The sequence below is a fragment of the Mobula birostris genome, chromosome 13 (genome assembly GCF_030028105.1).
Source record: "Mobula birostris isolate sMobBir1 chromosome 13, sMobBir1.hap1, whole genome shotgun sequence".
In the NCBI taxonomy this organism is placed as follows: domain Eukaryota; kingdom Metazoa; phylum Chordata; class Chondrichthyes; order Myliobatiformes; family Myliobatidae; genus Mobula; species Mobula birostris.
Genome location: NC_092382.1, coordinates 46,167,103 through 46,311,281, shown reverse-complemented (window position 1 = coordinate 46,311,281; position 144,179 = coordinate 46,167,103). Strand labels below are relative to the sequence as shown.

The 144,179-nt window shown below is 45.0% G+C and overlaps 4 protein-coding genes and 1 long non-coding RNA gene across 5 annotated transcripts in view; 3 read left to right on the top strand and 2 right to left on the bottom strand.

Moving 5' to 3' along the window:
- The window catches only part of LOC140206769 (uncharacterized), a 9,898-nt gene extending 2,013 nt beyond the window's left edge, over positions 1 to 7,885 (top strand). Inside the window, exon 2 of the mRNA XM_072274978.1 lies at positions 5,456 to 7,885. Within this exon, the coding sequence (XP_072131079.1) occupies positions 5,864 to 7,222 (1,359 nt within the window). The 5' untranslated portion in view covers positions 5,456 to 5,863 and the 3' untranslated portion in view covers positions 7,223 to 7,885. The remainder of the gene's footprint in view (positions 1 to 5,455) is intronic.
- Positions 7,886 to 26,940: 19,055 nt separating this feature from the next.
- On the bottom strand, positions 26,941 to 86,143 carry LOC140206774 (uncharacterized). Its single transcript, XM_072274987.1, has 3 exons — positions 86,088 to 86,143; positions 76,951 to 78,464; positions 26,941 to 28,105 (listed from the first exon to the last, which is right to left on the bottom strand). The coding sequence occupies exons 2-3, from the start codon at positions 78,139 to 78,141 to the stop codon at positions 27,398 to 27,400; spliced, it is 1,899 nt and encodes a 632-aa protein (XP_072131088.1). The 5' UTR covers positions 78,142 to 78,464; positions 86,088 to 86,143; the 3' UTR covers positions 26,941 to 27,397.
- On the top strand, positions 54,449 to 115,932 carry LOC140206765 (uncharacterized). The gene is made up of 6 exons (XM_072274970.1): positions 54,449 to 55,251; positions 58,892 to 60,255; positions 60,487 to 60,800; positions 60,945 to 61,264; positions 114,907 to 115,665; positions 115,747 to 115,932. The coding sequence occupies exons 2-6, from the start codon at positions 59,489 to 59,491 to the stop codon at positions 115,930 to 115,932; spliced, it is 2,346 nt and encodes a 781-aa protein (XP_072131071.1). The 5' UTR covers positions 54,449 to 55,251; positions 58,892 to 59,488.
- Positions 65,791 to 71,910, top strand: LOC140207404 (SCAN domain-containing protein 3-like). The gene is made up of 2 exons (XM_072275933.1): positions 65,791 to 65,840; positions 69,223 to 71,910. The coding sequence occupies exons 1-2, from the start codon at positions 65,791 to 65,793 to the stop codon at positions 70,013 to 70,015; spliced, it is 843 nt and encodes a 280-aa protein (XP_072132034.1). The 3' UTR covers positions 70,016 to 71,910.
- A 12,207-nt stretch (positions 115,933 to 128,139) lies between the features above and the next one.
- Positions 128,140 to 131,059, bottom strand: LOC140207594 (uncharacterized). Its single transcript, XR_011888597.1, has 3 exons — positions 130,986 to 131,059; positions 128,752 to 128,816; positions 128,140 to 128,215 (listed from the first exon to the last, which is right to left on the bottom strand). It is a non-coding gene; the product is annotated as an uncharacterized lncRNA (long non-coding RNA).
- Positions 131,060 to 144,179: the final 13,120 nt, after the last annotated feature.

Below are 144,179 nucleotides of genomic sequence, written 5' to 3'. Positions count from 1 at the left end.
TGCAGCCAGTCAGGATGCTCTCAATTGTGTCCCTGTTGAAAATTCTTAGGATTTGGGACCCCATCCCAAACTTCTTCAAGCTTCTGAGGTGGAAGAGGTACACAGCCACATACCACACAGCCGGTGTGCCAAGACCAGATGAGATCCTCGGTGATGTTCATGCCGAGGAACTTAAAGCTGTTTCCTCTCTCAACTCCAGATCCATTGATGTCTCCATTCCTTCTGTATTCCAAAACCAGTTCCTTTTTTTTTGTGACATTGAGGGAGAGGTTGCTTTCTTGACACCCAGACAGATGTTGTTCAGACAAAGTCAGCAATCAAAAGGTTGAGCATGGTGTGATGAATGTGCAGAGCTGTGTTTTTCAGAATGCAAGAAGCATCGTAGGAAAGCCAGATGAGCTCAGGTCATGGAATCATAATATTGTAGCCCTTACTGGGACTTGGTTGCATCCAACAGTCTGAGGGATTTAGAGGAACAAATTTGTAGAGAGATTGCAGACTATGCCAAGAAACATATGTTGATATAGTAAGTGATTTTAACTTTCCAAATATTGACTGGGTCGACCATACTGGAAAAGGACTATCTGGGGTAGAGTTTGTCAAATGTGTCCTTAATCAACATGTAGAGTTCCCAATGTAGAAGTGTGCAAAAAGCTATTAGGAAATGATCGAGGGCTAGTGACAAAAAATAGTGTATGGGAACACTTGTATCTGGTGATCATAATGCCATGAGATTCCAAGTCTTTATGGAAAAAGAGAGGTCTGGACCACGGGTTGAGATTCTTGGGAGTCCTCGTACAGGATTCCCTTAAAGTTAACCAGCAGGTTGAGTCAGTAGTGAAGAAGGCGAATGCAATGTTGGCATTCATTTCTAGAGGAATAGAGTATAGGAGCAGGGATGTGATGTTGAGGCTCTATAAGGCGCTGGTGAGAGCTCACTTGGAGTACTGTGGGCAGTTTTGGTCTCCTTATTTAAGAAAGGATGTGCTGACATTGGAGAGGGTACAGAGAAGATTCACTAGAATGATTCCGGGAATGAGAGGGTTAACATATGAGGAACGTTTGTCCGCTCTTGGACTGTATTCCTTGGAGTTTAGAAGAATGAGGGGAGGCCTCATAGAAATATTTCGAATGTTAAAAGGCATGGACAGAGTGGATGTGGCAAAGTTGTTTCCCATGATGGGGGAGTCTAGTACGAGAGGGCATGACTTAAGGATTAAAGGGTGCCCTTTCAGAACAGAAATGCGAAGAAATGTTTTTAGTCAGAGGGTGGTGAATCTATGGAATTTGTTGCCACGGGCAGCAGGGGAGGCCAAGTCACTGGGTGTATTTAAGGCAGAGATTGATAGGTATCTGAGTAGCCAGGGCATCAAAGGTTATGGTGAGAAGGCAGGGGAGTGGGACTAAATAGGAGAATGGATCAACTCATGATAAAATGAAGGAGCAGACTGGATGGGCCGAATGGCCGACTTCTGCTCCTTTGTCTTATGGTCTAAATTGGGGAAAGGTCAATTTTGATGGTATCAGAAAGGATCTGACAAGTGTGGTTTGGGACAGGCTGTTTTCTGTCAAAGGAGTACTTGGTAAGTGGGAGGCCATCAGAAGTCGAATATTGAATGTGTAGAGTTTATATGAGCGTGCCAAATTAAAAGTTGAAAGGTAACTGGTGCAGGGATCCTTGGTTTTCAAGAGATATTGAGGCCCCGGAGATCTTGTTCCTCTAAATGCCTCGGACTGTTGGGTGCTACCAAGACTCATTAATGACTGCACATCATAAATCAATGTCCTGAGCATATCTGATTTTTTTTTTTAGTTGTCTTCTGTTGGTTTTAAAAACTTTCCAGTAGTTTTTGTTGTATTATTTGCCCTCTCTTTGGCTTTTATATTGGCGTTGGCTTTGGCTTCTCATTTCAGCCACGGTTGTGTCCTCCTGCCTTTCCAATGCGTCCACTTCTTTGGGATGTATCTGCCATGCGCCTCCCGAGTTGCTCCCAGAAACTCCACCCATTGCTGCTCCATCGTTATTCCTACCAGTTTCCCCTTCCAATCAAGTTTGGCCAGCTTCTCTGTCATAGAAACATGGAGAAATTCTGTGCAGAAACAGGCCGTTTGTCCCCTCTAGACAATGATGATAACATTTAAGCTGTCTAATGCAACCACCTGCACCGGGACCATCACCCTCCATACCCCTACCATCAAGGTACTTATCCCAGCTTCACTTAAATGGTGAAATTGATCTGGCATGAACCACTTGTGCTGGCATCTCATTCCACACTGTCACAACCATTTCAGTGAAGAGTTTTCCCACATCTTCCCCTTAAATTTTCACCTTCACCACTTACCCATGACCTCTGGTTATAGTCCCACCCAACCTCAGTGGAAAAAGCCTGCTTGCATTTTCCCTCGTAATTCTGTATACTTTGAACAAACCCTCAAAGCAATGTATAATTTCCTTGTTTATGTTCAGAGCCTTTTTTACGTGTATAAGATGATGAGAGGCATTGATCGTGTGGATAGCCAGAGACTTTTTCCCAGGGCTGAAATGGCTAACACGAGGGGGCACAGTTTTAAGGTGCTTGAAAATGTGTATCAAGGGGATGTCAGAGGTAAGTTTTTCACACAGAGAGTGGTGGGTAAGTGGAATGCACTGCCAGCAATGGTGGTAGAGGCGGATACAATAGGATCCTTTAAGAGACTCTTCGATAGGTACATGGAGCTCAGAAAAACAGAGGGCTTTGCGTTATGGAAATTCTACGCAGTTTCTAGAATCGGTTACATGGTCGGCACAACTTTGTGGCCTGAAGGCTCTGTTTAATTTTTTTGATTTCTATGTTCTATGTTAAACAGCAAAACAACATTGGCTGTTCTCCAATCCTCTGGTACCTCCTCCTGTCACTAAGGATGATTTAATTATCTCTGCTAGGGGCCCCGACAATTTCTGCACTTACCTCCCGTAGAGTCCGAGGGAGCACCTTGTCATGCCCTGGAGATTTATCCACCCTAATCTGCCTCAGGATAGCAAACATCCTCTCTTTAATCTGTACAGGGTCCACGATGTTAATGCTGCTTTCCCACACTTCCATAGACTCTGTGTCCATGTAGAGATGATCTTCCCCGTCTGCTTTGGTTCCAAACATGGATTACCATTCTGGTCTTTCAGAGGACTAACCTTGTCCCTTGCAATACTTTTGCTCTTAATCTATCTCTGGAATCTGTTAGGATTCTCCTGTATGTTTTTTGTGAGGGCAACCTCATGCCTTCTTTTAGACATCCTGATTTATTTCTTATGTGTTCTCTTGCTTTTCTTATACTCCATAAGAACCTACCTGCCTCTCCCTGTTATGCAACTCCATTTTGTGCTTCACCAGGGTCTCAATATCTCTTGAAATCCAAGGTTCCCTACAGTTTTTATCTTTACCTTTTATTCTGACAAGCACATACCCGCTTTGTACTTTCAAAACTTCACTTTGAAGGCCTCCCATTTACCAAGCACACCTTTGTCATAAAGCAGCCTGTCCCAGAAAACAGTTGCCAGATCCTAGTGTCATAATTCCAGGGTTTGTTCCATGCCCTGAACACATCCGCCTTTCCTACGCTGCTCCCTGTATTGAAATATACAGGGCTCAGCATATTCACTGCACCATGCTCAACGTTTTCACTCCTGACTTTGTCTGAGGACTGAACGACATCTGTCTCCACAACCTCTCCACTATCTGTTCTGTTATTCAGGCTCCTATTCACCCTGCAACTTTAGTTTAAACATCCCCCCCTACCCCCACCTCTCGACATGCAGCTCTATCACCCCTTTGGCTTTCATCTCCCCGATCAATAAAAAGGAGTTGCATACCAGGTACAGGAAGATAGGAACAAATGGGATACTTATGAAGTTCGAGCCTCAGCTGTGGCAGCGTGTTTGTGTCCTTGAGCAAGGCACTTAACCACACATTGCTCTAGTGTCTGTGCGAGGAGTGGCGCCCCACACAGACTTCCAACCTGCGTCTTGTAAGGCATGAAAATGCCCGATGCAGGCCTGTCATGGTCTGAGTCGATGTTCTTTCCTTCCTTCCTATGAAGTACAGGAAATTCAAGTGAACACTTATGAAAGAAATAAAAGATGGCATGAGGTTGCCCCAGCAGACAAGGTTTAGGAGACTCTTCAGGGATTCTGCAGACCTGTTAAGAGCAAAAACGTTGCAAGGGAAAAAAATAATCCTCTGGAAGATCAGAATGGTAATCCATATGAGGAGACAACATAGATGGGGGAGATTTTTTTTGCATCCGTATTTACACTGGAGATGGACACAGTCTATAGAAGTGAGGCAAAGCAGCATCAACTTCATGGACCCTGTACAGATTACAGAGGTGGAGGTGTTTGCTGTCTTAAAGCACATTACCATGGATAAATCCCCAGGGCCTGACAAGTTGTTCCCTGGGACCCTGTGGAAGACAAGTGAAGAAATTGTCGGGGCCCAAGCACAGATATATAAATCATCCTTAGTGACAGGTGAGGGACTGGAGGATTGGAGGACAGCCAATGTTGTTCCACTGTTCAAGGCAGGCTCTGAAAGTAAACTAAGAAATTGTATGTTGGTGCGCTTGACATCAGTACTGGGAAAGTTATTGGAATGTATGTGCAGGAACCAGATATATAAGTATTTGGATAGATGTGGACTGATTAAGGATAGACAGCATGGCTTTGTGCATGGTAGTTCATGGCTAACCAATCTTATAGAGTCTCTCAAGGAAGTTATCAGGAAAGTGGATGAAGGCAAGGCAGTGGATGTTGTCTACATGGACTTTAGCAAGGCACTTGACAGAGTCTCATATGGAAGGTTGGTCAAGAAGGTTCAGTCACTCAGCATTCAAGATGAGATAGTAAATTGGATGAGACACTGTCTTTGGGAGAAGCCAGACTGTGGTAGCAGATGGTTGCCTCTCTGACTGGAAGCCTGTGACTAGTGGTGTGCCACAGGGATCAGTGTTGGGTCTGTTGTTGTTTGTCATCTATATCAGTAATCTGGATGACAGTGTGGTTCACTGGATCAGCAAATTTGTGGATGGCACCAAGATTGGTGGTGTAGTGGACAGCGAGGAAGACTATCATGGCTTGTAGTGCAATCTAGACCTGCTGCAAAAATGGGTTGTGAAACCAAAAAATGGAATTTAATGCAGACAAGTGTGGGGTGTTGCTTTTTGATAGGACATAGGCTGTACTCAGTGACTGGTAGGGCACTGAGGAGTGTTGTAGAAGAAAGGGGATCTGGGAATACAGGTCTATATTTCACTGAACGTAGTATCACAGTTAGATAGGGACAGAAGTTAGAAGATGATTTCTCCAACTTGCGTTGACCCTCACTGTAACAGTGTGATGTCAGATCACACCTTGGTGACTAAAGTGATCTGGTGTGAAATGTTGTCCTTCACCCACTGATGGATTTTGTAAATGTTTTTACAGGTTAAAAACGACAAGGAATCTATCTACAGGAATCTCGAACACAACACGCCAGTTTTTCTGTCTCTGTCCAGATATTTAAGAACTGGAGTAAGAGATTCACTCGATCATCCTTCCTACTCAGACTGTGGGGAGGGATTCACTCGCTCATCTGACCGACTGGCACGCCCGTCACTTCACACAGGAGAGATCCCATTCATCTGCTCAGACACTGGGAATGGATTCAGTCCCTCATCTCAACTGAAGGAATATCAGCAAGTTCACACTGGGACAAGGCCATTCACCTGTTCTGTGTGTGAGAAGGGATTCAGTCGGTCTTCCCACCTGTGGACACACCAGTCAGTTCACACTGGGCAGAGGCTGGTCATCTGCTGAATTTGTGGGGAAGGATTCACTCGGTCATCTGACCTGATGGCTCACCAGTCAATTCACACCGAGGAGCGGCCATTCACCTGCCCAGACTGCGAGAAGGGATTCACGTACTCATCTAAACTGAAGGGACATCAGAGAGTTCACACTGGAGAGAGGCCATTCACCTGCTCAGACTGCGGGAAAGGATACACTTGGTTATCTGAACTGAAGGTACATCAGAGAGTTCACACCGGAGAGAGGCCGTTCACCTGCTCAGACTGTGGGAAGGGATTCACTCGGTCATCCAAACTACTGGTACACAAGTCAGTTCACACAGGGGAGTGGCCGTTCACCTGCCTAGAATGTGGGAAGGGATTCTTTTGCTCATCTAATCTGAAGGTACATCAGCGAGTTCACACTGGAGAGAGGCCGTTCACCTGCTCAAACTGTGGGAAGGGATTCACTCGATCATCCCAGCTACAGAGTCATCAGCGAGTTCACACTGGGGAGAAGCCATTCACCTGCTCAGACTGTGGGAAGAGATTCACTCGGTCATCCCACCTACAGAGTCATCAGCGAGTTCACACTGGGGAGAAGCCGTTCACCTGCTCAGACTGTGGGAAGGGATTCACTTGCTCATATGAACTGAAGGTACATCAGAGAGTTCACACTGGAGAGAGGCTGTTCACCTGCTCAGACTGTGGGAAAGGATTCACTCAGTCATCTCAACTGAAGGTACATCAGCGAGTTCACACTGGGGAGAGGCCGTTCACATGCTCAGACTGTGGGGAGGGATTCACTCAGTCATCCCACCTACAGAGACACCAGCGAGTTCACACTGGGGAGAAGCCGTTCACCTGCTCAGAATGTGGGAAGGGATTCACTGAGTCATCCAGCCTACAGAGACACCAGTCAGTTCACACTGGAGAGAGGCCGTTCACCTGCTCGGACTGTGGGAAGGGATTCACTCGGTCATATGAACTGAAGGTACATCAGAGAGTTCACACTGGAGAGAGGCCGTTCACCTGCTCAGACTGTGGGAAGGGATTCACTCGGTCATCCCACGTACAGAGTCATCAGCGAGTTCACACTGGGGAGAAGCCGTTCACCTGCTCAGACTGTGGGAAGGGATTCACTGAGTCATCCAGCCTACAGAGACACCAGTCAGTTCACACTGGGGAGAGGCCATTCACCTGCTCAGACTGTGGGAAGGGATTCACTTCATCATTTCACCTACTGAGACACCAGCGAGTTCACACTGGGGAGAGGCCGTTCACCTGCTCAGTCTGTGGGAAGAGATTCTCTCGGTCATCCAGCCTACAGAGACACCAGCGAGTTCACACCGGGTCGAGGACGTTCACCTGCTCAGATATTGGGAAGAGATTCTCTCAGCCATCTCCACCAAATGTGCATCATTGAGTTCTCACTGGGGAAAGGCCATACACTGCTGTGAATGTTGGAAGGGATTCGCTCAGTAAACTAAACTTGTGACACACTACAGGGTTCACACTGGGGAGGAAGTTTCAATAAGCTGCATACCGGATATTTGTCCATCACCATTGCTGAATGCAATTTTGAGAGTGACTGTTGGTGCTGAACTCTGCAATTATTGCTGCTGGTCACCACACCCAGTTCTGCACCATCAGCACCCAGGACATGCACTTTTCTCACTGTTGCCATCAGGTGGGAGATACAGAAGCCTGAAGGCACACACTCAGTGATTCAGGAACAGCTTCTGCCCTTCTGCCATCCGATTCCTGAATGGACTTTGAAAGCTTTGGACACTTTTTTAATATGCAGCATTTGTGTTTTTACACATTTTAATCATGTATTCATTATGCATAATTGATTCACTTGTTTATTTACTATGTTTTAATTTATTTATTATTATTATTATTATTATCTATGCCAAAATGTGTATTGCATTGAACTGCTGCTGCTAAATCAACAAATTTCACTTAAAATGCCGGTGATAATAAACCTGAAACCTGAAACCCTGGTCACTGGGCATGGGAGGAGTTTCTTCTGCTACACATTCACCTTTAATGGGACTGGAGTTCAATATTCTGGATCTGAGACAAATAAATCAGTTCTATTGTAAACTCTGTCTCTGGTACTTAGTGAATTTATAACACACCCTGTGTACAGTAAAGAGTCAACTCAGGCCGGCTGGACCCTGCCAGTGATTCTGTTCCATGACAGTCCTTTTCAATCCTCCCCTGTTGTTCCCCTCTTGCTCTCCCTGTGGTGATGGGTTCCAAAAGTCTCCACTCTGTGGGTGAAGAGGTTCCCCTTGAATTTTCTGCAGACTGAAGAAGTCAAGTTGACTGCAGTTCTGTCTGAGATGTTCTTCACCCCTCAAATCTCTGGGCTGAGGAAGAATGACATTGGTAGTTAACCTCCTTATTCATGGCTCATTTCCACATTATGGGTCATTTTCCCTGCTTCTGAAGTGTTTACATAGAATAACGTACAGCACCATACAGGCCCTTCAGCCTACAAAGTTGTGCCAAACATGCCCCTACCTTAGAAATTACTAGGGTTACCCATAACTGTTTCTAAGCTCCATGTACCAATCCAAAAGTCTCTTAAAATACCCTATAGTGTCCGCCTCCCCCACTGTTGCCGGCAACCCATTTCATGCACTCACCACTCTCTGCGTACAAATCTTACCCCCAACGTCTCCTCTGTACCGACTCCCAAGCTTTGTACCTACTCCCTGTGCCCTCTTGTGGCAGCCATTTCAGGCCTGGGGAAAAGCCCATGACTATCCACACAATCAATGGCTCTCATCATCTTTTACACCTCTATCAGGTCACCTCTCATCTTCCTTCGCTCTGAGGAGAAAAGGATGAGTTCAGTCAACCTGTTTTCATAAGGCATGCTCCCCAATCCAGGCGACATCCCTGTAAATCTCCTCTGCACCCTTTCTTTTGTTTCCACATCCTTCCTGTAGTGAGGTGACCAGAACTGAGCACAGTACTCCAAGTGGGTTTTGACCAAGGTCCAATATAGCTGCAACATTACCTCTCGGCTCTGAAATTCAATTCCACGATTGATGAAGGCCAATACACCGTATGCCTTCTTAACCACAGAGTCCACCTGTGCAGCTGCTTTGAGCGTCCTATTGACTTGGACCCCAAGATCCCTCTGATCCTCCACAATGCCAAGAGTCTTACCATTGATACTACATTCTGTCGTCATATTTGACCTACCAAAATGAACCATTTCACACTTGTCTGGGTTGAACTCCATCTGCCACTTCTCAGCCCAGTTTTGCATCCTATCAATGTCCCACTGTAACCTCTGACAGGCCTCCACACTCTCCACAACACCCCCAACCTCTGTGTCATCAGCAAACTTACTAACCCATCCCTTCAATTCCTCATCCAGGTTACTTCTAAAAATCACGAAGAGTAAGGGTGCGAACAGATAACTGAGGCACACAGCTGGGCAACGACCTCCTGGTTGTGCCCAGCTGGGAATCAGCATTTCTGGATTTGGTGTTGTGCAATGAACAGAATGAGATCACCTAAGGTAAAAGAACCCTGAGGGGAAAGCGATCATAATATAACTGAATTCATCCTGAAATTTGAGAGGGAGAAGCTAAGGTGAGATGTATCAGTACAACTGTGGAATAAGGACAATTACAGAGGCATGAGAGAGGAACTGGCCAAATTTGATAGGGAGAAAAACACTGGCAGGGATGACGACAAAGCATCAATGGCTGTAATTACGGGAAGCAATTCTGAAGACACAGGATAGATATGTTCCGAAAAGGAAGAACTATTCTAAAGACAACATCATACAACCACGGCTGATGAGAAGGCAAAGCCAACGTAAAAGCCAAAGGGAGGGCAGATAACAGAGCAAAAACTGGTGGGAAGTTAGATGATTGGGAAACTTTTCTATACCAACAAGAGGCAACTAAAAAAGTAATTAAGAAATGAAGGATGGAATATGAAGCTAGCTTATTACATTAAACATGATACCAAATGTTTCTTCAGATACATAAAGTGTAAAAGAGAGGCAAGAGTGGGTATCGAACCAGGGGAACCGATGCCTGGGGAGGGTGGGGTGAGTAGTAATAGGGGACAAGGAGATGGCGGGTGAACTGAATTAGTACTTCATATCAGTCTTCATTGTGGAAGCAACTGACGGAAAGGTGGAAGTCCAGATGTCTATGGTCAGAAGTGTGTGAAGTTGCCATTACTCGAGAGAAGGTTCCTGGGAAACAGAAAAGGTCTGAAGGTAAATAGATAACTGGACCAGATGGTGTACATCCCAGATTTTTGCAAGAGGCGGCCGAAGAGATTGTGGAGCTATTAGTAATGATGTTTCAAGAATCAATGAAGTCTGATATGGTTGCGGAAGACTCCAAATTTGGAAATATCACTCTGCTATTCAAGAAGGGAGAGAAATAGAAGAACAGAAGTTTTAGGACAGTTAGTCTGACCTCATTGGTTGGGTAGATATTAGTGTCAGTTGTTCGGGATGTGTTCTCAGGGCACTTTGAGGCACATAATAAAATCGGCCTTCAGCATGTTTGCCTCAAGGGAAAATCTTGCCTGAACAGTGTGTTGAAATTCTTTGAATTTATTGAAGTGGTAATAGCAAGATAGACAAAGGAGAATCGGTTGATGATGTGAACCTGCAGTTTCACAGGGTGTTTCACAAGGTGCCACACATGAGGCTGGTTAACAAGTTATGAGCCCATGATATTACAGGTGTTGCATACCTCATGGGTATCTTGTGACTGTCTTATGACCATGATGATACAATGATACAAAGATTGGAGGTGTAGTAGACAGTGAGGAAGGTTTTCAGAGCCTGCAGAGGGACTTGGACCAGATGGAAAAATGGGCTGAAAAATGGCAGATGGAGTTTAATACAGACAAGTGTGAGGTATTGCATGTTGGAAGGACAAACCAAGGTAGAACATACAGGGTTAATGGTAAGGCACTGAGGAGTGCAGTAGAACAGAGGGATCTGGGAATACAGATACAAAATTCCCTAAAAGTGGTGTCACAAGTAGATAGGGTCGTAAAGAGAGCTTTTGGTACATTGGCCTTTATTAATCAAAGTATTGAGTATAAGAGCTGGAATGTTATGATGAGGTTGTATAAGGCATTGGTGATGCCGAATCTGAAGTATTGTGTTCAGTTTTGGTCACCAAATTACAGGAAGGATATAAATAAGGTTGAAAGAGTGCAAAGAAGGTCTACAAGCATGTTGTCAGGACTTGAGAAACTCAGTTACAGAGAAAGGTTGAATAGGTTAGGACTTTATTCCCTGGAGCGTAGAAGAATGAGGGGAGATTTGATAAAGGTATATAAAATTATGATGGGTATAGATAGAGTGAATGCAAGCAGGCTTTTTCCACTGAGGCAAGGGGAGAAAAAAAAACAGAGGACATGGGTTAAGGGTGAGGGGGGGAAAGTTTAAAGGGAACATTAGGGGGGGCTTCTTCACACAGAGAGTGGTGGGAGTATGGAATGAGCTGCCAGACGAGCTGGTAAATGCGGGTTCTTTTTTAACATTTAAGAATAAATTGGACAGATACATGGATGGGAGGTGTATGGAGGGATATGGTCCGTGTGCAGGTCAGTGGGACTAGGCAGAAAATGGTTCGGCACAGCCAAGAAGGGCCAAAAGGCCTGTTTCTGTGCTGTAGTTTCTATGATGTAATTAAGTATGAGATGAGCATGATGTAATCGTCTTGTGGAGATCACATGATGTAATTTTCCCACCGATGTGAGGTCACGTGATGACATGTTCTCACCAGGTATATAAAGGGAGACCTCTGGTGCGATGTAGTTAGTTTTTCCAGTTGAGTTTTAAGTTTAGTTTGTTATTTAATTCGTCAGATACTCTGTTATGCTGCATATTCGTTTAGTTTCCCTCTAAAGTGAAGGTCTACTTTCTATTGTGAGTAGTATTGGAGAGTGAAGACCTTACTAAAGTACAGGAACTCACAGAGTCAGGTAAAGCTGATGTCGTTCGGCTCTCTTGGAGAGGATCGACCTTTATTGAATCTTTGTTCAAGAAATAGTGACCTGCATCTGACATATCATCTGCTAAAGCAGGAAGAATTGTGCAGTAACTATTCTCCAGAGGAAAAGGTCAGTTCCTTTAAACCATTTTATTTCCGTCGCCGTGAATCCTGCGGACAAGGCAGGTTCCGGCTGGGGTCAGCAGTAATGTCACGTCCTCGAGGAATTCTTTACTTTAGGAAAGTCTCTCCTAACTGAATGTATAAATCTCTCGGACTTTCGAATTTACCATTCTAAGAACTGGGTTCGAATTTACCACCTTAAGAACTGTTTTCGCATTTACCCTTTTAAGAACTGTTTCAGAGTTGCCGTAGATCAGTTAACTTCTGATTAAGTTAGTCGTTTAAATACATTTCGCTACTTTTGAGCAGAGTTTAATAAATGTTTGTTTGTTTTTATAAAACCTGACTCAATTCTATATTCATTGTTACTGGTCACTTGACATGGGAAAGATTATTGCATGGATAAAACAGTGGCTGATTGGCAGATGCAAAGGATAGTAATAAGGGGACGTTTTCTGGTTGGCTGCCGGTGACTGGCAATGTTCCACAGGACTTGGATGACAGAATTAATAGCTGTATTGCAAAGTTTGCCGATCATATCAAGAGAGATGAAGGGCCGGGTAGTTTTGAGGAAGCAGAAAGGCTATAAAAGGACTTTGGCGTTTAGAGGAAAGGGCGTAAATGAAGCAGATGAAATACCGTGTCGGGAAGTGTATAGCCATGCACATTGGGGAAAGAAATACCGAATACACTATTTTCCAAATAGTCTAAGCTTGGCAGCACTTGTGCAGGATTCCTTAAAGGATAATTTGTAGGTTGAGTCGGCGGTGAGGAAGACACCGAGTCCTAGCCCAGACCCTGAGTCCCAGCCTAGTCCAGTGCCTGAGTCCTTGTGTTGTCATGGTCCGGTCCGTGAAGTCCGCATTCCGGTTCACGGTCAGGTCCGCGGACTCAGGACTCCGGGTCTTCCAGCTGGCCCTCGTTTGGTTGAGTTAATCTTAGGCACTTGATTCCCATCTTTAGCTTGGAATATAAGTAGCCTTGGGGTTGAGTGTGGTCTGCTGGTTTGTCTCGTTAGTCCCCTTTGGAGCAACCTGCTGATGGAAGGCTAGTGAAACCATCCGTGATCTCTCGGCCTGGTTGGAGGACCAACGCTTCATTGAGCCTTGTTGCCACTCGTCAGAGCAGTCATCGTGGTATGGATTGGCCGTTTCTGTAGCCAGCCAAGGTTGCTGACTGCCACGAGACTCAGAGCCACCCCAGGTTGAGCTGCTTTCCTGTCCTTGCCTCTGTTGGGTAAGCCAGGCTGTAATTGCCGTTACCCTGTGGTTGGGTCGGTCCCTCCCTGTACCTTGTCTCCGTCGGGTGAAGTTCTGTGTCCTTCACAGGGGTCCCATGTCCTGCCCAGGAAAAGGTCCAAGAACCCAAGCCTTGAAGATCCCAAGCCAAGTTCCAAGAGCACAAGCCTCGAAGACCTAAGACCTCAGCCTGCAGCCATGCTCAAGACCCAGGGCCCCACCCTGCAGCAAAGCTCAAGGCCCAGGACCCCAGCCAGCGGCAAAGCTCAAGGCCCAGGACCCCAGTCTGCAGCCAAGCTCAGGACCCAGGACCCCAGCCTGCACCCAAGCTCAAGACCCAGGACCCCAGCCTGCAGCCAAGCTCAAGACCCAGAACCCCAGCCTGCAGCCAAGCTCAGGGCCCAGGACCCCAGCTTGCAGCCAAGCTCAGGGCACAGGACCCCAGCCTGCAGCCAAGCTCAAGACCCAGAACCCCAGCCTGCAGCCAAGCTCAGGGCCCAGGACCCCAGCCTGCAGCGAAGCTCAGGGCACAGGACCCCAGCCTGCAGCCAAGCTCAGGGCCCAGGACCCCAGCCTGCAGCCAAGCTCAGGGCCCAGGACCCCAGCCTGCAGCCAAGCTCAGGGCCCAGGACCCCAGCCTGCAGCGAAGCTCAGGGCCCAGGACCCCAGCCTGCAGCCAAGCTCAGGGATAAGGACCACAGCCTGCAGCCAAGCTCAAGACCCAGGACCCCAGCCTGCAGCCAAGCTCAAGGCCCAGGACCCCAGCCTGCAGCCAAGCTCAAGACCCAGGACCCCAGCCTGCAGCCAAGCTCAGGACCCAGGACCCCAGCCTGCAGCCAAGCTCAAGGCCCAGGACCCCAGCCTACAGCCAAGCTCAAGACCCAGGACCCCAGCCTGCAGCCAAGCTCAAGGCCAAGGACCCCAGCCTGCAGCCAAGCTCTGGACCCAGGACCCCAGCCTACAGCCAAGCTCAAGGCCCAGGACCCCAGCCTGCAGCAAAGCTCAGGGCCCAGGACCCCAGCCTGCAGCCAAGCTCAGGATCCAGGACCCCAGCCTGCAGCCAAGCTCAAGGCCCAGGACCCCAGCCTGCAGCCAAGCTCAGGACCCAGGACCCCCAGCCTGCAGCCAAGCTCAAGGCCCAGGACCCCAGCTTACAGCCAAGCTCAAGGCCCAGGACCCCAGCCTGCAGCCAAGCTCAAGGCCCAGGACCCCAGCCTGCAGCCAAGCTCAAGGCCCAGGACCCCAGCCTGCAGCCAAGCTCAAGGCCCAGGACCCCAGCCTACAGCCAAGCTCAAGGCCCAGGACCCCAGCCTGCAGCCAAGCTCAGGACCCCAGCCTGCAGCAAAGCTCAGGACCCAGGACCCCAGCCTGCAGCCAAGCTCAAGGCCCAGGGCCCCAGCCTGCATCCAAGCTCAGGGATAAGAACCCCAGCCTGCAGCCAAGCTCAGGGATAAGAACCCCAGCCTGCAGCCAAGCTCAGGGCCCAGGACCCCAGCCTGCAGCCAAGCTCAAGGCCCAGGACCCCAGCCTGCAGCCAAGCTCAAGGCCCAGGACCCCAGCCTGCATCCAAGCTCAGGGATAAGAACCCCAGCCTGCATCCAAGCTCAGGGATAAGAACCCCAGTCTGCAGCCAAGCTCAGGGCCCAGGACCCCAGCCTGCAGCCAAGCTCAAGGCCCAGGACCCCAGCCTGCAGCCAAGCTCAAGGCCCAGGACCCCAGTCTCTCTCTGTGGTAATCGGTTCCAAACAGTCACCACTCTGTGGGTGAAGAGGTTTCCCTTGAATTTCCTGCAGACTGAAGAAGTCGAGCTGACTGCAGTTCTGTCTGAGATGTTCTTCGCACCTCTAACCTCTGGGCTGAGGAAGAATGACATTGGGAGTTAACTTCCTTAGTCACTACTCATTTCCACGTTATAGGTCATTTTCCCTGCTTCTAAAGTTTTGTTGAAAACACCACTGTTCTCTAAAGACTGAAAACAGAATGGGAAACCATCAGTTGAATGTTCAACAGAGCAGGGTCAGAAACCAGAGGCGGGTTTGCACAGGGCAGAGTTTGGGGTTCTAGACGATGTTCAGGGTAAGAACGTATGATGAGGAGAAGGGAATCAGCAGTGGGGTGTGGCAACGAATGACAGAGTAACAACATTTGGAAGCTGATTGACAGAGAAAATCTTTCGGTTGTCTGACTGATGACACAAACAATGCCTGTTGTGAGGTGCTCCTCTGGTCTAGGAACATGTGTGTGTTGGGAATGGTTTTATCTATTGAGGGAGTTGTTCCTGCGTGTTTATCCTGTAATATTATATCTGAATGGTTATTATGGATTGTCCTATCTGAAATTATGTATTGATTATCATATAATTTGTAAGATTTTGACTCTAAAACTGGATCTGGCTTGAATTTATGGTGCCTTTATGAAATGCTGGAGGGCATTCATGAGTTTGTATTTGAAAGCAAGATGTTGGTGAATGACACTTGCAACTTGATGGTACCAGCGTAATTAATCAGATTGAGTTAAACTGCTGCAGGATCCCAGAATGTGTTGGATTGTGTCTGGTTTCTCTTGGCATTTTCTGCACTTGTTACCTGGTTTCTTTGTCTTTTATGTACTTTTGATATTTTAAATGTTAGTCACCTTGTCCTGTATTTCCGAAAGTAACCCCTGTTTCTGAGAAGAGGTCTCCAACTCTCAGTCAGGTGCTTGATGCTTCCCTGTCACCATCTTGTCTGCTCAGATCATTGGGATGTCTCCCATGGAGGGTCATCCTCATTCCACTCGTTATTTTTCCATAGTGATGAATAATGTTTCTGAGTTGGCCTCTCATTTAAGTTTTCTGGTCTGTATTTCTTATCAGAATTGCACCTACCTGCATAGTGTGGTGAATCCTGTTTATTTTGTATGAAAATATATACTTCACTTTACTTTACTTCACTTTATTGTTGCTAAGGAATTGATACTAGAGCGTACAATCGTCACAGATATATTTGATTCTGCGCTTCGCGCTCCCTGGAGTACAAATCGATAGTAAATAGTAAAAATTCAAATTATAAATCATAAATAGAAAATAGAGAAGGGAAAGTAAGGTAGTGCAAAAAAAAAATGGAGATGCAGATCCGGATATTTGGAGGGTACGGCCCAGATCCGGGTCAGGATCCGTTCAGCAGTCTTATTACAGTTGGAAAGAAACTGCTCTCAAATATGGCTGTACAAGTCTTCAAGCTCCTGAGCCTTCTCCCTGAGGGAAGAGGGACGAATAATGTGTTGGCTGGGTGGGTCGTGTCCTTGATTATCCTGGCAGCACTGCTCCGACAGCGTGCGGTGTAAAGTTAGTCCACGTACGGGAGATTGGTTTGTGTGATGTGCTGGGCCGTGTTCACGATCTTCTGCAGCTTCTTTCAGTCTTGGACAGGACAACTTCCATACCAGGTTGTGATGCACCCTAGAAGGATGCTTTCTGCAGTGCATCTATAAAAAATAGTGAGGGTTTTAGGGGACAGACCAAATTTCTTTAGCTTTCTCAGGAAATAAAGGCGCTGGTGGGCCTTCTTGGCAGTGGACTCTGCTTGGTTGGACCAAGTCAAGGTCATTTGTGATATTGACCCCAAGGAACTTAAAGCTTTTGACCTGTTCCACTTGCTCACCACTGATGTAAATGGGGTCGTGCTGTCCGCTTCTCCTTCTGAAGTCAACAACCAATTCATTCGTCTTGCTGACATTGAGGGATAGGTTATTGTCTTCGCACCATGCCACCAGGTTCTTAATTTCCTCTCTGTACTCAAACTCATCATTACCCGGGATACGGCCTACAATTGTTGTGACATCAGCAATATTGTACGTTTGTATATTGTATATTTATGTACGATACAGAAACTGGTGTCACCTGTGTGTGTTGTGGCGATGCAAAAATTTGCTGGAGAATTTGGAAGTGGGAAGAAGTGGGGTGATATTTGGATATCTGACTTTCTAAAGCATTATTTAGCAAGTAAACCACAGATGCTCGGTGTGCAAAGCTCTGGTGAGAAAATCCTTCATTACCCGTTACAGGCCTGCTACATAGGTTGAGTGCGAGTGCAGATGAACTCCATCAAACCCAGAGGAGATCAAAGCTCTTATTGACAGTGATTTGCCAGCTGTTAAAAGAAATACCTCTCTATTTAAAATTCAGTGTGCACATGTTGTTATCAGTGGGTAAATATCGCACAGCGCCAAGATTTTTTGGCACACCAGTCATGACAAATTAGAGAGGACATTGGTGGGAAGGCGGGGAGACCTCCAGTGTCCTTGACACCCTCACCTACAAGATGTGCATCCAGCTGCAGCTTGTAACCCTGCACTTCAAGGAGCTGAAGCTGGAAATGGATGAATTCTGGATCGTTAGGAAGTCGGAGAGGTTACAAATATGACATTAAGAGAGGTGAGTTGCACCTAAGGTGCAGGACACAGGATACTCGGTGAGAGTCAGGAAGGGGAATGAGGTTAAATAGCCATTGTAGAGTACTCCACAAGAACAGGTGGACCACTTTAGAAACTGTTCGGGGTATTACTGAGCAGAGGAAAGTCAAAGGGGTGATAGGGGATTTGCTATTTTGGGAATTAAAACTAGCAGAGATCAAATATCCTAGTGGTAAGGCTTGCTGGTGCTAGTGTGTGATGGTGGTATGGTGGTTAAACTAAATTTGCAGGAGAGATTGGAGTCAGAATGCCAGAACAGATGGTGGAGAGGGTGAATTGAAATAAATTGTATCCTTAATATACATGAGGAGTAGAAATCTTTACATTACTTCTCCATCTAAATGTGCAATGTGTAATTTATAATACATTGTTTGTACATGGGACAGTCATTATAACTCAGAAATACAATTGCATCAGTATGAATTAATCACTCTGATGGCCTGGTGGAAGGAGCTGTCCCGGAGCCTGTTGGTCCTGGGTTTTATGCTGTGGTACTGTTTTCCGGATGGCAGCAGCTGGAACTGTTTGTGGTTGGGGTGACTCGGGTCCCCAATGATACTTCAGGACTTTTTACACACCTTTCTCTGTAAGTGTCCTAAATAGTGGGAAGTTCACATCTACAGATGCGCTGGGCTGTCCGCACCACTCTCTGCAGGTTCCTGCGATTGAGGGAAGTACAGTTCCCATACCAGGCAGTGATGCAGCCAGACAGGATACTCTCAATTGTGTCTCTGTAGAAAGTTCTTAGGATTTGGGACCCATACCAAACTTCTTCAATCATCTGAGGTGAAAGAGGCACACAGCCACATACCACACAGCCAGTATGTACAGACCACGTGAGATCCTCGGTGTTGTTCATGCTGAAGAACTTAAAGCTGTTCACTCTCTCAACCCCAGATCCATTGCTGTCAATAGGGATTAGCCTGTTTCCATTCCTCCTGTAGTCCACAACCAGTTCCCCTGTTTTTGTGACATTGAGGGAGAGGTTGCTTTCTTTACACCCAGACAGATGTTGTTCAGACAAAGTCAGCAATCAAAAGGTTGAGCATGGTGAATGTGCTGAGCTGTGTATATCACAATGCAAAAAGCATCGTAGGAAAGCCATATGAACTCAGGACAGGGAATTATGATATTGTAGCCATTACTGGGACTTGGTTGCACCCAACAGTCTGAGGGATTTAGAGGAACAAATTTGTAGAGAGATCGCAGACCATGCCAAGAAACAAAAGTTGATTCAGTAAGTGATTTTAACTTTCCAAATATTGAGCGGGTCTCCCATACTGGAAAAGGACTATCTGGGGTAGAGTTTGTCAAATGTGTCCTTAATCAACATGTAGAATTCCCAATGTAGAAGTGTGCAAAAAGCTATTAGGAAATGATCCAGGACTAGTGACAGAAATTAGTGTACGGGAACACTTTGTATCTAGTGATCATAATACCATGAGATTCCAAGTCAATATGGAAAATGAGAGGTACATAAGAGAGAGTCTAAATTGGGGAAAGGTCAATTTTGATGGTATCAGAAAGGGTCTGACAAGTGTGGTTTGTGACGGCTGTTTCCTGGCAAAGGAGTACTTAGTCAGTGGGAGGCTTTCAGAAGTGGAATTTTGAGTGTGCAGAGTTTGTATGAGCCTGCCAAATTAAAAATTGAAAGGTAGCTGGTGCAGGGTACTTTTTTTTTAAGTTATCTTTTGTTGGTTTTAAAAACTTACCAATACTTTTTGTTGTATTATTTGTCCTCTCTTTGGCTTTTATGTTGGCTTTGGCTTCTCATTTCAGCCATGGTTGTGTCCTCCTGCCTCTCCAATGCTTCCACTTCTTTGGGATGTATCTACCATGCACCTCCCGAGTTGATCCGAGAATCTCCAGCCATTGCTGCTTCGTTGTCATTCTTATCAGTTTTCCCTTCCAATCAAGTTTGGCCAGCTTTTCTATAATAGAAACAGGGAGAAGTTCAGTACAAAAACATCCCATTTGGCCCAGTTAGCCAATGCTGAAAATACATTTAAGCTGACTAATGCAACGTCCTACACTGGGACCACTGCCCTGCATACCCCTACCATCAAGGTACCTATCGAAGCTTCTCTTTAATGGTGAAATTGATCTGGCATTAACCACTTGTGCTGGCATCTCATTCCACACTGTCACAACCATTTCAGTGAAGAGTTTTTCCACATGTTCCCCTTAAATTTTCACCTTCACCATTTATCGATGACATCTGGTTATAGTCCCACCCAACCTCAGTGGAAAAAGCCTGCTTGCATTTACCCTCATAATTGTGTATACTTCAAACAAATCCACAAAGCAGTGTATAATTTCCTCGTTTATGCTTAGCGTATTTTTTACATGTATAAGATGATGAGGGGCATTGATCATGCGGATGGCCAGCGGCTTTTTCCCAGGACTGAAATGGCTAACGCGAGGGGATATAGTTTTAAGGTGCTTGAAAATGTGTACTAAGGGGATGTCAGGGGTAAGTTTTTCACACAGAGAGTGGTGGGTAAGTGGAATGCACTGCCAGCGATGGTGGTAGAGGAGGATACAATAGGGTCTTTTAAGAGACTCTCAGATAGGTACATGGAGATTACAAAAATAGAGGGCTATGTGTTAGGGAAGTCCTAGGCAGTTTCTGGAGTAGGTTACATGGTCAGCACAACTTTGTGGCCTGAAGGCTCTGTAATATGTTGTATATTTCGTCGTGGGGATCTCATCCACGGACGATTCTGCTCATCTATTGTCTAACTCTTCCTTCTGTAGCAGTGTTTCCCAACCTATTTTACCCCTAGTGCCGCGAGTCAAGGCGAACTGTCGAGCGTCCTCCTTGCTAATCTAGGCATCCCCAACAACGTCTGTGAGGTTGGTAAGGTCGGTCGAGATTGCCGAGGGTGACGATGATTGCTCAAGGCCTGCAGTGCTTTGCTTCTTCCTGTGTCCCAGCGCCACATCCTTTTTTGGAAGTGCCTGCTCTACTAAAGGTCGGTCAGGTCTGATGTCTCAAGTTGGGAGGTGGGGGCACCTACCGCTCCACCAATAATCCTGAACGCCCGCCCCCCGCCTGGTGATCTTCATTTTCTCCTAAAGGCATCTTCGGACACGTCACCGGCCCCAGAGGTAATCACTGTTTTATTGTGATAATTTCCTCATATTTCTGGTTTAATCTTTCATTTCAGTTCAGAATAGCACATGCTCGCACCATGTTGGATCCTGCTTTCGTTGATGGAAATATATCCTCAGATGATTGACTGTGAGTGGGACAGAGGGAGTGGAACTCCCCCAACGCTGTGTCTGAGTGTGCGCAGCTCCCTCAACATCTTGCTACCTCCTCTCTCCATAGTGCGCTCACTTTATCTGTCACTCCTTTCCTCCCTACCCTTCACCCTCCTCTCACTCCTCAGCACACCATCCTGTTTCTCTCCTCCGTCTTCTCTTACTCGCCCCTTCCCGCTCTCCTCCTCTCCGCTCACACTTTTACACCCATTCCGTCTCCCTCACCTCCCTCTCTTACTCCGCTCACCTCAACTTTCGCTCACTCTCACTTCTCTTCTCCCCTTTCTGTCTCCAAAGCACCACCATCATCACCCGCTGCCCCCCGCCCCCCAACCATGACAGACTGACACTGAATCTCGGCCCGTGTTCACACCAGGATAGCACCCCGTCCTACGTCACAATGTGCGATGGTGACAGAGACACAATTGTTGACAAGGCAACCAGCCTTGGTGTTCTGTCTGGACATCGGAACTCACTGACATTCGGAGTCGGATGAAGCAGACACGGAGGGAGAGAGAACCAAGGAGGGAAGAGGGAGACTGGTGGAGGGAGAGTGAACGGGACAGACTGAGGAGAGTTGGGAGGGAAGTGTCCGAGGCGAGAAACAGAGGGGAGAGAGATGGCGGAAACAACCAGTGAGCGGAGAGAATGGCGGGAAGTGAGATGGACGTGGGTGAGAAATAAATCGGGAGCAAGTGAGGGGGCAGAGAGTGCCGTTGGAAGGAATGACGGAGGAGAGAGATCGGAGGGAATATGGGAGGGAAGAGAGATGGGGAGTTAAACTGGGATGGAAACCACGGATTGAGACGGTGGAGATAAGCGAGGTAAAGAGACGGGCTATTAGATATCTCTGTTGATCAGTGGGAGAGAAACGAAGAGGGATCGAAAGGGCCGTTCGTTTTAAATTGAGACGTATGGAAATTTCTGGAATTCTAAATCTTCCTTGTAAATTATTTTAGGATCAGTGAAGTGTCTATCTATCTATCTATCTAGCTGAGTTGAGTGTACGTTTTTCTTAAGATTTGTTGCCCCGAGGTCGTGAAGGCGGGTGGCTGGGTACATTCGAGGTGGAGATAGAGGGGGATGGGCACGGAAGCATAGATCACACACGGCCGTGTTTAATAAACATATTATCACAAGACTTCCTCCTCGTCTCCCTTCTGAATTGATTTCCCTGTTGTCTGAGGGTTTGCCTCCGGTCCTGGGCTCTGCCTTATGGAAACATCCTGTCCACATCCTCCCTATCTCGGCGTTTCAGTATTCGGGAACTCCCCGTTCTGAACTCCAGCGGGAACAGGCACAAAAACACCAAATACCATGAGCTGTGGCCTTGTTAATCAGCCTCAGGTGCAGCACCTTGTCTGAAAATCCAAACAAACAACATTCACCGCTGTTCTTATCTCACCACAGAATTCCAACAGACTGATCTGGGAATATTTCTCCTGAGGAAAACCATGCCGACTTTGGCCGTACTTTATCATCCGCTCCAAGTACCCTGAAACCTCATCGTTAATGGACTCCAACATCTTCCCAACTACTGAGGTCAGACTAACTGTCCTGTAATTTCCTTTCTTATGCCTCCCTCCCCTCTTAAAGAATGGAGTGGCATTTGCAACTTTCTAGTCCGCCATAACCATTCCCAAATCTAGTCATTCTTAAAAGATCATGGCTCATTCTTTAAGAGAAAAATGAGGGGGAGCTTCTTCACTCAGAGGCGATGATATTGTGGAATGGGCTGCCAGAGCAAGTGACCGGTTGGATTTCAACATTTAAGAGAAGTTTGGATGGGTTCCTGGATGAGAGGGGAATGGGGGATATGGTCACGGTGGAGGTTGCTGGAATTCGGCAGACTGATGGGTGGGCACAGACTAGATTGGCCGTATGGCTTTACTCTGTGCTGTAGTGCTCTATGACCCGAATGTCTGCACAAACTCTTCAGCTAACTGTTTCTAAACCCGTTGGGTGTACACCATCTGTCCAGGAGACATACCTGCCTTCTGTTATAATGGGGGCGCTGGGGCGGACCCAAATGCAGGGCACAAACACGTTTTGTAGGGTTAACTAAATTCAGTTTATTACTCATTATAAGGAGAGCAAAGCGGAAGCGGGAATAAGCGTAATGGACAAGGACTCAGGCCCTGGACTAGGCTGGCACTCAGGGTCTGGGCTAGGACTCGGTGACTTCCTTACTGCTGACTCAACCCACAATTATCCTTTAAGGAATCCTGCACAAGTGCCGCCAAGTTTAGACTATTTGGAAAATAGTGTACCCCGGTAATTCTTTTCCCAATGTGCATGGCTATACACTTCCCGACACGGTATTCCATCTGCTTCATTTATGCCCATTCCGCTAATCGCCAAAGTCCTTTTATAGCCTCTCTGCTTCCTCAAAACTACCTGGCCCTCCAGCTCTGTTGATATGATAGGCAAACTTTACAATAAAGCTATTAATTCTGTCATCCAAGTCCTGTGGAACATCACCAGTCACCGGCAGCCAACCAGAAAACATCCCCGTTATTACTATCCTTTGCGTCTTGCCATTCAGCCAATTTTTCATCCATGCAATAATCTTTCCCATGTCGCGTGACCGGTAACAATGAATATAGAATTGAGTCAGGTTTTATAAAAAACAAGCAAACATTTATTAAACTCTGCTCAAAAACAGCGAAATGTATTTAAACGACTAACTTAACCAGAAATTAACTGCTATACGGCAACTCTGAAACAGTTCTAAAAAGGGTAAATGCGAAAACTGTTCTTAAAGTGGTAAATTCAAACCCAGTTCTTAGAACAGTAAATTCGAAAGTCTGAGAGATGTATACAGTCAGTTAGGAGAGACTTTCCTAAAGTAAAGAATTCCTCCAGGATGTGAGATTACTGCTGATCCCAGCCGGAACCTGCCTTGTCCGCAGGATTCACGATGACGGAAATAAAACGGTTTAAAGGAACTGACATTTTCCTCTGGAAAATAGATACTCCACAATCCTTCCTGCTTTAGCAGAGGATATGTCAGATGCAGGTCACTGTTTCTTGAACAAAGATTCAATAAAGGTCGATCCTCTCCAAGATAGCCGAACGACATCAGCTTTACTTGACTCTGTGAGTTCCTGTACTTTAGTAAGGTCTTCACTCTCCAATACTACTCACAATAGAAAATAGACCTCCACTTTAGAGGGAAACTAAACGAATATGCAGCATAACGGAGTATCTGATGAATTAAATAACAAACTAAACTTAAAACTCAACTGGAAAAACTAATTACATCACACCAGAGGTCTCCCTTTATATACCTGGTGAGAACATGTCATCACGTGACCTCACATCGGTGGGAAAATTACATCATGTGACCTCCACAAGACGATTACATCATGCTCATAACATTATTAATTACATCATGGTCATAAGACAGTCACAAGATACCCATGAAGTATGCAACCCCTGTAATATCATGGGCTCATAACTTGTTAACCAGCCTCATGTGTGGCACCTTGTCAAACACCCTCTGAAAGTGCAGGTGGACATCATCAACCGATTCTCCTTTGTCTATCTTGCTATTACCACTTCAATAAATTCAAAGAATTTCAACACACTGTTCAGGCAAGATTTTCCCTTGAGGCAAACATGCTGAAGGCCGATTTTATTATGTGCCTCAAAGTGCCCTGAGAACACATCCCGAACAACCGACACTAATACCTACCCAACCAATGAGGTCAGACTAACTGTCCTAAAACTTCCGTTCTTCTATCTCTCTCCCTTCTTGAATAGCAGAGTGATATTTCCAAATTTGGAGTCTTCTGCAACCATATCAGACTTTATTGATTCTTGAAACATCATTACTAATACCTCCACCAGCTCTTCGGCCACCTCTTCCAGAACTCTGGGATGTACACCATCTGGTCCAGGTATCTACTTACCTTCAGACCTTTCTGTTTCACAGGAAATTTCTCTTGAGTATCAGCAACTTCACACACTTCTGACACTGACATCTGGACTTCCACCTTCCCGTTGGTTGCTTCCATAATGAAGACTGAAACAAAATACTAAATCAGTTCACCTGCCATCTCCTTGTTCGCCATTACTACCCACCCCACTCTCACCAGGCATCGTTTCCCTCTGGTCCAATATCACTCTTGCCTCTCTTTTCCACTTTATTTATCCGAAGAAACATTTGGTATCATCTTTAATGTAATTAGCTAGCTTCATATTCCATCTTTTCTTTCTTAATTACTTTTTTAATTGCCTCTTGTTTGTTCAGAAAAGTTTCCCAATGATCTAACTTCCCACCAATTTTTGCTCTGTGATCTACCCTCTCTTTGGCTTTTATGTTGGCTTTGCCTTCTCATTCGCTGAGGTTGTGTGATGTTGTCTTTAGAATAGTTCTTCCTTTTCGGAATGTATATATCCCGTGTCTTCCGAATTGCTTCCCGTAATTACAGCCACTGATGCTTAGCCATCATCCCTGCCAGTGTTTTTTTTTCCCCTATCAAATTTGGCCAGTTCCTTTCTCATGCCTCTGCAGCTGTCCTTATTCCATGGTTATACTGATACATCTCACTTTAGCTTCTCCATCTCAAATTTCAGGGTGAATTCAATTACATTAAGATCGCTTGCCCCTCAGAATTGTTTTACCTTAAGTGCTCTAAATCGGTTCATTGCACAACACCAAATCCAGGATAGCTGCTTCCCAGCTAGGCACAACCAGGAGGTTGGTGACCAGTGGTGGGCCACAGGGATCTGTTCTGGGACCCTTACTCTTAGTGATTCTTTTTTATAAATTTCCTAGATTAGGAAGTACAGGGATGGGTTAGTAAGTTTGCTGATGACACAAAGGTTGGGGGTGTTGTGGATAGTGTGGACGGCTGTCAGAGGTTACAGCAGAACATTGATAGGATGCAAAACTGGGCTGAGAAGTGGCAGATGGAGTTCAACCCAGATAAATGTGAAGTGGTTCCTTTTGGTAGGTCAAATATGATGGCAGAATGTAGTATTAATGTAAGACTCCTGGCAGTGTGGAGGATCAGAGGGATCTTGGGGTCTGAGTCCATAGAACACTTAAAGCAGCTGCGCAGGTTGACTCTGTGGTTAAGAAGGTGTATGGTGTATTGACCATCATCAATTGTGGAATTGAAGTTAGGAGCCGGGAGGGAATGTTGCAGATATATAGGACCCTATTCAGAACCCACTTGGAGTACTGTGCTCAGTTCTGGTTGTCTCACTACAGGAAGAGTGTGGAAACCATAGAAAGAGTGCAGAGGAGATTTACAAGGATGTTGCCTGGATTGGGGAGCATGCCTATGAAAACAGGTTGAGTGAACTTGGCCTTTTCTCCTTGGAGAGACGGAGGATGAGAGGTGACCTGATAGAGGTGTATGAGATGATGAGAGGCATTGATCATGCAGATAGTCAGAGGCTTTTTCCTAGGGCTGAAATGGCTGCCACAACAGGGCACAGGTTTAAGGTGCTGGGGAGAAGGTGCAGCAGAGATGTCAGGGGTAAGTGTTTTCCGCAGAGAGTGGTGAGCGGGTGGAATTGGCTGCCGTCAACAGTGGGGGAGGATAATTTAAGAGACTTTTGGATTGGTACTATGGAGCTCAGAAAAAATAGAGGGCTATGGATAACCCGAGTAATTTCTGAGTAGGGACATGTTCAGCACAAGTTTGTGGGCTGAAGGGACTCTATTCTGCTGTAGGTTTTCTATGCTTCTATGTTAACTCTTCAGAAGCAGGGAACATGACCCATAATGTGGAAATCAGCCATGAATGAGGAGGTTAACTACCAATGTCATTCTTCTTCAGCCCAGAGATTTGAGGGGAGAAGAGCATGTCAGACAGAATTGCAGTCAACTTGACTACTTCAGTCTGCAGAGAATTCAAGGGAAACCTCTTCACCCACAGAGTGGAGACTATTTGGAACCCATCACCACAGGGAGAGCGAGAGGTGAACAACAGGGGAGGATTCAAAAGGACTGTCATGGAACAGAATCACTGGCAGAGTCCAGCCAGCCTGAGTTGACTGTCTACTGTACACTAGGTGTGTTATAAATTCACTAAGTACCGGAGACAGAGTTCAAAATAGAACTGATTTATTTGTCTCAGATCCAGAATATTAAACTCCAGTCCCATTAAAGGTGAATATGCAGCAGAAGAAATTTCTCCCATGCCCAGTGACCAGGGTGCAGAACTGGGTGTGGCGAGCAGCAGCAATAATTGCAGAGTTCAGCACCGACACTCTCGAAATTGCATTCAGCAACGGTGATGGATAAATATCCAGCATGCAGCTTATTGAAACTTTCTCCCCAGTGTGAACTCGGTAGTGTGTCACAAGGTTAGATTACTGAGGGAAGCCCCTCCCACATTCACAGCAGGTGAACCGTCTCTCCCAGTGTGAACTCAATGATGCACGTTTGATTGAGAAGGCTGAGAGAAACTCTTCCCAGTGTCTGAGCAGGTGAATGGCCTCTACCTGGTGTGAACTCACTGGTGTCTCTGCAGATGAGATGATCACATGATTCCTTTCCCACATTCACAGCCGGTGAACGGCTGCTCCCGTATGAACTGACTGGTGTGCCAGTAGTTGGGATGACCGAGTGAACCCCTTCCCACATTCTGAGCAGGTGAACGGTTTCTCCCCAGTGTGAACTCGCTGATGACTCAGTAGATGGGATGACTGAGTGAATCTCTTCCCACAGACTGAGCAGTTGAATGGCTTCTCCCCAGTGTGAACTCGCTGGTGTCTCTGAAGAGTGGATGACCGACTGAATCTCTTCCCACAAACTGAGCAGTTGAACGGCTTCTCCCCAGTGTGAACTGACTGGTGTACCAGTAGTTCGGATGACCGAGTGAATCCCTTCCCGCAGTCTGAGCAGGTGAACGGCCTCTCCTCAGTGTGAACTGACTGGTGTACCAGTACGTCAGATGACTGAGTGAATCCCTTCCCGCAGTCTGAGCAGGTGAATGGCCTCTCTCCAGTGTGAAGTCTCTGATGTACCTTCAGTTTAGATGACCTAGTGAATCCCTTCCCACAGTCTGAACAAGTGAACGGCCTCCCTCCAGTGTGAACTCGCTGATGTTCCTTCAGTGTAGATGACTGAGTGAATCCCTTCCCACAGTCTGAGCAGGTGAATGGCCGCTCTCCAGTGTGAACTCGCTGGTGTGCCATTAGGGTGGATGATCGAGTGAATCCTTTACCACAGTCTGAACAGGTGAAAGGCCGCTCCCCGGTGTGAACTCGCTGGTGAGCCATTAGGTCAGGTGACCGAGTGAATCATTCCCCACAAATTCAGCAGATGACCAGCCTTTGTCCAGTGTGAACTGACTGGTGTGTCCATGGGCGGGATGACCAACTGAATCCCTTCTCACACACAGAACAGGTGAATGGCCTTATCCAGTGTGAACTTGCTGATGTACCTTCAGTTGAGATGACTGAGTGAATCCATTCCCACTGTCTGAGTAGATGAACGGCCTCTCCCCATGTGTAAAATAACGGGCGTGCCAGTCGGTCAGATGATCGAGTGAATCCCTCCCCACAGTCTGAGCAGGAAGGATGATTGAGTGAATCCCTTGCTCCACTTCTTAAATATCTGGGCTGAGACAGCAAAACTGGCGTGTTATTCTCAAGATTCTCGTAGACAAATTCCTTGCCATTTTTAACCTATGAAAAGATTTACAAAATCCATCAATGGGTGAAGGACATTTCAGATGAGATCACTTCAGTTGCTAAGGCGTGAACTGACATCACACTGTTACAGTGAAGTTCAACCCAAGTTGGAGAGAGAAATCATCTTCTAACTGGGCACAGTGCTGGTATCTGGAATGACCATCAAATTCTCTGATAGTCTCCCTGTCTCATTAGGAATGGGGCATTTCTGCCATCTCCAATCTGTGACCTGGCTCAGTTTGACTCTCTCCATTGGTATTATTCCCTGTTCCCACTGAGCTGTATGGGTGCCTGGCCCCACAGTAACTGAAACACACACACACAAATAGCCGGCAGTGTATTGCATGTACCCACCACTCTCTGGGTAAAAAACTTACCCCTGACATCCCCTCGGTATCTATTTCCAAACACCTTAAAACTATGCCCCCTCGTGTTAGCCATTTCAGCCCTGGGAAAAACACCTCTTGCTATCCACACCATCAATGCCCCTCATCATCTTATACACCTAAAAAAGGAAATTACACATTATTTTGAGGATTTGTTAGAAGTCTACAAAATTATGAGGGTATAGACAGGGTAAATGCAAGCAGCTTTTTCCACTGAGTTTGGGTGGGATGACAACCAGAAGTCATGCGTAAGTGGGGAAGGGGAAAATTTAACGGGAACATTTGGCAAAGCTCTTTACTGAAATCGTCGTGAGAGTGTGGAATGAGATGACAGCACAAGAGTTGAATATGAGCTCGGTTTCACCATTTAGAAGAAGTTTGGATGGGATCCTGGATGGTAGGTGAATGGAGGGCAATGGTCCAGGTGCAGGTGGTTGCATTAGACAGCTTAAATGTTTTTCGGCATTGACTAGATGGGCCAAATAGGCTGTTTCCGTACTGAACTACTCCATGTTTCTATGATAGAGAAGCTGGTCAAACTTGTTTGGAAGGGATACGGTCGGAGTGACAAAGGAGCAGCAGTGGCTGGAGTTTCTGGGAGCAATTCTGGAGCTGAGTGATAGATACATCCCAAAGAAATGGAAGCATTGGAAAGGCAGGAGGACACAACCGTGGCTGAAATGAGAAGCCAACATCAACATAAAAGCCAAAGAGAGGGGAAACAAAAGAGCAAAAACTATTGGGATTTTTTTAGAAGCTAACAGAAGATGACTAAAAAAAAGTCATATGAGCTCAGGGCGTGGAATTATGATATTGTAGTCATTAATGAGTCTGGGTACCCAAAAGTCTGAGGCATTGGGGAAGAAATGTCCCAGGCCTCATTATCTCTTGAAAACCAAGGTCCCCTGCACCAGTCACCTTTCAACTTTTATTTTGGCAGGCACATACAAACTCTACACCCTCAAAATTTCCCTGGTGAAGGCCTCCCACTTACCAAGTGCTTCCTTGCAGAAAAAAGCCTGTCCAAAACAATCTGATACCATCAAAATTGACCTTTCTCCGATTTAGAATCTCACCCCATGGACCAGACTTCTCTTTTTCCTTATTTACTTTGAATTTCATGACATTATTATCACTAATTTCTGTCACCAGCCCTGGATCATTCCCTAATAGCTTATTGCACACACACTTCTACATTAGGAATTCTACGTATTGATTAAGGGCACACTTGACAAACTCTACCCCATCTAGTCCTTTTACAGAATGGGAGTCTCAGTCAATATATGGAAAGTTAAAATCACTTTCTGAATTAATCTTTGTTTCTTGGCATGGTCTACGATCTCTCTACAAATGTGTTCCTCTACATCCCTCAGATTGTTGGGTGCAATCAAGTTCCAATAATGGCTACAATATCATAATTCCCTGTCCTGAGCTCATCTAGCTTTCCTATGATGTTTCCTGCATTGTGATATACACAGCTCAGCACATTCATCGCACCATGCTCAACCATTTGATTGCTGACTCTATCTGAGGTCTGAACAACATCTGACTGGTGTCAAGAAAACAACGTCTCCCTCATAGTCACAAAAACAAAGGAGCTGATTGTGGACGGAGGAATGGAGACAGGCTAACCCCTATTGACATCACTGGATCTGAGGTTGAGAGGGTGAACAGCTTTAAGTTCCTCGGCATAAACATCAACAAGGATATCACATGGTCTGTACATACCAGCTGAGTTGTGAAAGAAACACAACAGCACCTCTTTCACCTCAGACAGTTGAAGTTTGGGATGGTGCCCCAAATCCTAAGGACTTTCTACAGGAACACAATTGAGAGCATCCTGACTGGCTGCATCACTGCCTTTTATGGGAACTGTACTTCTCTTAATCGCAGGACCTGGCAGAGAGTGGTGCAGACAGCCCAGCGCATTTGTAGATTTGAACTTCCCACTATTCAGGGCATTCTTAGAGACAGGTGTGTTAAAAGGGCCCGAAGGTTATTGAGGACCCAATTCATCACAACCACAAACTGTTCCTGCTGCTACCATCCAGGAAACAGTACCACAGCAAAAAGACCAACAGGCTCTGGGACATCATCTTCTAGCAGGCCATCAGACTGATTAATCCATGCTGATACAATTGCATTTCTATGTTATATTGACTGTCCTATGTACAAACTATTTATTATAAATTACAAACCCCATTTCCAGAAAAGTTGGGATATTTTCCAAAATGCAATAAAAACAAAAATCTGTGATATGTTAATTCATGTGAACCTTTATTTAACTGACAAAAGTACAAAGAAAAGATTTTCAATAGTTTTACTGATCAACTTAATTGTATTTTGTAAATATACACAAATTTAGAATTTGATGGCTGCAACACACTCAACAAAAGTTGGGACAGAGTTAAAATAAGATTGAAAAGTGCACAGAAAAGTCATGCTACTGTGACAATTATAGCCACCTGGGCTCGGGAGTACTTCGGAAAACCATTGTCACTCAACACAGTCCGTCGCTGCATCCAGAAATGCAACTTGAAACTGTATTACGCAAGGAGGAAGCCATACATCAACTCTGTGCAGAAACGCCGGCGAGTTCTCTGGGCCCGAGCTCATCTCAGATGGAATGAAAGACTGTGGAACAGTCTGCTGTGGTCAGATGAGTCCACATTTCAGCTAGTTTTCAGAAAAAACGGGCTTCGAGTTCTCCGTGCCAAAGGTGAAAATGACCATTGGGATTGTTATCAACGAAAGGTGCAAAAGCCAGCATCTGTGATGGTATGGGGGTGCATCAGTGCCCACGGCATGGGTGAGTTGCACGTATGTGAAGGTACCATTGACTCTGAGGCGTATATTAGGATTTTAGAGAGACATATGTTGCCATCAAGGCGACGTCTCTTCCCGGGACGTCCATGCTTATTTCAGAAGGACAATGCCAGACCACATTCTGCACGGGCTACAACAGCGTGGCTTTGTAGACACAGAGTGTGTGTGCTTGACTGGCCTGCTGCCAGTCCAGATCTATCTCCTATTGAAAATGTATGACGCATCATGAAGAGGATAATCAGACAACGGAGACCACGGACTGCTGAGCAGCTGAAGTCTTATATCAAGCAAGAATGGACAAAATTTCCAATTGCAAATCTACTACAATCAGTATCCTCATTTCTAAAACGATTAAAAAGTGTTATTAAAAGGAAAGGTGATGTAAGACAATGGTACACATGCCTCTGTCCCAACTTTTGTTGAGTGTGTTGCAGCCATCAAATTCTAAATTTGTGTATGTTTACAAAATACAATTAAGTTGGTCAGTAAAACTATTGAAAATCTTTTCTTTATACTTTTGTCAGTTAAATAAAGGCTCACATGAATTAACATATCACAGATTTTTGATTCTATTGTATTTTGGAAAATATTCCAACTTTTCTGGAAATGGGGTTTGTAGTATAAATTACATAATGCACATTTAGACAGAGACGTAACATAAAGATTTCTACTCCTTGTGTATGTGAAGGATGTATGTAATAAAGTCAATTCAATTCACTCTCTCCACTATCTGTTCTGCCATTCCCACTTCAACTTACTTTAACCACATCACCCTTCCCCCCACAATCCTTACCACTAGGATATTATTCCCCTTTTGTTCTGTTCCCCTAACGAACAAATCCCCTCTCATCCCTTTGACTTTCCTCTGCCAGGTAATCCCCCCAACAGTTTCCTAAGTGGTCCACCTGCTGTTGTGCGGGATAGCAACAAGAGTGCTCTGTAATGGCTATTTAAACTCTTTCCCCTTCCTGACTCTCACCCAGTTTCCTGTGTCCTGCACCTTAGGTGTAACTCACCTCTCTTCATGTCATATCTCTCACCTCCTCCAACTCCTGGATGATCCGGAATTCATCCATTTCATGTTGTAACTCCTTAAAGTGCAGGGTTACAAGCTGCAGCTGGATGCATATCTTGTAGGTGAGGGCATCAGGGGCACTGGAGGTCTCCCCACCTTCCCACCAATGTCCCTTCTAATTTGTAATGACCAGTGTGCATATAAATCTTGTACTGTGCATTTTTATACCCAGCGATAACATGTGCACAGTGAATTTTATATAGAGAGGTATTAATTTTAACAGCTGTCGATAAGAACTTTGATCTTCTCTGGGATCGATCGAGTTCATCTGCGCTCTCACACAACCTATGTAGCAGGCCTGTAACGGGTAATGAAGGATTTTCTCACCAGAGCTTTTGCACATTTTCCACATGTACTTTGCTTGCTAAATTGCGCTTCTATAAGTCAGATTTCCAAATGTCACTCCACTTCTTCCCACTTGCAAATTCTCCAGCAACTTCTGCATCGCCACAATACACACAGGTAACACCAGTTTCTATATTGGACATAAATATTTCCCCTGAACCCTCCTGAGAAATTGAGGATATATATAAAAAATCATTTTGAACCTATGTAACCTCTGGTTAAAAGGATAATTGGGACTGAATAGGAACGTTTGAACTGAAGTAAACTCTGTCATCAGCAGTTAGCTAAGACAGGCTCATTACCAGTTCTCTGCGGCTTGCAGAGAGACAGACTGAGAGCTGATAACATTGTACATTGTACCCTCGTTTGAGTACAGAGAGGACTACTCGCTGATAAGGACAGGAATGAACATCTGCCTGTAATTAAGTCAGGGCCTTGCAAAGGGAATAACTGATTTTCATTTTTAAAATCTTTTTTAGTAATTATTATTAAAGATCAACAAAATTATTATTAAAGATCGAGGATCAAAAGTTTGACTTCTGATTTTCTCCAAACTAAGACATAGCATCACCTGAGAGAACCATTTTATCAAAGTAGGAGCAGAAGCATCTTTCCATTTCAACAAAATAGCCCTTCTGGCCAATCATGTCACAAATGCAATTACATGTTGGTCTGATAGAGAAATACCCTGAATACATTGAGGGGTTATACCAAACAAAACTGTCAATTTATGAGGTTATAAATTAATTTTTAAAACTTTAGAAATTGTCGAGAAAATAGATTTCCAAAAATGTTTCAATACAGAACACGACCAAAACATGTGTGTCAATATAGCTGTCTCAGTTTTACATCTATCACACTGACTATCAACATTCAGAAACATTTTTGACAGTCTCTCCTTTGTCAAATAGTAATGATGTACAATTTTAAATTGAATTAAAGAGTGACTGGCACAAATCGAAGAAGAGTTAACCAACTTCAAAATCCGCAATCAATCCTCTGTTATCAAGGTCATGTTAAGCTCTGTCTTCCAATCTTGCTTAATCTAAAGTGAAGGGTAATTATGCTGTTGTAACAATAAATTATAAATTTTCCCAATAAAACCTTTCACAAAAGGGCTCATTTTTGAAATAAAATATAACAGGACAGAATCCTGTATATATGGAAAATTACTTAAATATTCTTGTAAAAGAGACAGACCTAAAGATATTGCAGGAAATGTGAATACAAGAGAGAGTATTTAGTTGCTAAACTCTCAAAAGACATCAATCGGCCATCTTGGAACAGATGAATGAAGCAATAAACTCCTTTATTCCTCCAAAGAAGAAAGGTAGGATCTCTTAATGAAGGTTTAAATAAATAATTTCAATAAACTAAAAAGTTTAAATTTTTTGAGATCAAAAAAAATTACGAAACTGGAACCAAATTCGTAATGACTGCTTAATCACAGGATATAAATTTAATTCAGCAATTTTGGCCAGTTGTACAGGTATAGAAGGTCCTAATAATGAGGTTAAATGAAACTGTTTCACAGCTTTCAATTCCAAATCAACCCAAGGTGATCGTTCATTTTTATAAGTCCAATTTAACGAAAAACACATATAATGTATATTAACAGCCCAATAATACATTCTTAAATTAGGCAGAGCAAGACCTCCATCCTCTTTTAATTTTTGTAAATGATATATATCAATTCTTAGTCTTTTATTTTTCCTGTCATGGTCCGGACCGTGAAGTCTACATTCCGGTTAATGGTCCGGTCCATCAACCCTTGCTCCAGGTTTTCCTGTCTACCCTGTTTCTGTTCCTGTTGAGCACTAATTGAGGCAGCTATTTCTCGTTGGGGCTGGCTACATTAATACCTCCAGAGACCAGGGCATGGCTGCCAGATATTCTTGTCCTTACTCCTTGTACCCTTGCCCCTGCCTTCTGTTTCCACGCCTGAAGCCCTGCCTTGTCTTGCCGGTAACTCTCGCCTCGCCTCGCCTGTAGTCTTGGAGCCACCCTGCACCTAGCTGCCTTCCTGTCCCTTGCCTCTGCTGGGTAAGTCAGGCCGTCTTGCCATTACCCTGCGGTTGGCTCTGTCCCTTCCTGTCCCTAGCCTCCGTTGGGTAAGCCAGGCTGTATTGTCGTTACCCTATGGTTGGATCTATCCTTTCCTATCCCTTGCCTCCGTCGGGTAAGCCAGGCCGTATTGCCATTACCCTACGGTTGGTTCTGTCCCTTCCTATCCCTTGCCTCTGTTGGGTGGTGATCCGCGCCCTGCCCAGGAGGAGCTTCAAAACCCCAAGCCTCGAGCCTCACCTCAAGTCTCCAGCCTCCAGCCTCGCCTCAAGTCTCCAGCCTCCAGCCTCACCTCAAGTCTCCAGCCTCCAGCCTCGCCTCAAGTCTCCAGCCTCCAGCCTTGCCTCACCTCAAGCCTGAAGACTCCAGCCTCGTCCTGCCTGCCAGCCAAGTACCGTCCTTGCCTACTTGTGGGGTCCGAGCCAGAGGCAAGACCCAGGTTCTGGATCCTTCTCCAGTCTCTGGCTCGGAGTCCAAGCCCGGGCTCCTAGCTCTCTTGTCCAGTCCTGTTCTGGGTTCCTGGTTTTTGTGTCAATGTCCTAGCCCTCACCCTGTATCCTAGTCCTGTCCCTAGTACTTCAGTGTCTGTGTCTTGCACTTGGGTCCGTTCCCAGCCACCACCTTATGACAATTCCAAACAAAAGATGAAATAATAGAGTTAACCTGATCAAAAAGCTTCTTAGTTTAAAAAAGGGATATTTTGAAATACATATAAAAATTTTCGTAAAATCATCATTTTAACTGCATGAATTCGGCCGGCTAACAAAAGTGTAAGTGGATTCCATCTACAAACTTTAAAAGGAATGTCATCATATATAGAAGCAGAATCATTTAGAGGAAATAATTCACTTTTATAAAGGTTTAATTTATATCTTGAAAACTTTCCAAATTCGTTTAATAGTTTCAATAAACTAGGAACGTATTCTTCAGGATTTGACATATAAGCTAAGAGATTGTCAGCATAAAGGGAGATCTTATGAATAGTCCTATTTATGAAAATCCCATGGATATCTTTAGCTTCACAAAGTGCAATAGCCAAGGGTTCCAGCACCAAATTAAATAACAGGGGACTTAGTGGACATCCTTGTCTCGTACCTTGCGAAAGCCGAGAAAAAGGAGATCTGCAATTATTGGTAATAAGTGTAGCAATAAGGCTTTCAGATATCATTCTAATCCACTTATTAAAATTAATACCAAAGCTGTATTTCTCCAAAACGTTAAATAAGTTTTCCATTCAACTCTGTCAAATGCCTTTTCAGCATCGAGAGAGACAATGCATTTGGGGAGTCTTAGAAAAGGATGAATATATAACATTTAACAGTCTCCAAGTGTTAGAGAAGGAATAACGGCCCTTTACAAAACCTGTTTGGTCCTAAGAGATCATTCTAGCTGGTATATTCTCCAGCCTATTAGCCATTATTTTTGAAAGAACTTTAGCATCCTTTCTTAATAATGAAATAGGTCTATATGAAGCACAGTGTGTAGGGTCTTTATCTTTCTTAAGAATTGAAGAAATAGAAGCTTCATAAAATGTGGGAGGTAACTCTCCTATCAAAAAAGAATCTTTAAGCATTTCCAACAAATATGGAGAAAGCAATTTTTCATTCTTTTATATAATATCCTACAGAATAACCATCCAGTCCAGGAGCTTTACCAGATTGCATTGGAAAAAAAAAGCTTTTTGAATTTCATTTTCAGTGATAGGAACATCAAGAGTTTGTTGATCATCAACAGAAATTTGAGAAAAATTGATCTTTTGTAAACAGGCATTCATTTTAGAAGGATCAACTGAAAACTGAGATTTATAAACGTCAATGTAAAAGTCTTGAAAATTTGTATTAATGTCTTCATAATTACATGATAAACTACCATCTCTCTTCTGAATTTTTAAAGTGTGTCTTTTGGCTGTAGCTGCTTTTATTTGAGATGCTAACAGCTGATTATTATCATCTCATTATGACTATTATTAGCAATGACGCCTACCTTTCCGATTTCACACTCTACTGATATCACCGACAACATTTTCGGTTTAAATCCTTATCAGAAGGGATTAATAGCAACTATTTATGACATAATTATGAAAATACAGCCAGGTAGATCTGATAAATTTAAAAATGAATGGGAAAGGGAACTTCAACTTCACTTACCTATTTATCTTCCTCTATATGGGCTAACTATATGATGATACAATTTAAGGCAGTGCATAGGGCCCACATCTCTAAAGTTAAACTAGCTCATTTTTACTCCCATATAAATCCTATTTGTGACAGATGTCACTTTGAGGTGGCTTCTTTGACTCATATGTTATGGTCCTGCCCTCTCTTGGAAAAATTCTGGAAAGCTATTTTTGATATTATTTCAAAAGTTTTGCATTTTTATTTACAACCCCATCCTATTACAGCAATTTTTTGTTGGCCAATGACGGAACATAGACCTTTATCCTCTTCAGCCTGTCAGATGGTTGCCTTTGTTACATTAATGGCCAGAAGGTCCATTTTATTGAATTGGAAAGAGACCAACCCCCCGACTACATTTCAATGGTTTTCCCAAACTATATCATGTTTCAATTTAGAAAAAATCAGAAGTGTCATTTTTGATCCTTCGGTTAAATTTGAAGAGACTTGTAAGCTATTTATTCAACATTTTCATATGATGTAGTTTGACCTTTTCCGAATCCTTTTTACTAACTTAGAATATATGAATAGAGGAGCTGAGCTGACGACATTAATGAATGTATTCGATCTAATATATTGGTTCAGCCTTGTTTTGTTCTGTTTGCTTTTTTGGGGGTTTAGCAATTAGTTCTATTTTTTAGCTCTCTTTTGTTTTTTGGGGTTCTTCTCTGCCACATCCTTTTCCTTTTATTTATTTTTTTCTTCATGATTAACATTATCGAGAGTTTGGAAGTCTATTAGACTTGTACTATTTGTAGTATTTTGTATATGTTTATTAACAATAAGGTAATTCCAATCACTTCATATCACTGTTGTTATTATGCTTATGAACTTGGTAGTCATAGTCATACTTTATTCATCCTGGGGGAAATTGGTTTTCATTACAGTTGCACCATAAATAATAAATAGTAATAAAACCATAAATAGTTAAATAGTAATATGTAAATTGTGCCAGGAAACAAGTCCAGGACCAGCCTACTGGCTCAGGGTGTCTGACCCTCCAAGGGAGGAGTTGTAAAGTTTGTTGGCCACAGGCAGGAATGACTTCCTATGATGCTCTGTGCTGCATCTCGGTGGAATGAGTCTCTGGCTGAATGTACTCCTGTGCCCACCCAGTACATTATGTAGTGGATGGGAGACATTGTACAAGATGGCATGCAACTTCGACAGAACTTGAAAATTTCTGTCCACGTTGCATTCTGTCCAATAGAAAGATTTAAAAAGAAAGCCTATTATTTTTTTTTTATCTCCAAACACATAAAATTGACTTTTCAATTTAAGCAAATTTCTATCATCGGAATAAGTTGATCATAAATTATATTGTGATGGTAGTTCAACCCTTTGTTTGAATAAATCACTGTTAGGAGAGATTGCATAATTATTACCCAAGTTTTTAATTTGTTTTGAAATGTTATCTCTGTTTTTGTCTGTTTCTTAAGCTTAGCTAAATAGGAGATATCTGACCACGCAAAACACTGTATGCTTTAAATATATCCCATATAATCAATTTTGACACATCTCCCATATTATTAAAAAGAAAAAAAAATACCTCAGTCTCAATAAATTTGACGAAGTCCAAACTTTGTAATCAATTTTCTGGAAAACGCCAAGGCAAATATGCTATAACGACATAATTCAATTCAAAAGCTAAGTTTAAAGGCACATTATCTGAGAAAACGATAGCATCATATTCACATTTCTGGACTTTGGAGAGAAATCGGAGATCAGCTATAAAATAATCGAATCTCAATTTTTTTTTATGAACATGTGAAAAAAAAGAATAATCTCTATCATTTGGATGCAATGTCTCCAAACCTCAACCAGGCAATAATCAATTAAAAAGGAGTTAATAAGTGATGCAGAACAACTCGGAAGCCACTGACTGGTTGAACTCTTATCAATCAAAGGACTTAAACAACAGTTGAAATCACCAAATATTAACAACCTATATTCATTTAAATCCGGCAATAAAGTAAATACATTTTTAAAAACAAGGAGGATCATCTACATTATGTCCACACAGATCAACCAGGACAATTTTTCTATTACAAATTGTTCTTTTAACAATTAAAAATCTACCATTAATATCTGACACAATGTCTTCTTGGATAAATAAAATATTAGATTTAATAAAATTAGATACTCCCTTTGTTTTATTTTGCCAAGTAGCGTGAAATTGAAGGCCCTTCCACATTTTAAAAAAACTATTTTGATTGCCCGTCTTGATATGCGTTTGTTGAACAAAAATTATATTGGGTTGGAATTGATTAATGATTTTAAAAGTCTTCTTTCACTTAATAGGATGATTCCAAACACGTACGTTCCAACTTATAATGATTATCTGTTTAGCTACCACGAAATAAAGAAATTATTTAACACATAATTACACACATACCAGCGCAGGCTAATCAAAACTGGCGGTGATAAGTATAACCATATACAAAACATGCATGCTCCGGAACTCCGTAAAGGGAAAAAAATACAATAAAGAAAACTAAAATTAATCCTACAATTAATCTTATAACTCAAAACTAACCCCAGTCCCCCATCACCCTGAAAAGCCCAAAATTCGGACAAAAAGAGTCAAAATGCGTCCCCATAGAAGTAAAAACAGAGACACACTTTGCGAGCTGCCCATTTTAATGGTGATTTTAAAAGCTTTCCTTAATTCCTCCCCCCAGTTACAGAAAAAAACACACAGCCCTAAAATAGGAAAGCCCTGCAGAGGGAAAAAAATGTTTATACTTAATCCTTAAAAATAAGCTGGGGAATGCAGAAACAATCTCCAAAAAAGCCAAAACCATAAAATTAAACAAAAAGAAGAATGTCTTTGTAATCTCTAAGGAAGAAAAATCAGCACCATTTTCCATTTAACTTACACACCCAAAGAAAATCTGTTTTTAGAAGAGAAAACTAACTATCTATCTTCTAAGCACTCCCAACTGTGTATATATAAGAAAAAGTCCTTATGAACTATGAACACTGTAACTTAGTTAATGGAAAAAAGAGGATAGGCACAAATAATCAAACTGGTTAATAATCTGTCCGCTGTGTTAATTCGCTCAGTAAACCAAACAGATTTTGGAAATGTCATTCATCAGTCACATCAAAAAGTTCACATCTTCTTTAAATGGTCCATCGATCAAAGGACATCAAAAGCAAATCAGAAATCTTGAAAGCTTCTTTTCTTTCTGAAATAACAATAATTCACCAGACCTAAAACCATTCAAACCTCGGCTGCAACCGAACTACAGCTAACATAGTCCAATGCCGCTTTGGAGTCCAGAAAAATAGGAGGAGTTGAATCTTTGGGAACTAATTTTAATCGGGCTGGATAGCAAAGTGATGGGAATAATCATAGGAATGATCATCTGTCTGTAATTTAGTCAGGGCCTTGCAAAGGGAATAACTGATAAGGCTGGGACAGTGCATCCATCTGTAATTAAAGCCTTGATTTAGCAACTCTCTTATCTAAGTAATTAAGTTTTGCACCAACAGACTTGGTGGGTGTACCAGTTCAAATAACATCTTCCAATAGTAATGTCTGGGGTTAGTGTGTGTGTATATATACATATATAGCTGTAACCTGACTAAGTCAGTCCACTTGTCAGATGGTGGCAGTGCTTACGTGCCTTCCCTTTGACAACTGGATCTCAAACCCCTGCAGGAGAATGCATAATAAACTGTGGTGACGATAAGAACCTGGTCTCCCGAGTTTTACTCAGATTCAACTTTCACATTTGGCATCACGAACAGGATCCCAATATAGGGAGTGCCAAGCAGACGGACTGAGTAAGTGGCTGGACCACTCTGGGGACTGCAGAGACTGACCGGGCGCCCAATAGGTATTTTACCTTTAGTCGCTCTCCGTTAGTTCCTTTGGAGGTAATTGCATACCTTGACGGGATTGGGAAAAAATCTGTCGGGAGACTCGTATAAGGTAGGCAAAATTTTACTAAGTGGGCAGGAGGTAGACGTACCGGGTAAATTTATCAACTGAGCAGGAGGTGCCAGCCGGGTAAATTTATTAAGTGGACAGGAGGTGCCAGCCAGGTAAATTTATCTGATTGTTAATTGAGCAGGAGGCTTTGTGCTGGGTAAATTACTAAGAGAACATGGGTCAATTGCAGTCGATTGATACGAGTGGGCCAGGAGCAGCCCTACACAATATGTGTGAGAGTTTTCCAGACAAGGAAAAGGATTTGTGAATGCTGAGTGCAGAGCTGAATAAGAAAATGGGGAACAAAATGTGGCCACTGGGGGGTGGCGGGAACCTGGGATATTACCTCATGAGAACAAGCAGTAAATTCGATATGGAAGAAGAACTGTGGAAAGAAGTGGAAATTGTTAAAAAGGGAATGGAAGGAAAAGGCAGATGTAAAGTGGAACAGTATATTATTAGCAAGTTGGAGGAATAATGCATGTGACAAAGGGATCGAGGTATGTACTGCAGAAGGAACGCCAAAGGTTCGGAGACACTAAAAAGCGGAGTGTAAATGGGTGGATGGGCACCGGAAACAAGAGCAGGAAAAACAATGTAAGCAAACCAAGGCTGGCCATGATAGGAGGGAAGGGCAGGAACGTCAGTCTAAAGTTCAAACTGATAGGGAAACAAGAGATCCCGAACCCATGTCTGGCAGTCCGACCCTGTTTGAGGGCAGTCACCGTGATGAGAAGTGGGCACCCATCATACACCCCCACCTTACCAGGGGCCAAGTGCACCCAGTGCCCCTGAACCCCAATCCTCGGGGTACTCAGATATAGTGGCCGCTCGGGTAAGACAGCGGCGACAGGGGAGGAGAGGTCCCTATACCCTGAGATCCAGAAAGGGAATACCAAGGATTATTCCGAGACAGGGAGGGAAGAATCCAATAAAATCCCAGAGTTAATGGCTGCACAGAGACAATTGCCCACCCAAATGCTGCCCAGTCCACGAGCAGGAGGAGGGACAGCCCTCAGTGATTCCTCTGTATGCAGCCTGGAAGCCTCAGGAAATGATAATGATCATGAATCAGGCCCCAGATAGAAAAGAAAATCCAGCACAGTTTGCTCAGTATGTCCGCAGTACTACAGAAATGTACAAAGTGACCCCGCAAGATTTATTCTGTCTCTGCTGCATGATTCTCTCAGCTGATGAGGGGCGGAAATGGAAGGCAGAATTGAGATACCAAACCTATCAGGATTTACAGGCGGGAAACCATAATGAGAATGAACAGACAAACCAGATAACTCAAGCATTGGAAAGGGCTCTCCGGCAACCTGTAAACATCACTAAGGTACTTTAATGCAAACCCAAGCCTGGGGAATCGGGACCAGACTATTGGGAGTGATTTGTGGCCTGCAACAGCACTTTCACAGGAGACCAAGCCTTTAATGATGGGAATCCGTCCCCCCCAGTTTAATGCCTCACTGACAATATGGATTGGCCTGACAATGACTGAAATCGAATGCGACGAGCTTTGACATATTACTGGGACAGGACTTTCAAATCCCAATCAATCCTGAAGAGAACTAATATTAAAGGTGAATATCTTCAGCAGGGTGAAGGATGCAAGCGGGCTATATCTGGGGATCAGAAATGGGAACAAAAACCTACCAAGGGACAGATGGGGACAAGAACCCATTTAGAAATTGACAAGCAAGGATGCTTCGAACCGTGAGTACCACCCCTCGGGAAAAGCCCAATGTAATATTGCAAGTTGCTGGAATTCCAATTTTGTTTATCATTGATACCACAACCACTCTCGATCAGGAAATAGTATCAGAAAATGGATTCCAGCTATCAGACGCTACAATCACTCTGTCTGGGTTTGAAGGCACAGAACGCACGTATCCACGTACCCAGCCACTGCAGGTTGAATTCCAGGGGAAGCCAGTGTGAGGTTTCATTTACAGTCACCGCCGGCATTACTGGCCGAAGTTCCGGATTTCCTTTGGCGACAGACAAGACTGGTGGTTCCCATATCCCCGTCAGGGTTTGCCCTGGGTTCAAGCCAAAGAGCCTAGGGTTCCTTGCCTAGACCCTGACGAAACAAGCCTCCAGCTCAGAGGGAGAACAGCAAGACTTGGCCGCGGACCAACTCCACTACTGGTGCATACTTTTCACGGGGATGCCTCTGAGGAGGAGCGCAAACTGCGGTCCCAGATGGGGGGCCAGAAAGACCCCGATCTAGGTTTTTGGATCACCCCAGCGGGGCAGGGTTGTGTTCCTGCACAGTTTTTACCAATGTTGGTGGATTAAACATAATTGTACACGCCTGGGAAAGGAGGGAATGGTTGGTAACCTGAACCCTGCACACACATCAGACATCTTTTTGCCAAAAAAAAACCTCTCATCTCAGTTTTAAAGAGAAGCATCTTTATTCTGAGACTGTGCTGTCAGATCACAGACTCTCCGTCTAATGGAAACATCCTCTCCATGTCCACTGTACAGGCTTTTCAGCATTCGGTAGCTTTACTAAACCATACATCCCCCCCCACCACCCCCACCGTCCCTCTGAACTCCACTGAGCACAGGTCCAGAACCATCAAATGCTCCTCATATTGTGATGGGGGTCCTGAATCACCCCTATGAACTGTGCTTTTGAAAAGAGAGAGAGAGGGGTGTTGAACACCAGACACCTTGCTAAAAGAGAGAGAGAGAGGGACAAGGACTGCTTTGAGATGATGTTATGGTTTTTTGGCAGCATGTTTGGTTTGTATGAGTTGATTGGGGAAAACCCTCTTTGATTTGCTTGTGTGGAATAACAGCAGAAATGGACGTTAGTGTTGAGACGGTTTCTGTTGGACCCAACCCCTGAAGCATTGGATGATGCTAAGAGGGGTGTGCTGTTGGGAATTGCTCAAATGTTAAAAGTTAAGGTGATCACCAGAATGAGGAAGGTGTTAATAGAGGTGTTAATGGTCATAGTCATAGTCATACTTTATTGATCCCGGGGGAAATTGGTTTTCATTACAGTTGCACCATAAATAATAAATAGTAATAAAATCATAAATAGTTAAATAGCAGTATGTAAATTGTGCCAGGAAATAAGTCCAGGACCAGCCTATTGGCTCAGGGTGTCTGACCCTCCAAGGGAGGAGTTGTAAAGTTTGATGGCCATGGGCAGGAATGACTTCCTATGACGCTTTGTGTTGCATCTCTGTGGAATGAGTCTCTGGCTGAATGTACTCCTGTGCCCAACCAGTACATTATGTAGTGGATGGGAGACATTGTCCAAGAAGCATGCAACTTGGACAGCATCCTCTTTTCAGACACCACCATCAGAGAGTCCAGTTCCATCCCCACAACATCACTGGCTTTACGAATGAGTTTGTTGATTCTGTTGGTGTCTGCTACCCTCAGCCTGCTGCCCCAGCACACAACAGCAAACATGATAGCACTGGCCACCAGAGACTCGTAGAACATCCTCAGTATCATCCGGCAGATTTAAAGGACCTCAGTCTCCTCAGGATATAGAGACGGCTAATAGCACAACATCAGATATCCAAAGGAATGTTTGAAGACGATGTGTGGGATATGTTCATTGGAAGGAAACCTACTGAGGCTGAGGTTCAGTTGAAATTGCAATTGAAATTAAAACAACTTGAGGCTGATGAAGCAGAAAGGTGGAGGATCCATGGGGCCAGAGAGGCAGAAAAACAGAAACAGTTTGAAAGGGAGATGTGGCAGCTGGGAGGTCCAGTGTCGGACCCTGATTATTTTTACAGCTCAAAAGAACTTGCGGTGATTGAATAATTTACAAGTTGTGTTCCTGATGATGTAAGGGCATATCTAGATGAAGAGGATGCCACCAACCTGCAGGGGTCTGTTAAGAAAGCAGACAAATTGATTAACCCACGAGGTTGAGTTTACTCCAGATGAGAGTTTGCCAAAGAGTAGCTGGGAGGTTCAGGGTGACGTTGAATTTGAAACTGGGACCAGTGTTGACAGCCTAGAAGAGGCAGCCGTCCCGATTGCCTGTGTTCAGGTTGTTGAAGTACCTGTGGATTCACAGGTACTGAACCTTGTGTTGAAGCTCAGTTAAGGTCTGAGGTGTCTGACTTGGTTGGAAAGGAATGCAGCTTTTGTGTCAGATGGCTTTGGTTCAGTGAATAAGGGGTTAACCTTGGTACCAGTCTTTGAGGATTCTCAGTAACTTGTGTTAGACAGTGTTCTAAAAGTTAGTGATGAGATAAAAATTGGTGAGGTAAGTGTTACTGAACATATTGGGAAAAGTGTTGTCCCTGGACTTTTGAATAAAGTACTTGTGAAGGTTGGATTGGTTGCACAACCTTTGACCCTGCTTGCAGGACAAAGGCCTGCTGAGGAGGTATGTGCCACTCTGTTGAATTTTGTTTTAACATTTGGAGGTAAATACTTGAAAGGTTATGATGTTGTTCATGATGATGTTGTGGAGAAGAAGGAAGTTTGTCACATAGAAACATAGAAAATAGGTGCAGGAGTAGGCCATTCGGCCCTTCGAGCCTGCACCGCCATTTATTATGATCATGGCTGATCATCCAATTCAGAACCCTGCCCTAGCCTTCCCTTCATACCCCCTGATCCCCGTAGCCACAAGGGCCATATCTAACTCCCTCTTAAATATAGCCAATGAACTGGCCTCAACTGTTTCCTGTGGCAGAGAATTCCACAGGTTCACCACTCTCTGTATGAAGAAGTTTTTCCTAATCTCGGTCCTAAAAGGCTTCCCCTTTATCCTCAAACTGTGACCCCTTGTTCTGGACTTCCCCAACATCGGGAACAATCTTCCTGCATCTAGCCTGTCCAATCCCTTTAGGATTTTATACGTTTCAATCAGATCCCCCCTCAATCTTCTAAATTCCAACGAGTACAAGCCCAGTTCATCCAGTCTTTCTTCATATGAAAGTCCTGCCATCCCAGGAATCAATCTGGTGAACCTTCTTTGTACTCCCTCTATGACAAGGATGTCTTTCCTCAATTAGGGGACCAAAACTGCACACAATACTCCAGGTATGGTCTCACCAAGGCCTTGTACAATTGCAGTAGTACCTCCCTGCTCCTGTACTCGAATCCTCTTGCTATGAATGCCAGCATACCATTCGCCTTTTTCACCGCCTGCTGTACCTACATGCCCACTTTCAATGACTGGTGTATAATGACACCCACGTCTCGTTGCACCTCCCCTTTTCCTAATCGGCCGCCATTCAGATAATAATCTGTTTTCCTATTTTTGCCACCAAAGTGGATAACTTCACACTTATCCACATTAAATTGCATCTGCCATGAATTTGCCCACTCACCCAACCTATCCAAGTCACTCTGCATCCTCTTAGCATCCTCCTCACAGCTAACACTGCCACCCAGCTTCGTGTCATCCGCAAACTTGGAGATGCTGCATTTAATTCCCTCAGCCAAGTCATTAATATATATTGTAAACAACTGGGGTCCCAGCACTGAGCCTTGCGGTACCCCACTAGTCACTGCCTGCCATTCTGGAAAGGTCCCGTTTATTCCCACTCTTTGCTTCCTGTCTGCTAACCAATTCTCTATCCACATCAATACCTTACCCCCAATACCGTGTGCTTTAAGTTTGCACACTAATCTCCTGTGTGGGACCTTGTCAAAAGCCTTTTGAAAATCCAAATATACCACATCCACTGGTTCTCCCCTATCCATTCTACTAGTTACATCCTCAAAAAATTCTATGAGATTCGTCAGACATGATTTTCCTTTCACAAATCCATGCTGACTTTGTCCGATGATTTCACCGCTTTCCAAATGTGCTGTTATCACATCTTTGATAACTGACTCCAGCGGTTTCCCCACCACCGACGTTAGGCTAACCGGTCTATAATTCCCCAGTTTCTCTCTCCCTCCTTTTTTAAAAAGTGGGGTTACATTAGCCACCCTCCAATCCTCAGGAACTAGTCCAGAATCTAACGAGTTTTGAAAAATTATCACTAATGCATCCACTATTTCTTGGGCTACTTCCTTAAGCACTCTGGGATGCAGACCATCTGGCCCTGGGGATTTATCTGCCTTCAATCCCTTCAATTTACCTAACACCACTTCCCTACTAACATGTAGTTCGCTCAGTTCCTCCATCTCACTGGACCCTCTATCCCCTACTATTTCTGGAAGATTATTTATGTCCTCCTTAGTGAAGACAGAACCAAAGTAATTATTCAATTGGTCTGCCATGTCCTTGCTCCCCATAATCAATTCACCTGTTTCTGTCTGCAGGGGACCTACATTTGTCTTTACCAGTCTTTTCCTTTTTACATATCTATAAAAGCTTTTACAGTCCGTTTTTTATGTTCCCTGCCAGTTTTCTCTCATAATCTTTTTTCCCCTTCCTAATTAAGCCCTTTGTCCTCCTCTGCTGAACTCTGAATTTCTCCCAGTCCTCAGGTGAGCCACTTTTTCTGGCTAATTTGTATGCTTCTTCTTTGGAATTGATACTATCCCTAATTTCTCTTGTCAGCCACGGGTGCACTACCTTCCTTGATTTATTCTTTTGCCAAACTGGGATGAACAATTCTTGTGGTTCATCCATGCAATCTTTAAATGCTTGCCATTGCATTTCCACCGTCAATCCTTTAAGTGTCATTTGCCAGTCTATCTTAGCTAATTCACATCCCATACCTTCAAAGTTACCCCTCTTTAAGTTCAGAACCTTTGTTTCTGAATTAACTATGTCACTCTCCATCTTAATGAAGAATTCCACCATATTATGGTCACTCTTACCCAAGGGGCCTCTCACGACAAGATTGCTAATTAACCCTTCCTCATTGCTCAATACCCAGTCTAGAATAGCCTGCTCTCTAGTCGGTTCCTCGACATGTTGGTTCAAAAAACCATCCCGCATACATTCCAAGAAATCCTCTTCCTCAGCACCTTTACCAATTTGGTTCACCCAATCTACATGTAGATTGAAGTCACCCATTATAACTGCTGTTCCTTTATTGCACACATTTCTAATTTCCTGTTTAATACCATCTCCGACCTCACTACTACTGTTAGGTGGCCTGTACACAACTCCCACCAGCGTTTTCTGCCCCTTAGTGTTACGCAGCTCTACCCATATCGATTCCACATCTTCCCGGCTTATGTCCTTCCTTTCTATTGCGTTAATCTCCTCTTTAACCAGCAACGCCACCCCACCTCCTTTTCTTTCATGTCTATCCCTCCTGAATATTGAATATCCCTGAATGTTGAGCTCCCATCCTTGGTCACCCTGGAGCCATGTCTCTGTGATCCCAACTATATCATAATCATTAATAACAATCTGCACTTTCAATTCATCCACCTTGTTACGAATGCTCCTTGCATTGACACACAAAGCCTTCAGGCGCTCTTTTACAACTCTCTTAGCCCTTATACAATTATGTTGAAAAGTGGCCCTTTTTAATGCTTGTCTTGGATTTGTCACTTTTACTTTTCTCCTTAGTACGTTTTGCTTCTACCCTCACTTTACACCCCTCTGTCTCTCTGCACTCATTCCCATCCCCCTGTTGTGAACTGACCTCCTCTTGCCTAGCCTCTTTAATTTGATTCCCACCCCCCAACCATTCTAGTTTAAAGTCACCTCAGTAACCCTCGCTAATCTCCAAGCCAGGATATTGGTCCCCCTAGGATTCAAGTGTAACCCGTCCTTTTTGTACAGGTCACGCCTGCGCCAAAAGAGGTCCCAATGATCCAAAAACTTGAATCCCTGCCCCCTGCTCCAATCCCTCAGCCACGCATTAGTTACGGTTTTGAGAAAAAGCCATCTGTAGGAGTTGCTATGGAAACAAGTCAAAAAAGAGGTCATAGAAATCAGATAAGTGGATTGTTTGGATAAGTGGATCTTCCACAATATACACATGGTTTTTATAAGTCTGGTGATCATGCTAAGTTTAGTAAACAATGAGGGGGAGGTTGACACCTCTCCAAGATGATGATGTGTGATAGACTTTTCTACCTTCCATATTCCAGCAGGACTTGGAGGGTAGTGAAGGTGATGAGAGTAAGGTGTATGGGAAAGGTTTGTCCTTATTGAGGGAGGAATTTATAGAGGAACAGAAGCGAGATTCTGAAATGATGGCTTTAAAGGAGACAGCTCTCACAGAAGAGGAGGTTCAGAGAGAGTCAGCAGGATATTATCTTAAAGATGGGGTGTTGATAAGGAAGTGGAGATCAGCCACTGTGCCTGCAAGTGAGGATTGGGCTGTTGTGCATCAGGTAGTGCTTCCGAAAGTTTACAGGGCTGAAATTTTAAACATGGCTCACAGTATGCCTTTAGGTGGACATCATGGACTGAGAAAGACGGTGAATAGTCATACTTTAAAAATGCCGGGGGAAACAGGATTATGAAGGAACTTTACTGGCCTAATTTAAGAAAGGATGTTGTGAATTTTTCCTGGACTTGCCATACCTGTCAGGTTGAGGGGAAATCTAATCAGGTTATTCAAGTAGCACCACTTAGACCAATACCTGCCTTTGGTGAGCCTTTTTCCAGGCTCATAGTGGATTGTGTAGGCCCATTTCCAAAGACTGCAGCTGGTCATCAGTATGTGTTAACAATTATATGTGCTGTGTCTAGGTTCCCTGAAGCCGTTCCTCTTGAAAACATCAAGGCCAAGACTGTGGTAAAAGCACTCAGTAGGTTTTTCACACTGGTAGGTCTCCCCAAAGAAATTCAATTTGACCAGGGTAGTAACTTTACTTCGAGAACATTCCAGGGGATAGTCGGAGAATTGGGAGCTAGGTACATTGGGTCATCTGCATATCACACAGAGTCCGAGGGAGCCTTGGAATGGTTCAACTCCACTCTTAAGGCCATGATTAAAACATATTGTGTGGAAAATGGAAAAAAAAAACAGCATGAGGGGGTTCCCCTACTCTTATTTGCTGTTGGAGATTCGATTCAAAAATCATTGGAGTGTAGTCTATTTGAACCTGTGTGCGGTCACAGGCCAAAATGACCTTTGATCCTACTCGGAGAACTATGGTCTGATTTGGAAATATGGGTTAATATGCGGGAGAGACTTAACAAGGTTTGTGACCTTGCAAAGGAAAGTTTGCAGAATGTTCAAATTAAAATAAAACACTTGTTTGATAAGGTAGCACCTGTGGGTACTGTTATGAAAACAAATGGAGTTGTGATGGCTGGGGAAGAGGTGCAGAATCATTTTAACCTACTGAGCACACACCCCTCAGCATCAGCGGCTCCGCAGTGGAGAGAGTGGAAAACATCAAGTTCCTTGGGGTGCAGATCTCGGACAATCTCACCTGGTCCAGGAACACCACTGGGATTGTGAAACGGGGCCCAGCAGAGATTGCACTTTCTGAGGAAGCTTAAACAAGCATCACTCCCCACTAACATCTTAACTACATTCTACAGAGGCGTGGTTGAGAGTGTGCTGACCTTTTGCATCACAACCTGGTACTCCAGCTGCAAAAAAAGCCTTGCAGAGGGTGGTTAGGGGAGCAGAGAAGGTTATTGGGGTTTCCCTACCTTCTGTCCAAGGCCTCTTTCAGAGTCGATGCCTCCAGAGAACACGGTACATAATCAAAGACCCCTCTCCATGAACTGTTTGTTTTTCTGCCATCAGGCAAACGTTACAGGAGCATCAAAACTAAAACCACAACAGCACTCTCCCACAGGCAGTCAGACTGCTAAATAGCTGCTCCACCTGACTCTGCTTTGGACACTTTTAACTTGCACTGGACACTTATAATTGATTTTAACTGACATGTGGCTGTTGTGTTTTACTATTTATTGTTATGTTTATTATTTAGTGTTGCATTTGCTATGTTATGATTACACTGCCCCTGAGAAACGCTGTCTCATTCTGCCCTGCAGAGCTGATGCATGGTTAGAATGACAATAAAGTTTTTTGAATCTTGAATCTAGTATCAACAAGATTTAAGAATTCCATTGTTTTGAAAAATATTACTGATAAGGTCCATCAGTTGGAAGCTACACTGCAAAAACAATTGCAAGAATTAATTAGCAAGCATTAAGATTTATTTCCTGACATTCTAAGACAGTGTATCTCTGCAGGACATGACGTCATTGTAAATTCAGCCCAGCCGATCAAAGAGCATCCTTATGGAATGAATTTAGAGAAAAGTAAAATGGTTGAACAAGAAACTGGAAACAAGAAGGAACAAGGAAAGAGAGTGGATGACTATACTGATAGAGTGGGAAAGGCTAAATACCTTACAAAAATTGACCTGTTAAAAGGATACTGGGGTGTTTCTTTAACAGAGAGGGCTAAAGAAATATCAGCATTTTTGGCATCATCTGGAATGTATGAGTATAATGTTTTATTCTTCGGGATGAAAAATGCTCCAGGGACATTTCAAAGAATGATCCATTCTATGATTAGAGGTTTAGAAAACACGGGGGCTTATATGATTTAGTGGTCTGGAATGACATGTAAGAAGAGCATATTGCAGGTCTAGAAAAACTGTTTGAAAGACTTTCCAAGGCCAATCTTACTGTGATCCTGGATAAGAGTGAATCTGGCTATGCCACAGTTACATATCTGGGCTCTGTAGAAGGCCAGGGCAAACTGGCTCCTGTACAGGCCAAGGTTCAAGCTATTGCTGAGGTTCCTGTTCCGACCGGCAAGAAAGCTTTGAGGAGATTTTTAGGAATGGTTGGGTATTATCGTAAGTTTTGTAAGACCTTTGCTGACATCGCTCTCCCCCTAACAAAACTCCTAGCGAAGAGTGAAAGATTTGTATGGAGTGACCTTTGCCAGGAAGCATTTGAACAACTAAAAACTATCCTATGTTATCACCATGTGCTCAAAGCATCTGATTTTTCCAAACCATTTTCTATAGCAACAGACGCTAGTGACGAAGCTGCTGGGCCAGTACTGTTACAGAAGGGTGTGGATGACATTGAACACCCAGTAGCTTATTTCTCCAACAAATTTAATGGGCACCAGAAAATTTATTCCACTGTTGAAAAGGAATTACTAGCACTTATTCTGGCTTTACAATATTTTGAAGTCTATATTTGTCCTGCCCAGAGACAACTTGTGGTTTACATGGATCACAATCCATTGGTGTTTCTAACTAAGATGAAGGATAAAAATAGATGGTTCTTAAATTGGAGTCTGATATTGCAAGAATATGACCTGAAAATCAAACACGTGAAAGGTACTGACAATATTATAGCTGATTATTTATCCAGATGTTAAGTTAGAAATTGTACACGTTTTTGCTCTGTTATCTGAAGATTATACATGTATTGTTTTAAACTCTGTAATTTCCATTTAAACTAAAAGTTTTGCCTGTGTCAATTTTTTTTTGAAGGAAAGGGGTGTGACAGGGGTCGTGAATTACCCCTATGAACTGTGCTTTTGAAAAGAGAGATAGAGGGGTATTCAACACCAGACACCTTGTTAAAAGAGAGAGAAAGAAGGAGAGAGAGACAAAGACTGCTTTGAGATGATGTTATGGTTTTTCAGCAGCATGTTTACACTTTTGCAGGGACACTCTCAGCTTCTGTATTCTTACAGGGAGAAGGGAGGAGCTACTTGATAGGCAGTTGGTATTCAGTGCGGTGAGATAAATAGAAGGTCAGATGATAGACCTACAGACACAATGGTTTTGGACACTGAATGAGCTTTGTTGTGCCCATAGAAAAGGTGGGTTTTGGAGAATCGATCAGCGGCTCTTGCAGTGTGAAAAGGGTGTGACCAGTGGGGAGCTATTCATGTGTCCAACCCTCGCGTGGGTTGATAATTCCGCCACAGAAGAACGGTCCCCTTTGTTGTGGTCACAGTCAGTGACTTCAAAAGGATTTCAGAGGACAACGGGAAGATCGACAGCATCAGCTCACCTGAAGACTCAAATCTCTCCCTCTCTCTCTCTCCATCACTACTCAACTCAATACCACAAACTGAACTGAACTTTACTCATCATCGTAAGACTATCTATTTACCCTTAGACTTGAAGAAGCTTGATTTCCATATTCATTGCTAACCTGTTTGATATATCTGCATTTATATTACTGTATTGCATAGTTACTAATAAATAGTATTAGTTAATAGCAATACAGGACTCCAAACTGTTTTCAATTTCTGCTGGTTCTTTAACCCGTCACGGGGTACGTGACAATACATAAAGCCGATCATTCCTGAGATTATTCTTGTAAACCTTGATAGCAACAAATGTACAGGACACATTTCCAGAAATAACAGACAAGTTGGTACCAGGGAAAAGTTGTGCTTTCTTTCATGTTCTACTATCACAGAACGAGCCATTTGCATTTCCAGGTTAAAACAGGTTCATTTCAGGAAATATAAACCAGACCAGGGTGAGTGACATTAAAAAAAACTGGAATTACCAGAAACACTCAGCAGGTAAGGAACAGCTGTAGGGAGAGGAACGAACGTAACGATTCAGGTTAATAACGTTTTATCAGAATGGCCTCACACATTTTCAGTTTTTAGTGCAGATCTCCTGCATCTTGTGTTTATGTTTAATTTCCACTGCCTGATAGACAGTGAGGGGGAATTTCCAAACACAGTTTGAACACTGGTCTATTTTATTTCTACTGATGCAAACACAGAGCAGCCACTACCTGTGAGGATGGAATGGGAACGCATCCTCTCCTCAGATTACAAGCAACACACATAAAAGTTGCTGGTGAACGCAACAGGTCAGGCAGCATCTCTAGGAAGAGGTACAGTCGACGTTTCAGGCCGAGACCCTTGCCCTAACTGTACCTCTTTCTAGAGATGCTGCCTGACCTGCTGTGTTCACCAGCAACTTTTACGTGTGTTGCTTGAAATTCCAGCATCTGCAGATTTCCTCGAGTCTCTCCTCAGATCAGCAGTCATTGTTTCCAAAGGAACTCCAGAAACAAAGATCTGATCCCAGAACTCAGCGCCTCATAAACTCGGGCAGCTCGAAGCCCCGGTCCATTTTACTTGGATCAAAAACTGTGATACACCAGGACCCAGCCTCACAGAGTCAACAGCTGAATCTGCCACTCACACACCACCCCAACGGCTGGCACACCACGTGATCCTACGTCACAAAGCGGAGGGCGGGGCAGATCTGCGGTAAACAGCCTCACGTGACCGGCTGACGGGTCTCCCATTTCAATTCTGTGGAAACAGACAGCCTGGGCTCCTGGTTTGGATCGTTCAATGCAGATTCAGTGAAGTCGACACATTTCTGACGAGCCCAGATAACTGGGTACTGAATGAGTAACTGGCCCTCAGTTCGGGGATCACGGCCCACATCAGATCTCCCCGCTCGGGATCGTCTCAATACTCACCGATGGGAAAGTGAAAACTTCGGCCCGCGGACAGCGATCCCGACCTTTCCCGATCCCGCTGCCGCAGATGAATCGGCTTCAGCAGTGAGCCGAAAGGAAAACACCACCCATCTGGATACAGTGAGCATGCGCGGCGTCAGTGTTACATTATCCAGAGGGCGGGGCCTCGGAAACATACGCGCAGATGCTGCCCATCCGCGGTCAAATGGGAGGGGCAAATGAGATCACGTGACTGGTGGGGTTTCCCACCGCAGGGAGAGACTCCAGTTGCCCGCCCCTCTGCCTTTGTAAGAGGGTTGTACTTTGGTATTAGATACACGGAATACCAGTTGCTATAGAGTATGTTGTTTATGGGAGCCGCTTTCTGTGTTAAAATAGCTGCTGAGTTTTCTATACACACAAAAAAAAACTGAGGTATGGACATGGAAGCGGTGCTTGCGGAAACTTTTAATGGTGCCCTGGTTACCCATAAAGCCGGGAGTTGTAAATTTAGCCGTCGCTGAAGCACCGATCACATTCGCAGCCGTCAGGATTGCGCATTTTCCCGAATATCACCCATGCGCGCAATACACAAAGGCCTCGGGAGGATCGGCAAGAGGTGAGAGAGAATCTCCGGGCGGGATTTTAATACCGACTTCAGGACAATTGATGTGAGATGCGGATACCGTGACCCGCAATCCCGGGACAGTCCTGCTCTCGTCCCTCTCTCTCAGCCCCACGATCTGTACACGGGCCCCAGGGAGCTTCCGGCTGATGAGAGAATGGGAACCGCTGGATCTCTCAGGCAGAGCTGAGCTCCAGCTATCTAAATGCAAGGATTGGGAACTCGGGGAAAGGGAACAAAATCTTTTACATCAGCAGGTGAGAAAATCACCTTTGTTCTACTTCCAATCACAAACAAGAGAAAATCTGCAGATGCTGGAAATGCAAGCAACGCACACAAATTTTTGGAGGAACTCAGCATTAGTACTCTTTTCCATAGATGCTGCCTGCCCTGCTGAGTTCCTCCAGCATTTTGTGTGTTTTGCTTGTTCTACCTCCTCTTGTTCTGGACTTTTCCACCCGTGAGAACATGTTTTGACCCACTCTGTCTGGGTACATAATGATATCAAACACCTTTGCACTGGGCAACAAGTAACTTTCACATCACAAATGTGCCAGACTCCAATGGTACAGACTACTGCCCTTCCTTTCATATTCATTGACATTGCCATCAATGAGTTTACCACTGTCAGTCACCTGGGGGAGGGTTCAGGGGAAATATTTATGTACAAAACAGAAACTGGTGTTACCTGTGTGTATTGTGGTGACGCAAAAGTTGCTGGAGAATTTGCAAGTGGGAAGACGTGGAGCGATATTTGAGAAAATGACTTTTCATAGCATCAGTTAGCAAGCAAGTCACGTATGGACGGTGTTCAAATGCTCTGTCGAGAAAATCCTTCATTATCCACTACAGGCCTGCTACATAGGTTGTGTGAGAGTGCAGATGAAGTCAATCAAACCCAGAGCAGATAAAAATTATTATTGACAGTGATATTGGAGTTGGAGCTGGGAATGAATGAATTCTGGATTAATCAGGAGTCGGAGGGGTGATTGATATGACATTGAACAGAGGTGAGTTACACCCAAGGTGTAGGACACATGAAACTGGGTGAGAGTCAGGAAGGGGAATGAGGTTAAATAGCCATCGCAGAGTACAGTACTCTTGTGGCCATCCCCCACAACAACAGGTAGACCACAGAAAGGGTGCAGAGGAAATTTACAAGGACTTTGTGTCGATTAGGGAGCATGGTTTATGAGAATAAGTTGAGTGATCTCAGCCTTTTATCCTTGGAGCGATGGAGGATGAGAGGTGACCTGATGGAGGTGTACGAGATAATGAGAGGCATTGATCATGTGGATAGTCAGATGCTTTTTCCCAGTGCTGAAATGGCAAGCGCGAGAGGGCATAGTTCTAAGGTGCTTGGAAGTGGGTATAGAGGAGACATCAGGGGTAAGTTTTTTTTTATGCAGAGAGTGGTGAGTGCATGGAATGGGCTGCTGGCGTTGGTGGTGGAGGCAGAAACAATAGGGTCTTTTAAGAGACTCCTGGATGGCTACATGGAGCTTAGAAAAATAGAGGGCTATGGGTAAGCCCAGGTAGTCCTAAGCCAGGGTCATGTTCAGCACAGCTTTGTGGGCAGAGGGGCCTGTATTGTGCTGTAGGTTTTCTGTGGTCTATATATTCTACCACTTTAGAAACTGTTGGAGGAGGTGGGGGGGGGGTTACCTGGCAGAGGAAAGTCAAAGGGGTGATGTGGATTCAGTAGTTAGGGTACCAGAACTAGAAGGGGACTAATGTCGTAGTGGTAAGGGTTGCTGGTGCTAGTGTGGTGAAGACAGGCTGGGTTAAACTGAAGTTGTAGTGGGAATGGGAGCCAGAATGACAGAACAGATAGTGGGGAGGGTGAATTGAATTGAATTGACTTTATTACTTACATCCTTCACATACATGAGGAGTAAAAATCTTTATGTCACATCTCCGTCTGAATGTGCAACGTGCAATTTTTAGTAAGTTATAATAGAACACGACAGTCACTATAACTTAGAAATGCAATTGTATCAGCATGAATTAAGCAGTCTGATGGCCTGGTGGAAGAAGCTGTCCCGGATCCTGTTGGTTCTGGCTTTAATGCTGCGGTACTGTTTCCCAGATGGTAGCAGCTGGAACAGTTTGTGGTTGGGGTGACTCGGGTCCCCAATGATCCTTCGGGCCCTTTTTACACTCCTGTCTTTGTAAATTTCCTGAATCATGGGAAGTTCACAACTGCAGATGTGCTGGGCTGTACACACCACTCTACAAAGTCTGTGATTGAGGGAAGTACAGTTCCCATGCCAGTCAGGATGCTCTCAATTGTGTCCCTGCAGAAAGTTCTTCGGATTTGGGGCTGCATTTCAAACTTCTTACAACCGTCTGAGGTGAAAGAGGCACTGTTGTACAGACCACATGAGATCCTCTGTGATGTGTCTGACGAGGAACTTAAAGCTGTTCACCCTCTCAACCCCAGATCCATTGGTGCAAATATGGGTCAGCCTGTCTCCATTCTTCCTGTAGTCCACAATCAGCTCCTTTGTTTTTGTGACAATGAGAGAGAGGTTGTTTTCTTGGCACCAGAGACCTCAGGGCATGGAATGTGATATTGTAGCTATTGCTGGGACTTGTTTGCACCCAACAATCTGAGGAATTCAGAGAAATAAATTTGTGGAGAGATCACAGACTATGCCAAGAAAGAATGCTTCATATAGTGAACGATTTTAAATTCCCAAAGATTACTGGGGCTCCCATATATAAAAGGACTGGATGGGTAGAGTTTGTCAAATGTGTCCGAAGTCAGCATGTAGAATTCCCGACATAGAAGTGTGTAATAAGCTATTAGAAAATAATCCAGGGTTAGTAACAGAAATTAGTGTATCGGAACACTTTGTATGTAGTGATCATAATGTCATGAGATTCCAAGTTAATATAGAAAAAGTGAGGACTGAACCATGGGTTCAATTCTCAATTGGAGAAAGGTCAATTTTGATGGTATCAGAAAGGATCTGACAAGTGTGGTTTGGCACAGGCTGTTTTCTGACAAGGGAGTACTTGGTAAGTGGGAGGCCTTCAGAAGTGAAGTTTTGAGGGTGTAGAGTTTGTATGTGCCTGTCAAAGTAAAAGTTGAAAGGTAGCTGGTGCCGGGAACCTTGGTTTTCAAGAGATATCGAGGCCCCAGATATTTTGTTCCTCTAAATGCCTCAGACTGTTGGGTGCTACAAAGACTCATTAATGACTACACTAATCATAATTCCACGCCCTGAGATCATCTGACATTTTTTTTTTAGTCATCTTCTGTTGCTTTCTAAAAGCTTCCTAGCAGTTTTTGCTCTTTTGTTTGGCCTCTCTTTGGTTCTTATGTTGGCTTAGGCTTCTCATTTTAGCCTCGGTTGTGTCCTCCTGCCTTTACAATGGTTCCACTTCTTTGGGATGTATCAATCACTCAGCTCCTGAATTGCTCGCAGAAACTGCAGCCATTGCTGCTCCATTGTCACTCCTACCGTATCCCTTCCAAACAAGTTTGGCCAGCTTCTCTGCCACAGAAACATGGAGAATGTCAATACAGAACCATGCCCACTCTGGACGATCAGAACGGTAATCTATATGAGGAGACAAAATAGATGGGGGAGATTTAAAATTTTTTTTTTGCATCTCTATTTTTCAGGAGTTGGACACAGAGTCTATAGAAGTGAGGCAAAGCAGCATCAACTTCATGGACCCTGTACAGATTACACAGGTGGAGGTGTTTCCTGTCTTAAGGCAAATTACCGTGGATAAATCCCCAGGGCCTGACAAGTTGTTCCCTAGGACCCTGCGGAAGACAAGTGCAGAAATCGTCAGGGCCCAAGCACAGTGTGATGTCAGATCACATCTTGGTGACTAAAGTGATCTCATCTGAAATGTTGCCTTCACCCACTGATGTATTTTGTAAATCTTTTCACAGGTTAAGAACGGCAAGGAATTTGTCTCCCAGAATCTCAGAGACAACACACCAGTGTTGCCCTTCTTGTCCATTAAGAAGTGGATCGAGGGTTTCACTCAATCATCCTTCCTGCTCACACTGTTGGAATGGATTCACTCAGTCATCTGAACTGAAAGTCCATCAGCAATTCCACACTGGGACACGGCCACTCACTGTTCTGTATGTGGGAAGGGAATTAGTCAGTCATCCCACCTGCGGACACATCAGTCAGTTCACACTGGGCAGAGGCTGGCCACCTGCTGAATTTGTGGGGAAGGATTCACTCGATCATCTGACCTAATGGCTCATCAGCGAATTCACACCGGGGAACGGCTATTCACCTGCTCGGACTGTGGGAAGGGATTCACTCGCTCATCAAACCTACTAGCTCACCAAACAGTTCACACTGGGGAGAGGCCGTTCACCTGCTCAGAATGTGGGAAGGGATTCGCTCGCTCATCCAACCTGCAGGCACACCAGGCAGTTCACACAGCGGAGAGGCCGTTTACCTGCTCAGACTGTGGGAAAGGATTTATTCTGTCATCTCAACTGAAGGTACACCAGTCAGTTCACACTGGGGAGAGGCCATTCACCTGCTCAGACTGTGGGAAGGGATTCACTCGGTCATCACAACTGAAGGTGCATCGGCAAATTCACACTGCGGACAGACTGTTCACCTGCTCAGACTGTGGGAAGGGATTCACTCGGTCATGTCAACTGAAGGTACATCAGCGCATTCACACTGGGGAGAAGCCTTTCACCTGCTCAGAGTGTGGGAAAGGATTCACTCAGTCATCCCACCTACAGGCACACCAGTCAGTTCACACTGGGAAATGGCCGTACACCTGCTCAGACTGTGGGAAAGGATTCACTAGGTCATCTGGCCTAAAGACACACCAATCAGTTCACACTGGAGTGTGGCCATTCACCTGCTCAGAATGTGGGAAGGGATTCTCTCAATCATCCAACCTTCTGGCTCACCAGTCAGTTCACACCAGGGAGAGGCCATTTACCTGCTCAGACTGTGGGATGGGATTCACTTCATCATCTAACCTACTGAGACACCAGTCAGTTCACACTGGGGAGAGGCCGTTCACCTGCTCGGATTGTGGGAAGACATTCACTCAGTTATCCAGCCTACAGACACACCAGAAAGCCCACACTGGAAAGAAGCCATTCACCTGCTCAGACTGTGAAAGAGGATTCACTCACTCATCCACCCTACGGAGACACCAGTCAGTTCACACAGGGGAGTGGCCATTCACCTGCTCAGACTGTGGGAAGGGATTCATTGGGAGATTTCAACTGAAGGTTCATCGAAGAGTTCACACTGGGGAGAGGCCATTCACCTGCTCAGACTGTGGGAAGGGATTCACACAGTTAGCTAGCCTACAAGCACATCAGTCAGTTCACTCTGGGGAGAAGCCATTTATCTGCTCGGATTGTGGGAAGAGATTCACTCAGTCATCTCAACTGAAGGTACATCAGCAAGTTCACACTGGGGAGAGGCTATTCACCTGCTCAGACTGTGGGAAGGGATTCACTTTGTCATCTCACCTGCTGACACATCAGTCAGTTCACACTGGGGAGAGGCTGTTCACCTGCTCAGATTGTGGGAAGAGATTCACTCAGTTATCCAGCCTGCAGACACACCTGGCATCCCACACAGGGAAATGGCTGTTCAACTGCCCAGACTGCGGGAAAGGATTCAACCACTCATCCACCCTCCAGAGACACCAGTCAGTCCACACTGTAGTATGGCCGTTCACATGCTCAGACTGTGGGAAGGGATTCACCCGGTCATTTCAACTGAAGGTACATCAGAGAGTTCACACTGGGGAGAGGCCATTCACCTGTTCGTTGTGTGGGAAGGGATTCACACAGTTAGCTAGCCTACAAGCACACCAGTCAGTTCACACTGGGGAGAAGCCATTTACCTGCTTAGACTGTGGGAAAGGATTCACTCAATCATGCCACCTGAAGCTACATCAGCGAGTTCACACTGGGGAGAGGCCATTCATCTGCTCAGTGTGTGGGAAGGGATTCACTCGGTCATCCGACCTATTGGCACACCAGGCAGTACACATTGGAAAGAGGCCATTCACCTGCTCAGACTGAAGGAAGGGTTTCACCCATCTATTTGGTCTAAGGGACACCAGTAAGTTCACACAGCGGAGATGCTGTTCACCTGCTGTGACTGTGGAAGGTGTTCAGTCATGTATGTAACTTTATGACACACTACTGTAGTCAGAAAAGTTTTAAGTTTATGAATTCTGCAATTATTGTTGCTGCTCACCACACCCAGTTCTGCACCCTGGTCACTGGGCATGGGAGAAGTTTCTTCTACTGCATATTCACCTTTAATGGGACTGGAGTTTAATATTCTGGATCTGTGACAAATAAATCAGTTCTGTTTTAAACTCTGTCTCCGGTACTTAGTGAAACAACACCATAAGATACCACGTAACGTGTGTTCTATTGCTGCTGATACTTTTACTGGGTTGTGTGTACGTGACACTGGGAAGAGTTCTCCAACTCTCAGTCAGGTGCTCCACGCTTCCTTGTCACTATCTTGTCTGCTCAGATGGTTGGGATGTCTCCCATGAAGGGTCATACTCATTCCACTGGTTAATGTTTTCTTCCATTGTGATGATTCCTTTTTCTGAGTTGGCCTCTCATTTAAGTTTTCTGGTCTGTATTTCTTATCACGATTGCATACACACACCTGGAGTTCTGAATCCTGTTCATTTTTGATGAAAGTATATACTTAGAAGTTTTATCTGACTGTTGTGTGATTTTTTTTTTTCGTGTGTGTTACTTCTCTTCCTCCTGTCCAAGGTAATGTTAATCTAAGTGGGTTTGAATGTAAATAGTCTATTCTAAACTTTTCTAAAGTTCTTATTTATCTTTGTAAATTTGACTGATTGAAATGGGACCAAGATATTTTTTTTATTTCAAAAAAAAGTCAATTGATGAAGATGTTTATTGCCTTTGTTGGATTTGTTAACTATTGAGCTCTGTTTGGCAGTTTTTTAAAAAAAAACTTTGAACTAAATTTTCTTAAAGGTTTTCTCTATTTTGCACTACTTTCTATTTTCTTTGCTTGTTGATATTCCAGATATGTGGGTGTCAAGAGTCCCAATGAAGGGTCTTGGCCCGAAATGTTGATTCCCATCCATAGATGCTGCCTGACATGCTGAGCTCCTCCAGCACTTTGTGTGTAGTTCTCTGGATTTCTAGCATCTGCAGGTCCTCTTGTTTCCCAGATACTTGCATGCTTCTTGAAAGAACAAGCTGGTTGTGGGGTTGTGTGTGGCTCTGTTGGTAAAATATTAAACAAAATCATTAGAAAGAAGTGGCATAGGGTTGGAAGGTGTAGAATCTGTGGGTAGATTTAAGGAGCAGCAAATGTTAAAAAAAAAAAAAAAAAAAAAATCCTTGATGGGAATTGTATGGAGACCCCCAAACAGTAGTAAATATGTGGTCCACAAAATAAAATGGGAGATAGAAAATGCGTGCCAAAAGGGCAATGTTACAATAGTCATGGGGGATTGTCATGCAGGTGACTAGGAAAATTAGGATGGTGTTGGTCTCAAGAGGAGAAATTCGTAGAGATCCTACAAGATGCTTTTTTAGAGCAGCTCGTGATTGAGCCCACTTGGGAATCAGCTATTCTGGATTGGGTGTTGTAATGAACCGGATTTAATTAGGTCACTTAAGTTCAAAGAACCCTTAGGGGCAAGTGATCTTAATATGATCAAATTCACCCTGACATTAGAGAAGGAGAAGCTAAAGTCCGATGTGGAATAAAGAGAATTACAGAGGCATGAGAGCAGAATTGGTCAAAATTGATTTGAAAAGAACACGGGCAGGGATGAAAACAGAGCAGCAATGGCAGGAATTTCTGGAAGCAATTTGAAAGGCACAGGATATACAAATCACAAAGAGGAAGCAGTATTCTAAAGGTAAGGTGACAAAACCGTGGCTGATCAGAGAAACCAAAGACAACATAAAAACCAAAGAGAGAGCATGGAGCAAAAATTACTAGGAAGTTAGAGGATTAGGAAGCTTTTAAAAACCAACAGAATGCAACTAAAATAAATAAGTATGAAACGATGGGATACAGTGGTGAGCTAACCAGTAATATTAAAGAGAACGCCATTTTTTCTTCAGGTACATTTAGTGTACAAGAGAGGTGGAAACCACTGGGAAATGATGCTGGAGAGGTAGTAATGGGGTGGGGGTGCAAGGTGATGGCAGATGAACTGAATAAGTATTGTACATCACTCTTATCTGTCGGAGACACTGGCAGGAATATGAAAGTCCCAGATGTCAGTGGTCAGAATGTGTAAAGTTACGTTACTCGGGAGAAGTTTCTTGGGAAACAGAGATGGTCTGAAGGTAAATAGATCACCTGGACCAGATGGTGTTCACCCCAGAGATCTGAAAGAGGTGGCTGAAGGGATGTGGAGGCATTAGCAATCATCTTTCGAGATCTTACCCCCACTATCCGAAATCTCCTCTCCTCACCCACCCTCCCAACTCCAGTCCTGTCCCCGCTTGCAGGGCAACAGTCTGCCGGTGTTTGCCCCCCAATGTGGTGAATCGCCACCACCGTGGGCTCAGACATTTCCACAGATGAGCCCCTCCTGTCCCCACCGGGACAAACATCCTGTCCGCCCCCTCTCTCACCGTCTTCATCCTCTCCCTCCCCGGGGAACCGGCATCAAACCGACGGGCCGAGCGGTCTCCTCCTACCTCTCAGCGATACATCAGACTCCGGCCGCAGGAGACGCTTCACAAACGCCCCAACTTCCCTCGGAGGGAATTAGAAGTAAATCAAAAAATGGGACATTTACTTTGGGATTTGTTCCGCTCGAACAGTGAGTCCGCCGTCGGCGTGCCATACGATTTCATCAGGGGTAACGCCCTCTCGACTGGTCCGCCTCTGCTATTGGGTGCAAACACTGATCGACATTCCTGTCCACCAATGGGAATAGAGCAGCTCCTGAAGCGTTGGTTTTCAGCGGTGCAGGAGGGCGTGGTTACGCGATTAGCAGCTCAGCCATTAAACCGATAAAGCTCGAGCTCACCAGCGCGTGGGTGACGTAAGACACAGCGCACGTGAGGGCAGATCCCGGTGTGGGGAGCCCATGTGTGATGTTAGGCGCGTGGGTGCGCCTGTGTGACATCACCTCTGGGGGGATCGATCGTATTTAAAAGCACCTTAATGGACGTTTCTTATGATTTCAGTGGGACAACAACATTAATCTCGGGTTTCATCACTGAATCCAGTGTTGTGAGATGTAAACTCCCCTGTTATGTGTCCGGCTGTGCCGTGTTGTTGGTGGAGTGGGCAGCATGGTGTTTGTCTCGATTCGGGTCACAACACCAGAATTGCCAGCGGGGTCCACACACAGTGTATTAGTGACCAGAAAACCTCCCGTCCCTGCAGTCTTTGTCTCCTGGTAAACTCAACACCCTGACAATGTGGACCATAGACACCCCTTCCTCTCAGAGTCAGGGAATCATTCAGACAGTGATCAAAGAGAGGAATTATATTTAGCTCCTCCGCAGTTGTGCGGGGTAGGGTTGTTTTTTTTTGGGGGGGGTCAATATTAATTGTTGCGTTTTGTGCGGTGAGACGGATTTTTTTGAAGGTGAACCATTGGGATGCCGTTATTTTTTTCATGCTGGGGAAGCTTGATGTTTCTCTCTGAACGACTTTCATGTTCTTTGTTTCGTGGCTCTCTGGAGAAGAACAAAAACTCAGAGTTGTATATGGATACCTGCTTTGATAATAAGTTAACCTTTGAACTATCTGCTCCGAGCGGGACTTCCCGGTGTATAAACATTTTCACTCCGATTCCCATTCCGGTTGCGACGTGTCAACCCATCGCCTCCTCTTGTGCCAAGATGAGGCCACCCTCAGGGTCCAGGATTAGCACCTTATATTCCGTCTGAGTACCCTCCAACCTGATGGCATGAATATCGATTTCTCCTTCCGGTGAACAAATCTCCCGCTCACCTCTCCCTCCCACTCCCTCTCTTCCTCTCTGACTTTTCACGTCCTGTCACCTGCTGATCACTTCTCTCCGGGTCCACTGCTCCCTCCCTTTCTCCTATTCTCCACTCTCCTCTCCTATTAGATCATATTTTCTTCTGCTCTTGAGCTTTCCCACCTACCTGGCTTCACCTATCACCTTCCAGCTCGGCATTTCCTCGCCCGCCCCGATTTTATTCAGATTTTTCCCCCATTCCATCTCCGTCCTGAAGGAGGGTTCAACTGGAAACGTCGGCTGTTCATAGATGCTGCCCAACCTGCTGAGTTCCGCCAGCATTTTATGTGTGTTGCTCTGTATTTCCAGCATCTGCAGACTTTGTCCTGTTTGTGATTTACCTCTCCGTCGTCCATCCCGCCTCCGGCCACCGGTGGCGCCGCATGGACCTCCGGCCACTGGCGGCGCTGCATAGACCTCCGGCTACTGGTGGCGCTGCATGGACCTCCGGCTACTGGTGGCGCTGCATGGACCTCCGGTCACTGGTGGGATGAGCAGACCTCCGGCCACCGGTGGTGCTGCGGAGAACCTCCTGCTATACGCATGCGCAGTGCCGACAGCAGCTATAGCCGGTGTGTGCTGTTTGGGCGACGGTGAGTTGGATACCCTCAGGGTTGTGTAAATCTGGGTTAGGGCATTGGGAAATCAGCGCTAGCTCTGCCGGACGGCCGGAGCAGGGGTGCAGTGGCAATTTTTTGGTGCCGGAGCTGTACGAGGGGTGATTGATAAGTTCGTGGCCTAAGTTGGAAGGCCTAAAGTTATACAGCTCTCGTTACATCCACGTGTAGTTCAACTCTTTGAGTGATTATGCAGAAAGTTTGGAGTTAATAACTTTTGTGGTATTTCTGTTTCAGATAATTGAAAAATGCTAGGTTTTCTAAAATTGACTCCTTCCACCTTAGGCCACGAACTTACCAATCACCACATGGCATTTCAGCAATGATCAGCTTTATGTCTGAGGAGCATTTGATGGTTCTGCACCTGTGCTCAATGGAGTTCAGAGGGACGGTGGGGGTGGTGGAGGGATGTATGGTTAAGCAAACCTACGAAATGCTGAAAAGCCTGGATACAGTGGACATGGAGAGGATGTTTCCATTAGATATTAATCTGACAGCAGAGTCTCAGAATAAAGATGCTTACCTTAAAAACTGAGATGAGAAAATTTTTCTGGCAAAAGTATGTCTGATCTGTGGAAGTTGTTGCCACAGAGGTTGGGTGAGGCTGTCATTTGGGTATATTTATGACAGATTAATATATTCATGATTGCTAATTAGCTTCAGGGTTACAGGAGGAAGGCAGGGTCTTCTCTCAGACCCAGTTACAATCATTCCAGGTCTGGTAATGTGCTTCCAGCAGCCCAGCCCTTTAAAACCACTCCCATTCTGTGGAAGTCGAATCCGGATAAAGTCACTCAGAGACCGTATAAGTACAAACTCTTTATTCCAAGCACCCGGGGCTTACTCAGTCCAGGACTGTTCCCGACCAATCCACCAACTGACTAACAATTCCGCTTATGCCACAGGTATATCCATCCAGATACCCCACACACAAGACAGGCTGGAGCCAAAGTTATTTACTACATGACAGCCCCTAAAGACAAATTACAAAATAGTCATAATGGCTTACACACACAGAACAGACTGAAGTTGTCCTATCTCTGCACATGAGTGCACAGGGAGATAAGCATCCTGAAATCCTAGCTAGCTACCCTCAAGGAGAAATATGGCTCAGCATGGCTCAGCACATCTGTTGATCATCAGCAGTTTCTTTCAGAAAAACAGGCTGCTATTGTTTAACGAAGTGCTAACCCTTTTACATACTTTATTACTCCCTCCTTTTCATCATTACATGATCAACAAAGCAGTATTTTTTTACAGAGAAAGCAACCGAGTACGGCATTGATTTATCAGAGGGTAAAAACAGCGTACGACAGTAATGAGAACAATGATATGTACAACTATTAGGCCATAATGCAATATCTCGTCCCACATATTACCGAACATACCTCCGAAGACCACCATTTCGACCCTTCAGTGAACCTGTGTAAATCCTGCCCTACTTTCTTGATGCTGTCAGTCTCCTTGGCAGTGTGCTCGGAGAGGGATGTAATGTTAGTAGACTCATCAGGGATATAGGTGCAGCATTCTGTGTAAATAATAGCACAGGTTCCCCCTTTCTCAGCCAGGATAAAATCTGAAGCCATACGATTCTGTGGGATTGTTTGCCGGATTGCAATCATTTCAGTGGATATTTCTGTTACTTGGGCCTGTGATTCTGTCAGGGCCCCTGCAGTATTGTGGCCAGCTCCTCAAGTGCTGTAGCCAAATTGATTATCTCTCGTGAATTCCTGGCTACTCCATAGGAGAGAAAAGCGATCATCCAAAATCGCTCAGTCTCAGTTATTCCTCTCCGCTGTTGGGCACCTGCAAGTATGGCCAGGATGCATGTTTCCCAGTACAGGAAGTTCTGTTTGAGAGATACCATCCCTCAGAACACTGACAGCCACAGTTATCTCTGACTGGACCACAGTTCCTCACCTCACTTCCCTGGGTGTTATTTGAGAAAGCTCAGGCTGAGAGTTCCTCACTCTGGTTCAGTGGGATTACTGTTGCGTAACCGGCAACAATGAATATTTACCGAGACAGGTTTTATAAAAACAACCAAACATTTATTAAACACGTATAAACGATAAGGAGGTAAAGACAAAGGAAAACTTTAACTGGAGGTTAACAGGTACGCAGTTGTTCACCAGCTCGCCACTCGACTCTGGTTCTTAAAGTGTTAAATGCTGAAAACAGTTCTTAAAGCGATACAGTCAGGTACAGTTCTTAAAGCGATAACTTCGAAAGTCCAACAGTTTTACACATTCAATTGGGAGAGACTTCTCTGGAGAACGATTTCTTCACCGACGCACCTTTACTGCCGGTTCTGTCCACAGGATTCCCGATGCCAAAAATAAACAGTTTAAATCAACTGACCTCAAATTCCTTTTAGAGAGAGAGAGAGCGTTTGTGCATGAACTCATTGCGCTATTGCAAGAGTTATCTCAATGCAGGTTCTCTCCAACGAAGACTCAATAAGGTCGATTCTTTATTAAACTGACAACCGATGTCGACTTCTCTCGATCCTTCACTTAGATGAATTCTTCACTCTCCCTTCAAAACTGTCAGAATTGAGTAAATTGGCACTTCCAGCCACAAATTCCCAGCTCAAATACAATATCTTGTAAGAGAACACACCTTCTGTTTTAAAAATGAAACTGCGTCACAAAAACAAACACGTAACAGAAACGGAGGCACAACACATTCTACCTGGAAATCCACAAACTCAAAACCCCACTGCGTCACCTGAGTCAACCCTTATTTCGTCACGGGGCACATGTCATCACCTGACCTCACATCGGCGGGAAAATCACATCAGGTGACCTCCAAAAGACCATTACCGCATTCTCACAAAAAACACAGATCTCCTTAAGCATGTAACATTACTGACATTGGAACCATAGTTTTACCATGCTGGGGAATTTCACCACAAACCCAGCAGGCCCCTAGTTCCACCTGTTTGGCATAGGTGTGACAGAAAGGTGTTAACATGGGGGCCCCCGGATGCTGGGGTGAGCCCTCTCAAAGACATAAACACGTACACCAATACATTTTCCTTTAGTCCGAGAGAGTCCATCCACAATGTTCCTTCAGTAACACGTTTTTTGTCTGTTTGATGTATTCACCGAGATTGCCCCTTCAGTTTCACAGCCGTGGGAGTGGTCAGTAACACCTGATATGGTCGCTTCCACTGAGGTCCCAGTTTCCCTTGCTTCCAGTTCTTGCTCAGGACAAAATTCCCAGGTTCTATGGTGGGATAGTCACTCCTGTCTGTGGGGTAGTTCTCTTCCTTGTAAGCCTGTTGTACCTGTGAATGTAATGCTTGGAGAATTTTGGTTAGTTGGCATATATATTTCCCCGTCTCTTCCCATAGGCCCTACAGCTACTCAATGAGTAAACAACAAACGTTGCTTCGGAGTTTCTTTGGAAGAGGTGGTAGGGGACAGAAAAGGCCTAACGATGATGATAACGCAGAGACAGCTGAGGCCGAGACTGCAAAAAAAAAGAAAGCTTCCTGCAACAGAAAATACGACAAGTCGTACATAAAACACGGATTTATTGCGACCGGAGACTCGCACGCTCCAAGCCCCCTGTGTGTGGTATGTGGAGACAAGCTGTCTAATGAGGCAATGAAGCCCTCAAAACTGCTTCGGCACCTTGAGACCAAGCACCCTGCACTTAAAGACAAACCCATTGAGTTTTTTGTGCGGAAAAAATGTGAGCAAGCGGGACAGGAGCAAGTGGGACAGAAGGAAGTGCTGAGAGCCACCACCTCCACAAATGCTGCCGCTCTGAGAGTGTCGTACTTAGTGGCTAGCCGGATTGCTAAGGCTAAAAAGCCTTTCACCGTTGGTGAAGAATTGATTCTGCCTGCTGCCAAGGTCATGTGCCGTGAACTGTTGGGAGAAGCTGCAGCTAACAAGATGGCACAGGTTTCTCTTTCAGCTACCACAGATTCAAGGAGAATCGATGCCATAGCGGAGGACATCGAAGCACAACTGTTGGAACGGCTTAACGAGTCACCATGGTATGCTATCCAGGTCGACGAGTCTACCGATGTCGACAACAAGGCAATACTGCTGGTTTATGTGCGATATATATTTCAAGACGATGTGCACTGCCGTTGCCAACTAACACAACTGGGGCAGAACTATTCAAGTCTTTGAATGACTGCATGTCAGGCTAACTGGACTGATCATTCTGTGTTGGAATATGCACAGACGGGGCTGCAGCTGTGACTGGACGGCTGTCTGGTTTCACTACCCGAGTCTACACACTGTATCATACACAGCGAAATGCTGGTTAGCCGAAAAATGTCACCTGATCTTAACAGCGTATTGAGTGACGTTGTTGAAGTTATCAATCACATCAAAGCAAAAGCCCTTAACTCACGTCTGTTTGAGCAGCTTTGCGAGGAAATGGATGCAGAACACAAACGCTTTCTCTTACACACTGAAGTCAGGTGGCTATCAAGGAGGAGAGCCCTGGCCAGGGTTTTTGAGTTAAGAGAGCCGCTACAGAGATTTCTTTCAGGAAAAAAGTCACCACTGGCAGCACACTTCAGTGACGAGGAGTGGAGAGCAAAACTCGCTTATCTGTGTGACCTCTTCAACCTGCTCAATGAACTCAATTTGTCACTTCAAGGGAGAATGACAACTGTCTTCAAGTTGGCAGATAAAGTGTCTGCTTTCAAAGCCAAACTGGAACTGGGGGACGGTGAGTGGACAGGGGCATATTTGACATGTTCCCAACATTAGCTGGGATGTTGGGAGAGACTGAGGCTGCACCATCCCTCTCACAGCTGGAGCGCGATCACCTATCTTCGCTGGCGACAGAATTCGAGTGTTACTTCCCAAACACAAATGACCCGAGACGTGCAAAGGAATTGGTCCATGACCCATTTGTGAATGTTCCCAGTGAATCATCCATGTCAGCGCGGGAAGAAGATCAACTCCTCGAGCTTGCAAGTGACAGTGGGCTGAAAAGTATGTTTGACATAACATCCCTGCCGGCATTCTGGATCAAAGTCAAGGCTGAATATCCTGAGATAGCCACGAAAGCACTGAAAACGTTGCTTCCATTTCCGACATCATGTCTCTGTGAAGCGGGGTTTTCTGCAATGAATGCAACGAAAACTAAATTGCAGAATAGACTGGACATAAGGAACTCCCTTCGAGTATCGCTGTCTCCCAACACCCCTCGATGGGACAGTCTTGTTGCAGGAAAACAAGCCCAGGGCTCCCACTGATTCAGCGATATTGGTGTGTTGCAATGATTTTATATGTTCATACGAGGAAAATATGTGCTGTGTGTTTAATATCCAAACGTTACTTAAAATGTTATGAAGCTATTGACTTATAAGTGACTTATAGTTGAGTTATCACTATATTCATGCAAGGAAAATATGTGCTGTGTGTTTAAAAATAAATTCATTACATAAACCCTTTTGGAAACGAAATTGAGTGTATTAGCCACTTATAAGTGACTTATAGTTGACTTATCACCTGTATTCTGGTCGTGATTAACACCACCCAACCCCACCCTCGTCGGCCGGTCTGCAAGAATATTGTTAATATTAAACCGGTCCGCAATGTGAAAAAGATTGGTGACCCCTGGTTTAAAATGAGAGAAAGTCAACATGATTTGAGAGGAATGTGTATATTTCAAAATCAAAGGATAAGAACAAATGTAAAAGAATCATTGTATTTCAGTCGGAGAGGTGAATCTATGGAACAGTTGTAGTGAGAATTTAAAAACATGCACCACACTTAAAAAAGTTTTTAAAAATATATCAGAATAATTTAATGAACAAATATAAAACACATGATTTAAAATAAACGGGAGTAATGTAAATTAATGATACTTGGAACTGGATTTTGTGTTAAAAGATTATGTTTTGATTTTGATGTGAAGATTGACACCAAATATGTTTTTGTATAAGTAAGAGGGGTAGGTGTAATAAGCTGTAGCTTCAGCCTACACCCTTTCGCTCTGTGTTAAAGAATATCTATGTTTTTGTTGTTTTATGAAATCATCGTTGAGAATGATGTTTTTTGTTGTTTGTACTGACCAAAAAATAAAATTTCATTCATATCCTTCCCACCATTCAGCCCACAACCGTACACGTAGTCAGATCCCCTTCACCCACATCCACCCTTCCAGCTAGGGGACCCACAACTAAATGATTCCACAATCCCAGCTCAGCGCAAAATAAAACCGGGGCTGCAAGACCGCAGAGCCCGGAGCCTCTGACTGTCTGGCAGAGCTCGTACTCGAACATTTCCCACTGCAACCGGCCCTCGATTTACACAAACCCGAGATCAGCCCCTTCCTCACCGCCGCCCGTACAGGAGGAACACCGGCGACGGCTGGGGTCTGCACCGAGTCTGCGTTTTGCAGGAGGTTCGCCGCGGCACCACCAGTCTGCAGATGCTGGAAATCCAGAGCAACACAAACAGAACGCTGGTGGAACTCGGCAGACCGGGCAGCATCTATGGACAGTCAACGTTTCCAGCTGAACCCTCCTTCAGGACTGAGAAGGAAGGGGGGAAATATCGGAACAAAAACGGGGCGGGTGAGGAAGGGGTATCGATAATCCACAATGAACTTTAATGACCAATAAATATAATTCCTCTCTTTGATCACTGTCTGAATGATCCCCTGACTCTGAGAGGAAGGGGTATCTATGGTCCACATTGTCGGGGTGTTGAGTTTACCAGGAGACAAAGACTGCAGGGACGGGAGGTTTTCTGGTCACTAATACACTGTGTGTGGACCCCGCTGGCAATTCTGGTGTTGTGACCCGAATCGAGACAAACACCACGCTGCCCACTCCACCAACAACACGGCACAGCCGGACACATAACAGGAACTTTACATCTCACAACACTGGATTCAGTGATGAAACCCGTGATTAATGTTGTTGTCCCACTGAAATCAGAAGAAACGTCCATTCAGGTGTTTTTAAATACGAGCGATCCCCCACAGGTGACGTCGAACAGCCCCCCCCCCACGTGCCTGACGTCACACATGGGTCTCCCACACCGGGATCTGCCCTCACGTGCGCAGTGTCTTACGTCACCCACGCTCTGGTGAGCTCGAGCTTTATCGGTTTAACGGCTGGGCTACTAATCACGTGACCAGTCCCTGCCCCACCGCTGTCAACAGAGGATTCAGCCGCTGCGCTATTCCCATTGGTGCGAACCGATGTCAATCATTGGTTACACCCAGTCGCGAAGGCGGACCGGCCGAGAGGGCGTTACCCCCGCTGACCCCGTGTCCGATCTCTCCGTCAAAGCGGGATAAACCTGAAAGTAAATGTCCGCTTTCTGATTTATTTCCATTTCCCTCCGAGGGAAGTTGGGGCGTTTGTGAAGCGTCTCCTGCGGCCGGAGTCTGATGTATCGCTGAGAGGTAGGAGGAGACCGCTCGGCCCGTCGGTTTGATGCCGGTTCCCCGGGGAGGGAGAGGATGAAGACGGTGAGAGAGGGGGCGGACAGGATGTTTGTCCCGGTGGGGACAGGAGGGGCTCATCTGTGGAAATGTCTGAGCCCACGGTGGTGGCGATTCACCACATTGGGGGGCAAACACCGGCAGACTGTTGCCCTGCGAGCGGGGACAGGACTGGAGTTGGGAGGGTGGGTGAGGAGAGGACATTTCGGATGGTGGGGGTAAGATCTCGAAAGATGATTGCTAATATCTCCACATCCCTTCAGCCACCTCTTTCAGATCTCTGGGGTGAACACCATCTAGTCCAGGTGATCTATTTACCTTCAGACCATCTCTGTTTCCCAAGAAACTTCTCCCGAGTAACGTAACTTTACACATTCTGACCACTGACATCTGGGACTTTCATATTCCTGCCAGTGTCTCCGACAGATAAGAGTGATGTACAATACTTATTCAGTTCATCTGCCATCACCTTGCACCCCCACCCCATTACTACCTCTCCAGCATCATTTCCCAGTGGTTTCCACCTCTCTTTTACACTATATGTACCTGAAGAAAAATTTAGTATCCTCTTTAATATTACTGCCTAGCTCACCTATGTATTCCATCTTTTCCTTCTTAATTATTTTAGTTGCATTCTGTTGGTTTTTAAAAGCTTCCCAATCCTCTAACTTCCCAGTAATTTTTGCTCCATGCTCTCTCTTTGGTTTTTATGTTGTTTTTTGGTTTTCTCTTATCAGCCACGGTTTTGTCACCTTACCTTTAGAATACTGCTTCCTCTTTGTGATTTGTATATCCTGTGCCTTTCAAATTGCTTCCAGAAATTTCAACCATTGCTGCTTTGTTTTCATCCCTGCCCGTGTTCTTTTCAAATCAATTTTGACCAATTCTGCTCTCATGCCTCTGTAATTCTCTTTATTCCACATCGGACTTTAGCTTCTCCTTCTCTAATGTCAGGGTGAATTTGATCATATTAAGATCACTGCCCCTAAGGGTTCTTTGAACTTAAGTGACCGAATTAATTCCGCTTCATTACAACACACAATCCAGAATCGCTGATCCCCAAGTGGGCTCAACCACCAGCTGCTCTAAAAAAGCATCTTGTAGACATTCTAGGAATTCCTCCTCTTGAGACCAACACCATCCTAATTTTCCTAATCACCTGCATGACAATCCCCCATGACTATTGTAACGTTGCCCTTTTGTCACGCACTTTCTATCTCCCATTGTAATTTGTGGACCACATACTCACTACTGTTTGGTGGTCTCTATACAATTCCCATCAGGGATTTTTTTTGTACATTTGCTATTCCTTAATTCTACCCACAGATTCTGCACCTTCCAACTTTATGCCACCTCTTTCTAATGATCTTGTTTAATATTTTAGTAAAAAAGCCACACAACCCCAGTACCAGCTTGTTCTTTCAAGAAATGTATAAGTATCTGGAAACAAGAGGACCTGCAGATGCGAGAAATCTAGAGAACTACACACAAAGTGCTGGACGAGCTCAGCATGTCAGGCAGCATCTATGGATGGGAATCAACATTTCGGGCCAAGACCCTTCATCGGGACTCTTGACACCCACGTCTCTGGAATATCAACAAGCAAAGAAAATAGAAAATAGTGCAAAATAGGGGAAACCTTTAACAAAATTTAGTTCAAGGCTTTAAAAAACTTGCCAAACAGAGCTCAATAGTTAACAAATACAACAAAGGCAATAAACACTTGTATCAATATCGACATTGACTTTCTTTTATATAAAAATATCTTGGTCGCATTTCAATCGGGAAAATTAACAAAGATAAAGAACTGAAATGAAAGCTTTAGAAAAGACTATTTACACTCAGACTCAGTTAGATTAACACTACCTGGGACAGGAGGAGGAAGGGGAATAACAAACATGAAAAAAAAAATCACACAACAGTCAAATAAAACTTCTAAGTATATATTTTCATCAAAAACTGTAGAAAACTTTAGAAAAGACTATTTATACTCAAACACACTTAGATTAACACTACCTTGGACAGAATAAGGTAGAGAAATAAGACACTTGAAAAAAAATCACACAACAGAAAGTATATATTTTCATCAAAAATGAACAGAATTCAGCACTCCATGTGTGTGTATACGCAATCGTGATAAGAAATACAGACCAGAAAACTTCAATGAGAGGCCAACTCAGAAAAATGAATCATCACTATGGAAGAAAATATTAACCAGTGGAACGAGTATGACCCTCCATGGGAGACATCCCAATGATCTGAGCAGACCAGATGGTGACAAGGAAGCATCGAACACCTGACTGAGAGTTGGAGACCTCTTCCCAGAAACAGAGGGGTTCCTTGCAGAAATACAGGATAAGGTGGTTAACAAAAGGGAAAAAAAATCAAAAATACAGGAAATACAAACAAACAAGGCAGTAAATGCAGAAAATGCCAAGAGAAACCAGACACAATCCAACACGTCTCAGGATCCTGCAGCAGTTTAACTCAATCTGATTAATTACAAAGGTACAATCAAGTGGCAAATATCATTCACCAAAATCTTGCTTTAAAATACAAACTCATCAATGCCCTCCATCACTTCATTAAGGCACCATAAATTCAAGCCTGATCCAGTTTTAGAGTCAAATCTTACAAATTATATGATAATCAATACATTATTTCAGATAGGACAATCCATAATAACCATTCAAATATAATATTACAGGATAAACAAGCAGGAATGGCTCCCACACTAGATATAACCATTCCCAACACATGTTTTCCTCGACCAGTGGAGCACCTCACCACAGATATTGTTTGTGTCATCAGTCAGAAAACAGAAAAATTTTCTCTGTCAATCAGCTTCCAAATGTTGCTACTCTTGACATTTGTTGCCACGTCCTGCTGCTGATTCCCTTCTCCTCATCATACGTTCTTACCCCGACTATCGTCCACAGACCCAAACTCTGCCCTGTGCAGACCTGCCTCTGGTTCCTGACCCTGCTCCATTGAACATCCAACTGATGGTTTCCCATTCTGCTTTCAGTCTTTAGAGGCCAGGGGTGTTTCCTAACAACCCTTTAGAAGCAGAGAAAATGACCCGTAATGTGGAAGTGAGTCATGATTAAGGAGGTTAACTACCAATGTCATTCTTCCTCAGTCCAGAGATTAGAGGGGCGAAGAACATCTCAGACAGAACTGCAGTCAGCTCGACTTCTTCAGTCTGCAGAGAATTCAAGAGAAACCTCTTCACCCACAGAGTGGTGACTGATTGGAACCCATCAGCACAGGGAGAGCGAGAGGGGAACAACAGGGGAGGATTGAAAAGGACTGTCGTGGAACAGAATCACTGGTCAGGTCGAGCCAGCCTGAGTCGACTCTCTACTGTACACTAGGTGTGTCATAAATTCACCGGAGACAGAGTTTAAAATAGAACTGATTTATATGTCACAAATCCAGAATATTAAACTCCAGTCCCATTAAAGGTGAATATGCAGCAGAAGAAACTCCTCCCATGCCCAGTGACCAGGGTGCAGAACTGGGTGTGGTGAGCAGCAGCAATAATTGCAGAGTTCAGCACCGACAGTCACTCTCAAAATTGCATTCAGCAACGTTGATGGACAAATATCCAGCATGAAGCTTATTGAAATTTTCTCCCAGTGTGAACCCGGTAGTGTGTCACAAGGTTAGATGACTGAGTGAATCCCTTCCCACACTGAGAGCAGGTGAACGGCTTCTCCCCAGTGTGAACTCTCTGGTGACTCTGTAGGTGGGTTGACTGCGTGAATCCCTTCCCACATTCTGAGCAGGTGAACGGCCTCTCCCCAGTGTGAACTCGCTGGTGTCTCTGTAGGGTGGATGACTGAGTGAATCCTTTCCTACAGACTGAGCAGGTGAACGGCTTCTCCCCAGTGTGAACTCTCTGGTGACTCTGTAGGTCGGATGACTGGGCGAATGTCTTCCCACAGACTGAGCAGGTGAACGGCCTCTCCCCGGTGTGAACTGACTGGTGTCTCCATAGATCAGGTAATAAAGTGAATCCTTTCCCACAGTCTGGGCAGGTGATTGGCTTCTCCCCAGTGTGAAATCGCTGGTGCCTAAGAGCATCACATGATCGACTGAATCCCTTCCCACAGTCTGAGCAGGTGAACGGTCTCTCCCCTGTGTGAACTCGCTGGTGTGCCAGCAGATCAGATGAACGAGTGAATCCCTTCCCACAGTCTGAGCAGGTGAACGGCTTCTCCCCAGTGTGAACTCGCTGGTGTGCCAGCAGTCCCGATGACTGAGTGAATCCCTTCCCACAGTCTGAGCAGGTGAACGGCCTCTTTCCAGTATGAACTTGCTGGTGACTCTGTAGGTGATGTAATAAAGTGAATCCCTTCCCACAGTCTGAGCAGGTGAACAGCTTCTCCCCAGTGTGAAATCGCTGGTGTCTATGAAGGTCGGATGATCCATGGAATCCCTTCCCACAGTCCGAGCAGGTGAACGGTCTCTCACCAGTGTGTACTCGCTGGTGTACCAATAGTCCGGATGACTGAGTGAATCCCTTCCCACAGTCCGAGCAGGTGAACGGTCTCTCCCCAGTGTGAACTCGCTGGTGTGCCAATAGTCCGGATGACTGAATGAATCCCTTTCCACAGTCCGAGCAGATGAACGGTCTCTCCCCAGTGTGAACTCGCTGGTGTACCAATAGTCCGGATGACTGAGTGAATCCCTTCCCACAGTCTGAGCAGGTAAACGGCCTCTCTCCGGTGTGAACTCGCTGATGACTCTGTAGGGTGGATGACTTAGTGAATCCCTTTCCACAGTCCGAGCAGGTGAACGGCCGCTCCCTGGTGTGAACTCGCTCGTGTGTCATTAGGTCAGATGACCGAGTGAATCCTTCCCCACAAATTCAGCAGATGACCTGCCTTTGCCCAGTTAGAACTGACTGGTGTGTCCACAGGTTGGAAGACCGACTGAATCCCTTCTCACGCACATAACAGGCAAATAGCCTTGCCCAGTGTGAACTTACTGATGTACCTTCAGTTGAGATGAACGAGTGAATCCATTCCCACAGTCTGAGCAGGAAGGATGACTGAGTGAATCCCTTGCTCCACTTCTTAAATATCTGGCCAAAGACAGCAAAACTGGCGTGCTGTGTTCGAGATTCCCAGAGACAAATTTCTTCTCATTTTTAACCTGTAAAAAGATTTACAAAATCCATCAATGGCTGAAGGACAACATTTCAGATGAGATCACTTCAGTCGCTAAGACGTGAACTGACATCACATTGTTACAGTGAGGTTCAACCAAAGTTGGAGAGAGAAATCTTCTTCTAACTGGGCACAGTGCTGGTATCTGAAATGACCATCAAACTCTCTGATGATCTTCCTGTCTCGATAGGAATGGGGCATTTCTGCCACCTCCAATCTGTCACCTGTCTCAGCTTGACTTTCTCCCTTGGTATTATTCCCTGTTCCCACTGAGCTGCATGGGTTCCTGGCCCCACAGTAACTGAAACACTCTCACACAAATAGCCTTTGTTGACGTGCAGCTGGGATTTTCTTGTATGTACTGTTAATTTAAAGTGCCACAGTTTTAGCAAATATTTTAGTAAATATCTCCTACTCAGATGTATGGTTAGTCTGCACAGCTGTTAAAAGGAATTATAGAGTGAATGTTAGTATTATTTAAGGTTCTTGTCAGAGTCATAGAAAAGTACAACACAGAAGCAGACCCTTTGGCCCATCTAGTTGCTGTCGAGCTATTTAAACTTTCTACTCCCATACCCCTACCATCCAGGTACCTACACAAACCCCTAACATGTTGCAATCGAACTCGCATACACCATTTGTGCTGGCTGCTCACTCCACACCCAGATGACCGTCTGTGTTAAGAAGTTTCCCCTCATTTTCCCCTCAGCATTTCACCTTTCATCCTTAACCCATGGCCTCTGGTTATAGTCCCACCCAATCTCAGTGGTAAAAGCCAGCTTGCATTTACCCTATCTATACCCCTCTCAATTGTGGTATACCTCCATCAAATCTCTCCTCAATCTTCTATGTTCCAAGGAATAAAGTCCTGACCTGTTCACTCTTTCCTTATAACCCAAGTCCTCCAGATGTGGCAACATCCTTCTGAATTTTCTCTGAACTCTTTCAACCTCTTTTACATCTTCCCTGTAGGTTGGTGACCAAAACTGCACACAATACTCCAAATTAGGCTGCAACATTGTCTTGTACAATGTCAACATAACATCCATCTCCTGTACTCAGTACTTTGATTTATGAAGGTCAATGTGTCAAAATCTTTCTTTCCATCCCTATTCAACTCTGACAACACTTTCAGTGAATTATAGACCTGTATTCCCAGATCCGTTGCTTCTACAGCACTCCTCACTGTCCGACCACTCACTGTGTAATTCTAGGTCCTACCAAAGTGCAACACCTCGCACTTGTCTCATTAAATTCCACTTCCCATTTCTCAAACCATTTTCCCAGCTGGTCCAGATCCCACTGCAAGCCATGATAGTCTTCCTTGCTGTCCACTACACCACCAATCTTGGTGTCAGCCACAAATTTGCTGATCCAGTTAACCACACTATCATCCAGATTACTGATATAGATGACAAACAACAACAGATCCAACACTGATCCCTGTGGCACACCACTAGTCACAGGCCTCCGGTCAGAGAGGCAACCATCTGCTACCACAGTCTGGCTTCTCCCAAAGACAGTGTCTCATCCAATTTACTATCTCATCTTGAATGCTGAGTGACTGAACCTTCTTGACCAAACTCCCATATGAGACTTTGTCAAGTGCTTTGAGTTCATCCACTTTCCTGAAAACTTCCTCGTGAGACTCGATAAGATTGGCTAGACATGACCAACCATGCACAGAGCCATGCTGTCTATCCTTAATCAGTCCACATCCATCCAAATACTTATATATCTGGTTCCTGCACATACGTTCCAATAACTTTCCCACTGCAGGTGTCAAGCTCACCAACGTACAATTTCTGAGTTTATTTTTAGAGCCTTTCTTGAACAGCGGAATAACATTGGCTGTCCTCCAATCCTCCAGTCCCTCACCTGTCACTGAGGATGACTTAAGTATCTGTGCTTGGGCCCTGACAATTTCTGCATTTGTCTTCCACAGGGTCCCGGGGCCTTGTCAGGCCCTGGGGATTTATCCACGGTAATTTGCAAACACCTCCACCTCTGTAATCTGTACAGGGTCCATGAAGTTGATGCTGCTTTGCCTCACTTCTGTAGACTCTGTGTCCATCTCCTGTGTAAGTATGGATGCAAAAAAATATCTCCCCCATCTATTTTGTCTCCTCATATGGATTATCATTCTGATCTTCCAGAGGATTAATATTTTCCCTTGCAACCTTTTTGCTCTTAACATGTCTGCAGAATCCCTGAGGAGTCTTCTAAACCTTGTCTGCTGGGGTAACCATGCCTTCTTTTATTTCTTTCATAAGTGTTCACTTGAATTTCCTGTACTTCATAGGAAGGAAGGAAAGAACATCGACTCAGGCCATGAGAGGCCCGCGTCGGGCATTTTCATGCCTTACAAGGTGCAGGTTGGAAGTCTGTCTGGGGCGCCACTCCTCGCACAGACACTAGAGCAATGTGTGGCTAAGTGCCTTGCTCAAAGACACAAACACGCTGCCACAGCTGAGGCTCAAACTTCATAAGTACCCCATTTGTTCCTATTTTCCTGAACCTGGTATGCACCTCCTTTTTATTGATCTGGGAGATGAAAGCCAAAGGGGTGATAGAGCTGCATGTCGAGAGGTGGGGGTAGTGGGGGGGGGGACATTTAAACTAAAGTTGCAGGGTGAATGGGAGCCTGAATAACAGAACAGATAGTAGAGAGGTTGTGGAGACAGATGTTGTTCTGTCCTCAAACAAAGTCAGGAATGAAAACGTTGAGCATGGTGCAGTGAATATGCTCAATCCTGTATATTTCAATACAAGCAGCAGCGTAGGAAAGGCGGATGTGTTCAGGGCATGGATCAACACCTGGAATTATGACACTAGGACCTGGCAACTGTGGACTGGGACAGGCTGCTTTGTGGCAAAGGTGTGCTTGGTAAATGGGAGGCCTTCAAAGTGAAGTTTTGGAAGTACAAAGCAGGTATGTGCTTGTCAGAATAAAAGGTAAAGATAGAAACTGTATTTCAAGAGATATTGAGACCCTGGTGAAGCACAAAACGGAGTTGCATAACAGGGATAGGCAGGCAGGTTCTCTTGGAGTATAAGAAATGCAAGAGAACAAATAAGAAATAAATCAGAATGGCTAAAAGAAGGCATGAGATTGCCCTCACAGAAAAAATGAAGGATAATCCTAAGGGATTCTAGAGATACATTAAGATCAAAAGTATTGCAAGGGACAAAGTTGGTCCTCTGAAAGACCAGAATGGTAATCCGTGTTTGGAACCAAAGCAGATGGGGAAGATCATCTCTATTTACTCAGGAGATGGGCACAGAGTCTATGGAAGTGTGGGAAAGCAGCATTAACATCGTGGACCCTGTACAGATTAAAGAAGAGAGGATGTTTGCTATCCTGAGGCAGATTAGGGTGGATAAATCTCCAGGGCATGACAAGGCGCTCCCTCGGACCCTACGGGAGGTAAGTACAGAAATTGTCAGGGCCCCTAGCAGAGATAATTAAATCATCCTTGGTGACAGGGGGAGGTACCAGAGGATTGGAGAACAGCCAATGTTGTTTCGCTGTTTGACATAGAACATAGAAATCTACAACATATTACAGAGCCTTCAGGCCACAAAGTTGTGCCGACCATGTAACCTACTCTAGAAACTGCCTAGAATTTCCATAACGCATAGCCCTCTGTTTTCCTAAGCTCCATGTACCTATCGAAGAGTCTCTTAAAAGACCCTATTGTATCCGTCTCTACCACCATTGCTGGCAGTGCATTCCACTTACCCACCACTCTCTGTGAGAAAAACTTACCTCTGACATCCCCTTGATACACATTTTCAAGCACCTTAAAACTGCCCCCTCGTGTTAGCCATTTCAGCCCTGGGAAAAAGTCTCTGGCTATCCACACGATCAATGCTCCTCATCATCTTATACACGTAAAAAAGGCTCTGAACATAAACAAGGAAATTATACATTGCTTTGAGGATTTGTTCAAAGTATACACAATTATGAGGGTAAGTGCAAGCAGGCTTTTTCCACTGAGGTTGGGTGGGACTATAACCAGAGGTCATCGGTAAGTGGTGAAGGTGAAAATTTAAGGGGAATATGTGGGAAAACTCTTCACTGAAATGGTTGTGACAGTGTGGAATGAGATGCCAGCACAAGTGGTTCATGCCAGCTGAATTTCACCATTTAAGAGAAGCTGGGATAGGTAGCTTGATGGTAGGGGTATGGAGGGCGATGGTCCTGGTGCAGGTGGTTGCATTAGACAGCTTAAATGTTATCATCATTGTCTAGAGGGGACAAACGGCCTGTTTCTGCACAGAATTTCTCCATGTTTCTATGACAGAGAAGCTGGCCAAACTTGACTGGAAGGGGAAACTGGTAGGAATAACGATGGAGCAGCAATGGCTGGAGTTTCTGGGAGCAATTCAGGAGCTGAGTGATAGATACATCCCAAAGAAGTAGAAGCATTGGAAAGGCAGGAGGACACAACCGTGGCTGAAATGAGAAGACAAAGCCAACGTCAACATAAAGGCCAAAGAGAGGGCAAATAATACAACAAAAGCTATTGGAAAGTTTTTAAAACCAACAGAAGACAACTAAAAAGAAAATCAGATATGCTCAGGGCATTGATTTATGATTTGCAGTCATTAATGAGTCTTGGTAGCACCCAACAGTCTGAGGAATTTAGAGGAACAAGATCTCCGGGGCCTCAATATCTCTTGAAAACCAAGGATCCCTGCACCAGTTACCTTTCAACTTTCAATTTGGCATGCTCATATAAACTCTACACATTCAATATTCCACTTCTGAAGGCCTCCCACTTACCAAGTACACCTTTGATAGAAAACAGCCTTTCCCAAAACACACTTGTCAGATCCTTTCTGATTCCATCAAAATTGACCTTTCCCCAATTTAGAATCTCAACCTGTGGTTCAGACCTCTCTTTTTCCATATTTACTTGGAGTCTCATGGTATTATGATCACCGGATACAAAGTGTTCCCATACACTAATTTCTGTCACTAGCCCTGGATCATTCCCGAATAGCTTTTTGCACAGTTCTACATTGGGAATTCTACATATTGATGAAGGACACATTTGACAAACTCTACCTCAGCTAGTCCTTTTTCAGTATGGGAGGCCCAGCCAATATTTGGAAAGTTAAAAATCACTTACGATATCAACATATGTTTCTTGGCATAGTCTGCAATCTCTCTACAAATTTGTTCCTCTAAATCCCTCAGACTGTTGGATGCAACCAAGTCCCAGTAATGGCTACAATATCATGATTCCATGACCTGTACTCATCTGGCTTTCCTACGATGCTTCTTGCATTGTGAAAAACACAGCTCTGCACATTCATCATACCATGCTCAACCTTTTGATTGCTGACTTTGTCTGAACAACATCTGTCTGGGTGTCAAGAAAGCAACCTCTCCCTCAATGTCACAAAAACAAAGGAACTGGTTGTGGACTACAGAAGGAATGGAGACATCAATGGATCTGGAGTTGAGAGAGGAAACAGCTTTAAGTTCCTCGGCATGAACATCACCGAGAATCTCATCTGGTCTGTGCACACCGGCTGTGTGGTATGTGGCTGTGTACCTCTTCCACCTCAGAAGCTTGAAGAAGTTTGGGATGGGGTCCCAAATCCTAAGAACTTTCTACAGGGACACAATTGAGAGCATCCTGACTGGCTGCATCACTGCCTGGTATGGGAACTGTACTTCCCTCAATCGCAGGACTCTGCAGAGAGTGGTGCAGACAGCCCAAAGCATCTGTAGATGCGAACTTTCCACTATTTAGGACATTTACAAAGACAGGTGCGTATAAAGGCCCGAAGGATCATTGGGGATCTGATTTACCCCAACCACAAACTGTTCCAGCTGCTACCCTCCAGGAAATGGTACTGCAGCATAAAAGCCAGGCCCAACAGGCTCCTGGACAGCTACTTCCACCAGGCCATCAGACTGATTAATTCATACTGATGCAATTGTATTTCTATGTTATAATGACTGTACTATTTATTATAAATTACTAGAAATTACACATTGCACATTTAGATGGAGAAGTAATGTAAAGATTTCTACTCTTCATGTATATTAAGGATAGAAGTCATTTCAATTCACCCTTTCCACCCATCTGTTCTGCCATTCTGGCTCCAATCCCGCCTGCAACTTTAATTTAACCACCAACCCCTGCCACACACTAGCACTAGCTAGCAAGCCTCACCACTAGGATATTAGACCTCTGCTAGTTTTAATTCCCTAACTAACAAAGCCCCTATCAGCCCTTTGAAATTCCTCTGCTAGGTAATCCCCCCTAACAGTTCCGAAAGTGGTCCACCTGTTGTTGTGTGGAATAGCAACAAGAGTACTCTGCGATGGCCATTTAACCTCATTCCCCTTCCTGACTCTCACCCAGTTTCCTGTGTCCTGCACCTTGGGTGTAACTCACCTCTCCTCATGTCATATCCATCACGCCCTCCAACTCCCAAATGATCTGGAATTCATCCATTTCCAGCTCAAACTCCCTAACGTGCAGGGTTACAAGCTGCAGCTGGATGCACACCTAGCAGGTGAGGGTGTCAAGGACACTTGAAGTCTCCCCACCTTCCCACCAATGTCCCATCTAATTTGTAATGAGCAGTGTGCCAAAAAATCTTGTGCTGTGCAATTTTTACCCAGTGACAACAATATGTGCACACTGAACTTTAAATAGAGGTACTCATTTTAACAGCTAGTAAATCACTGTCAATAAGAACTTTGATATCCTCTGGGTTTGATCAAGTTCATCTGCATTCTCACACAACCTACATAGCAGGCCTGTAGAGGGTTAGGAAGAATTTTCTCACTCCAGCTTTTGCACACCATCCATATCTGATTTGCTTGCTAAATGACACTTTTAAAAGTCAGATTTCCAAATATCACTCCACTTCCTCCCACTTGCAAATTCTCCAGCAACTTTTGCATCACCACAATACACACAGTTTCTGTATCGTACATAAATATTTCCCCTGAACCCTCCCCCCAGGTGACTGTCGGTGCTGAGCTTATTGATGGCAATGCCAATGAATATGAAGGAAAGGGCAGTAATCTGTCCGGCACATTTGTGATGTGAAAGCTACTTGTGGCCCAGGACAAAAGTGTTTGATATAATTATGTACCCAGAGAGAGTGGGTCAAAACGTGTTCTCACGAGTAGAAAAGTCCAGAACAAGAGCAGGTCGAAGAAGCAACGCACACAAAATGCTGGAGGAACTCAGCAGGCCAGGCAGCATCTAAGGAAGAGTACTAATGCAGAATTCCTCCGGCAATTCGTGTGTGTTGCTTGGATTTTCAACATCTGCAGATTTTCTCTCGTTTGTGATAGGAGGTAGAACAAAGGTGATTTAAAAGATTTGTTCCCTTTCTCCGAGTTCCTAATCCTTGCATTTAGACAGCTGGAGCTCAGCTCTGTCTGAGAGATCCATCGGTTCCCATTCCCTCATCAGCCGGAAGCTCCCCGGGGCCCGTGTACGGATGGTGGGGCTGAGAGAGAGAGGGAAGAGAACAGGACTGTCCCGGGATTGCGGGTCACGGTGTCCGGAGCTCACAATAATTATCCCGAATTCGGTGTTGAAAACCCCACCAGCGAACTGTCTCTTACCTGGAGCCGATTTTCCGAGGCCTTTAGTGTACTGCGCGCATGCGCGATATTCGGGAACAACCATCAACCCTGACGCCTGCGCATTTGATCGGTGCTTCGGCGAACGCGAAAATTGTTATGCCGAGCTTTCTGGGTAATCATGGTGCCATTCAAAGTTCCGGCAAGCTTCGGTTCCATGTCCAGACACATTGCAACAACCCAGCTGTCTGAAGGTCCTTTGAAATTAGTGAAAATGACACAAAACGTTGGAAAGAGCGGGGAAGGAGTTTAACCACCTTAGTTCAGAGCTCTAAAGAACATCAAAACCACAGTGAGCTCATCGTCTTATTCAGCCTGGAGACAATCATGCAGGAGATTCATGCAGGTGTATAGGATGATGAGAGGCATTGGTTGTGTGGATAGCCACAGGCTTTATCCCAGGGCTGAAACGGCTAACACGGAGGGGGGGGGGGGGTGGCATATATTTAAGCTGCTTGAAAGTAGGCACAGAGAAGATATCAGAGCTAAGTTTTTTTTTAAACAAGGAGTAGTGTGTGTTTGGAATGCACTGCCAGCGACGGTGGTAGAGGCGGATACAACAGGGTTTTTTAAGAGACTCTTCGATAGGTACATGGAGCTCGGGAAAATAGAGGGCTATGCAGTAGGGTAATTCTAGACAGTTTCTAAAGTAAGTTACATGGTCGACACAAGGCTGTGGGCCAAAGGGTCTGTAATGTGCTGTAGATTTCCATAATTCTCTGAAATTCAAGGGAGATCTCTTCGCCCACGGAGTGGTGACTGGTTGCAACCTGTCATCACAGGGAGAGCGAGAGGGGAGCGGCAGGGATAGATATTGATATACTGATATGGAACAGAAACATGGGCAGGGACCAGATGGGCCGAGTGGCCTCCCTAGTTTACATTGTGAGTGTAGCAGAGACAGTAAGTACCTGAGACACGGGATTTGATACAGAACTGATTTATCTTTCACAGATCCAGAATATTAAACACTCGTCTAGTTTAAGGCTAACATCGGCAGAACGGACTCCTCCAATGCTCAGTGACCAGGGTTCAGTCCTGGGTGCGATGAGCAGCCGCAAGAACTGCAGATTCTGACAGTATCAGTCCCTCATGAACCTGCAGCTGCCTTCAGTCACCGTGATGGTTAAACATTTAACACAGAGCTGATTTGAACTTCCTCCCTGATGTGAAGTTGCTGGTGTTACAGCAGCTGGGATGATTCAGTAAAACTCTTTGCTCACTCCGGACAGAAATGTGGTCTCTGCTTATAGTGAACTCACCGGAGCATCACAAGGCGGGTTAACTGAATGAGTCTCTTCGTTCACACGGATCAGGTGAACGGCCGCTTCCCAGTGCGAAGCTGTTGGTGTATCTGCAAACACGAAGAAATCTGAAGATGCTGGAATTTCAAGCAACACACATGAAAGTTGCTGGTGAACGCAGCAGGCCAGGTAACATCTCTGGGAAGAGGTACAGTCGACGTTTCAGGCCAAGACCCTTCATCATGACTAACTGAAAGAAGAGCTAATAAGAGATTTGGAAGTGGGAGGGGGATCCTGTACCCTCAAAATTTCGACTTTAAATGACCTCCACTTCTCTATTACATCTTTCCTATAAAACAAGTTGTCCCAATCCACTCCAATGAAATCTTTTCGCATCTCCTCAACGTTAGTCTTTCTCCAAACAAAAATCTCAAACCTGTGTCCAGTCCTATCCTTCTCTATAATTACATTTAAACGAATGGTATTGTGATAACTGGACTCGAAGTGGTCCCCACACATACCTCCGTCACCTACCCTATCTCCCTCCCTAACAGGTGATCCAACACTGCCCCTTCTCTAGTTGAAACTTCTATGTGTTGCTGAAAAAAGCTATCTTGCACACATTTTACAAACAATAAACCATCCAGCCCTTTTCACAGAATGGACTTCCCAGTCAATGTGTGGAAAATTAAAATCTCCCACGATCACACACTTGTGCTTTCTACAAATATCTGCTATTTCCTTACAAATTTGCTCCTCCAAGTCTCGCTCCCCATTAGGTGGTCTATAATACAGCCCATAAGCCTCACTACACCTTTCCCCTTCATCAATTCCACCCAGATAGACTCCGTAGACGAGACTACTGATCTATCCTGCCAGAGCACCGCTGTTATATTTTCTCTGACAAGCAATGCAACACCTCCCCCTCTTGTCCCTCCGTTTCCATCACAGCTGAAGCAACAAAACCCAGGAATATTTAGTTGCCAGTCACACCCCTCCTGCAAACGTTTCACTAATTGCTACAACATCATATTTCCGGGTATTAATCTATGCTCTAAGCTCATCCACCTTTCTTACAATACTCCTAGCATTAAAATAGATGCATTTAAGAAACTCTCCACCTCTTACTCTCTGTTTATCGTTAATGGAACAAACAACTTTGTTATCTTTTTCTTCCTTCTCCCCTACATCTTCGGTCTGACTGCTTCCCATCCCTGTCCCCTGCCTATCCTCTCTCACACATTGTCTACTAGCTTTCTCTATTTTTGAACTAACCTCCTCTCTCCCAGTCTCTTCAATTTGATTTCCATCCACCAAACATTCTAGCCTCCTCAGTAACATCCGCAAATCTCCACGCCGGGATATTGGTCTCCCTAGGATTCAAGTTCAACCCGGCCTTTTTGTACAGGTCTGTGTCTTGACACAGGATCGAAGATGGACGATTGGAAATTATTCAGGATCTAAGAGTAAAGCTGAAAAAATAATGCAGGTAGTAAAGCTGTTTTCTAAAGTTAAAAAATTAAAATCTGGAAGGTAAGCGTATTACATTAGAACATAGAACATAGGATAGTACAGCACATTACTAGCCCTTCGGGCCAGAATATTGTGCCTACCCTCAAACACTACCTCCCATATAACCCCCCCCCACCTTAAATTGTTCCATATACCTGTCTAGTAGTCTCTTACACTTCAGGAGTGTATCTGCCTCCACGACTGACTCAGGCGGTGCATTCCATGCACCAACTACTCTCTGAGTCAAAAACCTTCCTCTAATATCCCCCTTGAACTTCCACCAATTAGCTTAAAGCCATGTCCTCTTGTATTGAGTAGTGGTGCCCTGGGAGAGGAGGCGCTGGCTGTCCACTCTATCTATTCCTCTTGCTATCTTGTACACCTCTATCGTGTCTCCTTTCATCCTCCTTTCTCAAAAGAGTAATGCCCTAGCTCACATAACCTCTGATCATAATGCATACTCTCTAAACCAGACAGCATCCTGGTAAATCTCCTCTGTACCCTTTACTATGGTTCCACATCCTTCCTTTTGTGAGGCGACCAGTTGGCCTAACCAGAGTTTTATAGAGCTGCATCATTACATCGCGACTCTTAAACTCTATCCCTCGACTTATGAAAGCTAACACCCCATAAGCGTTCTTATCTACCCTATCTACCTGTGAGGCAACTTTCAGGGATCTGTGGACATGTACCCTCAGATCCCTCTGCTGCTCCACACTACCAAGTATCCTGCCATTTACTTTGTACTCTGCCTTGGAGTTTGTCCTTCCAAAGTGTACCACCCCACACTTCTCCGGGTTGAACTCCATCTGTCACTTCTCAGCCCACTTCTGCATCCTTTCAAAGTCTCTCTGCAATGTTCCACAATCCTCTACACTATCTACAACACCACCAACTTTGTGCCGTCTGCAAACTTCCCAACCCACCCCTCTACCCCCACATCCAGGTCGGTAATAAAAATCACGAAAAGTAGAGGTCCTAGTATAGATCCTTGTGGGACACCACTGGTCACAATCTTCCAATATGAATGTGCTCCCTCTACCACGACCCTCTGCCTTCTGCAAGCAAGCCAATTCTGAATCCACCTGGCCAAACATCCCTGGATTCCATGCCTTCTGACTTTCTGAATAAACCTACCGTGTGGAACCTTATGAAATCCCTTACTAAAATCCATACAGATCACATCCACTGCACTACACTCATCTATATGCCTGGTCATCTCCTCAAAGAATTCTATCAGACTTTTTAGACGCGATCTGCCCATCACAAAGCCATGCTGACTGTCCCTGACCATACCATGATTCTCTAAATGACCAGAGATCCTATCTCTAAAAATCTTTTCCAACGGCTTTCCCACCACAGACGTAAGGCTCACTAGTCTATAATTACCCGGACTATCCCTACTACCTTTTCTAAACAACGGTACAACATTTGCCTCCCTCCAATCCCCCGATACCATTCCCGTGGACAACGAGGACATGAAGATCCTATGCAGAAGCTCAGCAATCTCTTCCCTTGCATCATGGAGCAGCCTGGGGAATATTACGTCAGACCCCGGGGACTTATCCGTCCTAATATATTTTAACAACTCCAACACATCCTCTCCCTTAATATCAACATGCTCTAGAACATCAACCTCACCCATATTGTCCTCACCATCATCAAGTTCCCTCACATTGGTGAATACCGAAAAGAGTTATTCATTGAGGAACTCATTCAGTTCCACAGCCGCCAGGCACATCTTTCCACCTTTGTCTCTAATCGGTCCTACCTTCACTCCTGTCATCCTTTTGTTCTTCACATAATTGAAGAATGCCTTGGGGTTTTCCATTACCCTACTTGCCAAGGCCTTCTCATGCCCCCTTCGTGATCTTCTCAGCCCCTTCTTAAGATTATTTCTTGCTTCCCTATATTCCTCAATAGACCCATCAGATCCTTGCTTCCTAAACCTCATGTATGCTGCCTTCTTCCAGCTGACTAGATTTTCCACTTCACTTGTCACCCATGGTTTCTTCACCCTACCATTCTTTATCTTCATCACCGAGACAAATTTATCCCTAACATCCCGCAAGAAATCTCTAAAAATAAACATTAAACATAAAGAAAGTTGTAATTGAGTTAGTGCAATATAAAATAACAGGTCAAATATGATAGCATATTATAGTATAAATGGTGGGATTTTTGGCAGCGTGGAGGATCAGAGTGACCTTGGGGTCCGAGTCCATAGCACACTCAAAGCTGCTGCGCAGCTTGACTCTGTGGTTTAAGAAGTCATAGGGTCATTGGACTTCATCAACTCTGGGATTGCGTTTAAAAACCGAGACGTAATGTTACAGCTGTATAGAACTTTGGTCAGAGCCCACTTGGAGTACTGTACTCAGTTCTGATCACCTCAGTACAGGAAGGATGAGGAAATTACAGAAAGGGTGCAGAGGAGGTTTACAAGGATGTCGCCTGGATTGGGGAGCATGCCTGTGAGAATAGGTTGAGTGAACTTGGCTTTTTCTCCCACTGAAAATGAGAGATGACCTGATAGAGGTGTATAAGATGATGAGAGGCATTGTGGATAGTCAGAGATAGTGGAGGTGGATATAACAGGGTATTTTAAATGACTCCACTTAAGCCCCGAAGCACCGCTTTTAATACAGAGGCTCGCCATGTTATCATGTAATAAAGCCCCTTCGTCTGAAACAATTCTTTGTGTCGGCCTGATTTATTCTGTCTGCTGATCCTGAGATATATCCGCAACAGTTTGGCGACTAGGATGGGATCCTCAATTTAGTCTCTTTGTTGAAAGGGGAGTCTATAGGAGCAGGATCCAAAAAACAAACAAAAAGAAAACCCTCAGCGGAAAGGAGAAGCAAGACAGAAAGGTGCCTTCCAAGTTCAGAAGGGAAATCCGTCTCCTGGCGTAAAGGGGAAGATAGGTGCCCTGATCTAGCTGAAAGGGGGACGGCAGGGAGGGAGCGTAGGAAAATCAGTCTCATAGCTGAAAGGGGGAGACTCCTGGCCGGTCTCCTAGCTGAAAGGGGGACGGTGGGGGGCGTAGCGGTAACAAGGGACCTACCGATCAATTCCGTAACCGAACTCAGAGACCCGTGGAAAGACAGAGGAAACACACCAGTATGCGCTGATGGTGTACACAGTGTGCATACGGAAATTTTGTGCTGACTTACCTGAAATTAAAATGCTAAACAGGGAAAATGGGAAGTGCGAGCAGTCAATCGGCTAGCCCTGATCCTGCTAATAAATCAAAGAGTTCCGGAGGTAAGACGAAGGTTTTGAGCACTTCACTGCAGGTAGGAAAAAGACGGCCAAAAATATTTTTAAAACGTTAAAACGGCATCACAGCCAAATAGGAAATAGCATAGTCCCGCCTGGATCACCGGCAGATATGGTAATCAGAGAGAGTGGAGACGATTCTTATGTGGTAACTTTCTATAGTAATCTGTATGAGTGGTCACATGCGGATTAGCTGTATAGGAGAAGCTTTAATTGGAGACTAATCCAGCACTGGGAGGACACCACCCGATATTGGGACGGCGACCCAAACTGGGATGCTGATTACATGTTAAGACGTTTTAAATGATGGAAAGGGGTGGCTAAAAAACACCGACCTCCAAAGAAAGAGGACATTAAGCAGCCTGAAACTGAGCAGGGTGGATGGAAACCTGCCACGGGGCTTTATTCCCAACTCACCGTACCGGCGAGTGCCCCATTGGCACCAAATAGTGAAATAAACGATTTAATAATGAGGACGACTGCCTTGGGACGACCCACACCTCTTTCTTACAACCCACACGCTAGAAAATCAGGCACCTGACATCCCCAGCGGAACAGGTACCACTGCAAAAAAGGAAGTGTCCCAGGAAAGAGGAATTGAAGCTGATGGAGCTGAAGGAAGTGTCAGCAGTGCTAGAGATGGCTCAAAAAACGCCCGAAAAGGCAAAGAAACAAAGAGGCAGGAAAGGACGAAAAGAAAATGGAGAATAGTCTTTTAACAGACATCTTCATTATATCTAAAACGGCCCCGCTTCCCCTTCTGGTTCCGCAGACACTTTGTAAATTAGGAGCAACACTGCACTGTACAGATGAAGGTATGTACGTGGAGATTCCTCAAATTAGGGCCCCTCGAATGCTAAAATTAATGAATGGGCGAGAAAAGGACAGTTCAGAACCCATACTATACTGTTGGCAGCTGGATAGCAATCCCTCTGCTTGGCAAGTTCAGAGACTGTATGACACATTGATAGGACGAGCCCACCTCAACATGCAAAACCTGCAATACTTGATTAATAGCAGCTGAGAAAAGAAACAGCTCCATTGCACGGTCTATTACACTTTACAAACTGACCCGCACGATGATCAGGCTTTACACCTTATTTAAGCGTTAAAGCTGAAGGCAAGACCACATGTGTATTTCAGTCCCGAGGGATTTGGGCTCCTGGTAGACTTAGTGAAAGATCAGGAATAAAGATTCCGAGTAGGGCAGTTCTCAATGCCTCATTTGAAAGTGGCGATAAAACCACCAGCAAAGCCTAACGATATCGGGACGGTGATGAAACGATTGGCGAAAGAAGCCAAGGTAGTTTATACTATAACGTTGCCGGTATAAAGACAAGAAACCCCAATAGAATTCTTTAACAAAAGGGAGGGGAGAAATATCTTAAAGTTGGAGAGCTGGAAACGCCCTGTCAAAAGCAAAAACCACCAGCAGAAGACCCTCTATTTCCCCTAGAGCCTTGGCGTGGGAACCAGGGAACCTATGGGCCCAGAGTAAAAATCATGGGGTAAAGGCACAAAGAGCTTCAGATCATAAAGGTACTCAAAAAAAGAATGTGCCACTGCCCTGTATTAGACAGTACCTTGCCGCTACTGAAGCTGAAGCAGGTATCGCTCCAGTAATTGACTCACTGCAGTAAGGGGTGCTGGTGAAGACACAGCCCCCGTGTAACACCCTTATTCCAAAGCCGGGCCGGGGAAATGAGCAGCGTTTTGTGCAGGACCGAAGAGCCGTTAATAAGATAGTCATCCCTATTGCTCTGCTGGTGCTGGACACTAATAGTATGCTTACTTCTATATTTGCGGGAGCGAGTACTTCTTCTGCAGTAGATTGGTGCTCAGTAGTTTGTTCCATACCTTTGCACGAGGATAGCCAGTATCTATTTGCCTTTACTTACAATAATGAGTAATATACGTGGACACGTCTGCCCCAGGGGTATACTGAAAGTCCCGCAGTTTATGCAGCAGCAGTTAAAAATGATTTGGCCGAAAGTCAACTGTCTGAATATTCCACGCTGATTCAGTATGCAGACAACATCCTGATAGCTTCTGCTACAGGGCCACAATTGAAACATAGAAACATAGAAAACATACAGCACAATACAGGCCCTTCGGCCCACAATGTTGTGCCGAATATGTCCCTATCTTTGAAACTACTAGGCTTACCCATAGCCCTCTATTTTTCTAAGCTCCATGTACCTATCCAAAAATTATCTTCTAGGCAAAAAACCTCAGTTGGTATAATTTTGCGTCATCAGCAATTGCTGACACAAGTGGAAAAAGAGTCGCTTCTCTGCAGGAGAAAGTACTTCAGATGTGCATCAACTGTCCACAAAAAGTGCTTAACCGAGCTTAAAAGAGATGCGGTAAGGTTGTGAGAAATGGTAAAGAGCAAAGAGCAACAGATGTTTGTCTTTCAACGCTTCAATCATGAAGCCAGCCTCTGCTGCATCCGGGTTCCTCGTATATCTCGGAATATCTTCGGTAGAGGGTCTTCGAAAGGTCAGCATCTAAGTCGCCGTCATCAGAACTTGCGTGGCATTGCACGGCTGGTGTGGAGTCTGGCAGCGGAGCGGATTTTCTCTTTGACAAATACTATGCAGCAATTGCAATTCTACGCTGGGACTGTCCACTACAAATGACAAGTGGTTCCATTCTCTCTGTACAGTTTGATACGGATGAAGATGACAATTACACAATGATATACACTCCTGGTAATGCTCGGTCACTGGCGCTCAGATGATCCACATGAGTTATTGATCCACAACGAGCACAATTCCTGACTGTGAGTCTCCAGTAACTGTATGAGTTAAGGGTAATATGATATTGCATCGGGTCTCTATATTAAACATACAGTACCTCAGATGCGATGCATATTACCTTTCTCCCTCTCTCTCTCTCTCTCTCTCGCTCTCTCTCTCTCTCTTTCTCTCTCCCCCTCTCTCTCTCTCTCTCTCTCTCTCTCTCTCTCTGTCTCTCTCCCTCCCTCTCTCTCTCCCTCTCTCTCTCTCTGTCTCTCTCTCTCTCTCTCTCTCTGTCTCTCTCTCTCTCTCTCTCTGTCTCTCTCTCTCTCTCTCTCTCTCTCTCTCTCTCTCTCTCTCTCTCTCTGTCTCTCTCTCTCTCTCTCTCTGTCTCTCTCCCTCCCTCTCTCTCTCTCTCTGTCTCTCTCTGTGTCTCTCTCTCTCTCTCTCTCTCTCTCTCTCTCTCTCTCTCTCTCTCTCTCTCTCTCTCTCTCTCTCTCAGCGGCACAGCACTCAGTTGAGGATAGCGGGTCCGCAACACAGTGACTGCCGTAACGTCACCCTGTGACGTACATTTTCTCTCTCCCGTTGTAATTTGTAAACCGCACCTTTGCTGCTGTTTGGGAGCATTTATAACAGCCTCCCCATCTAATCAGGCGCTTCTTACCTTTTCAGTTTCTTAGCTGGACCCAGAACGATCCTATGTTACCTCCTTCTAAGGATTTTATTTCATTTTTTTAACACCCAACCTCCGCTGCCGACCTGTCTGTCCTTTCGAAACCATCGGTACCCTTTGACGTTAAGCTCACAGCTATACTTTTCTTTTATCCATGATTCAGGGATGCTCACAACTTTGAACATGCCGGTTTGAAACTGTGTTACAACTTCAGCCTATAATCATCACCCTTTGTGATGTACACATTCTTTTATACCCCCTTGCCTACAATTTTTCCCCATCATCAGCCAATCCTTGTCAGCAGTCTCTCTACACACTGCTTCTGCTTGTAAACCCTTCCGGACTGCTTCGTAAAACAGCTCATGAGGATCTCATCGCTTTCCTAGCTATGCAATTGGTGCCATGTTACCTGGCGGCTCCCCTCCCCCTTTAGAATGCGCTGGTCCCGATCTGACGCATCTTTGACACTGACACCTGGGATGCAACACACTGTCCGGGCGTCTCTACGCTCTCACAAAATCACGCCTTTGTTCCTCTAACCATGGAATCTCCTCTCACCACTGAAGTCCTCTTCACCTCTGTTCTCTTCTAAGCCAAAGTACCAGACTCAGAGCCAGAGACACGGTCACTGCCGCTTCCTCACCCCCTTCCCAGTAGGTCATCCCCCTCAACATTATCGAAAGTGGCACGGCTAGACGGGAACGCTGCACTGGCTGCCTATTTCCATTCCTTAAACTGACTGTCACAGAGTCACCTACCTCCTGCAACGTAGGCATAAAAAACTCTCTGTGGTTCGTACTCTTCACTTGCACGGTCTTCCGCCTGAGCTGGTGGTCATCAACTGACGGCTTCAGTTCCCTAACATGTTCTCTTATTAACTGCATCTCGGTGCAGTCCGTGATGCTGCCCTCTCCAAGAATGCGGACATCTCACACGTAGAACAAAACACTGCCCCGGAGCCATTTCCACTACACTAACTGGGCCCCAATAGTCGTGGAATAAAAGCAAATGAAGAAAGAGGAGAAGAAGAAGAAGAAGAAGAAGAAGAAGAAGAAGGAGGAGGAGGAGGAGAAGGAGAAGGAGAAGGAGAAGGAGAAGGAGAAGGAGAAGGAGAAGGAGAAGGAGAAGAGAGGGAGAAGGAAAAGGAGGAGAAGAAGAACTAAATTCCCTCTAACACTGGTACACTCACACAATGGGCTGTCCGCTTTCACATGCCGTGTTGTCATTCGCACCTGCCGGCATGGTGTGGTGTCCATGCTGGAGACTGTGCGGCCTTCACCTTCTCCAAATTGTGTTGAAAACAAACTGGATGCTGTTTGACTGCAGACTGCTGCAATATTCAGGGAATACATACGAAATGCTGCTGGAACGCAGCAGGCCATGCAGCATCTGTAGGAAGAAATGCAGTCGATGTTTCAGGTCGAGAGTCTTCGTCAAGAATGACGGAAAAAAGAGATAGTAAGAGATTTGTAAGTTGGAGGGGGAGGGGAAGATCCAAAATGATAGGAGAAGACAGGATGGGGAAGGATAAGCCTAAGAGCTGAAAAGGTGATTGGCAAAAGGGATACAGAGCTGGAGAAGGGGGAGGATCATGGAGCAGGAGGCCCAGGGAGAAAGAAAAGGGGACGGGAAGCCAGAAAAAAATGGAGGGCAGGTAAGGAGTGATTGTGCGAGGGACAGAGAGAGAAAAGAGAGATGAAAGAAGAGGGATAATAAATATATAAATACATACATACATACATACATACATACATACATACATACATACATACATACATAAGGGATGTGGTAAGAAGGGGGGAGCATTAACGGAAGTTAGAGAAGTCAATGTTCATGCCATCAGGTTGGAGGCTACCCAGACGGAATATAAGGTGTTGTTCCTCCAATCTGAGTGTGGCTTCACCTTGACAGTAGAGGAGGCCGTGGATAGACATGTCAGAATGAGAATGGGACGTGGAATTAAAATGAGTGGCCACTGGGAGATCCTGCTTTCTCTGGCGAACAGAGCATAGGTGTTCAGTGAAACGGTCTCCCAGCCTGTGTCGGGTCTCGCCAATATATAGAAGGCCGCATCGTGAGCACTGGACGCAGTATATCACCTCAGCCGACAATCATATGTCCATACGCTCCCCAACAAGTACCTGCCAGGCAGTCGGAACATCGATCCGGATGCTTTGTCCCGACGGATGCATGAGGGACTGGACAAGGACGAGGAGTCAGACAGCGTTCCTGTCCCTGGGGTGATCGCCGCGAAGACCGGGGAAGAGGTGAGGCCGGATCGAGCAGTGGATCAATTGGGTGTTTCTGATGACGCTCTTCCCACTGTTTATTGCAATCTGACTGCTCTGGAGACCAAACAGTTGCCCGAATTGAGCTCTGAGGAAGTGGCAACTGCTCAGCGAGATGACCCGGGCGTTGGCACTATTTAGCACGCGGTTAAAAAGAGGCAAACTGATTCGGAGGTTGATAATTCGGATGTGTGGTACGTGCTGCCGTTCACTAACTCCCCCGTGAAGGTGGAAGAGGCTGCTGGTACTTCTCCCACTGAGTCAGGTGAGGCGAAGGGTGGGGGGGTGCTATTGGTGGGCAGCCTGGGGTACAGCAGGACTCTGAAGGAGAGGCGGTGGGAACTAACACGAAACAGGAGGCTCCGAGTTTCCGAGGGGCTTGAGTGATAGATCGTGGGAGGTTTCGCCAGGTAGGCCCTGAGAGTCTCCAGTAGTGTCTGAGCCGGAAGAGTCACGAGAGGAGGTACGGGGGACTCGGTGAATTAGGAACCCCCCGGATAGGTTGGCCTATGTAGCGCCCGGGCAACAGGGTGTGACCCCTACTGTTCTGCGGAGTTTAGTCACTGCTTTCTGCACTTGGATTGGGCTCTGTGTTTCGCAGGAAGGGTTGGCGAATTATCTTAATGTCATGAGGGCATGACTAATTTTGGTGGGGAAAGAGTGTACGTGGGTTCTCTGTAATGCTAACTCTGCTAACTGCTCAAGCTGATAAAATGGCTTCTCTGTAATGCTATCTGCTGAGGTAATGGGGTTATCTGTAACTGCGATGTTTGGGTTATAACTACAGATAGCGGGAAACTAGCCAATGTGGGGACATGTTATTCTATCTTGTATGTCTGGGAACCGAGCTGGTTCGCTGTCTTTTCATCGAGGAGAGGAGAAGAGGAAGGCTGCGCTCGGAGCGCTCTGATAGACTACCGGGGGTTGTCCCAGCTGAGGGTGGTCGGGGTTCGGAGGGATCGATTGGTGGGAAGGAGACCCGATTCCGTGAGCTCCAGCGACTTTATTTTTGCACAGACTGTTCAGAACTAAACATAAGTGGCGCCATTTTCTTTTACATTTTGTTTCTTCACTAACCACATAGTCACAGTAAGGTTTATAAAGTGTAATTATTTAACCCCCTACTGTCTACCGTCTGATTTTTGCATTGTGGGTCTGTACTGCGTTACATTACACAGTATTCACACCAACTTGATTACGCAGTTTGGCGGGGCTGAAGGCCGCTTCCCCGAGACGAACACGAGCTGAGCGAGCCTGAGGCTGACATACAGAAGGACTTAGACAGATTAAGAGAATGTGCAATGATGTGGCAGATGGAACACAGTGTCGGGAAAGTCATGGTCATGCACCTTGGTAAAAGAAATGGAAATGTTTCCTATTTTTTTTTAATACAGAGACGCGAAGGGGCTTGGGTGACCTTGTACAAGATTCCCTAAAGGATCATTTTCTGATTGGGTCTGTGTTGCGGAAGGCAAATGCAATGTTAACCCATTTCAAGCGAACTAGAACATTAAAAAAATGTAATTTTGAGACATTATAAAGCACTGGTGAGGCCTCACTTGTAGTATTGTGCACAGTTCTAGTCTGCTGACCTGAGATTAGGTGTGTTGAGACTGGACATGTTTCAGCGGAGGTTCTCAAATAGTATTCCAGGATTCAGCAGCTTGTCAAATAAAGAGCGTTTGACGACTTTGGGTCAATAATTCACTGGAATTCAGAAGTCTGAGGGGTAACCTAATGAAACAGATCGAAAGATGAAAAGCCTTGATGGATTGGACGTGGAGAGGACGTTTCCGCTTCTGGAAGAGTCTAAGACCAGACGTCACTGCTTCAGAATAGAGAGGCGCCCTGTTAGAACGGAGATGAGGCCGATTCTCATTAATCAGAGAGTGGTGAATCTGTGGAATTCTTTGCGCAGGCTGTTGCGGAGGCCGTTTTTATGTATATTTAAAGTAGATGTCAATGAATTATTGATTAATCAGGGCTTACTGGAGAAGGGAGAAGATCGGAGCGAAGAAAAATTGATCCAACACGATGAAATGGCGGGATTCCGTTTTGTGGCCGAGACTTGATGCGGACATCGAGCACCTAGTTGGTGCACGCGACCCCTGCCAGCAGTCTCGAACTGTAAACTCTCCCGTCCCATGGCACTGGCCGACCAAAACTTGGAGACGTTTAACGTTGACTCACCGGTCCATTGGGCGGAAACGAATTGGGTTGTCGTCGATGCGCATTTTAAACGGATTGAGGCCAAACGGGGAAGACTTCGACTAGCCGGACAAAGATAAACACTTCATGTACTTTGTATGCATGGAATCCCTGATACTGTCGTCTGTGATAACTGTCCCGCGTTTACAAGTAAGAATTCCAACTATTTTCAGAAGACAATGGAGGTCGATCGCAGCACACGTCCCTCCATCACCCATCTTCATACGGCATGGCTGAAGGATCTGAGTCCGTCAGAAGTTTCATGCGGACATTCACCACAGGACCTACAGGCTTTTTTTCTTGATACCGGATAACCTCACAAACCACCACATAGGTATTTATGGACCGGAGACTGCATTCCTGATTAGATTAGACAATGAAAGTGCGGTACAACTGAGATAGGGTACATCAGAACTTTGAGGCGGGAGATCCGGTTTATGTTCGCCGGAACCCTGAGAGCCGAAGGTGGATGAAAGGAGAAGTTGTGGTGAAAGAGAACCAACAAGTTCCTTCAACGCTTGAGGATGTTTATTTGAGCACTTGAGTGTATGCCGCCGACATCCAGACTACCTCAACAGATGGCCGAGTGAATCAGCCGTTCCACAACGGGCTAGTGAACAAGCCGGGTTAGCCCCGCAACTTGTCGAGAAGAATCCCCAGTTGCAAACACTGAACCCGGATCATCACTCGAGCCTGGGGTTTCTGGATTCCGCCTATCAGTACGGACCAGAAAACAGGAGGAATATTATCAAGTTGGCTTCACCTAAAAACACAAAGGATGGAGAGATGTCCGATCCATAGGGCGACTCTTTATGGGTGTGTCATGTGACATCACGGGATTGGGATATTATTCCGTTAGGTTTGGCCTACTAATTCTGTCTGTGTGATCGTGTTCATTGTGTCCGGGTGACTACGAGTACACCAGGCCTATTCGGCTGCAGATGACGCGGTAAACGTTCTTTAATTGTAATATTGGCATAGGTGCAGCTCAGACATCATCTATAATATTGTTGATAATACAACTGTTATAGGCAGGTTCTCAGAGGGTGACGAGGAACGGTATAGGAGTGAGGTAGATCCGCAGGGTGAGTGACGTCACAACAACAGCCTTGCACTCAACGTCATTGAAACCAATGAATTGATTGTGGTCTCCGGGGAGTAGAAGTGGGAAGAGGCGGAGAAGCTTCCGGTTTAAGATGGTGGTGGTGAAGCTCAGTGACCTCCTATCGGCGACAATAAAAAAACAAAGAAAACAAATAAATACGTTATTAATAACTTTATTCTGGTAAACGATCGATGCAAACAAGAGCGTCTAACTTTCCATTCGGAGTTGAGCTTTTCAACCGCTTGCATGAACTGGCATTGTTGCGGTGTGAAATGAAATCTCGAAAGCGCTGGACGCTGCTGCCTTGAAAGCTGAATCAAGCCGTCGGGGTCCAGGATGGAGATCCGAGGAGGAGCCACTGTACAACCATCGCTGGAGCGGACTGAGGCGATTCGATGTGGCAGAACAGAGGCGAGCGGAGGCGAGACAGAGCCCGGTCCCGTGCCCGCGACCGAGGACAGATCCGAGATTAAATCGATTTTGAAGTGAGGCCGAATTGGAAAGTTCGGAACGAGCAGAATCGAGACGGTGAGGCCAGGCCCTAGAGCGTATCGAAGCAGCAGAGCCCGGGTCCGAAAGCGAGGAACGATGCGACGTTTGGACGTTTTCATCGACGGACCAGTCTGTACGATGGACGCTGCTTTGTACTGGGGCAGGGACATGTTCTTGAATCGGTTCTTGCAACGTCTGGCTTCCTGTCTGCGGCGTGGTGGGGGGTGGGGGTGGATTGGCTGGGGACTCACTTTCCTGACCTTCAGTTCTGAATGTTTATCGTTTGCAGCATTGGTCCTTTTGTCTTTCACCCTGCACATCGGGTGTTTGACTGTTTTCTTTCTTAGTCGGTTCTGTCGGCTTTCTTTGTTGTGTGGTTATTTGTAAGGAGACAAATCTAAATGTTGAAAACGTATACATTGATAATGAACGCACTTTGAATTTTGAACTGTAAACAAGTACATCTCCATCGATGGGTCAGCAGTGGAGAGACCGAGAAGCTTCCATTTCCCATTGGTCCACAGCTCTGTAGATGATGGATTGGGAGAGAAGAATTAATGCAATTACGAGAAAGTTTGAGAAGATTTATGTTGTCTCAAAAGTCTCCAGAACATTCATACACGTGTACCTTGGACACTATGCGGGCTGTTGCATCCCGTCAGGTGTGGAGGCACTAATACAGCAGATCGGAAAAAAGCCACAAAGTGTTGTAAATTCAGTCATTTCCAACAACGGCATCAGGCTCCCCACCATATTCAAAAAGCAATGACTGAAGAAGACGGCATCCACCATTAAGGACCCTCAAGGTGCAGAATACTTTGCATTACTGTCATCAGTAAGGAGGTACCTGGTCACAAGTCTCACCCTAAACGTTTCAGCAACACATGAGCGCATAATGCGTACAGCAATATGGCATAGAAACATAGAAACATAGAAAATAGGTACAGGGGTAGGCCATTCAGCCCTTCGAGCCTGCACTGCCATTTATTATGATCATGGCTGATCATCCAATTCAGAACCCCGCCCCAGCCTTCCCTCCATATCCCCTGATCCCCGTAGCCACAAGGGCCATATCTAACTCCCTCTTAAATATAGCCAATGAACTGGCCTCAACTGTTTCCTGTGGCAGAGAATTCCACAGATTCCCCACTCTCTGTGTGAAGAAGTTTTTCCTAATCTCGGTCCTAAAAGGCTTCCCCTTTATCCTCAAACTCTGACCCCTTGTTCTGGACTTCCCCAACATCGGGAACAATCTTCCTGCATCTAGCCTGTCCAATCCCTTTAGGATTTTATACGTTTCAATCAGATCCCCCCTCAATCTTCTAAATTCCAACGAGTACAAGCCCAGTTCATCCAGTCTTTCTTCATATGAAAGTCCTGCCATCCCAGGAATCAATCTGGTAAACCTTCTTTGTCCTCCCTCTATGGCAAGGATGTCTTTCCTCAGATTAGGGGACCAAAACTGCACACAATACTCCAGGTGTGGTCTCACCAAGGCTTTGTACAACTGCAGTAGTACCTCCCTGCTCCTGTACTCGAATCCCATCGCTATAAATGCCAGCATACCATTCGCCTTTTTCACCACCTGCTGTACCTGCATGCCCACTTTCAATGACTGGTGTATAATGACACCCAGGTCTCGTTGCACCTCCCCTTTTCGTAATCGGCCACCATTCAGATAATAACCTGTTTTCCTATTTTTGCCACCAAAGTGGATAACTTCACATTTATCCACATTAAATTGCATCTGCCATGAATTTGCCCACTCCAAGTCACTCTGCATCCTCTTAGCATCCTCTTCACAGCTAATACTGCCACCCAGATTCGTGTCATCCGCAAACTTGGAGATGCTGCATTTCATTCCCTCATCCAAGTCATTAATATATATTGTAAACAACTGGGGTCCCAGCACTGAGCCTTGCGGTACCCCACTAGTCACCGCCTGCCATTCTGAAAAGGTCCCGTTTATTTCCACTCTTTGCTTCCTGTCTGCTAACCAATTCTCCATCCACGTCAATACCTTACCCCCAACACCGTGTGCTTTAAGTTTGCACACTACTCTCCTGTGTGGGACCTTGTCAAAAGCCTTTTGAAAATCCAAATATACCACATCCACTGGTTTTCCCCTATCCACTCTACTAGTTACATCCTCAAAACATTCTATGAAATTCGTCAGACATGATTTTCCTTTCACAAATCCATGCTGACTTTGTCCGATGATTTCACCGCTTTCCAAATGTGCTGTTATCACATCTTTGATAACTGAGTCCAGCAGTTTCCCCACCACCGACGTTAGGCTAACCAGTCTATAATTCCCCGGTTTCTCTCTCCCTCCTTTTTTTAAAAAGTGGGGTTACATTAGCCACCCTCCAATCCTCAGGAACTAGTCCAGAATCTAACGGGTTTTGAAAAATTATCACTAATGCATCCACTATTTCTTGGGCTACTTCCTTAAGCACCCTGGGATGCAGACCATCTGGCCCTGGGGATTTATCTGCCTTTAATCCCTTCAATTTACCTAACACCACTTCCCTACTAACAAGTATTTCGCTCAGTTCCTCCATCTCACTGGACCCTCTGTCCCCTACTATTTCTGGAAGATTATTTATGTCCTCCTTAGTGAAGACAGAACCAAAGTAATTATTCAATTGGTCTGCCATGCCCTTGCTCCCCATAATCAATTCACTTGTTTCTGTCTGTAGGGGACCTACATTTGTCTTTACCAGTCTTTTCCTTTTTACATATCTATAAAAGCTTTTGCAGTCAGTTTTTATGTTCCCTGCCAGTTTTCTCTCATAATCTTTTTTCCCCTTCCTAATTAAGCCTTTTGTCCTCCTCTGCTGAACTCTGAATTTCTCCCAGTCCTCAGGTGAGCCACTTTCTCTGGCTAATTTGTATGCTTCTTCTTTGGAATTGATACTATCCCTAATTACTCTCGTAGGCACTCGGTTGTGCCCATGTTTTAGCCTACGCCAAGATCAATCTGACTCTTCAATGTCAAAAATCAGGAGTTACTTCAATACATTTCGTGCTGCCCTTGTCAATCACGCCTGCACAATGGGTTGGTGAGTTCAGTGTGACTGAAGAAGTGTGGACAAAGTTGGAATAAGGTAATGAAATCCGTGTGATCTACAATTACATTGGACAAATAACGCAGACTGTGCAAGCTCGCTTTAATGTTCATACGATGTGGGATTGGTTTCAGGATAAATCGTGAGCTAACTCAAAGCTAACATTGGCTTTGTGAAATATGGAGCGAGATGTCATACAATTAATATCAAATAAAATGAATGTGAAGGCAACAATAGAAGTAGGTGATAGGTCATGACTGGCATTTCAATCCAGAATGCGCGGAACAGCTTTAAAAAGTGTCTGATTGTCTACTTTACTAGACGGTGTTATGGACTGAGCTTTAAGTATTCCCCGTGGTGCCGAGAGAACACAGAAATAGAAATGGCACCTTGTTTATTAACTGACTGTAACTAACTGGAGTTACTGTGCAACCTTTGTTGCTGTTGTTATTTTTTTTTAACCGGGGAATAGATTAATATATAAAAGGGCAGCGAGATCAGAACGCAGGCGACTGGCGCTTCCTGCAAGGAGTGCGGTTCATTGTGTACAATACCCGAAAATGGCTCTACCGACAATCCGGCATGTAAGGATTGTATTTTACCCTATTCTCGCAGCTTTCGGTGTTCCGGGTAAGTCGACACATCCTCTGTCTGAAATGTAAGGGACTGTCTTCTATTAACAATCATTTCACTGGGTGTTGTTTATCGGCGAAACCAGCCCAGCGCGGAGACACGGCAGACTACTGCTGCTGAACGGTTCGTCTCCGCTCTATGCGCTGATGCAGGGTCAAGTTCACTGCGCTACACTCCCTCCAAAGTCCAGCACAAACGATGCTGCTGAAATTCAGAGAGATCAATCCTCTCCGCTGTTGACCACTGTCAGAGTAAATTTGATACCGCGGATTGTTACAGATTGAAATATATTTTGTGACCTAACTTTTGGTGAAAGAGCAGTAGAACAGTACGAATTGTGGGAACATTGTGGATTGTACCAGCTGCCGCCGTAGCTAAACTCTCTCTCTCTCTCTCTCTCTCTCGTTCTCTCCCCCTCTCTCTCTCTCTCTCGTTCTCTCCCTCTCTCTCTCTCTCTCAGACACACTCACTCTCTCTGTTTCTGTATCTCTGTCTCTGTGTCTCTCTTTCTTTCTCCCTGTCTCTCTGTCCTCTCTCTCTCCCCACTCTCCGAACCCCTTTCTCTCTCTCTCTCTCTCTCTCTCTCTCTCTCTCTCTCTGTCTTTCTCTCGCTCACCTGCTCTCTCCCTCTCCTTCCCTATACCTCTTTATATCTCTTTGTGGATTTCCGATCAAACATTTGATTATATGTCATACCCGTACCATTTGGGGATTATAGTAAATATAGCTAGCACAAGAATATGGTGTCCAGCTGGGGATTTGAATTAATTTCTCCCTATCGCACCTTTAAGATGATAATGAATGTGATCGAAAATGGCTGATATATCCAAGTGGAAGAGCTTATTTATTGATGGACGATTCTGAAACTATTCGAGTTTAAGCTAGATTGTGTACAAGCGACACTGGACGAGTCAGTGAAGTCCGATTCTGTTCACCAGGCCCTACGCTCATTCATTGACTGAACGGAGGGAACGAGTACATCGGTTTCACCCTGGGATTGATGACCGACAGCGGGCACGGCCCCACTTACTCCGGGCCAGTACCGGCTCAATAATAATGAGAGTTTCTTTGAGTGGAATCTGCCGGCTGCACATCAGCCGATCCTCCTACAGCTACTGTGTTCAGCTCTCTCACGGCTCTCATTCCCTCCGGCTGGTGCCTGAATGGGGCTTCGAGGGTAAGAGCCATTGAAATGATGATCGCACGGGTAGGGAATGTAGTGCGCAAGGGAGGTACGGGAGAAAATGGTGATCTCCCCTATTTTTCTGCGTTGTGATGGCGAATGAGCAGCAGTGCTGCCCCCTCCCGGTTACATCGCCAAGGTGAAATTGAGAGCACGTCACCAGCAACTTAACCAGGAGCAGTGCTGCCCCCTCTTGGTTACATCGCCAAGGTGACATCGAGAGCACGTCACCAGCAACTTAACCAGGAGTAATTGCGTACTTCGGCTCCGATCATCTTTAGTTCACTGAATAAAGAGTTTTTATTCTCTCTTGGAACATATTTCCCCGGTAATTTTGCCGATCACTATCGGAATAGTATTTTCACATTGGATTCCGAGAACGCTTCTCCTCGCCCTGTATGTATCTCACAATTTGGACTCTTTCCTTAGCGAACCTATTGGTAATCGTGGTGCTCCTCCGAGGGAATTGCGGCCTTTTCAAATGTATATCGCTCTACATGGCAATGGCAGATCTCCTGGTGATGATGTTCTGTGTAATCGGGTACCATATCATCATGTATCAGTTTCCAATATCCTTCCTGTCCTACACGTCCGCCTGTAAGGTCGTCCTGTATTTCACATTGACCAGCCTGCTAACCTCGGTCTGGTACACTGTCCTATTCACAGTCGATCGGTTTGTTGCGATCTGTTACCAGAAACTGAAAGCGAAATATTGCACAGTTAGGACAGCTGTTGTCGGCATTATAACCGTGGCGCTCCTGGGGCACTTACAGAGCGTTCCGCTTCTATTTGAGTATAAGCCTATGGGTATAGTTAAAGGTATTCAGTGGGGCTGTCAGCCGAGCTCGTGGTTCATGACGTCTCTTGTGGGAGTCGCATTCTCCTTTCTGGAGAGCATTTTAACGGTTATATTACCTTTTGTTCTGATAGCACTGTTTAACTGTCTGACAGTGAGGCGCATTTTATTAGCCAGTAAAGTGCGCCGCGGACTGCGCGGTCAAGGCAGTCAAACACAGAAGGATCCGGAGATGGAAGGCCGCCGGAAATCCATCATTTTACTCTTTAGTGTGTCCGGCAGTTTCATTTTGTTGTGGCTGACGGCCGCCGTGAGCTTTCAGACCACCCGAATCACAGGAACGGCGCATTACGACGGTGATTACACCGACACTGCATATGTCGCCACTGAAGCCGGCTACATGCTCATGTATCTGAGTTTCTGCACGAACGCCTGCATTTATACAGCGACTCAGACTAAGTTTAGAGAAGAAATGCTGCTGGTGTTAACATCTCCTTGGACTTTGTTTTTAATATTGTTTAAAAAACACAGGTAAAGCAAAGCACATGTTCCTAAAGGTCGAATTATCTGCTAATGCTCCGCATCGGGCATCCGTCATTGGGTCGCGATGTACATCTGAGTTTGGGGTGTTTAGGTATAATGCGTCTCGCTATTAAATCGACATGGAATAAAATAACATTCAAATTCATTTCCGTACAGGAGCGTCCTTGGTTGCCGTGACGTCGTCAACAATCCCGGTATCCGATCGCTTAGTTGATTTCATTCGCTCGTTGCGTTTGACAGCTGCGTTGACACTCAGGGCTCATTCGGCCGCAGGGTAACCCGGGTAAAGGTGGAGCCATCGCAATGACTTTCACGCTGGCACTGGAGATTCGCTGCGGTCAGCGCTGTGACAGAGCTACCTTCTTGTAGATTGCAGTGGGAAATCAATATTGCAGAGATTCTGCCCCAGCCCGACTAAGGCGACCTATGCCAATCCCCTGAGCCATAGAACAGCCCGTGTCCCTCGCTACCTTTGTTTACCAAGGGTTGTCTAGACACGTTTCCATGATTTTATTATCACCTGCATCCAGCACGTCTGCTGTACACATAACCACGCAGCACTGGGAGATAAAAGAGTGCCTTCAGATCTGTGTCTGCATGCGCCTGTAGTTTTAGCCACTGCTGACATAGGAAAAGACAAGGTTGTTGGCTATCTGTACAATATTTACCTCCTCATAATTGTATACACTTTTACAAGGACCCTTCACTTTATTTTCTATTTCAGACAATCAAACTTCTCCTTATAGTTTATCCCCTTCCCCACAGTCCAGTAAACAATCTGGTGAATTTGATCCATCATCTCTCAGTTCTTACAAAATTCTTCCCATGGCGTGGCAACCAGAATTTCACCCATTGCTCTCAGTCTGTTTAGCCAGTGCTCCGTATAGCTGTAAAATTGAGTCGGAATTCTTCCACACAAACCCTCGGTGAACAATGCAAGGATAACAAAATCCACTTTCGCTGTACTGTCTCACTGCATTCAGAAAGGTATAGCCTAGCATTGATAGGTTATAACTAGAAACGACCCTCTGAAGGTCTATATGTCCTCCCAGACTTTTATTTCACAATGTGGATTAAGTCACATTTTGTTTCACATACACTTTTACAAACAATAAAGGACCCTGCAGCAAATGTACAGCTCGCCACTTATTGCCGGCGTCCGGGAGGAGAGACACGCTGTCACACTACCATTTGCATCCTTTTACCAAGCTAATTCTGTTACTAGTTTGACAATTCATCTTGGCGTCCCTGTATCTGTATGGGTGCCTTGTTAGAAACATAATGAAAGTCCATCCAAACTCTATCTACCTTCCTGCTTCGCTAAATCGTCGAGATTATTCCTTTAAAATCACAGACATATTTGTGACACATGACGTGGCCGGCACGAGACCACACTGACTCCTTATTCGCTTCGATGAACTGCCTTCCGAGCTGTACATACAGACATTCTGTTAACAGAAATTTTCTCCCATGACGTTCCCATACCGATATAAAGAAAAATGATCCCAATATTCAAGAAATGAAGTGATAAGGGGTGCGATGTGCAAACGGTGAAGAAGGGAGTCAAAGACATTTCAGGCGGCACAGACGGTAAACGAGGTTTGGGGGATAAATTGAAGGCACGTGTTTGCATAACTAAAGACACAACTAAATCGACATAGTGGGTTTATAATTATATGCACTTATATCCAGATTACTCCAATGTCCCGTCCGAATCAGTCCCTGATGCCAGAGTTCAGCGCTCTTTCAGTCATGTCCGCATGGTCCTCCGTCTACTGCGGACGTCCATCCTTCAGCCACCTGAGGTGAAATTTCCGCGGTACCATCCGTCAGCTCTGTAGCCTGTCTGTTCCTTCCGCTTTTGAGCATTCTCTCAGTGGAGAATTGGGCAAGATACGCATCCCGTCAACAACTCATCCACAAGAATGCTCCAAGCCGTCTGATAAAGGACACGTAAGTGAAAGCGTTCCAGGAGAACGAAACCGGGCAAATAGAGCATAGCCTCCTGGGTAATAACTGGAAATAGCGATTACACTGCGAAAATTCTCTTAGACCATAAGACCATAAGACAAAGGAGCCCAAGTCGGCCATTCGGCCCATCGAGTCTGCTCCGCCATTTTATCATGAGCTGATCCATTCTCCCATTTAGTCCCACGCCCCCGCCTTCTCAGCATAACCTTACAAGCCCTGGCTACTCAGGTACCTATCAATCTCTGCCTTAAATACACCCAATGACTTGGCCTCCACTGCTGCCTGTGGCAACAAATTCCATAGATTCACCACCTTCTGACTAAAAAAAAATTTTCGCATTTCTGTTCTGAATGGGCGCCCTTCAATCCTGAAGTCATGCCCTCTCGTACTAGACTCCCCCTTCATGGGAAACAACTTTGCCACATCCACTCTGTCCATGACTTTCAACATTCGAAATGTTTCTATGAGGTCTCCCCTCATTCTTCTAAACTCCAAGGAATATAGTCCAAGAGCGGACAAACGTTCCTCATATGTTAATCCTCTCATTCCCGGAATCATTCTAGTGAATGTTCTCTGTACCCTCTCCAACATCAGCACATCCTTTCTTAAATAAGGAGACCAAAACTGCCCACAGTACTCCAAGTGAGGTCTCACCAGCGCCTTATAGAGCTTCAACATCACATCCCTGCTCCTATACTCTATTCCTCTAGAAATGAATGCCAACATTGAATTCGCCTTCTTCACTACCGACTCAACCTGGAGGTTAACCTTAAGGGTATCCTGTACGAGCACTCGCAAGTCCCGTTGCATCTCAGAACTCTGAATTCTTTCCCCATTTAAATAATAGTCTGCCCGTTTATTTCTTCTGCCAAAGTGCATAACCATACACTTTCCAACATTGTACTTCATTTGCCACTTCTCTGCCCATTCTTCCAATGTATCCAAGTCTCTCTGCAGACTCTCCGTTTCCTCAGCACTACTGGCCCCTCCACCTATCTTCATATCATCAGCACACTTAGCCACAAAGCTATCTGTTTCATAATTCAAATCGTTGATGTACAATGTAAAAAGAAGCAGCTCCAACACGGACCCCTGTGGAGAACCACTGGTAACCAGCAGCCAACCAGAATTGGATCCCTTTATTCTCACTCTCTGTTTCCTGCCAATCAGTCAATGCTCTATCCACGCATGTAACTTTCCCGTAATTCCATGGGCTCTTACCTTGATAAGTAGCCTCATGTGTGGCACCTTGTCAAAGGCCTTCCGAAAATCCAAATATACAACATCCACTGCATCTAGCCTACTGGTAATTTCCTCAAAAAATTGTAATAGGTTAGTCAGGTATGATTTTCCTTTAAAGAATCCATTCTGCCTATCTTGTCATATGCCTCCAGGTACTCTGTAACCTCATCCTTGACAATCGACACCAACAACTTCCCAGCCACCGACGTCAAGCTAACAGGTCTATAATTTCCTTTTTGCTTTTTGCCCCCTTCTTAAATAGCGGAGTGACATTTGCAATCTTCCAGTCCTCCGGAACCATGCCAAAATCTATCGACTTTGAAAGATCATTGCTAATGCCTCTGCAGTCTCCACAGCTACTTCCTTCAGAACACGAGGATGCATTCCACCTGGTCCGGGAGATTTATCTACCTTTAGACTATTCAGTTTCCTGAGTACTTTCTCCGTCGTAATTGTGACTGCGCACACTTCTCTTCCCTGCCATCCTTGAGTGTCCGGTATGCTGCTGATGTTTTCCTCAGTGAAGACTGATGCAATAATCTCGTTCAGTTCCTCCACCATCTCCTTATCTCTGCATCTCCCATTACAATTTCTCCAGCATCATTTCTATCTGTCCTATATCTACTTTCACCTGTCTTTTCCTGTTTATATACTTGAAAAAGCTTTTAGTATTCTCTTTGATATTATTTGCTAGCTTCCATGCATAGTTAATCTTTTCCCTCTTAATGACATTCTTAGTTTCCTTTTGTAAGGTTTTAAAAACTTCCCCATCCTCTCTCTTCCCACTATTTTTTGCTTCCTTGTATCCTTTGCTCTAACTTTGGCTTTGCCTTCTCTTGTCAACCACGGTTGCATCCTTTTTCCGTTCGAAAATTTCTTCTGTTTTGGAATATACCTGTCTTGCACCTTCCTCACTTCTCACATAAACTCCAGCCACTGCTGCTCTGCCGTCTTTCCCGCCAGTGTCCCTTCCCATTCAACTTTGGCCAGTTCCTCTCTCATGCCACTGTAATTTCCTTTACTCCACTGAAATACCGACACATCAGATTTCGGCTTCTCTTTTTCTAATTTCACAGTGAACTCAATCATGTTATGATCACTGCCTCCTAAGGGTTCCTTCACCTCAATCTCTCTAATCACCTCCGGTTCATTACACAATACCCAATCCAGTACAGCCGATTCCCTAGTCGGCTCAAAAACAAGCTGTTCTAAAAAGCCATCTCGCAGACATTCTACAAATTCTCCCTCTTGAGATCCAGTGCCGACCTGATTTTCCCAATCCACTCGCATGTTAAAATCCCGCACAATTATCATAACACTGCCCTTCTGACAAGACTTTTCTATTTCCAGTTGTAATTTGTATTCTGCATCACTGCAGCTGTTTGGCGGCCTATAAATAACTGCCATTAGTGTCCTTTTATCCCTGCGATTTCTGAGCTCAACCAATAAAGATTCTGCACCTTCCGATCCTATATCACCTCTTTCTAATGATTTAATATCATTTCTTACCAATAAAGCCACGCCTCCTCCTCTGTCTACCTTCCTATCCTTCCGATACACCGTGTATCCTTGGACGTTCAGCTCCCAGAGACATGCATCCTTTGGCCAGGTCTTAGTGATGGCCACAATATCATACCTGCCAATCTGTAGCTGTACGACAAGATCATCCACCTTATTCCTTATGCTGCGTGCATTTAAGTACAACACCTTGAGACCAGTATTTGATACTTTTCACTTTGATTTCACTGCAACTCATCCCAATGGCTACAAATTTGCTCCATCACCTGCCTGTCTTTCCTGACAACTTTACTGTTCACTATCTTAGATTTATTTCTGTTTTCCCCTTCCTCCGCTCTATCATTCCGGTTCCCACCCCCCTGCCAAATTAGTTTAAACCCTCTCTAACAGCTCTATTAAACTTTCCCTCCAGGATATTGGTCCCCTTCGGGTTCAGGTGTAACCTGTTCATTTTGAACAGGTCATACTTCCCCCAGAAGAGATCCCAATTATCCAAGAATCTGAAGCCCTGCCCCCTACACCAGTCTCTCAGCCACGAATTCATCTGTCTGATCCTACTATTCTTGCCCTCGCTAGCACGTGGCACAGGTAGCAATCCCGAGATTACTACCCTGGAGGTCCTGCTTCTCAGCTTCCTTCCTAACTCCTGGAAACCTCTCTTCAGGACCTCCTCCTTTATCCTATCTATGTCATTGGTACCAACATGTACCAAGACAACTGGCTGCTCACCCTCCCCCTTCAGAATATTCAGGTCTCAATCCGAGACATCCCGTACCCTGGCACCTGGGAGGCAACGCACCATGCGGGTATCTCCATCAGGCTCACAGAATCTCCTGTCCGTTCCCCTGACTATGGAATCCCCTACGACTACCGCATTTCTCTTCTCCCTCCTTCTCTCCTGCACAACAGCGCCAAGCTCAGTGCCAGAGACCCCGGTCACCATGGGCGTCCCCTGTCAGGTCATCCCCCTCAACAGCATCCAGAACAAGATATTTGTTGCTGATATTTGTTCCTTGGAATATAAATGATTGAGGGGAGGTTTGATGGAGGCGTTTTAAAATTGTGAGGGTTATAGATGGGGTAAATGCAAGCTGCCTTTTTCCACTGAGATTGGATGAGACTACAACCAGAGGCCATGGATTAAGTGTGAAAGGTGAAATTTTAAGGGGAACATGACGGGAAACTTCTTCACACAGATGAACATCCGCGTGTGGAATGAACAGCCCGCACAAGTGGTGAATGCAAGCTCAATTTCATCATTTAAGAGGTTTGTGTAGGTACCTGGATGGTAGAGATATGGGAGTAGAAAGTTTAAATAGTTCAGCACAAACTTGATAGGCCGAAGGGTCTCTTTCTGTGTTGTACTTTTCTATGACTGTGACAAGAACCTAAAATGATACTAATATTCACTCTAATTCCTTTTAACAGCTGTGCAGACCAACCATACATCTCAGTCAGAGTCATTTACATGGTGTTAAAACTGTGGCACTTTAAATTAACAGTACATAAAAGAAAATCCCAGCAGTACGTCAACAAATGCTATTTGTGTGAGAGTGTTTCAGTTACTGTGGGGCCAGGCACCCATGCAGCTCAGTGGGAACAGGGAATAATACCAATGGAGAGAGTCAAACTGAGCCAGGTCACAGATTGGAGATGGCAGAAATGCCCCATTCTTGTAGAGACAGGAAGAGCATCAGAGAATTTGATGGTCATTCCAGATACCAGCACTGTGCCCAGATAGAAGATGATTTCTCTCTCCAAGTTGGGTTGAACTTCACTGTAACAGTTTGATGTCAGATCACACCTTGACAACTCAAGTGATCTCATCTGAAATGTTGTCCTGCACCCACTGATGGATTTTGTAAATCTATTTACAGGTTAAAAATGACAAGGAATTTGTCTACAGGAATCTTGAACACAACACGCCAGTTTTGCTGTCTCTGTCCAGATATTTAAGAAGTGGAGCAAGGGATTCACTTGATCATCCTTCCTGCTCAGACTGTGGGGAGAGATTCACTCAATCATCTGACCGAATGGCACGCCCGTCATTTTACACAGGGGTGAACCCATTCATCTGCTCAGACTGTGGTAATGGATTCACTTGGTCACCTCAACTGAAGGTACATCAGCAAGTACACACTGGGCAAGGCCATTCGCCTGTTCTGTGGGTGAGAAGGGATTCAGTCGGTCTTCCCACCTGTGGATGCACCAGTCAGTTCACACTGGGCAGAGGCTGGTCATCTGCTGAATTTGTGGGGAAGGATTCACTCGGTCATCTGACCTAATGGCTCACCAGCGAATTCACACCGGGGAGAGGCCGTTCACCTGCTCGACCTGTGGGAAAGGAGTCACTTGGTCATCTGAACTGAAGGTACACCAGAGAGTTCACACAGGGGAGAGGCCGTTCACCTGCTCAGTCTGTGGGAAGGGATTCACTCAGGCATCAAACCTGCAAGAGCACCAGAGAATTCACACTGGGGAACGGCTGTTCACCTGCCCGGACTGCGGGAAGGGATTCACTTGCTCATTCCAACTGAAGGTACATCAGCGAGTTCACACTGGAGAAAGGCCGTTCACCTGCTCAGACTGTGGGAAGGGATTCATTTCGTCATCTAAACTGAAGGTACATCAGCGAGTTCACACAGGGGAGTGGCCGTTCACCTGCTTGGACTGTGGGAAGAGATACACTCAGTCATCTGACCTAATGGGACACCAGCGAGTTCACACTGGGGAGTGGCCATTCACCTGCTCAGACTGTGGGAAGGGATTCATTCGGTCATGGCAACTGAAGGTACATCAGCGAGTTCACACTAGGGAGAGGCCGTTCACCTGCTCAGACTGCGGGAAGGGATTCACGCGGTCATCTAAACTGAAGATACATCAGAGAGTTCACACTGGAGAGAGGCCATTCACCTGCTCAGACTGTGGGAAGGGATTTACTTCCTCATCTCAACTGAAGGTACATCAGCACGTTCACACTGGGGAGAGGCCATTCACTTGCTCAGTCTGTGGGAAGACATTCACTTTGTCACCTCACCTACTAAGACACCAGTTAGTTCATACCGGGGCGTGGCCATTCACCTGCTCAGTCTGTGGGAAATGATTCACTGAATTATCCTTCCTACAGAGACACCAGTCAGTTCACACTGGGAAGTGGCAGTTCACCTGCTCAGTCTGTGGGAAGGGATTTGCTTCGTCATTTCAACTGGTGGCTCATCAGAGAGTTCACACAGGGGAGAGGCCTTTCACTTGCTCAGTCTGTGGGAAGGGATTCACAGGGTCATGTCAACTACAGAGACACCAGCGAGTTCACACTGGATAGAGGCCGATCTCCTGCTCAGACTTTGGGAGGAGATTCTCAGCCAAATCAACCAAATTTGTATCATTGAGTTCACAGTGGAGAGAGGCCATTCACCTGCTCAGACTGTGGGAAGCGATTCACTTAGTCATCTAACCTTATATAACCCCCACTTCGGCTAGCTGCTTAATATAGGGGATGATAGTCCCTCAGTCTGGCCAAACTTAAGAAATCTCATTTGGGTGGATACTGCATGATGTGTTCCCTGTTACAAATCAGTACCCCAAAATAACAAACAGTAAACAATATGTGATTAAGTGATTGAGCTTTATAATTCTTACTTTGACTATATGGTTAGTGATGTAAACAAAAAAAAAGGGCCCACTCTCTCCATTCATGTCTTCTCATCTCTCCCCGACAAAAGACCATGAAAATCTCTCTTCCAGACTCACAAGAAAGAACACTTCTGTCATGGTATAGCCTGCACTCCAAAACCCTGTTGTCTCTAGTCATGACCTAAACATTGCTGCTACAGAGAAACCATTACCTCAGCAGTGAAACGTTACAGAGAGGCCATTACATTAGCAGTGAAACCTTACAGCTTGTGACACACTACCGGGTTTACAATGGGTAGAAAGTTTCAATAAGCTGCATGCTGGATATTTGTACATCACAGTTGCTGATTGCAATTTTGAGAGTGACTGTCGGTGCTGAACTCTGCAATTATTGCTGCTGCTCACCACACCCAGTTCTGCACCCTGGGCACTGGGCATGGGAGGAGTTTCTTCTGCTGCACATTCACCTTTAATGGGACTGGAGTTTAATATTCTGGATAAGAGACCAATAAATCAGTTCTATTTTAAACTCTGTCTATGGTACTTAGTGAATTTATAACACAACTAGTGTACAGTAGAGAGTCAACTCAGGCCGTCTGGACCCTGCCAGTGATTCAGTTGCACAACAGTCCTTTTCAATCCTCCCCTGTTGTTCATCTCTCGCTCTCCCTGTGGGATAGGTTCCAGTCACCACTCTGTGGGTGAAGAGGATTCCATTGAACTTTCTGCAGACTGAAGAAGTCGAGGAGAAGGGAATCAGCAGCAGGGCATGGCAACGAATGACAGAATAGCAACATTTGGAAGCTGATTGAGAGAGAAAATCTTTCAGTTGTCTGACTGATGACACAAACAATACCCATGGTGAAGATGTGTTGGGAATGGTTTTATTTATTGAGGGAGTTGTTCCTGCTTGTTTATCCTGTAACATTATGTCCGAATGGTTATTATGGATTATCCTATCTGAAATAATGTATTGATTATCAAATAATTTGTAAGATTTTGACTATAAAACTGGATCAGGCTTGAATTTATGGCGCCTTTATGAAGTGATGGAGGGTATTCATGAGTTTGAATTTTAAAGCAAGATTTTGGTGAATGATATTTGCTACTTGATTGTAGCTTTGTAAGTAATCAGATTGTGTTAAACTGCTGCAGGATCCTGAAATGTGTTGGATTGTTCCTGCTTTCTCTTGGTATTTTCTGCACTTACTCCCTTGTTTGTTTGTATTTCATGTATTTTTGATATTTTTTTCCTTTTGTTAACCATCCTGTCCTGTACAGGTGTCCCCTGCTTTTCGAACGTTCGCGTTACGAAACCTCACTGTTACGAAAGACTTACATTAGTTCCCTGTTTTCGCTAACAGAAGGTGTTTTCACTCTTACAAAAAAAGTCAGTGCGCACCCCGAGTAGCTGCTCTCCCCCCGGATTTGGAATGGCATTCTCATTGGCACTGCTTAATCATGTTGCATTGAGCAGCCATTAGCAAGGTGAGTTTTAAGGTGTCAGAAAAGCTTGAAAGAGCTCGTAAGGGTGTTACACTTAGTGTAAAACTAGACATAATTAAGCGTTTTGATTGTGGTGAACGAAGTAAGGACAACATGAGTTTGGCTTGTGGAAGCTGATGAAGATGATGTTGAAGAGGTTTTGGCATCCCATGACCAAGAACTGATAGATGAAGGGTTGATGCAATTGGAAGAGGAAAGGATAACAATCGAAACCAAATTCATTAGCGAAATGAACATGAAGCAACTGCGTGAGATTTTCACTGCAATGATAAAGTACGACTTTAATTTTGAAAGGGTACGTCGGTTTGGGGATATTTGCAGGATGGTTTGAGTGCTTACAAAGAACTGTATGATCTAAAAAATGCGCGAGGCTCAGCAGTCAAGCAAACCTTCCACACCAGCCGATGAATCTCAACCTTCGATATCGAGGTGGGCAGACATAGGAGAAGATGAGCTGCCTGCCTGATGGAAACAGACGACACCCCAGTGTCCCACCACCCCAACCCCCAGACCGCGGACAGATAGTGATTCGCGGAGAATGCAGCGGTAGCTGGGGGGGGGGGGGGGGGAGGCACACAGCACATTTTTAAGAAAAAAGCCAAAATAAACATGATAATTAATTAGGTGCCGCCGACACATAATTGTCGGCCCAGATCACGGAGGGTCATACTCATTCCACTGGTTAATGTTTTCTTCCATAGTAATGATTCATTTTTCTGAGTTAGTATCTCATTTAAGTTTTCTGGCCTGTCTTTCTTATCACGACTGCTTATCAGATACTTACATGCTTCTTGAAAGAACAAGCTGGTAGTGGGGTTGTGTGGCTCTGTTGCTAAAATATTAAATAAAATCATTAGAAAGAGGTGGCATAGGGTTGGAAGATATAGAATCTGTGGGTAGGATTAAGGAACAGCAAATGTAAAAAAAATCTGTGGTGGTAATTGTATAGAGACCTCCAAACAGTAGTAAGTATGTGGGCCTCAAATTACCATGGGAGATAGAAAATGGGTGCCAAAAGGGCAATGTTACAATAGTCATGGGGAATTGTCATGCAGGTGCTTCGGAAAATTAGGATGGTGTTGGTCTCAAGAGGAGGAATTCCTACAAGGTGTTTTTTTAGAGCAGCTCGTGGCTGAGAACACTTGGGGATCAGCTATTCTGGACTGGGTGTTGTAATGAACCAGAATTAATTTGGTCACTTCAGTTCAAAGATCCTTTGGGGCAAGTGATCTTAATATGATCAAACTCACCCTAACATTAGAGAAGGAGAAGCTAAAGTCAGATGTGAAATAAAGAGAATTAGAGAGGTATGAAAGAAAAATTGGTCAAAATTGTTTTGCAAAGAACACGGGCAGGAATTTCTGGAAGCAATTCAGAAGGCACAGGATATATACAGTGGCATGTGAATGTCTGGGCACCCATGGTTAAAATTTCTCTTACAGTGAATAGCTAAGTGAGTAAAAGATGACCTGATTTCCAAAAAGTAAAAAGTTAAACATGACACATTTCTTTAATATCTTAAGCAAGGTTACATTTTTATTTCCATCTTTTACAGTTTCAAAATAACAGAAAAGGAAAAGGGCCCGAAGCAAAAGTCTGGGCAGTCTGCATGGTCAGTGCTTAGTAACACCCCCTTTGGCAAGTATCACAGCTTGTAAATGCTTTCTGTAGCCAGCTAAGAGTCTTTCAATTCTTGCTTGGGTAAATTTCTGGGTTCTATCATTAGCAGCAAAGCACTGACTGTGGAAATTACAGATCAGAATATTATTAGTCACAGAGCCCAGCAGCACTGAAACAGGCCCTTCGGCCCTTCTAGTCAATGCTGACCTGCTTTTGTTTTTACTGCCTTGTTCCAACTACCTGCACCATAGCCTCCATAAACCTCCCATCCATGTCATCACCCAAATTTCTCTTTAGTATCTCAATCAAACCCACATCCACAACTTCCACTGGCAGCTCATTCCACACTCCCACCAAACTCGGAGTGAAGAATTCCCCTTCAGACTCCCCTGAAAGAATTCACTTTCACCAGGACCTTATGTCCAATGTGCGGGTGAGAGGGAAGACGGGGCAGAGAGGGAAGGCAGTAAGGCGAGCGGGTGGGTGGTCGATTGCAGAGAGGAAAACAGTGGAGAGTTTAAACTTAATATATTTCAGAAAAAGTACGTGTTTGAACTTACTTCCTGCAAACCTACCGTCCATACCCTGTACATGGTCAACCAAATTATTGATCTAGATGACAAGATGATCAGTGTAAGATCAAGTAGAGCAGAGAATTCAACAACTGTGTAAATGCAATTATAAGTAAATATCAATAACGAATGAGAGCAATGGTTGTAACCCTGGGGAACATTACTAGGCACAGGCCTTGAGTCCCATAAACAGCCTTTCACTATCACTCTCTGCTTCCTACCATCAAGACAACTGTGCATCCAGTTAGCCAGCTCTCCTGGGATCCCATGTGATCTAACTTTCCACAGCAACTTGGAGTACTGTGTCCAGTTCTGGTTGCTTCACTATAGGAAAGATGTGGAAGCATTGGAAAGGGTACAGAGGAGATTTACCAGGTTGCTGTCTGGTTTAGAGAGTATGCATTATGATCAGAGATTAAGGGATCTAGGGCTTTACTCTTTGGAGAAAAGGAGGATGAGAGGAGACATGATAGAGGTGTACAAGATAATAAGAGGAATAGATAGAGTGGATAGCCAGCGCCTCTTCCCCTGGGCACCACTGGTCAATACAAGAGGACATGGCTTTAAGGTAAGGGGTGGGAAGTTCAAGGGGGATATTAGAGGAAGGTTTTTTATTCCGAGAGTGGTTGGTGCGTGGAATGCACTGCCTGAGTCAGTGGTGGAGGCAGATACACTAGTGAAGTTTAAGAGACTACTAGACAGGTATGTGGAGGAATTTAAGTTGGGGGCTTAGATGGGAGGCAGGGTTTGAGGGTCGGCACAACATTGTGGGCCTATACTGTGCTGCACTATTCTATTCTTACCATGCTGAACCTTGTCAAAGGCCTCACTGATACCCATGTCGGCCACGATCCTGGGACAGAGGTGTCACTGATCAGAGGGCACAGATTTAAACAGAGGCCGAAGAGGTTTAGAGGGATCTGAGGAAGTGATTTTTCACTCAGAGGGTAGCTGAAATCTGGAACACACTGCCCGAGGTGGTGGTGGAGACAGGTCCCCTCACAACATTTACGAAGTGGATGAGCATTGAAACTGCCGAGATACAGTCGGCTATGAACCGAGTGCTGATAAATGGGACCAGTGTGGACAGTGAGTGGATGGTCAGAACAGGTATGGCCGGCCAAAGACCTGTTTCCGTGCTGTGTGATCCACCACTCCGGACATGACAAATTAACGATGGTGGCACCGCAAGGCATTGATTTCAAAACTCCACACCCCTCGCCAACCTGAAATAAACCAGACTGAACCCCTTTGTCACCACTGTGAATATCTGTTTCTGTCGAGGTAACATACAAATTGGTCACTTCTGCTAAACAACTGGCAATTGATGAAGTCCCGTGTCATCTTCCATTAACGTTGCTTCCTTACAGCAAAACTAACCCTCTTCACTGTGTCAGAATCAGTGATTAAATCCGACACCAAACACTGTGTTTTCATTCCTGCACATTGTAACTTGAACCATCTCACCAAGGGTCTGATGGAGACACAACCTCTGCCTTCTGCACATGTGATCACATCTCCCCTGATTCTGACATTTCAAATACCCTCAGAATGGTTTTCTGATTCAGTCTGAAGGTTATGGTACATTCAGCTCATCGTCAGACCTGACAAACCATGTCTTCCCACAGCTGGTTCCACCTGTTGGTGTGTCCTCTTTCCTCCACCTCCAGGGAAGCTGCATCTCCACACAAACTCCTCACTTGAGACGACTGTCTGTACCCATGACACAGGAAATCACATCACTGTCACTCTCCTGATACCATCCGGGAAGCGGTACCGCAACATAAAAGCCAGGACCAACAGGCTCCGGGACAGCTTCTTCCACCAGGCCGTCAGACTGATGAACTCACACTGATTTGAGTGTGCTCTATATTACATTGTCTGTTTTATTTATTATAAACTGTTATAAATTACTATGATTGCACGTTGCACATTAGACAGCTTCTGTACCCCTTCACCCCTGTTAAAACTCTGTGCTCAGCCCCTTCCCTATTCCCTTTCAGACTCCCGATGTGCCAGCAGATTCGAATCACCGTGTGGACATTTCTACCTCACAGGAGGCTGTACAAACCCGTGTCCTTCTCTGATGCACAGCTCAGTGACCCCAATCCCTGTCTGCACTCGCAGCCCATGACGGTGACAGCTGTCCTAGACTCTGTAACTCACAATCTTGTAACACATAATCTTGTTCATAGCAAGTTTAGACAGTCATTAATATGAAGAGAGAATTGTTGTTTCCTGAAAGGACAGGCGAGCGAAGCTGTCTGATCCAATTCACCAGATGGTCCGGTGTTTACAAGTTAATTTGTCCCGGGACCCACTCATAACCCCGACCCACACAGACAGACAGACAGACAGACAGACTGTCCCTTCGCCCCAAACCCCCTGCAGAACCACAAGGAATTGATCCACGGCCCGGGCTCGGTCGCAAAGTGAAAACCGGGGCTGAGGAGAGCCCGGAGACAAACACCCCGCTGCCCACTCCACCAACAACACGGCACAGCCGGACACATCTCACAACACCGGATCCGCTCCCGATGAAACCCGAATTTAATTTTGTTGTTCCAGATCGGACCCAACAAAAGGTGTTTTAAAATTGAAGCGCTCCCCCTCACGTGACGTCACACATCAGCTCCCCCCCCCCACGTGCCTGACATCACCCATGGTCTCCCCGCATCTGTATCTGCTGTCACGAGCACGGTGCCTTACATCACACACGCGCTGCTGTGCTCGAGCTTCTTCTGTTTAATGGCTGAGCTGCTGAGCTCGAGCCTGAAATGTCGACTGTACCTCTTGCTAGAGATGCTGCCTGGCCTGCTGTGTTCACCAGCAACTTTGATGTGTGTTGCTTGAATTTCCAGCATCTGCAGAATTTCTCGTGTTTATGTTTTTAAAAAGACATGTTGAGGTGAGTTTAACAGGTGTCATTCGTTCATTAGCATAGCCAACGTTATTTAAACTGCACAAACACGAGGAAATCTGCAGATGCTGGAATTTCAAGCAACACACACAGGCTGGCTGCTGAGGAGCTACGCTATTGATGTCCTACGTGATGAGGCCGAACTCCTTGTAGACTTGCTTAAAGTTGTAATAGAATAAACATGATAATATAATATAAGTACATATTTTAAAGTCACATTTTCTGCATATACCCAACTTGGTTCACAGATTAGACAAAATGACTAAACAAAGTATTACATACACCCTTGGAGGTCAACCAGGGGTGGGGGTGGATATGGGGTTGCGGGGGGCACTGGCGCTACCTCCCTGAAATGAGTTTTGCAGGGTGCGATGTCTGTCATTACCGGTTGAACCAGGGAGCCCAGTCTCTGAAAAAGGGGGTGGACTGTCCGGGACTGAGATGAGGGGAAGTGTCTCCACTCTGAGGGTGATGAATGTCTGTAAATCCCCACCACAGAGGGCGGTGAAGACTCAGTGATCGTCCTCACATAAAACAGAGACCGGCAGATGAGTGGAGACCGAAGGGATCGCGGAAATGAGGATCGGACAGAAACATGTGGCTGAGATGGGAGAGCAGCCATCATCTTGTTGATGGTTAGAGGGGCTGAACGGCCACCTCCTGCTGTTTCTCACTTGGTGTTTCAGTGCTGCTGTCATAGTCATACTTTATTGATCCCGATAAATAATTAAATAGTAATAACACCATAAATAGTTCAATAGTGATATGTAAATTATGCCAGGAAATAAGTCCAGGACCAGCCTATTGGCTCAGGGTGACTGACCCTCCAAGGGAGGAGTTGTAAAGTTTGATGGCCACAGGCAGGAATGACTTCCTATGGCGCTCTGTGTTGCATCTCGGTGGAATGAGTCTTATCAAGTCTCACGAGGATGTTATCAGAAAAGTGGATGAAGGCAAGGCATTGGATGTTGTCGACATGGCCTTTAGCAAGGCACTTGAGAAAGTCTCATATGGGAGGTTGGTCTAGAAGGTGCAGTCACTCAGCATTCAAGATGAGATAGTAAATTGGATGAGACACTGTCTTTGGGAGAAGCCAGACTGTGGTAGCAGATGGTTGCCTCTCTGACTGGAGGCCTGTGACTAGTGGTGTGCCACAGGGATCAGTGCTGGATCTGTTGCTGTTTGTCATCTATGTCAGATATCTGGATGACAGTGTGGTTAACTGTATCAGCAAATTTGTGGATGACACCAAGATTGGTGGTGTAGTGGACAGCGAGGAAGACTATCATGGCTTGCAGTGCGATCTGGACTCACTGGAAAAATGGGCTGAGAAACAGAAAATGGAATTTAATGCAGACAAGTGTGAGGTGTTGCATGTTGGTAGGAACAAGGTCTTACACAGTGACTGGTCGGGCACTGAGGAGTGATGTAGAAGAAAGGGATCTGGGAACACAGGTCTGTAATTCACTGAAAGTAGCGTCAGAGTTAGATAGGGACAGAAGGAAAGATTTTGGGACATTGGCCTTTATAAACGCAAGTACTGACTACAGAAGATGGATGTTATGTTGACTTTGTAGAGGACATTGGTGAGGCCTAATTTGAAGTATTGTGTGCAGTTTTGGTCACCTACCTACAGGGAAGATGTGAAAGAGGTTGAAAGAGTTCAGAGAAAATTCACAAGGATGTTGCCACGTCTGGAGGACTTGGGTTATAAGGAAAGAGTGAACAGGTAAGGACTTTATTCCTTGGAACATAGAAGATTGAGGGGAGATTTGATGGAGGTGTACCACAATTATGAGGGGTATACATAGGGTCAATGCAAGCTGGCTTTTACCACTGAGATGAGGTGGGACCACAACCAGAGGCCATGGGTTAAGAGTGAAAGGTGAAACGTTAAGGGGAACATGAGGGGAAACTTCTTCACACAGATCATCATCTGGGTGTGGAATGAGCAGCCAGCACAAGTGGCGAATGTGAGCTCAATTTCAACATTTAAGAGGTGTGTGTAGGTACCTGGACGGTAGAGATATGGGAGTCGAAAGTTTAAATAGTTCAGCACAAATTAGATAGGCCGAAGGGTCTCTTTCTGTGTTGTACTTTTCTATGACTGTGACAAGAAGCTTAAATAATACTAATATTCACTAATTCCTTTTAACAGACCAACCACTCATCTCAGCAGCAAATTTTTATATGGCGTTTAAACTGTGGCACTTTAAATTAACAGTGCGTAAAAGAAAATCCCGGCTGCAGGTCAACAAAGGCTATTTGTGTGAGAGTGTTTCAGTTACTGTGGAACGAGACACCCATGTGGCTCAGTGGGAACAGGGAATAATACCAATGAGGAGAGTCAAACTGAGCCAGGTCACAGATTGGGGATGGCAGAAATGCCCCATTCTTATAGTGACAGAATAGCATCAGAGTGTTTCATTCCAAATACCATTTAATTCCAGATACCAGCACTCTGCCCAGTTAGATGATTTCTCTCTCCAACTTGCGTTGACCCTCACTGTAACAGTGTGATGTCAGATAACACCTTGACAACTCAAGTGATCTCGTCTGAAATGTTGTCCTTCACCCATTAATGGATTTTGTAAATCTTCTTACAGGTTAAAAATGACAAGGAATTTATCTACAGGAATCTCAAACACAACACGCCAGTTTTGCTGTCACTGTCCAGATATTTAAGTGGAGCAAAGGATTCAATCGATCATCCTTCCTACTCAGACTGTGGCGGGGGGGGGGATTCACTCAGTCATCTGACTGACTGGCATGCCTGTCATTTTACACATGGGGAGAGGCCATTCACTTGCTCAGACTTTTGGAATGGATTCATTCGGTTATCTCACCTGAAGTTACATCAGTTTGGGCAATGGCATTCACCTGTTCTGTGGGTGAGAAGGGATTCAGTCGGTCTTCCTACCTGCTAGCATGGAGATGACTGCAGTTATTGAAGAATGTGCACATCTCAGCCTGTTACGTTGCTAGAAATGCTTTGCACACTGAACAAAGAGAACAAAGATACAGAAAGGATCACTGACTCAAGACCCATTCAGCTTTTCATCACTGTCAACTGGTACGAATATTGTTGCTGAGGGCTTGAGTATAGTTCTAAAAATAAAAGAGAAGTATAACATAGCAAAGACGAGTGGGAAGACGGAGGATTGGGAAACATTTAAAGGGCAACAGAAGGTAACTAAAAAGGCAATACGTGGAGAAAAAATGAGGTACAAAGGTAAACTAGCCAAGAATATAAAGGAGGATAGTAAAAGCTTCTTTAGGTATGTGAAAAGGAGAAAGATAGTTAAGACCAAAATTGGGCCCTTGAAGACAGAAGCAGGTGAATTTATTATGGGAAACAAGGAAATGGCAGATGAGTTGAACAGGTAACACACATCAAAGTTGCTGGTGAATGCAGCAGGCCAGGCAGCATCTCTAGGAAGAGGTACAGTCGACGTTTCAGGCCGAGACCCTTCGTCAGGACAGGAGTTGAACAGGTACTTTGGATCTGTCTTCACTAGGGAAGACACAATCTCCCAGATGTAATAGTGGCCAAAAGACCTAGCGTAATGGATGATTTGAAGGAAATTTATATTAGGCAGGAAATGGTGCTGGATAGGCTGTTGGGTCTGAAGGCTGATAAGTCCCCGGGACCTGATGGTCTGCATCCCAGGGTACTTAAGGAGGTGGCTTTAGAAATTGTGGACGCAGTGGTAATCATTTTCCAATGTTCTATAGATTCAGGATCAGTTCCTGTGGATTGGAGGGTGGCTAATGTTGTCCCTTTCTTCAAGAAGGGAGGAAGAGAGAAAACAGGAAATTATAGACCGGTTAGCCTGACGTCGGTGGTGGGAAAGATGCTGGAGTCAATTATAAAAGATGAAATTACGACACATCTGGATAGTAGTAACAGGATCGGTCTGAGTCAGCATGTATTTACGAAGGGGAAATCGTGCTTGACTAATCTTCTGGAATTTTTTGAGGATGTAACTATGAAAATGGACAAGGGAGAGCCAGTGGATGTAGTGTACCTGGACGTTCAGAAAGCCTTTGATAAAGTCCCACATAGGAGATTAGTGGGCAAAATTAGGGCACATGGTATTGGGGGCAGAGTACTGACATGGATTGAAAATTGTCTGGCTGACTGAAAAGAGTAGTGATTAACGGGTCCCTTTCGGAATGGCAGGCGGTGACCAGTGGGGTACCGCAGGGTTCAGTGCTGGGACCGCAGCTGTTTACAATATATATTAATGATTTAGATGAGGGAATTAAAAGTAACATTAGCAAATTTGCCATTGACACAAAGCTGGGAGGCAGTGTGAAATGTGAGGAGGATGTTATGAGAATGCAGGGTGACTTAGACAGGCTGGGTGAGTGGGCAGATGCAGTTTAATGTGGATAAATGTGAGGTTATCCACTTTGGTGGTAAGAACAGGAAGGCAGATTATTATCTAAATGGAGTCAAGTTAGGAAAAGGGGAAACACAATGAGATCTAGGTGTTCTTGTACATCAGTCACTGAAAGCAAGCATACAAGTACAGCAGGCAGTGAAAAAAGCTAATAGCATGCTGGCCTTCATAACAAGGGGAATTGAGTATAAGAGCAAAGAGGTCCTTCTGCAGCTGTACAGAGCCCTGGTGAGACCACACCTGGAGTACTGTGTGCAGTTTTGGTCTCCAAGTTTGAGGAAGGACATTCTTGCTATTGAGGGAGTGCAGAGTAGGTTCACAAGGTTAATTCCCGGAATGGCGGGACTGTCATATGTCGAAAGCTTGGAGCGACTGGGCTTGTATACTCTGGAATTTAGAAGGCTGAGGGGGGATCTTATTGAAACATGTAAGATTATTTAGGGATTGGACACGCTGCAGGCAGGAAGCATGTTCACGCTGATGGGTGAGTCCAGAACCAGAGGCCACAGTTTAAGAATTAGGGGCAGGCCATTTAGAACAGAGTTGAGGAAAAACTCTTTCACCCAGAGAGTGGTGGATATATGGAATGCACTGCCTCAGAAGGCTGTGGAGGCCAAGTCTCTGGATGCTTTCAAAAAAGAGATGGATAGAGCTCTTAAAGATGGTGGAATCAAAGTTTATGGGGATAAGGCAGGAACTGGGTACTGATCGTGGATGATCAGCCATGATCACAGTGAATGGCGGTGCTGGCTCGAAGGGCCGAATGGCCTACTCCTGCACCTGTTGTCTAAATGTCTGAAATGCTGTGAATAAGGCATAACGATACCCAATTTTTGTTCTATTACACAATAAAAGTGAAGAGATTTGCATCCTTATACCTTGGTCACCAAGTAACAGAGTCCCTGGCTTGATGCCCCTGTGTGTAATTCCATTGTTGTGAAGATATTCCTGAAAGTAGGCAAAGACAAATATAAATCAGGTATTCTGAATTTACATCTTTTTCTAATTCTCCAAGTCCACAAAATATCAATTGTACAAATGGAACAGGTTTCTGGCAGAATTAGTCAGATACAATTGCTGGACAATCGGTTCAGAGAATATTTTGTCACTTAATCTGGGTGCACACTAGACTTCCAGTGCCGATATGAAAGTTGAGTATGAAGGCTGGCCTGGAAGAATGATGAAACTTCTGAAGATGCTTTGGGAGGTCACCCATCCATGAACAGCATTTTACTGTCAAAGGGAACTATGGTGAGCTCCAAAATTGATCTCATTTGAAAATTGGGACAAAGCACTGTTAACCTCCTTACTGCTGGTTATAGTGCTAGTTCAATTCTGGCAGACAAAGCTCTTCGAGAGCAAACATGGGCAGGTCAATCCATCTATGATCATGCTCAGTAATGCACGTCGAAATAGAGAAAACTGCTGCTGCACGTCATAAACACTCACTTAAAACAAAGGGATAAATAATGAGGAGCACTTACCACTCCTGCTATCAGCTGCTGGAAAAACCCATCAGCATCTGCCTCGGGCATCCCCACGTCAGGCTCTGTGGGAAGGCAGATCACATTAATCAAAGGCTGAACTTGGGATCAGTTCGCAAATCATTAATATTGTCTGAAATTATGTCATTTTACATCATGCTTAAATTTAATCTCAAATCCCAGGCCTCATTTCACTCAGGTGCCCAAGTAGATGGATTCTCCAACGTGCCCTATTCAGGTCACAGACCAAAAAACCTAGTAGGACAACTGAAGCAGCTTACATACTGAACTTTAAAGCCTGTCCTGCTTTGTCCCCATAACATCTGGAAATGTATTATGTACAACTTCAGATGTTCCATTTCTCCCATAATTTAGTTTTCTGGGTGTTCTATAGGGAGAATGTCTGGGAGTGGATGCCAGCTTTTTCCAGCTCAGGACACAAAGGTGCAGTTACTAAAGAACCCACACAAGTATATCTGTAAAAGTGACAGCAACAGTACAACCAAAATTATTAAAATTAGCCAATCCGTATACAAAACATCTTTAACCCTTTCCCCCCTCAACCCAAACTTCTCTATTTTAAACCCTAAGTTTAAGCACAGATCCTACCTACTCTATCAAAGAGCTCTCCTCCACTGCAATACTCCAAAAACAAGTATTGGATATGGGCCTCGACGATGCCCATAAAAGCCGACAGTCTTTTCATGGTTCAACATCTTATTGATGCAGATTTCTCTCTTGATGTTATCAGGGTAGTCACGAGCATGTGTGGTGTCCACTTTCTTCACTGTCACTGCTTCCTCTGTTCATCGACTAATTGCCAGTTGTACCCTATGATCAAATACAAAACCGTTGTCTACATTGCAAAACTTCTCAATACTCCATTGAGTTAAATGCATCAGAAACAGAGCATGAGCCAAATGGCTCTTCATCCCCGCTTCCCAATGCAATAAGATCATTATTGATCTGGTTTTGGCCTCAACACCACTTTCCAACTCTCTCTCTGCACCTGTAGATTTCCATGTAGTTCATATGCCTGCAATATATTGTATATTCTATGGCTCTACCACAACTCTTAAAGTGGAGAATTCCAAAGGATCACAACCTGCAAAAGAAATTCTTCTTCATCTCCTGATCAATGGGAAACCAGTTACTCAAACTATATCCCATTTTCTCGATATCCTCACTTGGAGAAACATCGTCTCAGCATCTTGTCTGACAACACCCTCAGAATCTTGCTTCAGTAAGATCACCTCTCTTTCTTCCCTACTCGCTCACCCCTCGCCCCCATACGTGAATCCCGATTCAAATATATCCTTCCTTAAAGACGAGATCTAAACTGTACACAGATCGCCAGGTGTTGTCTCACGAGCTCCCAATAAATTTGCTACAAAACATCCTTACCTTTGTTTTCCATAATCCTTACAATAACCTACACACCACTCTTGTGTGCTAGAGATTGAGTTTGCACTGCAACATTCTCTAATCACCTCTCTATTTAACCATCAAGTTTTTCATTCTTCCTTCCAGGGCAGGCAGGCAACTTCAGATTTTGTTCTACATTATATTTCAAAGGCCACCTTTCTGCTCGTTCACTTAACCTGTGCTCATCACGTCACAGGCTTGTGTACTCTGCATCACCGGATAAGCCACTTATCTCAAATTTGTTGAAAATATAGAGAACACACATCCGGTCTCCTCAGATTACAAGCAATGCATCCACTATCTCTGATGCCACTTATTTGTAAAGACACAAATTTGTCCTGTACTTTTTCACTGATAAAAATAAAAATTTCTCTCTCCCTACAGACCTTTGCAATCTGTTATTATTTTCATTATTTAGAATCTGTACCTTCTCATTCCCAATTTTACAATGAGCCTCAAAAACCAACATTACTTTTGGCTTTTTGCTTGTATTTCTGTAAAAACCCCATCAATATTTTTAATAATTTTCTTATATGTTCCACATTCTTTACAATTTTTGTGGCATACCTTGCAGTTTTAAACTTTCCCAGTCCTCTTGCCTACCGTCAATTAATTAATCCTCATTATAACACGTTATTATCACCCTAACTTCCTTGGGAATTCTCCACAGATGGTGCACCCTTCTCGTGGGGCATTTCTTTCTCCAGACTTTTGCTGCAAGTTAAGAAATACCTCCTTAAATGAGTGCTATTGCTAATCTACCAAACCAGTTTTTAAGAATTATTTTTTGAACTGCATGACTTACTCACCATATGCTCCTTCACCCAAAGTCTGCAGCAGATCCCAATCTTGCACAAACGGAACTGCCATCGTCCTGCACAGTCATGAATGATGCTGAAAAGGGGAACGCATGATCACAAGCTGAAGTCATCTTCAGGTACACTTGAAGGACAGCCAGAGACCTTTCCTCCCAGTGCAGAAGTGGCTGATACCAGAGGGCATCATTTTAAGGTGACCGGAGAAAAGTACAGGGGGATATCAGGTGTAAGATTTTTTTTATATATAAAGCACAGAGAGTGGTGTGTGGAACACACTGACTACCAGAGTGTTGGTAGAGGCTGATATATTCTGTACATGAAAGGGATTTTAGAAAAGTAGAGGGTGATTTAGGAGGGAGTGGTTAGCCCGAACGATCTGCACTGTGCTGTAGTGTTCTATAAGGCTATTTTTAGTTATTGGTTTTTCAGAATCCACACTTCATTGCCAATGTGAGATTTCACTGCACATCCATCATTGCCCAAAGGAAGTGACAGTGAATGCATCTGGAACTACCGCACTTCTTCTGGTTAAGGATCTCTGTACTCCTGATGGGGAAAGCGTTGGCGTTCCAGGATTTTGATCCAGCCACCACAATGACGGAACGGCAATATCTTTTCAATGAAAATAAGTGCTGGGGATACTTGTCACTTCATTCAGCATTCTGCAGAGAAAGAGCAAATGTGTCAGGTTAATGGCTCTTCCTTAGAACTGATGAAAGATCTCTGCCATGATTAAGAATCACATCACACCTGAATCATTCTCTACAGAATGCTGCATTACCACCGAATCCTTTTCGGTATTTTATGCCTCTTTTCCTCAGATTTCCACCTTTTTCTCTCCTTGGAGATGTAGTTGTTTGTGCTGTTTAATATTTTTTTTTTCCATTCAGACAAGGGAGACACATCCAGATCTGTCACATTCTCTCATTGTGGGTGGGGATTTTTTTTCATTGACTCTATTCCACTGTTACAAATTGCCGAAGGGCAGCCAATGTTTTGAGGTATATAGCCCTATTAATGCAAGAAGGAAGCCTTTTCTGTTTTTCTGGGCTTCTCAAACATTTGTACACTTCAGTGAAATCTTCCTCCAGAAGTTCCAGAGGAGAAGCTCAGTCTGTCTAATATTTCCACACAATTAAAGTGGGGAATCGTTTATTATTGTCATGTACCGAGGTTTAGTGAAAATCTTGTCTTGCATACCATCCTCTCAGATCAACAAATTACAACAGTAGAAAATAGTAAAACATTAACAGAGTGTAACAAAGCATTATGGTTACAGAGAAAATCCACTGCAGGTGGACATATGGTGCAAGGTCACGTCGACTTACATTATGAAGTGAAGAGTCCATCTTATAATGCTGAGGAATATTCAGTTTGCTTATAACAGCAGAATGGAAAATGTCCCTAGGTCTGGTGGTATGTTTTCTGTTCTTTTGTTTTCATTTATCTTCGACCTGATGGGTGGTTGATAATCGATAATGTCTGGTCTGGAGTTCTGGGAATCTTTAATTATGTTGGCTGATTTACTGAGGCTGCAGGAAGTATAGAGAGAGTATAGAGAGAGGCTTGTTTCCATGATGTGTCCACAGTTCTATTTCTTGAAGTCAAAAGAAGAGAATAGCTGTGCAAAGGTGTGAAGTATCCGGATGGGATACTTTTTATGGAGTAAGCTTAAATTTGCCGGATCAATAACCACACTACAAACAGTTCTTTACTTTATCCTTTTCACCAGTTTATTTCTTCGAACTCAGCCGGCAAGAAGCTCAGAGCCAAGCATCAGAGGGACACAACTCCTCTCCCTCTGGCTGCTCATGATGAATCTCTGTCCAACATGCAGAAACGTTACAATTATAGAACTAACGAAATAAAGAGCACTTTAGTTCAACTGGTATTCCCACCAAGGCTGTTGGAGCAAAACTTAATTTCTTAGATAAGAGAGTCCACTAAATCAGGGTTTTAAATACAAATGAATGTTCTGTCCAATCCTTATTAGTTATTCTCTTTCGTTAGACACTTTGTTCAATTCGTGTCTCATGAGAACTCAACTCTACATAACGTTCCCAAGAGATATCTGTGGGTCGTTAATCTAAACAAGCTGCAAGCAGATTCCTCAGTGAAAGACAGAACAGAAATTTGCACACTATCCGGAACAAAGCACACATAAGTTTGGACTTAGTTTTAACCCATTATTTAAAAGAGTCCAAGAATCATTTCTTACATCCCCCAATACCCTTAAAACTTCACCACCAGAGTGTTGTAGCAGATAGTTGCCTTTCTGACTGAAAACCTGTGACTAGTGGAGTGCCACATGGATCAGTGCTGGATCTGTTGTTGTTTGTCATCTATATCAGTAACCTGGATGATAGTGTGGTTAACTAGATCAGCAAATTTGAGGATGACACCAGGATGGGTAGTGCAGTGGACAGCGAGGATGACTATCATGGCTTGCAATGCAATCTGGACCGCTGGAAAAAATGGGTTGAGAAATGGAAAATGGAATTTAATGTAGACCAGTGTGAGGTGTTGTACTTTGGTAGGAGCTGCCAGGGTAGGTGGTACACAGTGACCGGTATGGCACTGAGAAGTATTGTAGAAGAAAGGGATATGGGAATACAGGTCCATATTTCACTGAAACTGGTGTCACAGTTCAACAGGATGGAAAAAAAGATTTTGGCATATTGGCCTTCATAAACGAAAGTGCTAAGTAAAGGAGATGGATGTTATGTTGACTTTGTACAAGACATTGGTGAGCCATAATTTGGAGTATTGTGTGCAGTTTTGGTCACCAACCTACAAGAAAGATGTAAAAGAGATTGAAAGAGTTCGGAGAAAATTCACAAGGATTTTGCCTGGTCTGGAGGTCTTGGGTTATGAGGAGAGATTGAACAGGTGTGGGCTTTATTCTTTGGAATGTAGAAGATTGAGGGGAGATTTGATGGAGGTGTACCAAAATTATGAGGGTAAAAGATGGGGTAGATGCAAGATGGCTTTTTCCAATGAGATTGGTTGGGACTACAACCAGAGGCCATGGGTTGAGGGTGAAAGGTGAAACATTAAGGGGAACATGAGGAGAAACTTCTTCACACAGATGGTCATCCAGGTGTGGAATGAGCAGACAGCCCAACTGGTGCATGTGAGCTCAATTTCAACATTTAAGAGCTTGTATAAGTACCTGGATGGTAGGGGTACGGAGGTAAATAGTTTAAATAGTTCAACACAAACTAGATGGGCTAAAGGGCCTGTTTCTGTGTTGTACTTTTCTATGACTCTGTGACAAGGACATGAAATAATACTAATATTCATGTAGTTCCTTTTAACAACTGTGCGCACCAACCATTCATCTGGGCAGGAAACGTTTACGTGGCTTTAAAACTGTGGCACCTTACATTGACAGTAGATAAAAGAAAATCCCAGCTGCACGTCAACAAAGGCTATTTGTGTGAGTGTGTTTCAGTTACTGTGGGGCCAGGCACCCGTGCAGCTCAGTGGGAACAGGGAATAATACCAATGCAGAGTGTTAACTAAGCCAAGTCACAGACTGGAGACGGCAGAAATATCTCATTCTTATAGAGACAAGAAGAGCATCAGAGAGTTTGATGGTCATTCCAGATACCAGCACTGTGCCCATTTAGAAGAGAATTTCTCCCTCCAACTTGGGTTGAACTTCACTGTAACAGTGAGATACCAGATCACACCTTGGCAACTAAAGTGATCTCATCTGAAATGTTGTCCTTCACCCACTGGTGAATTTTATATATTTCTTTCAGGTTAAAAACGACAAGGAATTTACCTACGGGAATCGCGAACCCAACACACCAGTTTTGTTGTCTCTGTCCACGTATATCCAGAAGTGGAGCAAGGGATTCACTCGATCATCCTTCCTGCTCAGACTGTGGGGAGGGTTTACTCAATCATCCTTCCTGCTCAGACTGTGGGGAGGGATTCACTCGATCATCTAACCGACTGGCATGTCCGTCAGTTTACACAGGGGAGCAGCCGTTCACCTTTTCAGACTGTGGGGATTCAAGGTCATCTCATGAAGGTACATCAGCAAGTTCACACTGGGACAAGGCCATTCACATGTTCTGCATTTGAGAAGGGATTCAGTGGGTCTTCCCACCTGTGGACACACAAGTCAGTTCACACTGGGCAGAGGCTGGTCATCTGCTGAATTTGTGGGGAAGGATTCACTCGGTCATCTGACCCAATGGCTCACCAGCCAGTTTGCACCGGGGAGAGAACGTTCACCTGCTCAGACTGCGGGAAGGGATTTATTTGGTCATCTCAACTGAAGGTACATCAGCGAGTTCACACTGGGGAAAGGCCGTTCACCTGCTCAGAGTGTGGGAAAGGATTCACTCAGTTATCCAACCTACAAGCACACCAGTCAGTTCACACTGGGGAGAGGCCATTCACCTGCTCAGACTGTGGAAAGGGATTCACTCGGTCATCTCAACTAAAGGAACATCAGCGAGTTCACACTGGGGAGAGGCCATTTAAATGTTCAGACTGTGGGATGGGATTCATTCGGTCATCCAACCTATTGGTACACCAGCGAGTTCACACTGGGGAGAGGCCGTTCACCTGCTCAGTCTGTGGGAAGGGATTCACTTGCTCATCTAAACTGAAGGTACATCAGCGAGTTCACACAGGGGAGAAGCCATTCACCTGCTTAGACTGCGGGAAGGGATTCACTCGATCATCTCAACTGAAGGAACATCAGCTAGTACACACAGGGGAGAGGCCGTTCACCTGCTCAGACTGTGGGATGGGATTCACTCAGTCATCCAACCTGTTGGTACACCAGCGAGTTCACACTGGCGAGAGGCCGTTCACCTGCTCACTCTGTGGGAAAGGATTCACCTTATTATTTCACCTACTGAGACACCAGTCAGTTCACACTGGGGAGAGTTCATTCTCCTGCTCATTCTGTGGGAAGATTTTCACTCAGTCATCCAACCTACAGAGTCACCAACGACTTCACACTGGGGAGAGGCCATTCATCTGCTCAGACTGTGGGAAGGGATTCACTTGGTCATCTCATCTACTAAAACACCAGCAAGTTCACATTGGATGGAGGCCGATCACCTGCTCAGACTTTGGGAAGAGATTCTCTCAGCCATCTCCACCAAATATGCATCATTGAGTTCACACTGGGGAGAGGCTGTTCACCTGCCATAAATGTGGGAAGTGATTCACTTAGTAATCTAACCTTGTGACACACTACCGGGTTCACACTGGGCAGAAAGTTTCAATAAGCTGCATGCTGGATATTCGTCCATCACCGTTGCTGAATGCAATTTCGAGAGTGACTGTCGGTGCTGAATTCTGCAATTATTGCTGCTGCTCACCACACCCAGTTCTGCACCCTGGTCACTGGGCATGGGAGGAGTTTCTTCTGCTGCACATTCACCTTTAATAGGACTGGAGTTTAATATTCTGGATCTGAGACAAATAAATCAGTTCTATTCTGAACTCTTATCTCCGGTACTTAGTGAATTTATAACACAACTAGCGTACAATAGAGTCATCCCAGGCCGGCTGGACCCTGTCAGTTGCATGACAGTCCTTTTAAATCCTCCCCTGTTGTTCCCCTCTCGCTCTCCCTGTGGTGATCGGTTCCAAACAGTCACCAACCTGGGGGTGAAGAGGTTTCCCTTGAATTTTCTGCAGACTGAAGAAGTCAAGTTGACTGCAGTTCTGTCTGAGATGTTCTTCACCACTCAAATCTCTGGGCTGAGGAAGAATGACATTGGTAGTTAACGTCCTTATTCACGGCTCATTTCCACATTATGGGTCATTTTCCCTGCTTTGAAAGGGTCCTTAGAAATCACCCCTGTCCTCTAAAGACTGAAAGCAGAATGGGAAACCATCAGTTGGATGTTCAACAAAGCAGGGTCAGAAACCAGAGGTGGGCACATGGCAGAGTTTGGGGATCTGGACGATGGTCGGGGTAAGAACGTATGATGAGGAGAAGGGAATCCGCAACAGGGCGTGGCAACGAATGACAGAGTAGCAACATTTGGAAGCTGAGTGACGGGGAAAATCTTTCGGTTGTCTGACTGATGACGCAAACAATATCTGTGCTGAGGTGCTCCACAGGTCGAGGAACGTGTGTGTTGGGAATGGTTTTATCTAGTGAGGGAGTTGTTCCTGCTTGTTTATCCAGTAATATTATATCCGGATGGTTATTATGGATTGTCCTATCTGAAAAAATGTATTGATTATCATATAATTTGTAAGATTTTGACTCTAAAACTGGATCAGGCTTGAATTTATGGTGCCTTAATGAAGTGATGGAGGGCATTCATGAGTCTGTATTTTAAATCAAGATTTTGGTGAATGATATTTGCGACTTGATTGTACATTTGTAAGTAATCAGATTAAGTTAAACTGCTGCAGGATCCTGGAATGTGGCCTTTTATATATTGGCGAGACCCGACGCAGACTGGGAGACCGCTTTGCTGAACATCTACGCTCTGTCCGCCAGAGAAAGCAGGATCTCTCAGTGGCCACACATTTTAATTCCACATCCCATTTCCATTCTGACATGTCTATCCACGGCCTCCTCTACTATAAAGATGAAGCCACACTCAGGTTGGAGGAACAACACCTTATATTCCGTCTGGGTAGCCTCCAACCTGATGGCATGAACATCGACTTCTCTAACTTCCGCTAGGCCCCACCTCCCCCTCGTACCCCATCTGTTACTTATTTTTATGCACACATTCTTTCTCTCACTCTCCTTTTTCTCCCTCTGTCCCTCTGAATATACCTCTTGCCCATCCTCTGGGTCCCCCCCTCCACCCCTTGTCTTTCTTCCCGGACCTCCTGTCCCATGATCCTCTCGTATCCCCTTTTGCCAATCACCTGTCCAGCTCTTGGCTCCATCCCTCCCCGTCCTGTCTTCTCCCATCATTTTGGATCTCCCCCTCCCCCTCCCCCTCCAACTTTCAAATCCCTTACTCACTCTTCCTTCAGTTAGTCCTGATGAAGAGTCTCAGCCTGAAACGTCGACTGCACCTCTTCCTACAGATGCTGCCTGGCCTGCTGCGTTCACCAGCAACTTTGATGTTTGTTGAGAGGAATTGAATTGATTGCAGAGCTGCGCTATTCCCATTGGTGTGAAGCGATGTCAATCACCGGTTACACCCAATAGTAGAGGCGGACCAGCCAAGTGGGCGTTACCCCTTCTGCTGGAACGCGAACTGCCCGTTAAAGCGGAACAAATCTAAAAGTAAATGTCCGCTTTCTGATTTATTTCCATTTCCCTCCGAGGGAAGTTGGGGCGTTTGTGAAGCGTCTCCTGCGGCCGGAGTCTGATGTATCGCTGAGAGGTAGGAGGAGACCGCTCGGCCCGTCGGTTTGATGCCGGTTCCCCGGGGAGGGAGAGGGGGATTTTATTGAAAGGAAGAAGACGGTGAGAGAGGGGGCGGACAGGATGTTTGTCCCGGTGGGGACAGGAGGGGCTCATCTGTGGAAATGTCTGAGCCCACGGTAGTGGCGATTCACCACATTGGGGGGCAAACACCGGCAGACTGTTGCCCTGCAATCAGGGCCAATGGTCCGGGCAAAGTGACAATTATTTGTGCTTTGTTGAGATTGTACCGGGAATATGGTGTAAAATCCCGCTCCCCACACTAACACGGGTTATACAGACCAAAGAACAAACTGCCGGAGGAACTCAGTGGGTCGGGCAGCATCTGTGGAGGGAAATGGACCGTCAACATTTCGGGCCGAGACCCTCCCTCTGGACTGAGAGTGGACGGGAAATAGTCAGAGAAAAGAGGTGAGGGGTGGGGATGGGGCAAGAGCTGGGGAGTGAGAGGTGGGTCCAGGTGAGGGGGAGGTGGGAAGGTGAAAATAGTGACAGGAGTGGGAGGTGAGTGGTTGGGGCAACACGCGGCTGCAGAAGATGGAAATTAACTCCATAGAGGATTAACAAAGAGGTTAGAGAGTATTTGTTATAGAGAGTGCAATGAAGATTCACCAGACTGATCCCTGGAGTGGTGGGGTCATCATATGAAGAAAGATCAAATGTGATAACCCTTTCATTTAGAGAACCGAGGACTGAGAGGTGAACACATTGAAATGCACAACATCATTACCGGTTGAACCAGGGATCCCAGTCTCTGAAAAACGGGGTGGACTGTCCGGGACTGAGATGAGGGGAAATGTCTCCACTCCTAGGGTGGTGAATGTCTGTAAATCCCCACCACAGAGGGCGTTGAAGACTCAGTGATCGTCCTCACATAAAACAGAGGCCAGCAGATGTGTGGAGACCGAAGGGATCGAGGAAATGAGGATCGGACAGAAACGTGGCTGAGATGGGAGAGCAGCCGCCATCTTGTTGATGGTTAGAGGGGCTGAATGGCCACAGATTCTGTTTCAGTGTTCCTGCAGATACACCAACAGCTTCACACTGGGAAGCGGCCGTTCACCTGCTCCGTGTGTGCAAAGAGACTCATTCAGTTAACCCATCTTGTGATGCTCCAGTGAGTTCACAATAAATAGAGGCCACATTTCTGTCCGGAGTCAGCAAAGAGTTTTACTCAATCATCCCAGCTGCTGCAACACTAGCAACTTCACATCAGGGAGGAAGTTCAAATCAGCTCTGTGTTAAATGTTTAACCATCACGGTGACTGAAGGCAGCTGCAGGTTCAGGAGGGACTGTTACTGTCAGAATCTGCAGTTCTTGTGGCTGCTCATCGCACCCAGGACTGAACCCTGGTCACTGAGCATTGGAGGAGTCTGTTCTGCTGATGTTAGCCTTAAACTAGACTGGTGTTTAATATTGTGGATCTGTGAAAAATAAATCAGTTCTGTATCAAATCCCGTGTCTCAGGTACTTACTGTCTCTGCCACACTCACAATGTATACTAGAGAGGCCACTCGGCCCATCTTGTCCCTGCCCATGCTTCTGTTCCATATCAGTATTTTAAAACCAATCCCTGCCGCTCCGCTGTCACTCTCCCTGTGATGACAGGTTGCAACTGGTCACCACTCCTTGGGATAGGAGATTTCCCTTGAATTTCATAGAATCATAGAAATCTACAGCACATTACAGATCCTTTGGTCCACAATGTTGTGACGACCATGTAACTTACTGTAGAAACTGTCTAGAATTACCCTACCACATAGCCCTCTATTTTCCTAATCTCCATGTACCTATCTAAGAGTCTCTTAAAAGACCCTATTGCATCCATCTCTGCCACGTCGCCGGCAGTGCATACAACACACACACCACAATTTGTTTAAAAAACTTAGCTCTGACATCTCCTCTGTACCTACTTCCAAGCAGCTTAAACCTATTCCTCCCTCATGTTAGCCATTTCAGCCCCGGGAAAAAAAAGCCTCTGTCTATCCACACGGCCAATGTCTCTCATCATCCTATACACCTGCATGGATTTCCTTCATGCTTCTCTCTGGGCTGAATAAGACGATGAGCTCACTGTGGTTTTGATGTCCTTCAGAGCTCTGGATGAAGTTGGTTAAACTCCTTCTTCCCCGCTCTTTTCAACGTTTTCTGTCATTTTCACTCATTTCAAAGGACTGTGTCTCAGACAGTTGGGTTGTTGCAATGCGCCTCGAAAGTCTGACAGCAGACTAGGGAGTGAATCTTCGATGGTGCACAGTCCGAAACCAGCCTGAGTCAGGGCTTTGGGGCTCCAGAAAGAGATGGGGCCGAGAGTTTACAAGGAAGAGGAAGAAGAGGAATCAGACCAGCAGGATGTGGCTACAAATGAAAGACCAGAAACATTTTGAAACTGTTTGTTTGATTGAAAGAAAAGGTGGTGAATTTCTGCAAAATACTGGAGGAAATCAACAGATCAGGCCGCAAATGTGGAGAGGAACAAATAAACAACGTTTAGGCCAAGCCCCTTCAGCATGCATTGGCTGTGTACTCCTCTGCTTAGTTGCTGCCTGAACTGCAGAGTTCCTCCAGCATTTTATGTGTTTGTGTCCACATCTCCTGCAACAGCAGAATCTCGTGTTTCTTATCTGCATTTGTAAGAACGTTCTACTTTGGCATTAAACACGCGGAAAGTGTAAGTGTATTGTTTTATGGGAGCTGCTTTCTGCGTTAAAAGAGCTGCTGAGTTTTCTACACAAAAAAAAACACTGAGGTATGGACGTGGAACCTGTGCTTGCAGAAACTTTCAATGGCACCATGATTACCCAGAAAGCTCTGCGCTGCAGTTTTCGTCGTCTCTGAAGCACCGATCAAATGCGCAGGCGTCAGGGTTGCGGCGGGTCCCGAATATCACGCATGCGCAGTACACAAAAGGCCTCGGATGTCGCTGCCGGTGAGTGTTTCTCCGTGCGACTGTTTTCACTACCGACTGAGGGGTAATTGCTTTGAGATACGGACACTGTGCCCAGCAATCCCGGGACAGTCGTGCTCTCGTCCCTCTCTCTCAGCCCCACGATCCCAGCACGGACCCCGGGGAGCTTCCAGCTGATGAGGGAATGGGAGCCGATGGATCTCTCAGACAGGGCTGAGCTCCAGCTATCTAAATGCAATGATTAGGAACTCGGAGAAAGGGAACAAAATCTTTTACATCAACTGTTGAGAAAATCACCTTTGTTCTGCCTCCAGTCACAAACAAGAGAAAATCTGCAGAGAGGGCACAGTTTTAAGGTGCTTGGAAGCAGATACGAAGGAGATGTCAGGGGTGTTGTGTTCTCTATACGTACCGTGGGTTACTAATAACAAACATATTCTGGCAGAATTGAACTTTTATTTGACAGCAACAAAACCACGTTTTACACCGCCATGCAACACACATCAAAGTTGCTGGTGAACGCAGCAGGCCAGGCAGCAGCTCTAGGAACAGGTACAGTCGACGTTTCGGGCCGAGACCCCCGAAATGTCGACTGCACCACTTCCTAAAGATGCTGCCTGGCCTGCTGCGTTCACCAGCAACTTTGATGTGCGTTGCTTGAATTTCCAGCATCTGCAGATTTCCTGTTGTCTGCCCGTGAGAACATGTTTTGACCCATTCTCTCTGGGTACGTAATGATACCAAACACCTTTGCCCTGGGCAACAAGTAGCTTTCACATCACAAACGTGCCAGACTCCAATGAGACAGACTACTGCCCTTCCCTTCATATTCATTGGCATTGCCATCAATGAGTTCACCACCGTCAGTCACCTGGGGGAGGTTCAGGGGAAATATTTATGTACGATACAGAAACTGGTGTTAGCTGTGTGTATTGTGGCGATGCAAAAATTGCTGGAGAATTTGCAAGTGGGAAGAAGTGGAGTGATATTTGGATATCTGAGTTTTTAAAACATCATTTAACAAGCAAATCACGTATGGACAGTGTACAAAAGCTCTGGCGAGAAAATCCTTCATTACCCGCTGCAGGCCTGCTACATAGGTTGTGTGAGAGTGCGGATGAACTGAATCGAACCCAGAGGAGATCAAACTTTTTATTAACAGTGATTTGCTAGCTGTTAAAATGAATACCTCTCTATATAAAATTCAGTGTGCACATCTTGTTGCCACTGGGTAAAAATTGGACAGCACAAGATATTTTTGCACACACTTGTCATTACAATTTAGAGGGGACATTGGTGGGAAGATGGGGAGACCTCCAGTGTCCCTGATGCCTTCACCTACAAGATGTGCATCCAGCTGCAGCTTGTAACCCTTCACTCTAAGGAGTTGGAGCTGGAAATGGATGAATTCTGGATCATCCGGGAGTTTGTGGGGGGGAGGTGGTGATAGCTATGACATGAAGAGAGGTGGGTTTCACCCAAGGTACAGGACATAGGAAACTGGGTGAGCGTCAGGAAGTGGAATGAGTTTAAATAGCCATCACAGAGTACTCTTGTGGCCATCCCACACAACAACAGGTGGACCACTTTAGATACTTTTGGGGGGGAGGGGGAAATTACCTGGCAGAAGAAAGTCAAAGCGGTGACAAGGGATTTGTTAGTTCGGGAATTAAAACTAGCAGAGGTCTAATATTCTAGTGTAAGACTGGCTTGTGCGAGTGTGGGGGGTCGGGGGTGTTGGTTAAACTAAAGTTGCAAGGGGGAGGTGGGAGGGAGAATGCTAGAACAGATAGTGGAGAGGGTGAATGGAATTGAATTGACTTCATTACTTAGATCCTTCATATACATGAGGAGTAGAGATCTTTATGTTACCTCTCCAGCTAAATGTGCAAGTTATAGTAATTTATAATAAATAGTTTGTACATAGGACAGTCAATATAACATAGAAATATAATTGTGTCAGCATGAATTAATCAGTCTGATGTCCTGCTGGACAAAGCTGTCCTGGAGCCTGTTGGTCCTTTTGCTGTGGTACAGTTTCCTGGATGGTAGCAGCAGGAGCAGTTTGTGTTTGTGGTGAATTGGGTCCCCAATATCATTTGGGCCCTTTTTACACACCTGTCTCTGTAAATGTCCTGAATAGTTGGAAGTTCACATCTACAGATGCGCTGGGCTGTCCACACCACTCTCTGCAGAGTCTTGCGATTGAAGGAAGTAAAGGTCCCATACCAGGCAGTGATCCGGTCAGTCAGGATGCTCTCAATTGTGCCCCTGTAGAATGTTCTTAGGATTTGGGGGCCCACACTAAACTTCAATCATCTGAGGTGAAAGAGGCACTATTCTGCCTTTTTCACCACATGGCCAGTATGTACAGACCACATGAGTTCCTCGGTGACGTTTATGCCGAGGAACTTAAAGCTGTTCACCCTCTCAACCCCAGATCCATTGATGTCAATAGGGGTCAGCCTGTCTCCATTCCTCCTGTCATCCACAATCAACTCCTTTGTTTTTTGTGACAATAAGAGAAAGTTTGTTTTCTTGACACCAGTCAGATGTTGTTCAGACCTCAGATAGAGTCAGCAATCAAATGGTTGAGCATGGTGCGGTGAATGTGCTGAGCTGTGTATATCACAATGCAAGAAGCATCGTAGGAAAGCCAGATGAGCTCAGGACAGGGAATTATGATGTTGTAGCCATTACTGGGACTTGGTTGCACCCAACAGTCTGAGGGATTGAGAGGAACAAATTTGTAGAGAGATCGCAGACTATGCCAAGAAACAAAGGTTGATACAGTAAGTGATTTTAACTTTTCATATATTGACTGGGGCTCCCATACTGTAAAAGGACTAGCAGGGGTAGAGTTTGTCAAATGTGACCTTAGTCAGTCGGTAAAATTCC

What these genes read in the sequence shown, in the direction of transcription:
- LOC140206765 (XM_072274970.1), top strand. Translation starts at nt 59,489, where the DNA reads ATGGCTCATCAGCGAATTCACACCGGGGAACGGCTATTCACCTGCTCG. An exon ending in GCTGTTCACCTGCTCAGATT is followed by an intron (nt 60,801 to 60,944) that starts GTGGGAAGAGAT and finishes TCCACACTGTAG; the next exon opens with TATGGCCGTTCACATGCTCA. An exon ending in ACCTACTAAGACACCAGTTA is followed by an intron (nt 115,666 to 115,746) that starts GTTCATACCGGG and finishes CAGAGACACCAG; the next exon opens with TCAGTTCACACTGGGAAGTG.
- LOC140207404 (XM_072275933.1), top strand. Translation starts at nt 65,791, where the DNA reads ATGCGCAGTGCCGACAGCAGCTATAGCCGGTGTGTGCTGTTTGGGCGA. An exon ending in TGTGTGCTGTTTGGGCGACG is followed by an intron (nt 65,841 to 69,222) that starts GTGAGTTGGATA and finishes CTCTTCCCATAG; the next exon opens with GCCCTACAGCTACTCAATGA.
- LOC140206774 (XM_072274987.1), bottom strand. Translation starts at nt 78,141, where the DNA reads ATGACACACGAGCGAGTTCACACCAGGGAGCGGCCGTTCACCTGCTCG. An exon ending in ACCTTGTGACACACTACCGG is followed by an intron (nt 28,106 to 76,950) that starts GTTCACACTGGG and finishes ATGGCTCACCAG; the next exon opens with CGAGTTCACACCGGGGAGCG.